The following is a 144,179-nucleotide window of genomic DNA, read 5'->3' on the forward strand; positions in this document are numbered from 1 at the left end:
GACTGACCAAGAGTTGAAGGAAAGCCAGGCTGAAGGAGAGACTTTTCTTGGTGACTGGCTAAGGGAGAAGAAGCCCTGAACTAATTTTGTTAGTTCTGTGCCAGGCTGAAAGACCCTTGGGGGGAGGGGAACTTCTGGAGTTAAGCTGAGAGACATTGGTGGCTTTGTGAAGAAGAAAGAAGATTTTAAACAGTTGTCCTCCATCCATCTCTGTAACTGTCCCCCTGTCACACAGTTTGTGACTGGACTGATTTCCCAATCCCTCAAATCCTTATAGATTAGGGACATCCTCATCCCCTTCACCTCAATCCCCATCCTGTTTGTTCCCAATAAATCCCTTACCTGAGAATGGAAAAGGAAGAAATTTTTCCTCATAAATATCATAGTCCACTCAGGGGGGGAGGAAGGAAGCCAAGGGCTTCAAGAAGAAACTGGGAGGGAGAGGGTTGGAGAAGGGAGGGAGTGAAAGGAGGAAGAGGGTTAGGAAATAGATTGATCTACTAGTCACCAGTAGTGATCAGTAGGCAAACACCAGTGCATTCCCCTGTAGAAGTATCTATCTCTGTGGCAGCATATCTCAGCATCTCTCTATCTCTGTAGCAACCAAGCCAAACAATAGGAACTTGACATCTTCAAAATCCAGATCAAAGATCCTGAACACCCATTTAAGCTCCTTTTGGGATTTAAAAGGATTGTCCACAAATTTTGGGAAACAACGCTTTATGGGTTCCAGTTCCTGTGTGGAGAATTGTCTATGGGCTTTTGAGTGTATCACACCAGCATTGGTAGTAAGCTTAGTGACCTCCTTCAATGGGCAGATCTTCTCAGGGTCACTAGCAGCCTGGTTTTCATTTTCATTGCCACCTTCAGTTTCCTGGGGTGCATTCTCAGTTTGCCCATTATCCTTGCCCATAACTAGATCTAGCCCTTTTTCCTTGATCAATTGTTCAAATACAGCCTTAATCATCTTGTCTAAGTTGGTATCACCAACCATAACCTTCTCTGCCTTAAGGGGTACTACAAATCTGAATACTTTCTTCATTTGGGTTAGAGTCTGCAACACAACCATAAAGATTATGTATACTTGTGCCAGGACTTGCCAGAGAACCAGTTCATGTTGAAATGGCAATTGTAAAACAGTAAGTGTGACATTTCTAACATAATCCACAGGTTCCACTACCATTTGGTTTAGTTTACTATATAGTAAATGGTAAACCCAAAAACAGGCAATTATAGCCACAATCACAGTTCCACAAATTATTTGTCTGAACATGATGTCTTTGTTCCTTTACCTGGGATCTATAAAGTTCAGTCAAACTAGAGGTGCCAATTGAAATAGAAAAGATAATCTGTGTGGCACTTACTTGTTGTATTGACTGTGACTGATGTACTCTGACTTGTGACTAGAGAGAGCTGCTAGTATGGGGACACTTGAAAATTTCTTAGTTACAATGGAGGTAGAAATACTACAGAGGCAGAGAGATGCTGAGAGATGCTGCTACAGAGATAGATACTACTACAGGGGAATGCACTGGTGTTTGCCTATTGACCCGTATTTGAAGACTAATGGTTCAATCTATTTCATACCCTCTTCCTCCCTCTCTCCCTCCCTTAACCACCCACTTCTGGAAGCCTTTTGACTTCCTCCATCCTCCCTGAGTAGACTATAAAGATACTCTTTTTCCTTTCTCGGGTAAGGGGTTTATTGGGAACAACCAGGATGGAGATTGAGGTGAAGGGGATGAGGATGTCCCTAATCTATAAGGATTTGAGGGACTGGGAAATCAGTCCAGTCACAAACTGTGACAGGGGGACAGTTAGAGAGATGGATGGAAGACAACTGTTTAAAATCTTCTTTCTTCTTCACAAAGCCACCAATGTCTCTCAGCTTAACTCCAGAAGTTCCCCTCCCCCCAAGGGTCTTTCAGCCTGGGACAGAACTAACAAAATTAGTTCAGGGCTCCTTCTCCCTTAGCCAGTCACCAAGAAAAGTCTCTCCTTCAGCCTGGCTTTCCTCCAACTCTTGGTCAATCAAATCTCAGAGAGAGAGACTGATTCACAAGTTTCTCAATTTCTCCTGGTCAGCTCAACTCTCAGAGCCAGAGACAGAATCCGTTCCTCCTTTGATCAGAGCCCAAAAAGCCAAGCCTCCTGAGTTCAATAACCACCCAGAGAGAGAGTGAGTCCCAAGGTCTCAATTCCTCTCCTCTGGTCAGGCTCCCCCAACTGCCTCTCCTGGGAACATTCTGTTTGGAACCTTCTTCTTTGATTGACAGACAGGTCCCCAGCCTTGGTTTTTGCATCTTGGCTTGTCCTGCAAAACCTCTCTCTCTTCAAATCTCTACCACAGCAGTGAGGACCTTCACAATTCCAAATGGACTAAAAGATGACAGCAATGGAAGATGTCCCCAGAAATCAGACACTACACCATGAGATAATGAGTGAGCCTTTGGATATAATGAACTAAATTGTGGGGGTTGGGCCCTCCATCCACTTCTGCCCTTCCCATGAGTCAATATTTTATTTTGATTATAAAATTCTTGGGCCAGAAAAGGGAAATTATACCAATGGCTCCTTGTCAATGCACATATCAATCATTTTAATATATTAAGAAACATTCAAATGTGGTTATGCCCACTATGAAATGTATAATATATTTAGGCACTTTGCACCCTGGTGAGACAATCCTGAAATGTTTAGATATTTTATGGAAGGATTTATTGGGAGACTAGTATGTCTCCCAATGAATCAGTGGGAGGATTTTAGAAATTTACTAGTTTGAACCCCTATTCTTCTGGGGTTGTGATCCAAACCCATTCTTTGGGTTAAGACCAAGTCCTGAGGCTTATTTGTATAAGGGGGACACATGCACACTCTGGGAGGATGCCAGAAGCCTTGTGGCTCCCTAACACCCAAAAGACCCTATATTCCATGTGACTCCTAGTGTCCAGAAGATTGGCCCCTGACCTGAACTGAGGTCAAATCTAGGCAATCAGAGAGACCCAGAAAAGCAATATTACAGGCTCTATAAGTTTCAGGTCCAGGGAAAGAAAAGCTCTTTGGGGCTGGAATCACAATGAGACAAAGCAGTTAGGAAAGGACCTGTCTCTGAGGATCACAGTCAGAGTCAGGGAGAAAGGAGGGAGAGGAAGGGAAGTAAGGAGGGGGACAGAGGGATGGAGCTTTGTAGAGGGAATATGACAACATATGGTGGTGCTTTTTCTTTTTCTTTTCTTTCTCTGACTCACTTTTTATTATTTAATAAATAATTATAAATTAAGATACAATTTCTCCAGAGAATTTCAATCTTAATAGAGCCTTATCTCAGATTTTACAAGGAAAAAAGAGGCCATTCTTTGAGCTCCCACTTTCTCATTTATCACTTAGATAACTTCTGCCATTATCTCCTTCATCCCTGTCCCACATGATAAGGCAGGCTTACTCCTTACCAAGGCTGACCTCTCTACCTGCTCAAGCAACCCCATTTCTTCTCATCTCCTCAATTATATAGTTTCCTCTGTCATCCCCACTCTATGATTTATTTTCAATCTTTCCCTGCCTACTGGCTCATTCTCTACTGCCTAAAACATGTCCATGTCTCTCTCATCTTGATAAAACCTCATGATTCTTTCATCTCTACTGTCATCTTATATCTCTTCTGCCTGTCTACAATAGATGTCTCTCCTTTCTCTCCTCCCACTCTCTTCTTAACCCCTCATAAACCAGCTTCCAGTTTTATCTTTCCACCAAAACTGCTCTCTCCAAAGTTACTAAAGACTTATTAACCAAATTACATTGCCAAATCCAGTGGTGTTTGCTCAGTCTTCATTCTTCTCAACCTCACTTCAGTCTTTGACACTGCTGGTCACCCTCTCTATTGTTATGACTAAAATTCTCTGGAGACTATATGCTAATTTGTAATTGTTTATTAAATTGTAAAGATTGCAGTGAGAGAGAGAGGTAAAGTCACCTAAATGTACCTAGCTAATCTGAGTTTGCCAAGCTTGTCTCCATTCGCTAACCAAAAGCTGCTGTGCCAGACCAAGAGCCAGCTGAAAACCAACAAGCCAAAAAGACTTGCTCCGTACCTCAATTACTTCTCTTTTAAAGCCAATGATGTCACTCCTTCTGGGTCTCTCTGGTTGGATAGACTTGACCTTAGTCTGTCTTCCAAACACCAGGAGTCATGGGGACAAAAGGCAAGTCTCTACCCAAATGCTAGGGAGCCACAAGGCCTTTGGTGTCCTCCCATAGTATGCATACACACCCAAAGAAAAAGGTTGATACCAATGAAAATGGGAAAAAAATGAGTACAATTCAAAGGGGGAAATGAATACAATTTATATTAAATTTACACATCTTTGATATTTTCTTCTCCCTGAGTTTTCAGGATATCATTCTCTCCTGGTCTTCCTTATACCCGACTTTCTTCTCAGTCTCCTTTGCTGGATTCACCTCCAGATCCTTCTACCCATATAGGCTCTGCCATGGGCCCTCTTCCCTATGATCTCATCAGTTTCCATAGATTTATTAAGATTAAAATTCTCTACAGACTGTATATTAATTTAAAATTATTTATTAAATGTACAAAACATCTATAGCAACTCTTTTTATTATAGTAAAGAATTGGAAACTTAGGGAATATCCATTAATTGGGGAATGGCCAAGTAAAAATGTTTTTGTACCTTAAAAATGATGAAAGGTATTGCTTCCTACCACAAAATATTTAGATCATCACTTTTTTATAATAGCAAAGAATAGGCATCAAAGTAAATGTCCATCATTTGGGAAATGGTTAAACAAATTGTGGCATATGAATGTATTGGTGTATCTATGCTATAAAAAATGATGAGTGTGATGGTCTGATGCAGAATGAAGTAAGCAGAGCCAAGAAAACAATATATAAATAACTACAACAGTTTAAATGGAAAGAACAACCATATATATTATATATAAAGCAAATGTAACAAAATTATAAAGATCAAGTATGACCCAAAGACAGAAATATAAGAGGGTACCCCCAATTTACCCTTTTGTGGAGATGGGAGGTAAAGGTCTTACACATTGCACATGTTTTTTTTTTATTTTTTCAATGCATTGATTTGTTGTGTTGATTCTTTTATCTTTTTCTTTTTGTCTTTTTTTAAATGTTGATACATTTTATTATATAATGTATTTTAAAGCACATTTATTAACTTTACCATTTATCTCATCAGAACTGCTCAAATGCCTTTCTTTTTGTCTTTAAAAAATATTATTTGTTATGTGGGATGACTTTCTGGAAGAGAAAGGGGAGAGATACTGGGAGAAATTATAATGATTTTTTTAAAAATCAGAAATCAATAAAAACTTATTTTTAAAAAAGAAAAAAGTTTCAGAGATCTCTAGAAGGACTTAGATGAACTGGTGTCAGGTGGCATGAGAAGAATCAGGATAAAAATTTATAGCATAACAATATTGTTATAAAAGGTTTTTTTTAATTTTGAAAGACTTACAAACTGTGATCAATGCAATGACCCCACCGTAACTCCTGAATTTTGATAATGAAATGTAATGAAACAAGCTTTCCCCTGAAAGAGAGATGATGGTCTCAAATGAAGAAGGAGAAATGCATTTTCAGATACAACCAGCAAATTGATTTGGCATAAAAATACATTCTTTGTTTCAAGGTTTTGTTTTTTTAAATGTTGAGGGAAAATTGGTAGCAATAAAATAGTCAGATCAGAAAGAAAATAAGGAGGATCATTGAATTGTGCAAGGTTACTATATGTCCATCCTGACTCATTTAAGTAAAAAGATGTTCTAAGCCCTACTGCCCTTGTCTGGTGAAAACTCTTTTTAATTGAGTTACATAATCAAATAATCAAAGGCATAAAATAGATAAGAATAATTGCTGTAGAATTCTGTAGACTTTGCTGAAGTTGGGAAGCAATGAAGAGCTTCAAATCATTGGATGAAACCAAATACATTGGTATTGGTTGAAAGAATTAGATTCACTTTTGAGTCCATGTAATCGAGAGGAGTTTCCACCAAGAACGATCCAACAACAGCTTTGGAAGGGCCCAAAAGAATGTAACATTCCCAATTAACAAATAATGCATCCACCCAGGAGCTGAGAGGACACAAACTAAACATGTTGAAGAAAGGCAGCTTTCAGATAACAAGACTTCTGAGCAGAGAGAATGCAGCTTCAAGATTCTGTGACTAGCCTCAGAGCCTAGAAGAAAGTTGAGTGTTAATTAAACAGAAATAAGGACTGGGCCTTTGATTTCATTAATACAGGGAATTTCGGGGTGAGGAAACTTTCTACCAGTGCAAACTGGCATCAACTCTGCAATTTATATGTCCAATAAATGTTTATTCAGCACCTACCAAATGCCAACCACTAAGATGTGTAATAAGTGCCTATTTTCTTATAAATGGATATAGGGAGAGAGGTGTCTGGATGGTATATGCTGACAGACTTGTGTGAGTGTGTCTGTCAGAACTTCTCTCTATACTTCACTTATTGCTGGGACAAGAAGGTAATTCTTGGCAAAGATGGATTACCAGAGAATGAACCAGTGATGGTAGCTTGACAGGGGTCTTCACTTATGGGTAATGTTAAGGGTACCCCAGGGTTGAGAAGCTCAGATCCCCCTAAGGCAAACCCCACCCCCAATTAAAGCAGCACAGCAAGGGGTCTGATCAAACCAGAGTATGGCTTGGTCAGCTAGTCTCTTGGTTTCTGCTCCATCTATGTTCCCCGGAATAAAAGTCTCCCTTTATCTGACTGAGAATCAAGTTAAGTTTAATGTTGTTTAAGGTAGCAGAAGGTGGGAGTGGGTATTCACCTTCCCTTCCCCTATTTCTTATCCTAATCTAAACTATAGTATTAAAAGTGTAACAGTGTAACAGGGGTTGATGTGAGGCAAGCAAATGTTGAAGGTCTCTAGGGGTCCAGCTCAGAGGTCCTTGACCTCTCAGGTCCAGAGAGACCAGAATCTCTCCTTTGTTGTTGGTGAAGGCTGTCAGGCAACACTAGGATTTGAGATGAGGTGTCCACTGTAAATCCTTTGGGCTGGCTTTGGATTGGTCCCCAGAGGGCAAGAGTTCCTCCTCTCTCCCTGAGATCTCAGATCAAAAGCCCCTCTCCATTCTGGTTCTTTTCCCAAGCTTCTTTAATTCAGCTCCAACTGTCTGTCTCTGTCACTCAACTCAGCTCCCTGAACATTCCAAACCTCTTCAGCACACTCTGCTCTTACAGTTGTATACTGTGATGATGAGATTAACTTTCCCCTGCCCATTTTTAGATTTAATCACCAGAAGTATATACACCCCACTTACACTTGAGTGGAGGAGGTCTGTGACCCACCTGTGCGATAGTGGGACTGCCCCCTGAGCAAAGCCTTAAATGTAATGGGTACACATAAAATGGAAGGAAGTCACAGGAAGTGATGGAAAGGAATGATCTTTTAAAATGCCAAGAACTTCCTGTAAAGAGATCTTTCACCTTCAACTTGATTTTGAAGGATCCCCAGCTTTACAACTCAGACTGCTGTTGGGCTTTTCCCTTAGAGCTACCACATGGGATGAGTGAAAAAGGTTGACTCCTTTCCTGGATTTTTCTGAAGGGACTAGCCTCAGGAGAGGCTTACCCTATTGAGAGAGGCTCCATGCATCCCCAGGTTCTAGGCTCAAGACTGAGACCCCTCCTCCTAAGGACTCATTAGCCCTGCCTGGGTTGAGCCAGGGTTCGGAGCAAAATACTTAGTGTGTAAATTAGATATCTTACCCTCTCCTCTATCTGATTTTCTTACTTTCATTCTTTCTATATTTTATTAATAAATTGCTAAAAAAAATCATTTTGGAATTTGTTAAAATTCCTGGTGACTATAATATTTATTGAGGAATATGGGGGATTGAAAAAACAGGGGATAATGTGAGGTTTGTTACAGGGTATGGAGGAGTTTAAGGGGAGAGAGGGAATATTGCTCAGTGAGGCAAAGGAGAGAGATGCCACTTGCCAAGAGGAAGCAGCAGGGGTCCGATAAGGACTGTTTGTCTTGAATGACTGAACTGATGTTCAGCTCCCTCTATGCTCCAGAAAAGATAGTCCATTTATCTGACTGCAAATTCAAATAATATAAAGTTTAATAACCAGTTGGGATTGGAGTTTTTTCCTTAGCTACAGAGCTGAGGTCAGGCCTCATATGGTGGTGGCAGATTTCTCCCACTCCCATCTACTCTATATCAGTCCTCGCTTTGTCTAATTCAGAATCTTAGCCGTAGACAGAAAGCAAACAAGAACAGTTCTAACCTCCAGAAGCCTGTGTCTTCGGGCTGAACAGAGTAGAGGTACTCCACTCCAGACTGGGCTGAATGAGCTCCTCCCTCCTCCAACACCAGGAAGGAAGTCAAGCCCGGCAGGAAGGAAGTGCTAGTTGTGAATCTTGAAATTTCTCAGCCTTGTGAATGTTAAAAATTTCTCCATTTGGGGAATTCTCAATTCGAATAATTCCCTACTGGGAACATTCCCCATTTTGACTGTGAGAACTCACCAGGGTCAGAAATGGGAGGACCTCTACTCCACCCATACTTAAGACTGCTTTAGGGGAGAAAATTCCTTGCTAAACAATGAAAGTACTTGGACCCATGCTTATAATGAGGCATGGAGTTCTTTGAGCCATGCCTGTTTTTAGAATTGATACAATGGGATGCAAGGTACCTATAAAGGTCGGGCAACTTGTAAACTTGCCAGGAGCAAAGAGGTGTAAACTTACTTAGAGGTTTTCTCTTGAGGGGATTAGTCGACTCAGCTGTGTTTTCTCTGGTTCAGACTTACTGAGGGGATTAGTCGACCCAGCAGTGTTTTTAGAATGGGTTGTCCTTTGGAAAACGTCTACTGTGATTGGAAGATGTAAGGACTTAGGGGAGGTGACATAGGAGAAAACCCCCTCTATAAGAAAAAGCAGAATCTCTTGAAAGACAATTCTTTTGAGGAAGATCTCTTATGAGGAATCGCTTGAGGAGAGACTCTGGAGAAGGGAAGCTCTTGGAGGACAATCTCTAAGGAGGTCTCACTGGAGCTCCTCTGAGGGGACTCTGTCCCTCTGGAGGCTCTTGAAAGAGGCCCTTTGAAACAGTCTCTGGCTGGAAGGCTCTTTGAGGAGGACTCTGGCTGGAACTCTCTCTGAGGAGACTCTGTCACTAGAATCCTTGCTTAGACAGACCTTGTGGTGAGTGATAAAAGACTGACTGACTGATCTCTCTCTCTTAAGATTCAGGTCTAGGCCATGTTGGCTTAAGGCCCTTCATACTTATTTCCTTTTTCTCTCTTTCTCTCTTTTCTTGTATTATAAATTAAATTCTCTATAAAACCCAGTTGACTTGGGTATAGTCATAATTGGGAATATTTCCCTGACGACCACCTTATATATTGATTTAAAAACAAGACACTGTAATGAAACATATTTTCTGCAGTCACAATTTACTCACCCACTCTTACATCTACTATAATTTATATCTTCCACTATTTTAACTCTTACAGTTTATGACCCCAACTCTTTTAACTGCCACAGTTTATGGTAGACCACTCTTTTAAATTTAACATAGTCACAAGACCCAACTGCCACTCCCAGTTGCCCCTTCTCCCACCAACTGTCAGTCTTGTTTCCTTTCCACATGACCCTACTCTTAAATAATCTAGTCCAACCTTTTATGTTAACCAATTGAATTCTGACCCTTACAATACCTAATACAAAACATTAGGTACACAACTAATAAAAAAAATCAAACCTTGTCTGTCCTCCATTAGCTTACAAACTAAAGGAGGAGACAACACACAAAAGGAGACAAGGAAGGGAAGGTGAATGGAACATGAGGGGATACTTGGAACTGTATATCTTGTTTTGTGGAATTGAAAACTGTCAGGGATCAAGAATATAAGAAAATATAAAAAATAATTTTGATTACATTAAATTAAAAAGTTTTTGTACAAACAAAACCAATGCAACCAAAATTAGAAGGGAAGCAACAAATTGGGGGGGGGGGAAATCTTTATAACAAAAACCTCTGACTAATTACTCAAATTTATAAGGAACTAAATCAATTGTACAAAAAAAAATCAAGCTACTCTTCAATCAACAAATGGTCAAGGGACATGAATAGGCAGTTTTCACAAAAGGAAATCAAAACTATCAATAAGCACGTGAAAAAGTATTCTAAGACCCTCCTGATTAGAGAAATGTAAATTAAAACAACTCTGAAGTACCACTTAACACCTAGAAGCCTGGCCAATATGGCAGCAAAGGAAAGTGAAAAATATTGGAGGGGATGTGGCAAAATTGGGACATTAATACACTGCTGGTGGAATTGTGAATTGGTCCAACCATTCTGGAGGAAAATTTGGAATTATTCCCAAAGGGCTATAAAATAATGCCTACCCTTTGCCAGCCATACCACTGCTGGGTTTGTACCCTAAAGAGATGGTAAGGAAAGAGACTTGTACAAAAATATGTACAGTCTTGCTCTTTGTGGTGGCCAAAAAAAATTGGAAAATGCGGGGGTGTCCATGGATTAGGGAATGGCTGAACAAACTGTGGTATCTGATAGTGATGGAATATTATTGTGCTCAAAGGAATAATGAACTGGAGGAATTCCATGTAAATTGGAACAACCTCCAGGAACTGATGCATAGCAAAAGGAGCAGAAGTAGGAGAACATTGTACACAGAGACTGACACACTGTGGCACAATCAAATGTAATTGTCTTCTCTACTAGCAGCAAAGCAATGATCTAGGACAATTCTGAGGGATTTATGAGAAAGTATGCTATCCACATCCAGAGAAAGAACTGTAGGAGTAGAAACACAGAAGAAAAACAACTGCTTGATCACATGGGTTGATGGGGATGTGTACTGGATATTAATTTTAATCCTTACAGGGATATAATTGGGGATGTACACTCTAAATGATCACCCTAGTGCAAATATTAATAATATGGAAATAGGTCTTGATCAATGATATATGTAAAACCCAGTGGAGTTGCTAGATGGCTAGGGGAAGGGGGAGAGAGGAGAGGAGAGAAAGAACAGGAATCGTGTAACCATGGGAAAATATTCTAAACTAATCAATTAAATAAATAAATTCAAAAAATAAAGATAAAGTAACTGAAAAAAAGAAAAGAAAAGAAAAGAAAAGAAAAGAAAAGAAAAGAAAAGAAAAGAAAAGAAAAGAAAAAAGAAAATTGGCCGGGCAACAGATGCAAAGTGAAGTTACCAGATGTAAGGATAATTTTAGCTCTGTGACTTGAAATCTAAATTGGTCACCAGGAAAAATTCCCAAATAATAAAGTACCCAAGTCAGTTGGGAATTATGGTGATTTTAATTAATATAGAGAGAAGGAATTAAGGAAAGGAGAGAGAGAGAGAGTGAATTAATTTAAACTGCTCTGGCTCAGGCTGAACCAGGCAGTAGTTAAAGGCCTTGGCCAAAGTGGCCTCCCTGAGACTAAGGGAAAGGGAGTCAGTCTTATAGCTCACCAGGAGACTGTCTCCAGGAAGCTGTCTGAGGGGAATCCTCCAGGCTGAGTTACAGTCCTCCACTGAACTCAATTTCCTGAACTGAGTTCCAATCTGAACTTTTCATCTTCTTTTATAGACCTTTCATTCTTATGTCTCCTCCTCTAAATTTTCATGTCTACCAATCACAGTAGATGCTTTCTCCAGGACTGCCCATTCTTTAGTTCTCACCACTCTTTAGTTCTCACCTTCTCTGGTTAGATTATATCTTTTGAGTACTTCACACTTCTTTGTTAAGCTTGCCTTTTGTGAGTTACTTGACCTTTTTGTGATTAATTTAATCTTTATAGGTACTTAACACCTTTTTGTATTAGATCTAAAAATAGACTTAGCTTAAGTTTTAGCTTCACTATAAGGTATGAGTTAAGTACCTTCATTGTTCAATCAGGAGTTTACAACTTTATCTTCCCCTAAAGTATGTCTAACTAAGGTGGAGTAGTTTTTAAGTTCACAGTCCCCCCAATGATCATTGGGAGACTAGTCTCCCCATTGATCATTCAATATAATCATCTTGTAGTCCTAAAGCACTTCTAACTACAGATGTATACAATATTCAGTTTCTAAGAGGAAATTACAATAGTTAGGGAGAAATAGAAAAGAGAGAAAGCAAAACCAATGTTTTGCTAGGAGCATTGACAAAAAGCCAAATTAGGGATAGTCCCCTTTGGCATAAAAGTGTACATTTATAATAAATGTTCAATCAAACTTCACTTCAATCAACCCACCCAAAGTTCATTCTGGATCTTCTTGATGTAGTGTATGTTTTCTGGCATCTTTCTGCAACAGTTCATTCTCTGGATTTAGGAGTTAGCAAGCTTCTTCCTTGGAGATCTTTCTCAAACAAAATTCAAAATCTTGGATTTTATTAAATACAATCCCCCCCCCAAGTGGGTATTAAAAAACATCCAGTTCAGCTCAGGATGCAATGTTGAGTTATGGGGGTGTATGAGTCAATTTATCAAAAGAAGAGAAAAACAACCAAAAACATAAGGAAAGGAAAAAATGGAAAGAAAAAAGAAAAAAATCCAAAAAGGAGTAGTTTTTTAAATTCACACAGATAGGGCAGCAGATGCAAAGTGGAGTATCTTTAGTCTTAGAGAGCAGCCTGGAGCACTGAGTAGTTAACAAGTGACTTGCCCAGGATCACATAGCCTGCATGTTCTTTAGTCAAGACTTGAACCAGGTCTTCAAGGGATATGGGATAATGGATATGGGATAGTGGAATAATTTCCCTTATTATGTGCCCTTGTGAATGTTAAAAACTGTGAATGCCAAAACTGTAAAGGGTTTGGCCAAACTGTAAAGATAATTTTAGTGTTTTGACTTAAAATCTAAATAAGTGGTCACCATGGGAAATTCCCAAATATGAAAAATACCTAAGTCAGCTGGGGATTTATGGAGATTTTAATTAATATAAATGAAGGAATTAAGGGAAGGAGAGAGAGAGAGAGAGAGAGAATATCCAAGTAGTAGAAAAGGGCCTAGGCCAAAATGGCCTAGGCCTGAGCCTAAGGGAGAGAGAGTCAGTCTTTATCACTCACCACAAGATCATTGCCAAACTGGGTTCTTTCACTCCAAACTGAAATTAGCCTCCAAACTGAATTCAATTGCGAACTCCATTCAAAATCTCCCTCACTTCAACTCTGAACTCCAACAACTAAATTACCTTTTACCCCTTCCTTTTAATGAAATTTTCTCTTATGTCACCTCCTCTAAATTTTCATTTCTACCAATCACAGTAGATGTTTTTTTCCAGGACTGCCCATTCTTAGTTCTCATCTTCTTTTGTTCTCACCTTCTCTGGTTAGATAAAATCTACTGAGTACTTCACACCTCTTTTTGTTAAGCTTGCCTTTTGTAAGTTGCTTGACCTTTTAGTGATTAATTTAACCTTTATAGGTACTTAGCACCTTTTTGTATTAGATCTAAAAATAGACCTAGCTTAAGGTTCTAACTTTACTATAAATGAGTTAGGGACTTTTCATTGTTCAATCAGAAGGTTGCAACTTTATCTTCCCCTAAGGCACTGTCTGAGTAGGGTGGAGTAATTTTAAAAGTTCCCAATACATTCCTGATCAAGTATCTTCATTGTTAAAAATGAGAAATAGCTTAATCAAATCTTCTAAAGTAGAGTCTGAGTAGTTTTAAGATTCACACCCTCTAAGTATTCTATTCATCATCTATCTTCATTATTAGATACACAGACTTTTTCACTTAAAAAAGATGAATTACAAACACTTTTCTAAGTTCCACTAATGGTTCCCTTGGTTTGACAGACATTTCCACAGCCCTTAAAGTTTGCAAACTGCTTCACAAAATTTACCTCAGTGGATCAACTAAGCCAGGGAGGTAGATATAACAGGTATTAGTGTCTTTAATTTTTTGTAATTTTTAATTAAATTTACATTTCAAGTCAAAGTTTTAAATTTTTTAAGTTAATATTTAAAAATTTTAAAGATCCCAATTTTGCTAAGTTAAAACTAAGGCTCAGTGAAGTCAAGTGACTTCTTCATGGTAACATAGTTGGTAACTGTCAAGGTTAGAATTAGGTCTCACTACTTCTACTTTCCCATTTGAGAATTGAAGAAATGCGCTACGGTTTGCCATTTAGTGAAGTTTGTTCCTCTTCGGTCTCCGTCGGAAGTAATTCCCTTGGATTTCCCCACCAGCCTCAGAAATGAAACTAAGCGGCGCCCTTTCTCCCAGTCTACGTTGATTAGCCAATCAGGACGCGTCACGGGCCAGTCCTCCGCAGAAGTGTCATGGCAGCCTCCACACGCTGCTGCTTGTGTCTGCGGCTCCGGCCGCTCAAGAGCCGGCTTTTCCTTGTCCCGGTCCAGTCCCTGAGGCTCCCTCCGAGACAGGCGCGAACACTCTGGAGAAACGCGAGTCCTAGGACCGTGACCGTGGATTTGGGCGGCAGGTACGGGAGCACCTGGCGGCTCCGCAAACCCCTTCTAAGCACCCGCGTGTTGTGACCCCACCGCGGCCCCGGGGCTCTGCTCACCCAGCCCGAGGCCCTCTCTTAGGGTCCTCAGGCTTCTCACAGACCCCAGCCCGCCCAGGCGAAGTCCGCCCACCCTGGGGTTCTCACTCCCAGGGCCCCTCCTGGCGATTGGGAATCTACCCATTCCTCCCCAGGGCGAGTGTGAATGAGTGAATCTGGAGCTGGAAGGCTTCATGCCCTTGTTACTGTAGTACTAGCGAAATCTTTTAACTTCACTGAGCCTCATCTTCCTTATATGCAAAATGGAATACAGAGGGGAGAAGTCTGGAATCTAGAAGATCTAGTTTCAAATCCTGCCCCTGACACTTCCTAGCTTTGTGACCCTGGGCACGCGAGCCGCTTAACTTTTCCATCTCAAGTTTCCTCATTTGTCTTGTGAAGATGAAGTATAATTTTTGTAGGGATTAATTTGCAAACCTTGCAATATTAATGAGAACTGTGTTAATGACACACATTAGGTGCTTGTAGATTGATTGGTAGTTTACTAACTGGAATTAAGTAATGAAATATAGTGGGGAAAGTACTAGGTTTTGGAGTTCTTACTTTTGAATTGGGATTCTGTTGTTTTCCACCTGTATGGATTTTTCAGCAAGTCACTTCTCAATTTCCGTAAAGTGAAGGCTTTTAACTAGTTTATCGCTAATGCTTTCCACTTTTTAATCCTCTTTTTTTCCCTTGCTTCTACTGTCCTGTGTTATTTGCTTATGTAGTCCCAGGATGCTGCCTCAGAGACTCAGATGACCTCTTAATTGTTAAATTCATTGACTTTTTCTCAATCTAATTCTTAATGTTTCTGGTTTGTTGATGTGATTGACCTATTGCTTTAACGTTCAAACACTCGAACAAGTGTCTATTAAGCTTTTCCTGTTTACCTGGACTGTGGTTGGAGTTGGGGATACAAAGATGTAATTTGGGCCCCTGCTCAAAAGGATTTTACAGTTTATGGGAAAGGGGGTGGAAGCGTGGAAGCATAAAATTAGATACAAAATATATACAAAGTAATACTAGACAGTTTTGGTGATTATAGGAAGCACTAGCAAACAGTTGTATGAGGAAAAGCCTCATTTTGGAATTCTCACTTAAGCTAAGCTTTGAAGGAAACAAAGGATCTAAGGATCTAAACAAAGATCAGGAAGGATTACCTGTACTTACCCAAAAAGCATGGAAATAGGAAATGAGTTTATTGAAGATATCAGTCTGACTGTACTGTTAAATGTGTGTAATGGGTAGAAAACCTTGAAGAGTAAGTTAGACTCAGTGGTGAAGGACTTTAAATGCCAGAGGAGTATTACAGTAGAGAGCCACTGGAGCATCTTTTGTTGAAAAGTGACATATTCAGATCTTTGTTTTGGAAATAGCACTTTGGGCCTGGGTGAAGTATGGATTGGAGGGGAGAAGTTGGAGGCTAGGTGATTAAGAGCCTTGCCATGAGGCCTGAGAAAAGACCTTTGAAATACTAGAAATGATAACAGTATGAAGGTCTGAATTAGGGGGAAGAGGGTAGAGAATGGGACAGTGAGAGAGTATGAAGATATAATTTTCAAGACAGTAACCAATTAGGTTAGGGGTTAAACCAGAGTGAGTAATAGAGAATGACTTCTAGATGGTGAACCTGGGTGACTGGAAGGATGGTAGTACTCATCATTGAAGTAAGAAAGAATAGGATGGACAGTTATGTCATGGAAGAAAGAGAGTTGAAAAAAACCACTTTAGCAATAAAGAGAATGCTGGTGACTTTGGATAAGGTAGTTTCAATCAAGTATTAAGAATGAAGCCAGAAGAGGTTTTTGTTTTTGTTTTGGGTTTTTTTTATTTCTTTATTTTATTTTAATAACAAATTTCCACAAGTTTTCCAAAGTTATCTGATTCATGTTGCTTGCCTCCCTCCCTCTCCCAGAATTGACAAGCAATTCAGTTTTGAACCAGAATATATATATATGTATACATATATATATACATACACATGTATATCAAGCAAAACATATATTTCCCTATTATTCATTTTTGTAAGTGAATAATCTTATAAAAGCAAAACACCAAATCATATACTCAATATACAAGAGATAAATGTCATCTTCATTTATACTCCAACAGTTCTTTCTCTAGAGGTGGATAGTATTCTTTTTCATAAGTCCCTCAGAATTGTCCTGGAACCAGAAGAGGTTTTGGGGGAAGAAAGATAAAGAGTTTTGTTTTAGACATGTTAAATTTAAGATGCTTTTGGGACATCTATCCATCCAATTGGAAGTGTCCAGTAGAAAATTAGTGATGAAAGGCTGGTTTTGATCTCTGTGTCATTTGCATAGAAATGGACCCTTGGGAGCTGATGAAATCACCATGAGAGTATAGAGAGTAATGAAAACATAGGATAGAGTTTCACACTTAGGGAAGGAGAGAATTTCAGTAATGATCCAGTTGAGGAGGCTAAGGAATAATCAGACTGGTAGGAAGAAAGAAAAAACAGAGATTTAGCAAGAGGAAAGGGTAGTCAAAAGTTTCTAACTTGAAAAAAAAGTCAAGAAAAATGAGACCTGAGGAAAAAAACTTTGAAATTGAAATTTGAGGGAGAACAATTTTTTATTGAATTAGGTTGATAGCCAGATTGAAGAGAATGAGAGGAAGTAGAGTAATGAAACCTACCTACCTGCCCTCCAAGCTCTCCTGTATCTCTTCTCCCATTCACAACCAAACTCCTAAAAAAAAAAAACCATATTCATTGCCTCCATTTACATTCCTCCAACTCAGTTTTCAGCCTCCTAACCATTGGTTTCATTCTCTATCACTTGATTGAAACTATCCTATCTAAAATCACCTGGTTTTGCTTTATTACAAAATCTATAATAGACTTTTCTTAATTCTCTTCCTTCTTGACCTCCAAAGTATTTGACATTATTAACCATCTAGTACTTGACTCTCCCTTCATGGTTTTCCTAACATTGCTCTCTTTTAGATATCTTCCTACCTATCTAACCAGTCAATCCTTTTAGATCTGCTTTGTTAGATCATTATCCATGTCTAGCACCCTCTCTTCTCTGTTCTCACTTGGTGATCTCTTCGGTCAACAAATGCCTACCATGTTCCAGCTACTAAGGATACAAAGAAATAAATGAAACCCTCCTAGTCTTCAAAAAGCTACCAGAAGATACAATGTGAGCCTAAATAAATTAATACAAAATAACACAATTTACATAGTAAATTTTTGGGTGAGAAGGGCAGTTGGCAGGGGAACAAGAAAAGCTTCATGTAGAAGATAACACTCGAGTAGAGTATTAGGAGTAGAGTATTAGAGGAAACAAAGGACTCTTAAGAGCCAGAAGTAAAGTAGACTCACATTCCAAGCATGGAGGACAACCAGTAATCTCTATGCAGATGACTTGAAAAGTATATACCAGGGAACTTGGGAGTCAAGAAGACCTAGATTCAAATCCTCTTTAAGACATTTAATAGTTGTGTGATTTTGGAGCAAATAACTTAAACTCTCAGGACCTCTGTTTCCATGAAGGATTGGATTCATTGATATCTAAGATTCCCTTCTAGATCTAAATCTATGACCCATTTACGTAGCCATCCTTAATCTGTCTCCTGAGCTCCTATTTCCATACCTCTAACTGCCTACTAGACAGATGACAGGTGCTACAGTAGATAGAGCGGTGGAGCACTGGGCTTGGAATTAGGAACTCATCTGAATTCAAATCTGGCCTCAGACACTTACCAGCTGTGTGAGCCTTGGCAAATCACTTCACCATTTTTGCCTTGTGTTCCTCTTCTGGAAAATAAACTGGAAAAGAAAATGGCAAACCACTCCAGTATCTTTGTCACATGATGAAAAGTTGGATATAACTTGCTCAGGATCACACAGATAGTACATGTGAGGCCATATTCAAACTCATGTCTTTCTGACTCAAGGCCCTGTACACTATCCACTATGCCAACCAGCTACCCAACCTAAACCAGGACCAGTTCTTGCCAAGACTATTGTAATAACCTCCTATTGAAGCAGGTCTCCCTTTTTTAAGGCTTCAAGCCTCTCCCTTTTTAAAATATCTCCCAAATAGCTGCCAATTTGATATTCCTAAAGAATAAGTTCTACCATGTTACTCTTCTTGTTACTACTCCAAGAAGCTTTAGTGGCTCCCCTATTGGATAAAATACAAATTCTTCTGTTTAACATTTAAAACCTTTCATGATATGACTCCTGATTGAGTTTTCCAAGCTAACTACACATTATTTCTCTTCTTATACTATTTGCACCAGCCAAATATTTCTTCTTCTAGTTGTTACATGTCCAGCTTTTCACCACCATTTCTTTATACAATCTGTCCACATACATAGAATATTCTCCCACCAGACTTCTTCTTAGACTCCCTAGTCCTCTTCAAGACTCACCTGAAAAAGTTTTTCTTTATTTTCTTAGTTGTTAATCTCCTATCTCTATCTCTTTTCTGTATTTTAGATATTGTTTTTACTTATGTGTGGCCATGTGGTATTCCCCAGTAGAATGGAAGCTACTTGAAAACAAAGCCTGTTTCTCTTGTTTTCTCACCTCTGATGCCTAGCTCAATGCTTCCCAAATAGTGGGAACTCAAATGAATTTTTATTCATGAATTGATTGATGAACATAATTTCAATAGGGAAAAATGAAGAAAGGTGGCAGTCTAGGCAGAGAAAACATGAAGAAAGGACCATGACTTGTTGAAGACAGTGAAGTTAGAACAAAAATTGGATTGAGGGCATATTGTAAAGTGAGGCTGGTTGTGCCAGAATATGGAAGATTTTTTTAAAGACCCTTATTTTCTGTATTAATAACAACTTTAAGACAGAAGGGCTAGGGATAAGTAAATAGGGTTAAATGACTTGCCCAGGGTCACACAGCTAGATGTTATCTTCAGGCAGATTTGAACCCAGATCCTCCAGACTGCAGACCTGGTACTTTATCCATTGTGCCACCTAGCCATTTCCAGAATATGGAAGATATTTAAAGCCAGCAAAAAAATTTATACTTGATGCAGAAAAGAAACTTTTATAGATTTGTCAACAAATTATACTTGATATAATCTAGGGGTTCTTAACCTGAAGTCTATGAACTTAATTTTTTTCACTATTTCAAACATTGTATTTCAATATAATTGCCTTTACATCACCTTTATCATCCTATGCATTTTTAATGCACTTAAAAACATTCTTAGAAGGGCTCCATATTCTTCACTAGACAACAGAAACTTTAAGAACCCTTGGTGTAGAGTTTTAGGAAGATTGAGCTCTTAATTGCTTAGAGAACTTAGATACTTGAAGGCTAACTAGGAATACCATTCTAATTCAGGCTTGAGGTAATGAAGGCCTGGATTCCCAGTGAAGCTGCAGGAGTGAAAGGGGATGGATGGCTACCACAGATATTTCAAAAGAAGAAATGGTAAGAATTAGAGATTCAAAGGATATAGAAGAAGTTGAACTAATTACTCTTAACCTCATTCAGCCTCAGTTTCCACATCTGTAATCCAGAATAATAATAGCACCTCCCTCATAGGATTCAAACTAGAGAACATAAGTAAAGCACGTGGCAAAACTTAAATCTCTCTTAAAATGTCATTAAAATTCTTATCTGAATTGCTATTATTATCATCATTTAATGACTTCCCTGTTCTGTTCAGGAGAATTGTGTTAGAGCTGTCAATTGCACTGATAACTCAAGTCTTTTGGGTTTTGTTTAAAACAGAAAACTAGAAATATCCTCTGGAAGACTGGCAAGATTTGCAGATGGCTGTGCTGTAGTACAGGTAAAACATGGTTTTTAATTTTCAGGTTTTTTTTTTTAATTTTTAATTAAGTTACTAGACCCGGTTTTAATTTCATAATTATATTGGATCAAAATGGATATGGGTAATGTAAGAATTATAGTAATGGAAGTCATTTCAGAAATTACCTAATTTATTTCCAGTATTTATATCTAAACTATTCTAAAACAAGTACCCTTTTTTATCCTTGTGATTTTTTTTTAAAAAGGTATTTTACTGCATTAAGTTAGATATTTTGGTACCTTATACAATTTTATCCATAAAGTTTTATTGATCTCTAGCTATATCTCTTCTGTTGTGTAAAGGGTGAAATTATGGTTGAGACTGAAAAAATTGTAAATTTAAGTAGTCGCCAAGGGAAATCCCAAATAATAATATACCCAAGTCAGCTGCCAAATTTTATGGTGATTTAATTGATGTAGTAGAGAAGATTTTAAAAAGAAGGAGGAAGGAAGGGACTAGTACCAGGATAGGAGATCTAGAAAGTAAGGTTTTGAGTGTGAAGGAGGAAAGAATTAGCCTGACCTCCAAAGAGGCTTAGCTAAGATGCCCGAACCTGAAGTCAGCTCCAGGGCAAAACTCACCACCCAACACTCCAAGATGTTGGAATGCTTAGCCTGCTGCCAGCCAGAGTCATCCCTCTAGGGAAAGAGAAAGAGGCAGAAACTGAAATGCCTTATATGGACGTTTTTACATCACTTTTCTGCATCTCATCTGTACCAATGAAGACTTAGCTTGACTTGGGACAACCCAGAGGTCTGTCCTTTTTTTTGCACATGTCTGTTGAAGGCCATCTCCTCAGTTCATTAAATCTTGAGTTTGATGCAGACCTTTCAAAGTCTTGTTAAACTGAGTAGGGTGGGGAATGTGGAGTTTCCAAGACCTGATTCTGTTATTCCAAGTATCTCCATTGTTATTGATCAGGAAATAGCTAAATCAGATCTTCTAAAGAATGGTCTGATTAGGGTGGAATAGTTTTAAAATTCACAGTTGCTAATAATGTTAGAGAAAACTGTATTAGGCTTGCCTATTTCAAATAGATTTTGTTCTTTTTTTCAATCATAGTTGTCGAACTGGAGTCAACTTTTGTCTGCTTAAGATTAATTAAGATCACTATAATAAAAAATGATCTTTCCTTAATTGAAGCAAAGTAGCACCTCATTCTTTTTTTGTTTTTTTTTTCTTCTAAATAATTGGAAACTTGATAAATTGATCATTCTTACTACATTGTTACTTACTCATGTTTGTTATATTTTTGTATTTTTTTTAAGTCAGGTGAAACAGCTGTGATGGTTACAGCAGTCAGTAAAACAAAGCCTTCACCTTCCCAGTTCATGCCATTAGTGGTAAGTACCAGATAATTTGTCTGAACCTGGTAATAGAAATTTCCAAAGGGAACAAAGGAGGAAAATGGAAAAATTAGTGCTCTACTTCCATATTACTTTGGACAAAATAACTTGGTCCAGGATGAATCCAGGTCATTTTAAGTGAATAATTAAACTAATGGCAGTAAATAGCTATTTATAGAATCTAATGATCTCTTTATACTTATATAGTAACAAATTTGTAAAAGTGGTAGACTTTTCAACATATAAAAACTTTTCATGAGAACCAATGGTGTAAGAGTAGAATCTTAGTTGCCTTAGAGGGGCAGCTAGGTGTCATAGTAAATAGACAACTGGGCCTAAAGTCAGGAAGACTCACTTTCCTGAGTTCAGATTAGGCCTCAGACACTTACTAGCCACGTCACCCTGAACAAGTCACTTAACCAGCTTGCCTCAGTTTTTCGTCTTTAAAATGATCTAGAGAAGAAAATGGCAAAACTCTCTAATGAGTTTACCGAGAAAGGTCAAATGGAGTCATGAAGATTTGGACATGTCTGAAATAACTGAACAAAAAGTTGCCCTAGAAGTGAGCAAAAGAACATCTGAGAAGTCAAAAGGGAGTCACTGGATGAAATTAGAGATCCCTCAAGATTGCTTTCAACCCAAAGTTCTATAAAGCCTTTGTCTATCTTGTAAATATATAAGGAAATATATAGGTTGTAAAATAAGCAACACTGTTTTTGCTCCAAAGAAAAAAATTTCCATTGATCCCAGGCAAAAAATTATTTGAAAGGCAGTAATAGGCATTAGAGTTTGTAATAGTATAGCTACTGTTGGAATTCATGAAAACTATTCTGTTTTCTCTTAAGGTTGACTATAAGCAAAAAGCTGCTGCAGCAGGTAGAATTCCCACAAACCATCTTAGAAGAGAGTTTGGCTCTTCTGATAAAGAAATTCTCACAAGTCGAATTATAGGTAAGATAAAAAAAATGCAGAAAATAACTCCATTTGATTATTTGAATTATTTCTCTGTCTACATAGGGTGAGGGAGAGTGAAGAGAAGATCAGGCTAAGCTAATGAACCTGGGAGTCGAGGAAGTTTGGAAGAGAGAAGATAATTATATCAGATGTGGACAGGTCAAGTCATCTATATAGAGATGCTCATTAAACCCATGGGAGCTAATGAAGTTACTGAGAGAATATAGATAGAAAAGTAGACACACATGAGATTGTGGAGGTATTTTGAATGGAAAGAAAAAAGTGTTTTAACTTTAGTAGACATTAAGGAGCAACTAGAGGTTTTATAGCATATTTATATGTAAGGATAATTATTCTCACAGTAAAAGAAAGGATGGATAAAAGCAAAAAGAGAGTGAACAAGATGTTTTTATCTTCCATGGATTTCAGTAATCTTCACTTAAATGATTTCAAAAAATGCTGTAGTATTTGCATACTAGATTAATTCCTTGGATTGATTCCTAAATTCTTTGGTATCTCCAAGCATTTCTGAGTTACTTTACAAGTTGTGGCTATTTTTTAAATGTCTTAAGTTGGATTTCTTGGAATTTACAGGAGAGGTGTAAAAGTGGCTATAGTAATATTAGACCAATAGCTATAACTACATTTTAATGGCATTGGCAACGGTACTGGGAAGGATTTTCTTTTGTATTGATGTTCAGTTTTTATGTCTTTTCCTCCTATTTCTCCTTTTCACTAATGAGTTTGGGAACATAATGAAAATAAATTTCCCTTTCTACTCTTTTTGGCCTTTACCAAAAACTATAAACTGTGTCTTCACTTCCTTGCTGCTTGTTAAACCATGCGTTCCTTACTCATGGTTTGCTTACTAGTCTGCTAGTTCAATTTAGTCCTGGGCAAAGCACTTGGGCACTTACATTATTGCCCAGAATGGAATAAGCATATGCAAGTTATATCATTCCTTTCATTTATGTTCCAGTTAGTGAGTCAACCTAAGGAAAAAGGAAATTTCTCATATTGAGCAATTTTGTTGTTTTTAGCCACATTCTTAATATCAAAAGTCTATTTATTTTATCACATTAATAATAAACCAATATCCCAACAATACTATTTTAAAACTTCCTTTCCCCCCCCCCACCAGATCGTTCAATCAGGCCTCTCTTTCCATCAGGCTACTTCTATGATACACAGGTAAGTTCTGTTCAGTATTTTTTTTAAGTCTGTATTTCTTAAATTTCTACTATTTTTTTTAGCACAATGGTGGTCACAAGAAAATAGAGATTCTTCTTGGTAACATTACTTTCTAAACTGAATGAATAATGAATAAATACAATGTTCATTCCAAATGGTAATTGAAGATTTACTGAAAAAGAAATATTTCCATCAGTAAAAGTTACTCACATGCCTATAAGCTTACAAAAATGCCTAAAATTCAAAATAACACCAGAAGGAGTTGCAAGAATTCTTATTCTCATTTTTACAGATAAGGAAATGGTAGCTTAACCAAAGTGCTATAACTAATAAATGTCAAAAGTAAGATTCAAACCTAACATTCTCCTCTCTTTTAGTGATCTTAGTAGAAACTATGTTGCTGTGCCTCTCCAGCAGAACAATTAATTTTTGAGATGTAACATAGAACACAATTTAATTCTTAGTTTCTATTAATTGTCTTGCAATTTTCTCTAGAGAAGAAGATCCACATCACACTTTTTGTTACAAATTTATAGTAATAGGCTTTATTGTTAGTAATGCAGTTTATCACTATTTTAAGAATTTTGAATTTTTCAGAATGTTGCCTAGGTAACATGCCAGTAGCATTTATTGAATTGTCCTTGGGTATCTCTCCTGGCAAAAAGAAAAATAGAACCTTAATTTTAATGTGTTCTGAGTTAGAGTGAGTGTAAAGCAACAAGAAAGAGATTGGGAAGAGAATTTTGAAATCTCTCTTTAAAAAGACTTCATAGTACATAACTGTAGAATGGAAGGATTTGTGTCTTTTTTAAAGTATATATTTTTGGTGCTCCATACTTCCAATTTTTATATAATTAAAATATTAGTGAAGGATTGTCTATAGGGTTGTCGTCATTAAAATACAATTGTTTGGCTTAATGGATATCTGGTATATTTTTAGTCTTGTTTCAGTTCATCAATCAGTGTTCGTTAAGCACTTATGTTTCATATGTTAAGCACTTGTTTATTCCAAATCTAATTTTTAACTTTTTTTGTTTTTATCATATAATTCTTAATATAAGTGCTTAGCATAGCTCTTTGCCTTTGTAAAGATCTGCGTTTTCAATAGATATTGGTTGAATGATCAAGTTTATTTATTGAGAGATGTGATCTAATAAAATCATTATTCTGGGTTTGATTCCTCTTGGTTGGGAGGAGAGGGTAGTTACATGTACAAACAGTTTTTTACAATTTTTTGACATTTTAAATTTCAGATTTTCTCCTTCCTCACCTTTCTCCCCTCCCTGAGGCAGTGGATAGTCGGATATAGGTTATATCCATGCTTTCATGAAATACCTCTTCATTTTTGCTATGTTCTTTGGCTATGGACTAACTAGCCAGATATTTTAATTGTATGGCCAATGGACCAAAGGGGTACAAAGTGAGAATATAACTAACTTAGTACTACCATCACAAGTGCCTGGAGCATTTTTACTAATGATGTAAAGAAATTAAATAGCACAAGTCAAGCTATCTTACTGTCTTATTTTAGATAAAAATTTTAATTGGATTTTTCCAATAAATATTCCTTTTTGAATTACCAGCACTCTTCAACTAGTGGGGGGTGGCGGTGTTATACGTTGGATTTCTATTTTTTCCCCCTCTCCTTTGCAAGGATTTTTCAATCTCAAGTAAGTTTGTTATTAATACTGTCTTATCTACTCAGTTTTAATCCTTTACAAAGAACATGTTACTTGTTATTTTATAATTTTAAGCTGATGTTGACAGATGGTACTCCTTAAAGTTTTCCATTTTTTTCTTTCATATCAGGTCCTTTGTAATCTTTTAGCAGTTGATAGTGTTAATGAACCTGATGTCTTAGCAATTAATGGAGGTAAGTCCAAAATCAGAGACTTTAAATTTAATATTTGTTATTCCAAAAGCTAAAATTTTTTCCTAATATTTCATCTTGCTTGTTTTTAGCTTCTGCAGCCCTCTCATTATCAGATATTCCTTGGAATGGTCCCATTGGTAAGTAAGGATTTGAATATATGAAATATAACTAAGGTTACTTTTACAAAATAATTTGTATAATTATTATATACCTACTATGTTCAGAACACTATAATAGATGCTCGAGACACAAAGATAAAAGATTATACATTCCCTGCCCTTGAGGGCTTAGAGTATGTATACTAGATAAATAGCACATGCAAGGAAAAACAATAATAAAAAAGTTTAAAAATCAAAAATATATAGCTTACAATCAGTGATACACTGTGTCAGCCAAGGAGAGGTAGAATACAAAGGTTTCGCGCCCAAAAATGAGATCCAGTTCCTTTTTAAACTTGGCCATGAATCACTGTGTGAGTGCAAATGATTTTCACAAAGTAACAGATTTATAAAACAGTAGTACAGTAGATAATGCACATTTAAAAGAAAGTACCAAAATTCACAATAGCCCAGTTAATGACAAAAACAATCAAACATACTATCATATAGGATTCACATAACTTACTGTATATAGCCACTTGCTGAATGACATTTTAAAAAACCTATAAACTAATGGATACTTCTCACAAGTTTTACAACTGTAGCAAATCTTCCAACCTTAGCAAAGATACATATATATATATATATATATATATATGTATTTTTTTTTTTTAATTAAAACCCTTACCTTCCATCTTGAAGCCAAGGCAGAAGAGTGATAAGGGCTAGGCAATAGAGGTTAAGTGACTTGCCCAGGGTCACACAGCTGGGAAGTGTCTAAGGCCAGATTTGAACCTAGAACCTCCAGTCTCCAGGTTTGACTCTCAATCCACTGAACCACCCAGCTACCCCCTGGGAAAGATATTTTTAAGAAAGTCTATTATTGCCATTAATCCAAAATTTGGCAGGAGAGCCTAGAAAAAATACAAACCTCTATACTGCTGATGAAAATCTTTTGGGGTCTAAAACATCACCAAGAATTCTAGATCATTCTGGTGGAAGTAGATTAAACTGAAGAGTTAAAAAAAAAAACATGCAGAAGCTTACTTTGGCTTCATGCTTTATGTATAAAACTTTTATGGAAGGAACTTCTATATATAAACCATCCATTCAGAAGCTACTAATTATCTAAAAATCATTTTTGAAGACTCCTTTAAATTAATTTAAATTCTTAGCTCATTAAATTCTCTAAAGGTTGTATACAAGTTATAACAAGTTTTGATAAAGTCCATCCATCAAAATCTCTGTGACCATTAAGAAAGACAAAAAGGAAGAAAAGGCTGTTTATGGGCTTTCACATTGATATGTTCTTCAGTACAGGCATAGGGGAAAGATACAAATGAAGATCATGTAACAGAATATATTGATTAGGTTAATATATGAACTTTTAAAACAAATTAACCCTTAAAGCAGTCAGTAAAATACAAGAAGCATTGAAAGGGTACAGTCAGTAAATTCAAAAATCCTTTTCTCCAATTCCAGTAGACTTCTTCACTATTATGGACGGGAATAAACTCAAAATAGTAAGCAATAAACTTCCATATATCTTTAAGGTTCATTCCCCTTCCCAATATTTGTCATCCATTTGCATTTCTTTTGTCACCCTTCTGGAGTTCCTCATACACACACTGGTCAGAACCTCCTTTTTGCATGTTGAGAGTATTTAAGATTTTCAAAACTTTGTCAGAGTATTCTAGTTTGGTCTGGAATTCAAGCAGCTTAGCTTGTTGCTGCATATTCTTAAGAAGTAAATAAAATGGGAAATATACAATGAAAATAAAAACTGCCAGTAAAAGAATTAAACAGATCCAAAATACACTTTTTAGCCCTACCCACTCCAACTGTTGTTTCAGAGTTTCAAGTATTCTTCCTAATAGCATTATTCCTTTAAAAAAAAAAAGGTGGAATGGATTTTGTTTACAGGGTAAACAAAAAGGACCCTACTAGAAGGTAAAGGAACTGGCTAGGAGGCTTAGAAAGGTATTCTTCTTTAACCTCCTACCTAGGGCAAAACTTAGAGGGAAAACAATAGAGTATTTGCATATGAAAAAGTACTCCCTGGTGTTTTGGGTCAGGAGAAAAAATTAAGCTTATTCCCCAAAATTCTGTCTTCAAATCCACTGATTTAGGCTATCTTCCCTCCCTGTTATGTTAGGTTGTAGGGTGAAAAGGAAAAAAAACAGCAGTTGAGTCCCCTTCCTATGAAAAAATATTGAATTGCAAGCTAGGAGCTGAGGGTCAACTTAAGAAATCCACTTAGAAATTAGAAATGGGGTGTGGCTGAATAGCACAGGTTTATTTCTCCCCTGCTGAAAAATGGCTAAGACAGGACAAGGCTAACCCTTGTTGTATAGGGAAGGAAAGGGATTTATACTTCATCCCATTCTTGAGAATTTCCAGGTTGTGTGTTGAAAAGACACAGCGCAGGCTCACAGCAGGGGTGGGGGTTGATCATGGGCTGGGAGAGGCTGCAGGCTGGGTGGGAATGCTAGCAGTCACAGGAGCACAGGCAGCGGCAATGCTGGCTCAAGCAGGTCGGTGCAAGAAGTGACAGGAGAGAAGATGCAACTTATAAAATTTCTCTACTGTATGTTCTTTCTCAAAGCCTTAAAAAAAAGTTTTATTTAGAATTCTATCCCTATGTGGTAAGCCAAAAATGTGAGAATTAAAATTAATATACAATAACTCAAGTATTATATTTATAAAATTTATTAAATAAAAAATAGAGTTAAAAAGGAGCTAACTCACTCAAGCCACAGTCTCGAGAAAGAAGAGAAAAGAGGGAGGAGTCACAGAAAGTTATAAACAATAATGTAAAGATGCAAGAAAACTGTAAAAATTAAAATCAATATTCAATATTCCAAGTATTATTTTAATACTATTTATTAAAATCCACTTAGAGCAGGGAGAAATTTAAAATAACCAGAGAAATAAAAAAAAAAGCCAAAAGCTGCTCCCTCCTTCACACTGATACCAGCCCACGAGATTGCATGGACAGAAACAGAAACTCAAAACTCCATCTATGTAAGGAGATGCACAAACAGGAAAAGAAAAAGGGGATTGTGGGAAATGTAGTCTCTAGGGTTCACAATCCTAAATCAACACAAAACAAAGGGAAAGGGATGCTGAGAAATACAAAAGGAATTCTGAGGAACATAGTTCAAAGGTAGAAAGTTTCCACTTATACACAGGCCTAGAGTTGGGAAGTCCTAAATTCAAATCTGGCCTCAGATACTTCCTAGCTGTATGACCCTAAGCAAGTCACTTTAAGCCCCTTACCACTCATCTGCCAAGTCAGTATGGAGTTTTATTGTGGTTTAATTACAATGGGCTTAAGAAAGAAGGAGAGGGAGAGAAGGAAAGAAGGGGAAAAGGAAAAAGGTTAACTCAACCTTCTGGCAGAGCCAGAGGGAGTTCAGGCCTGGAAGGTCAAGGTAGAGAAGGGAATTAGTCCTTGACTCACGTGACCAATCTGAAGGAAAGCTGTCTGCGGGCCTCCTCCCTGCTCTAGCTTCTAGAACGAACTGGCACCTAGCCCTGTCCCCAAGAAGTAAACGAACTCCAGAGGCTGTTCTCTACCTCACTTCATGTGCCTCACCAGTGCCAATGGTGGCTCAAGCTTGGCTTAGGACAGCCCAGGTGGGCAGTCAGTTATTTCTGATTTGCCATTGCCTAGCACATGCCTGTGTAGTGTGGGTGTGCACAATTTTGGGTGCTAGACCAAGCAAGAGGGAGATTTAAAAATCACATTGGACGGGGATGTAGAGTACATTAGGACAAGTTATGTGGAAAGACTAGAAAGGAAACTCGAAGTCAGATCACAAAAGGTTTTTAGCTAGTGAAAAATGAGTAGTCAGTGGTTTTAAGTGTTCCAGAAAGGTCAAGGAATGGAAAACTGAGGGTAAAGCCTTTTTTTTTTTTACAGTTATGGGGTTACTGAGGACCTGTGAAAGAGTAGTTTCAATAAATGATGTGATTAGAAGCCACATTTCAAAGGAGCAAATTGGTAGTAAGGAAGTAGGGGCAATGGTTATAGAAGTGAATTGAATAGGAGAAATAATAGGACTAAAGTTTGAGGGAATGATAAGGTCAAAGGAAGATTTTTTTTAAGACTACAGAACCAAGCATGTCAAAAGAGAGTCAATAAATACATATTGAAGATGAGAAAAGGAAGGATCAATAGAGAAGACTTTTGAAAAGAATGGAGTAAAAGGTACAGGTGGAATAAATATAGTCCATCTTAACAAGAAGAAATACTAATTTGTCTTCTGGACCTGGGTAATAGGTAGAAAAGATAAGTAAAAATGTAGAAATTTGGAGATGAGGACTCTGATGACAAATGAGTTCAGACTTCTTTTTCAAAAGAATACAAAATCATCTTTGAGAGAGTAAGAATTATATTGAAAGCTTTGAAAAGAGACACAGGAATAATAGATAGATAGATAGATAGATAGATAGATAGATAGATAGATAGATAGATAGATAGATAGATAGATAGATAGATAGATAAAGGGAGTCAATCAGAAATAAAGAAAAGGATTGCCATGTAGTAGTGAGGATAAATTTGTAGTGGACATTTTGCATGATTGGTGACTTCCTTCTTTGTTCAACAACTAAATAGCCACCAAAAAGTTAGATAGTTGAATTTTATCAAGACATGAAAAGGCAAGGGATAAAGAACTCAAAGGTCAAGCAATAGTCTCTTATTTGACTGGATCCCAACTATAAAAAGAGAAAGACTAAAATAGAAGTAATAAATTAGAATAGGGTAGAGACTCGGGCATTGAAAGTTGTGAAGACAAAGAGCTAGTATAGGAATGAGGCAATGGGAGAGAAAGAATCATACAAGGTTGTGATGCAAAAGAGACATTTTAAAGTTCAATATCTTGGCAGTAATAGAACAGTTGCAAATGATAGCAAGGTATAAGGTATGAATGGCAATGACAGGTAGTTTAGAATTATCTCCATTGAAGAACTAGGCCAGAGTATTAGAAGAATAATCTACATAAGTAGTGAAGTCAACAAATATAAGGGCCAGAGTTGAACTGGAGGAAAGTTGTGAACCTCACTCATTAAGAAAAGAGTTTTAAAATTAAATGGCTTAAACTTTTAAGGAGTAGATTTTGGAGAAGATTCTGTAAATTGCATAAAGTATACAGATTGATGGATCTGTGGGCATTAAGAAAGAGTTGCCAGCATTGGAGAATAATATCTTTTTTTTTTCCACCCCTTTAGGGGCTAGAGCTTTTATTCAGTAGTATCCAACTCCATTTGGAGTTTTCTTGGCAAAGATGCTAGAATGTTTTGCCATTTCTTTCTCTAGATCATTTTACAGAAGAAACTGAGGGAAACAGAGTAAAGTGACTTGCTCTGCATCACATATCTAGTGTCTGAGAACAGATTTGAATTCAGGTCTTCATGACTCCAGGCCTGGTGCTTTATCCACCTAGCTGCCCTGGGGAGTGGTATGTTCTCAGGAGAAAGCCAGCTATCAATTATTTCTAGGAGTCAAAAAGAATGATAAAAGTGAAAAAAATGATAACAGTAGAGGGAACAAGGGCTAGTGGAAAAAGACAAGAATGTATCAGTGATAAAACTGAATTAGATGGGGATGAGAATGCAGGGAGAGATGGCAAATGTTTCCTCTGAATTGCAGGGATTAGAGGAGCAAGAAGCAGGAATGTTTTAGCCAAAGTTCATAAGCATGTCCAATAAAGAGAAGCTTATAGACGAAGTCTCAAAGTTGATGTTAGAATGTTGAAGTAGGCCTTTGTTGATGGTATCTTATCTTATATGGAACTGTTTTAATTGATTCAAATATTGCCACTTTCAAGCTTGTTAGAATCAAATTTTGATTCTAATGATAAAATCATATTAGTATTAAGAGTTTTCCCCCTCTAAGTACAATTACTTTGTGTCCATTTTCATAATAAAACTTATTTTTTTGTCCATTTTCATAAGAAAACAGTGCATATGGAGGGTTTTATTATGACATTTATAAGAAAAATTTCCAGTTGTTGAAAGTATGGATAGTTGTTAGTTTATTACTATGTTGCTTTCAGAGACAGATAGATGGCTCAGTGGATTAAGAACCAACCTAGTAAGTCTCAGGTCCTAGGTTCAAACCTGGCTTCAGACACTTCCTAGCTTTGTGACCCTAGGCAAGTCATTTAAACCCCATTGTCTACCCCTTACCATTCTTCTGCCTTGGAACCAATACACAGTATTGATTCTAAAAGGGAAGGGACAGGGAAAAATTTTTTTTATGTTGATATCAGTGATTTTTGAGTTTTAAAATATCGTTAATAATTGAAGTTCTATTTTAGGTGCAGTAAGGATAGGAATAATTGATGGAGAATATATTGTTAACCCTACTCGAAAAGAAATGTCCTATAGTACTTTAAATTTAGTGGTCGCTGGAGCACCTAACAGTCAGATTGGTAAGTAGTTTGTATCGAATATTTTCTTATAAATTTTAAGATGCCTTTATATTTTGTATTTAGTTATTTTAAAACTTCTAGTAACTTTTAAATTTTATTTTTTATTTTTATTTTTATAAATATATGTAAAATATAAATATATAAAAATATATTTTTAAAATTTTATTTTTTATTTTTATTTTTTAACTTATTTTTTAATTCAACCCTACACTCCTCATTACCTTAGAGGGCATTATCCAGCAAAATATATAGTTAATATCTTTCATGTTTCTATTTTTCATTTCATTCTCTGAAGGTGAACATTCACAAGTCATTCTTCAAATATTAAATCTGTAACTGTATATAATACTCTCCTGACTCTACTCATTTCACTTCTCATTATCTCATGCAGTTTTTTCCAAGCATTTTAAAAATTAATCTGCTCACCATTTCTTACAGCACAGTTGTATTCCTTCACAATTTGTTTAGCCATTCCCTAACTGATGGACATCCCCTCATTTTCCAGTTATTGCCACCAGAAAGGGAGCTGCTGCTAAATAAATATTTTGGAACATATAGGTTCTGTAAAGATTAAAATTAATATTCAATACTCCAAGTATAATTTTAATGCTATTTATTTAAAATTTACTTAGAGCAAAGGGAAAATTAAAACTAGAGAAAAAAACCAGCCACGCCTAGCTCCATGCTGCTAATGCCAGCACATGCTTCTGGCAGAGAGAGAGAGAGAGAGAGAGAGAGCGAAAAACATGCACAAAACCGAAACTAAATACAAAATTAACCCATGACACATGACAATAAAGGGGAAAGGGGGATTGTGAGAAATGTAGTCTCTAGGATTCAAGATTCTAAATCAATACATTCTCTCCTGGGATCCTTTGGGAGACCAGTCTCCCCAATGGATCATGAAAACATAACTAATTTATAACTTGAACTAGATATATATACAATTATTATAGTTTTTAAAAGGAAATTACAATATTTTAGGGATAAGGGGAAAATAAAAGAGAAAAGGAACAAAACCAAAAATAGGTGCATTGGCAAAAACCCAATTAGGAGACAGAGTCAGAGTGCATCCCAATACCAGATGGGCAGATTTGGTTACTAATAAAGCTGTGACAGCTACTCCTCTAAGGCATGGTGGTGCTCCGGCAGCTACCGGGTCAAGCTGGGCTGAATAGTAGACTACTGGGCATTGAGCAGGTCCCAAAAGTTGAGTTAGAACACCTGAAGCCACCCCATTTTTGTTCATGAACATTTAAGGTAAATGGTTTATCATAATTTGGGATGCCTAGAGCAGGGGCAGACAGGAGAGCTTGTTTTAAATTTCAAAGAGCTGTAGTTGTTTGGTTTCCCATTTAAGTGTGTTCAGGGACCGAGTTTTTTGTGAGAGCTACAAGGGGCTTTGTAATTTCCCCATAGCAAGGGATCTACTGCCGACAAAATCCTTTTGCTCCAATAATCACCCTCAATTGCTTTTTAGTGGTAGGATCACTTAACTTTTGGATATTTTCAATACACTTGGGAGAAATTAAACAGGACCCAGCAGTTAGAATGAAGCCTAAATATTGTACATTGGGGAGACACCACTGAACTTTGTCTTTGGAGACCTTGTGGCCTCTCTTATGTAGCTCTAAGAGGAGGTGCTTGCTATCCTCTTGGCATACTTCAGCATTTGGTGAAGCCAAGAGCAAATCATCCATATACTGAATTAAATGGCTATACTTAAATTATATGGCATCTGTATCAGCAGTGAAGAATTGTGTGAATAGGGTGGAGCTGTCCACGAACCCTTGGGGCAATCAAGCCCGAATCCACTTGGAGCCCTTCCAGGTGAAAGCAAAGATATGCCTGGAGTTCTCATGTATAGGTATAAAAAAGAAAGCTGAGCACAAGTCTACTTCTATAAAGTATGTAGCTGTGCTAGGAATAGAAGAAATGACAGTATTTTTGTTGGAAACTACAGGTGATCTCTTTATAACGTGATTGTTCGCAACTCTTAAATCCTGGATACATAGATAGAGATGCTTGCCACCGGGCCCAGTTTTGACTTTTTGACAGGCAGAATGGATACATTGTATTCAGATTTACAGGGAATTGTGATGCCTTGGTCAATCAGGGAATTTATTACTGGTGTAATGCCATCAATTGCCTCCTTTAAAAGAGGGTACTGAGGAATGGAAGGAAGTGGGCTAGATTTTGTTTGAATTTGTACAGGGATAGCCAATTTAAGTAGGCCAACATTAGAAGATCATGTGGCCCAGGGAGACTCAGGCAGCTGGGCCAGTAGGAGAGCAGCCTGTTGGGGTGGAAAATATTCATGGCTGCCTGAGGCAGCAACTTCCTGCTGTGAGGAAACAAGCTGCAGCTGAGAGGCTGGAACTGGGTTTTGAAAACTCCCAGCAGATGAGTCCTTAAAAAAGTTCTCATTTCAGATCTCTTCATAGTCAGCCAATTATAAAGATTAAAATTAATATTTTGTACTCCAGATATTATTATAATACTATTTATTAAAAATGTACTTGGAGCAAGGGAAAAGTAAAACTAGAAAAAAAAAAAGCCAGCCTTACCTAACTCCACGCTGCTACCACCAGCCCATGCTTCCCACAGAGAGAGAGCGAAAAGCGTGTACAAAACCAAAACTGAATACAAAATTAACCCATGACGCACAACAGGAAAGGGGGATTGTGGGAAATGTAGTCTCTAGGGTTCGAGATTCTATATCAATACAGTTCTTTTCCTTTTTCCATGGTCTCTTTGGGAAATAGTTCCAGCAGTGGTATTGCTGGGCCCACGGTTATATACAGTTTTATAGCTCTCTGGGCATAATTCCAAATTGCTCACCAAAATAGTTAAGTCAGGTCACAGTTTCCCAGTGTTTTAGGGTCCCCACTTTTCTACATCCCTTCCAACATTTATAATTTTACCCTTTTATTATTTTAGCCAATCTAATGAGGGTGAGATGATACCTCAGAATGGTTTTGATTTTACTAATCATTGGTGATGTAGAGCACTTTTTCATGTACCTATATATAACTTTCATTTCTTCATCAGAAAGCTCTGTTCATATCTTTTGCCCATGTATTAATTGGGGGATGGTTCTTATTCCCATAAATTTTACAAAGTGTTTTCGATGAGACCTCTATTTAAGATACTATGAAAATTTTTTCCCAATTTTTTTCTTTACTTCAAATCTTGAAAAAATTTATTTTTTATGTACAAAAAGTTTTCAATTTAATGTACTCGAAATTATCTATTTTACCTCTCATAGTTCTTGTTTACTCATAAATTCCTCTCCTACCCATAGATCTTATAGGTAATATGTTCCTAGTTCTTCTAATTTCTTTAGGATATCTCCTTTATATCTGTCATATATCCATTTTGATCTTTATTTTAGTGAACAGTAGAAGATATTGGTCTATACCTAGTTTCTGCCTCATTACTTTCCAGTTTTCCAAGAAATTTTTACCAAATAGTGATTTCTTTTTTTTTTTAACCCTTACCTTCTGTCTTGGAGTCAATACTGTGTATTGGCTCCAAGGCAGAAGAGTGGTAAGGGCTAGGCAATGGGGTCAAGTGACTTGCCCAGGGTCACACAGCTGGGAAGTGTCTGAGGCCAGATTTGAACCTAGGACCTCCCGTCTCTAGGCCTGGCTCTCAATCCACTGAGCTACCCAGCTGCCCCCCCAAATAGTGATTTCTTATTCCAATAGCCTAGATCTATATTTTCGTCAAATATAAGGTTACCATAATCTTTTACTACTATTTGTCATATGTCTGTTCTATTCCACTGATTTACCTTTCTGTTTCTTAGCCAGTATCAGATAGTTTTGATAATTACTGCTTTATAATATAGTTTAAAATCTGATACTGCTAGACTTCTTTCTTTCCATTTTTATTAATTCTTTTGCTCTTCTTGATCTTTTGGATTCAGTCCAAAGTGAATTTTATTATTTTTTCTAGCTCAATAAGATAATTTTTCCTTATAACTATTTTAAAATTTATTTTAAAGCCTAGAAAGCAATAATTTAGTACCAAATTCTTTTTAAAATGCATTAGTATTAATTTGTCCATTTCATCCTCTCCAGCTCTTTATGATTAGATTTGACAAAAGTGAGGTCTATTGAAAAGAAAATTAATTAGAAAGATGAGAAGTAAATTGACCTTGAATCGCCTAGCTGCCACATATAGGAAGGACATTGGTAAACCAGAGGAGGGCTGGGATGAAATTGAGCCACAAGATTTCTGCCACATGAATACTGTTTGAAAGTACTTCAATTCAGTCAACATTTCTTAGGTGCCTACAATGTACTAGGCACTTTGCAAATCACTAGGGACACAAATAAGAAAAAAAATCAGTCCTTGTCCTCAAAGAGTTTTCAGTATAATAGGGAAAGATAACAGACATAGGAAGCTGGAAAGAGGAGAGAGGAAGGACATTAAGGAGTACTTTAGAATCAGTGGGAATAGAAGGCTAAGGAATTTTGGAAGGTGCTGAATATCCAAGGTTGAGTTAAATAGCCACAATGGAATTTCTGGTAAGTAGTTTAATCTGAGGGGTCATGTTTAGCCTGGATTATGTGGTGGCTTGAATGGAATATAAATTGCTATCTTTGGGTATATGAAGGGGTATTACATGGTAGGAGAATTAAGCCAGAAAGCAAAATTAGGAACAGTGACTAGAAATTGCAGAGATAGACTTGGGCTCAATATAAGGAAAAAAACTTGGTAACAATTAAGGCTATGCCAAAATAGAACAAATTGCCTTGAAGTGGCAGGCTTTACATCCCCTTCTTTCTATAGATCTTCAAGCAAAAGCTGAGTAACCATGTGGAAATTCCATAGAGGTCATTCTTGGACAAATATAGTTTTAAAATGGTGGCTTTTTAGGTCCTTTCAAAACCTCAAATTGGTTTTATAACCTTCATTCCTCAGAGCTAATGCTTTTGTTAACATGAATATACCCTAGATTTTAGAGGTAAGAAAATTGTCCCCTATTTGTCCTGGATTCTACATTTATATCATGGCCAAATGTCCTCTATTTCTGGCTATAATGTTGAGGAATAAAATTTCATGGCTGCATTCTGTAAATCCCCATGGGCAGTGATCAAGGCTGCTATTCCTTTCTTTTCTAATATTTTTATTGAAATCCTTTGTTTTTACTTCACCTCCACTTAAAAATAGATCCTTTCCCTTTTCCCCTACCCAGAGAGTCATTCTTTACAACAAAAAATAAAAAGGGAGCAGAGAGGTATAAAATCAAGTTAACAAAATTACCTGATAGTGTATGCAATATTCCACATGCATAGCCTCCCATTTCTGGAAAGAATGGAGGTAGGTAAATTCTATCACTTCTTCAGCATCAAGTTTGATCATTATAATTGCACAGCCTTCTACTTAGTTTTACCATTCTTTGTTTTACATATTTTTAGTCATTGTGTATAATAATTGTGATTCTGCTTATTTCACTTTGTATTACTTCATCTGATTCTTCCCATATTTCTCTGTATTGTGCACTTTTGTAATTTCTTACAGCATAGTAATATCCCATTACATTCATGTACCACAACTTTCCCAATCAATGGACATATATTTTTCTTTCAAAAGTATATTTTTAAATAGTATATCTATTTTTGCTACTTTGGAAAGGACTACTAGAACTAATTTAGAGTATGTCAGACCTTTCTATTGTAATATTTATAGTGAAAGAATGGGGAATTGAAAAAACAGAAAGAGTGGTTTCTTTTGGCTGTGGTGTTACTAGGCAGATTAGTTGCATTCAACACTGCTCTCAAAATGGCTGTTTTCCACAGTCACACAGGCTTTTGAAATTATGTAGGCCCAATTTCTCTGAAATTCTCTGGCACCTCCAACTGCCTTGTTTTTCCCAAATTCTTGACAAAATAGGTTGGAAAACCTAGCTGGCTCTGCCAAAAAAAAAAATGTAATATTTATAGTGGCAGAATGGGGAATAGAAAAAACAGGTGACACGGAAGGTTTGTAGCAGGGAATGGGGGAGTTGAAGGGTGAGAGGGAATATGGCTGCCAGTGAGGCAAAGGGAGAGATGCACCCTGCCGCGAAGCTATATTTTGGACAAAATGGGATGTCCGAGAAATGAGCCACTTATGATAGCCTACGGGAATGTCTTCTCGCTGGATTGCTGCCAAAATTGCCCCAGAGCAGGTAAACATGGACCCTTCTGAGGGACAAGCCTTTCCCCAGAATTTGGTCGCCCAGCAGGGGTCCAATAAGGAACATTTGTAATTGGATGACTGAACTGAGGATCAGCTCCCTCTATGCCTCAAAGCAAATAGTCTACTGATCTGACTGTGATATTCAAATAAGATAAATTTTAATAACCAGTTCGGATTGGAAAGGTATCAGGGAAGAGGGATGTCCCTAAATAAGGTTAGAATCTTTCTCAGCTTTGGAGCTGAGGCCAGGCCTCACAGGCTGGTGGAGGGTTTCTCTTATTCCCTGACTACACTATATCTGTGCTAGTTTTCTTAATTTCAAAATCATAGCAGTAGACAGCAAGCAACAAGAAAAATTCTGACCTTCAGAGCTGATTGGGCCTGTCTCTTTGGGCTGAAGAAAATAGAGGCACTCTCTCCAGACTGGGAAGCCAAAGCCCCTCCTACTTCCCCCACCAGGAAGGAAGTGCTCAAGTCACAAGACCAACTGCCTTTCCCAGTTGCCCCTTCCCCCACCAACTGTCAGTCTTGACAATTTCCCCTCTATAATATTCCCACTGTTGCTTATTCCAACACAGTGGCAGAAAGTCCAGAACTTGTTGTAGTTTCTTTTCCACACTATTATCTTTGATGTCCTTGGTGTGAAGGTTAAATTATATATCTTCACATTGGTCATATGCTTATAAGTCAATCTCTGGGTCAGAGGGTGTATACATTTTAGTCAATTTTCTGACATAATGCTTAGCTCTCCCTTTTTTATTGTTTTTCTAAGATTAAAAGGGGAAAAAAATAAAAGATTCAGAAATCCCTTCTTCCTTGCCTATTATTAAAAAGAAAGTTAAAGCTTATCCTTGCTAATAGGAAGAAAAAGAATAGCAACAGAAAAAAATTAACATTAGAGAGTGGTCAAAAGTAAAATTGAGTGAGTCCTAGAGTGATTCACATTAATTTTAAGTAGATCATTTTCATTTGAAATCAGTCTATCTATATATTATAATTTGCATAATCTCTCTTTTCCTAGATATAATGTTTTATTTTGTGGAATTTTTTATTAGGAGCTTTCTTTAAAAGAGAAAATAAACCTATAAACAAAAAAATTCGATAGTAGAGAAAGTATATTACAAAAGGCTAGCTGATTTGAAATAAGATTAGGCTTCTCTGTCCCTATGCAATAGATATACAAGGATGTGAAACCAAATAAGTTGGCAATTCAAATTAAATATCTTTTAAGATATTTATACTAAACTTTATCTTATGCTTACCTTCTTTAATTCCCTATCTAGTTTCATTTTCTAGGAAATTTCCAGTTGGAATTTAATTCAAATATGAGGACCTTTTGTGTAGCATACCAAGCATATTAATATCTTGAGAGTATTATTGGTGTATTGATATTGTGTCTTATGTGTTCATATACCAGACTCATGGTCATGTTACTTATTGATTATTCTATTTCCAAATCTTCAGTCCAAAGGACAAAAGAATTCCTAAGCAGGACATTATTTGCCACAGGGTCCTAGCTCCCACCTTGTTAGACCACATTCCTTACCAAGTCACATGTTTGATTAACCTCCTCCTCTTTGATTACATGATTGTCAATTGAGCCAATGTTAAAGCCTATGCCATTCCACATGTTCATTAGCTACCTCCCACTCCACATTCCTAAACTCTCTAATAAAAGTTTGAGGGCACATGTAGAGCCCTCTCTCAATTCCATCAGAGAGGCAAGCACAATGGAGCCCATATTTTTTTAACTCCCTGTCTGAGTATTTATTCCTTTGCCTGTCTTTCTCTGTCTCTCTCAATTTCTCTTTCTCTCCTCTATCCATTTTCCCTCAGTTTCCAATCTCCTCCTCAGGTGTCCACCCATGAAAATATTAATATGTAGCTGAAGGAGGTTATATTCTGATTTATCCACACTTTGCTAATAATTTAAAATCTGAAACTATTGACTTTGCTTAAAGAAAAGAATCAGAAAAGATTTAGTATTTGGAACTAAAGGCAATTGTTATATATTAAATTTTTGTTAGATTATGGTTCAAGAAGTGTATATTAATTTTTTATTACACTTATTTTAAAACTAAATAACAGTAGTAATTAATGGAAATTGGCTCCTTTTTTGTTTCTTTTTAAATAGTGATGTTGGAAGCTGCTGCAGAAAATGTATTACAACAGGACTTTTGTCATGCCATCAAAGTTGGGATGAAGCACAACCAACAGATAATCCAGGGAATACAAAAATTGATGAAAGAGTCTGGTAGAGTTAAAAGGACCCCTCAAAAGCTATTTTCTGCACCTCCAGAGATGGTGAAATTTGTCAATAAGTAAGTACACTATTTATACACTACAAGTTGTGGAATTAGTGCCAAATTTATTATCTTTTTGGAAAAAAAGCTTTCTGTAGAAACTTGTGTTTATACTTGTACAATCTTGCTCCTTAACTAAAATTATTCTGTTCTAACAGTCATTGTCATAAATTGTTCAGTTATGTCTGACTCTTCATGACCTTATTTGAAATTTTCTTAACAAAAAATTGGCATATTTTGCCATTTCCTTCTTTGGTTCATTTTACAGATGAGGAAACTAAAGCAAATAGGGTTAAGTGACTTGCCCAAGGTGACACAGCTATTAATTGTCTGAAGCCCAATTTGAATTAGGTCTTCTTAACTCCAGGCACAATGCTCTATCCACTATACCACCCAGCTACCCTTTGTCCTAATGTCATAAATATCTGCTTTCAATCATAACAACAAAAACATTTTTAAAGGACAATCTCACATAGTCTGCACTCTGCCTCCCACTGTTCTTTTTCTTACACATACCACTACACATGGAGTTCCTGCAGAGGAGTGAATGTATATTAGTAGAACTCAGTAGAGCTCTGATTTCTGTGTTCCTCACTTGCCTGGCTCAATGAATAGAGAATGTTTCCCCAAATGCATTTCAACTTTCAAAAAGAATAAGAAGAGGATAGTATACAGCTGCCTATTTGTTCAGAGATGTACAAGTTGGATACTTATGACATGTGTTTCTTTTAATTAGTATGGGAGTGCAGATCTGTTGTGCCTCAAACAGTGGGTGCTTAATAAATGTGAATTGAATTTAACTGAATGAAAGTATGTTTTTATGTTAGTAATGCTTTTTAATGTATCTAAGGAAAGAAAATTATCAAAGAGGTTGATTTCACCAACTTAATAACAAGATACATTATTATTTAGTCATTTGCAGTCAAATGCAAAGTATAACTATAATAAATGCTTGACTAAGGACTTGACTGGAACAACTCACTAGATTTATTTGCATTATTTTACATATGATCAATCACTTGGGAATAGCCTAAAATGACCACTCAGCTAAGACAGTGAATGTAAAACACTTTACAAAACTTAAAAGTGGCAGCTGTCATAATCCAGTCTTCATATCAGTTTAAATGTTATGGTCTTGTTCCCTTTTGGTGGATAGGGGGTATATAAATAAAGTATAGCTTTCATTTTTCTATTTATCAGTTCTTTATCTGGAGATGAACATTCACAAGTTATTCTTCAAATATTAATTCTTTAACTGTATATAATGTTCCCTTGGTCCTACTAATTTCACTTCATTATTTAGTGTAGATCCTTCCAAGTGTTTTTTTTTTTATTAACCTGCTCGTTGTTTCTTACAATGCAGTAGTATTCCATCTCAGTCACTAATGGAAATCCCCTCAGTTTTCAGTTCTTGGCCACCACAATGAGAGCTGTTTAAAATATTTCAGAATATATAGGTTCTCTTCCTTTTTCCCTAATCTCCTTGAGAATCAGACCCAGAGTACTGCCGAATCTACAGGTATACACAGTTTTATACCTGAGCATAATCCAAATTCTTCTCAAAAATGGCTGGATCAGTTTGCAATTCCACCAGCAATATTATTAATGTCCCCACTTTTCTGCATCCACTCCAACATTTGTCATTTAGTCCTTTTATCATTTTAGCCAATGTGATAGGAATTAGATATCTCAGAATTGTTTTCATTTGCCTTCCTTTAATCAGTAGTAATTTAGAGCATTTTTTTATATACCTATATATAGTTTGTTCTCTTTTTTAAAAACATTTTTTCATATTCATCAGTTTTATATTTATTTATTCTGTCTTTGCATTTCAAGTACAATGTCAATTGATTTTCTTTTAAGAAAACAAAATCTGGCATTGGAGGTTTTACGGCCAATTCAGTATTTCCTTTAAGATTGAATCAGTATTTGAAAAAATGACTTTTAAATTAAAAATATAGAGAGAGAATAAAATACCAGGTAATGTTTACAAATGTTATAACTTATATATGTTTCTAATCCTTAAAATAGGCATGCCATGGAAAGAATCTACGCTGTTTTTACAGATTATAATCATGACAAAGTAAGTATACTTGAAATATTTCTTAATATTGTATATAAGAGTTTTGAGGATTCCTACATTGTATATCATTTAGTAGAATTTGAGAATTTTGCTGGGATTTTTTTGAACTCTTACCTTCTACTTAGTATCAGTTCTAAGATAAGAGCAGCAAAGCCCAGGCAATTCAGGTTAAGTGACTTGCCCAGGGTCACACAACTAGGGAAATATCTGAGGCCAAATTTGAAACCAAGTCCTCTCAATTCTAGGCCTGGCTCTCTGTCCCTGGTGCTACCTAGCTGCTCCTTGCTTCTGTTTTCATGAAATATATATAATAATGTTCTGGGCATCTGGCTATCCTCTATGCCCTGACCTCACTGGTTTCCTTTTTGTTAGTCAGTCAGTCAGCAGTCATCAAGCAAGTTCCACTATATGCCAGGTACTCTGCTAAGTCCCAACCTTTCCTGGAAGCCTTCCCCAACCTCTTTGAATTACAATAACATTTATTATTTATCATATATACATACACATATATATATCTTCCTTTATATTTGCACATTGCCTCCCTCATTCGTTTGTTATTTCCTTGAGAGTAGGGACTATCTTTTGCCTCCTTTTGTACCCATACTGCTTAGCACAGTACTTGAGACCTAGTAGCCACTTAATAAATGTTTCTTGATCAATTGATTGAAATATCTTAAAACTTTCTTTTCTCTTGATGTTCTTTTATCCCATTTATGCATTTGTTAATATCTAGATATGTGTAAATGCTTCTGAGTATTTTGGTTTTCTTTGTAAGCCACTAATCTTTGAAATAAGATTCCCATTATTGAATCCCAGAATTCTGTACACACTTCAGAATTTGGTCATAGTTGTAGAGCATCATAAAAATATTTGTTATATTACTAGTAATTATAGTTCATATTTACAACTGTAACTTCTTTTAGGTTTCCAGAGATGATGCTATAAACAAGATAAGATTAGATATTGAGGAACTCATAAAAGGTACTCTGCTATTTTTATTAAGGGTTTTGATTTATTTTGGTAACAGTGAAATTTTATAATTATTTCAACATTGCTAACCTTTTATTTGCATAAAGCAGGTAATTCTATGTTTTATAATTTGGAAGTTCCACGTACATTATTTAGTATTATTTTCTTAGGCACTTTCCCTTGCCCCACATATCCAATCAATCATGTTTTCTTTATAATAGCTTCATAATAATGTTTATGTCTTCTCCCTCTGTCACCACTGTAATTCAGGCCCTCTCATAGCAGTAGCTTTCTGACTGTTCATCCCTTATATTTTGCTTCCCACTGTGAATCCCAAGTGAATCTTCCCAAGGCTTGTCTTTATTAATGTTACTTCATTTCTTAAAAACTCATTGGTGATTCCCTGGTCTATCAGATAAAGACTTAAACTCCAGGCCTGGCCTTCAAAGCCTCTACAGACTGGCTCCAATCTATCTTGTCATCCCTACTAAATTGTAAATACACTGAGAGCAGGAATTGTGTCTCATTTGCCTTTGTATCTGTATCTTTGTATCTGAATTTGTATTCCTGTCTATAGTAGTTACTTATCAGATATGGAATGAAGTATAAATTTGAGTTATACACAATGTTTGCTCCCTGTGTATATTTGTTCGTGAAAGGAATCTAAATTGTGCATTGTAATGTAAAATCTGTTGTGCCATTTGAGCATAAACTAAACTCAATATAAAATATTAAATTTTACCAGATTAACAAATATCTTATAGTTTAGTTTATTTGTTATTTTCAAAAGCTGCATAGCTGTTAGAATAATTTTTTCCATGTCTCTGTCTATCAGAATCAAGGCTGTCACCTATAATTACTATTGAAAAATTCTTAGAATCCTTTTATGTGACTTAAAAATTAATAAGAGTAAATTGATTTTGAATAAAGTTACCATATGTGTTATCTTTTATTCATAACATCTAAGGTCTTTACCCAAATTAAACACAAAAAGGTAAATATGCCAAAACATTACATTGGGGAAAACTTCTTACAGTCTTATTAATAAAGTTAATATTTGAAGTTTTTATATGATAGCTATTTGTGATTTATTTTATATTTGAACAAGTATTTCTGGGATATTATGTCAAGGTCTGCATTCAGTTTTATGTTATTTTCAGTTGATGAGGATTTAGGGATACTAACATAAAAGGAATTAATTGATTTCCTATTTACAGGTTAAGATAATGTTACTGAGGCAAAGAAGTAAGGATGATTACTTTTGATGTGATCAGTAGTACTTTTTCATAATGTGACTAAGTGGAATTTATTGGTGAGTGGCATAGCATAGGCAACCCTAAAACATCATTTTTTCAGCTTTAAAGTGTACAAGTGCCCAGAACAGCACATAGTACAGATGGGAACTAAGACATTTAGTAGTTTATAATTCACATATATTCCAGGTATGGGTAGAGTTATGAGCAAAGGTATGGAGAGAGGACAGAATAGAAATGACAGAGGGTGAGCAGTCTGGTCTTGTGGACAATACAATAGAGGGGAAATGATACTAATTAAAATTGAAACAAGGTTGGCATGGGAATTTCATCTTTAGAGGATACTTTTATAAGTTGGGAAAATGAAATCCAATTTTGAAAGTCTACCTATAGAACCCAGCCTTATGAAAAGATCTTTTCTTCTGATTTATCTTTCAAATGCAGAAAAATTTCCAGAGGCTGATCCATATGAAATAATAGAGTCCTTCAATGTAGTTTCAAAGGATGTTTTTAGAAGCATTGTCTTGAATGAATATAGAAGGTAAGTATGTCCTTTCCCTGAAAAATAAAGTGATATTTATTTTGCACTTGAAAAGTAGGAGAGTCATTAGAGCACTGGACCTGTTGTCAGGAATCCGGCCTCAGATGTTTAGCAGCTGTGTAACCCTAGCCCAGTTACTTAACCTCTGTCTTGGTTTTCTCATCTGTAAAATGTAGGTGATAATAGTACATACCTACCAGGGTTGTTGTAAGGATACAATGAGATAATATTTGTAAAATCTCTTTGTGAACCATAAACTTCTATATAAATGATAGGTGTTATTGTTTTATTATTATAAACTTACTGAAGGAGAGCATAGACAAAGGGAAAGGGAGAATGACATCTTGTATAAGTGTTACTTTTTCCTACTTTCACATGCTTTATATTTCATTTTGCTTATTATCATAGATGTGATGGAAGAGATTTGACATCACTTAGGGATATTAGTTGTGAAGTGGACATGTTCAGAACTCTTCATGGATCAGCACTGTTTCAGAGGGGCCAAACACAGGTAATATTTGCAAATCACTACGTACATCATGGCAGTTACCTCTCTATTCTCCTATTTTTCCATTGGTGTTTATTCCATAAACAGTATGAGCCTAGTGTAGGCAGCCCTGTATTGAAAGTCAGAAAATTTTATCTCTTCTATATGATAGCCATATGATTTCAGAAAAGTCACTGTGCCTTCTCTAGATCAGCTATAAAACAAGGGGGTTAAACTAGTGGTCTCTAAGAAGCCCAATTCCATGTCTAATATTCTATGGTGGTGGTGGTGATAGGGTTTTTTTTCTTTTCTTTTCTTTTCTATTTTTTCTTTTTTTTTAATGAAAGGATACCAGCTCTATGGCTTCATTGATACAGGGAACTCCTAGTGAGGAAACTTTCTCCCAGTGCAGTTCCCTATGTTGTGCAACTTATGGTATTAAAAGATTGTCTGACTATTCAGGTTAATAATTGTGAAAGTTTAGGAGTAATACATTACATATACTTTACATGTCCATAAGCTCCTCCATATTAAATCAACATGCATTTTGTTTTTTTTTCTTTTAATATTTTATTTTTTCCCAATCACGTATAAAAACATTTAACATTTTTTTTTATTTTGAGTTCCAATTCTCTCCCACTCTCCTCCTCCCCGTCCTTGAGACAAAAAGCAATTTGATATAGATTATTCACCAACCTACACTTTAATATTCATTGGCTTCAATGCAAAGATAAGAATAGGTGAGAAATATGTCATTTATCATGGGTCAGGAAAAAGGAATGAGAGAGGCCAAACAACTGAAGATTACAGAGAAGCCATACACTTTTTTTCATGTATGCTACTTTTTAAAAGAAAATTATTAGTAGGTGTAGGACATAATGAATATTGAGTAACATTACATGCAATGAAATTGATTTTATTTACATGTGCATTTTTTTTCCCATGCTTACATGATTTATATGGTCTCCCTCCCCTCTTTCCTCCCTCATCCCGGAATTGAAAAGCAATTCCACAGGGTTTTATATGTATTATCACTCACCATCTATTTCCATATTATTCATTTTTGTAATAGAGTAATCTTTTAAAACCAAAACCCCAAATTATATACCCATATAAACAAGTGATAAATCATATGTTTTCTTATGCATTTCTACTCCAACAGTTCTTTCTCTAGCTGTAGATAGCATTCTTTCTTATAAGACTCTCAGAATTCTCCTGGATCATTACATTGCTATTAGTAGCAAAGTCTATCACATTTGATCATCCTGTAATGTTTCAGTTACTGTGTATAATGTTCTCCTGGTTCTGCTTATTTCACTCCATATCAGTTCATATAGGTCTTTCCAGTTCTTAAAGACATCAACTGGTTCATCATTCCTTATAACAAAATAGTATTCCATCACCATCATATACCACAACTTGTTCAGCCATTCCCCAGTCGAGGGACATCCCCTCGTTTTCCAATTTCTTGCCACCACAAAAAGCACACCTATAAATATTTTTATTCAAACAGGTCCATCCCCATTTTTTTAAATCTCTTTGGAATACAAACCTAGTAGTGGTCTTGCTGCATCGAAGGGCATGCATTCTTTTAAAGCCCTTTGGACATAATTCCAAATTGCCTTCCAGAATGATTAAATCAGTTCACAACTCCACCAGCAATGCATTAGTGTCTCATTGTCACATTCCCTCCAACATTTATTATTTTCCTTTAATGTGATATTGGCCAATCTGCTGGGTGTAAGGTAGTACTTCAGAGTTGTTTTGATTTGCATTTCTCTTATCAGGAGGGATTTAGGACATTTTTTCACATGATTATTAGTAGTTTTGATTTTTTCATCTGAAAACTGTCTATTCATATCCTTTGACCATTAATCAATTGGGGAATGACTTTGGTTTCTTATAAATTTGACATAGTTCTTTATATATTTAAGAAACAAGACCTTTACTAGAGAAATTTGTTATAAAAAAATTTGCCCAGTTTGTTGCTTCCCTTCTAATCTTGGTTGCATTGGTTTTGTTTGTACAAAAACTTTAACTTATTACAATCAAAATTATTTTACATCTTATAATGTTATTTATCTCTTGTTTCGTCTTAAATTCTTCCCTTCTCCATAGATCTGACAGATATACTATTCTGCTTTCAGCTAATTTACTTATAATATCACTCTTTGTTTAAGTCATATACCTATTTTGAACTTATCTTGGTAAGGGTATGAGATGTTGACTTAAACCTAATTTTTGCCATACTCTTTTCCAATTTTCCCAGCAGTTTTTGTATAATAGTGAGCTCTTATCCCAAAAGCTGGGATCTTTGGGCTTATCAAACACTAGATTGCTGAGGTCTTTTACTCCTAGTCTATTCCATTGATCTACCCTTCTGTCTCTTAGCCACTACTAGATTGTTTTGATGATCATTGCTCTATAGTAGAGTTTAAGATCTGGTACTGCTAGGACACCATCCTTCATTTTTTTTTCATTAGTTCCTTTGATATTGTTGATCTTTTGTTCTTGCAGATGAATTTTGTTATTATTTTTTCTAGTTCTATAAAAGTTTTTTGGTAATTTGATAGGTATGGCCCTGAATAAGTAATTTAATTTAGATAGAATTGTCATTTTTAATATATTTGTTTGACCTACCCTTGAGCAGTTAATGTTTTTCCTTTAGTTTAGATCTAGTTTTATTTGTGTAAAAAGCATTTTGTGGTTGTGTTCATATAATTCCTGTGTTTGTCTCAGCAAATAGATTCCCAAATATTTTATATTTTCTAGAGTGATTTTGAATGGGGTTTCTCTTTCTAACTCTTGCTGCTGGTTTTTGTTGGAAATATGTAAAAATGCTGATGATTTATATGGGTTTATTTTGTATCCTGCAACTTTGCTAAAGCTATTGATTATTTCCACTAGCTTTATAGTTGATCTTCTAAGATTCTCTTAAGTGTACTATCCTATCATCTGCAAAGAGTAATAGTTTAATTTCCTCATTACCTACTTTCATTCCTTTGATTTCTTTTTCTTCTCTAATTGCTACAGCTAGCATTTCTAGTATGATATTAAATAATAGTGGTGATAATGGACATCCTGGCTTCATTCCTGATCTTATTGGGAAGACTTCTAACTTATCCCTCTTGCAGAAGATACTTGCTGATGTTTTTAAATAAATACTAATTATTATTTTGAGGAAAGGCTCTTTTATTCCTTCCTATGCTTACTAGTATTTTCAATAGAAATAGGTATTATATTTTGTCAGAGGCTTTTTATGCATCTATTGAAATAATTATGTGATTTCTTCTAGTTTAATTATTGATATGGTCAATTATACAAATGATTTTCCTAATATTAAACCAACCTCATGCTCCTGGTATAAATCCCACCCGGTCATAGTGAATAATCCTTGTGATTTATTGCTGTAATCTCTTTGCTACTATTTTATTTAAGATTTTTTGCATCTATGTTCATCAAGGAAATTGGTCTATATTTTTCTTTCTCTGTTTTTGGTCTTCCTCTCTTGGGCACCAGTACTATATTTATGTTATAAAAAGAATTTGGTGAGACTCCTTCTTTGCTTATTTTGTCAAATCGTTTGTATAGTATTGAGATTAGTAGGTCTTTAAATGTTTAATAGAATTCATTTGTGAATGAATCCATCTTGCCCTGGAGATTTTTGTCTGGGGAGTTCACTGATGGCATATTCAATTTTTTTCTTCCCCAAAATGAGATCATTTAAGTATTCTATTTCCTCTTTTGTTAAATCTAGGCAATTTATATTTTTGTGAATACTCATCCATTTCACCTAGATTGTCATATTTATTGTCATATAATTGGGCAAAATAGCTCCTAGTAATTGTCTTAATTTCCTCTTCATTAGAGAAGAAATCCTCTTTTCATTTTTGATATTGATAAATTGATTCTTCTTTTTTAAAATTAAATTAACCAATACTTTATTTTATTTGAGTTTTTTTTCCCTTAGAACCAGCTCCTAGTCTTATTTATTAGTTCAATAGTTCTTTTACTTTCAATTTTATTAATTTCTCTTTTGATTTTTTGGATTTCCAATTTAGTCTTTATCTAAAAACTTTTAACTTGTTCTTTTTTAGTTGCATGCCCAATTCATTGATCTCCTATTTTGTCAATATATGGGCTCAGGGATATAAATTTTACCCTGAATACTGCTTTTGCTGTATCCTATAAATTTAGATATAGTCTCCTCGTTGTCATTCTCTTAAATGAAATCAATGATTGTTTCTATGATTTGTTCTTTGACCCACCAGTTTTGAAGAATTAGATTATTTAGGTTACAATTAATTTGTAATTTGCCTCTCCATGAATTAATTTTAATTTTTATCACATTATGATCTGGAAAAGTTGCATTTAGTATTTCTACTTTTCTGCATTTGTTTGTGTTGTTTTTATGCCCTAGTACATGGTCAGTCTTTGTATATGTAAATTCTTTCAATCTCTTCTACAAGAGATATCAGGGCAGTTTTGATCATAACTTTCAGGCATTCCACTAATTCTTAATTTGTCTCTCCTGGATCTCTTTTCCAAGACATTTTTTTAAATGAGATATTTCATATTTTCTTCTATTTTTTTCATTCTTTTGATTTTGTCTTATTGTTTCTTGATGTCTGATGAAGTCATTAGATTCTATCTGCCCAATTCTCATTTTTAAAGATTGAATTTCTTCCATGATTTTTTGATCCTCCTTTCCCATTTGGTCTATTCCTCTTTTCATGTCACTGTTTTCCTCATTGAATTTTTTTTGCCTCTTTTTCAGGCAGGCCAATTCTTGTTTTATAAGATACTATTTTCCTCATTTGATATTTATGTCTCTTTTTCCAATTGGCCAGTTTTGCTTTATAAGTTATTGTTTTCTTTTTCCATTTTTCTTCAGCCTGTCTTACTTGATTTTTAAATTCCTTTTTGAGTTCTTCCAGAGCATAAGCCCAATTTCCAGTTTTGTTTTCTTTTTTGTTTTGTTTTTTAGGTTTTGCTTGTAGTTCCTTATATCCCATCATCCTTTGTTGGTTCTGCTCTCTGGTCTTTTTTCCCCACAGAAACTTTCCATAATTACCTTCTTTTTCTATTGTTTTCTCATTTTCTCATCCTTTGTTTTTATTGTTTATTTTTGCCTATGGGCTATAAACTCTCTCTCCTCTGCTGGTTTACTGGATTAGACTGGTTGAGGTAATCTACCCAGAGGTTAAATCTTCAATGTAGTCAGCCAAGAAGGTCCAAAGATACCCAGCCAGATAGACCCCTGGTCCTCCCTGCCAGCTGTGGTCAGGGCAAGGGACCTAAATGGGTGTGTCTGAGTGCTCCTCCACTAGTACAGCCTCTGTCCCGGGGTCCCAACATCAGTCTATACCTAATCATAGGTCCCAGTGTGGTGCTGGGGTGGGGGTGGAGGGAGGAGGGGGGGGGGAAGGCAGAATTCTCTTGTGTGCAGTTTTGTTTCTGGTCCCCCTAATCCTATGAAAATCAACTCTCTCCCTGTCTCTGCCTTCTCTCTCTCTCTCTCTCTCTCTCTCTCTCTCTCTCTCTCTCTCTCTCTCTCTCTCTCTCTCTCTCTCTCTCTCTCTATCTCTCTATCTCTCTCTCTCTCTCTCTCCCCCTCCCCTCCTTCCCTCCCTCCCTCCCTCCCTCCTTCCTTTTCAAGCTAGATTCAGTAGGAGAGGCCTGTGACTCCATTTTGTTATTGGTTTGGGTTCCTGTCTTTTTGAACCACTTTTTAAAGATTGGTATAGAAGGATAGTCAGAGTGGTTTCAGCTTTTCCTGCTACTACCTTGCCATCTTGACTCTGCCCCTGTGTAAATGTGTGTGTGTGTGTGTGTGTGTGTGTATGTGTGTGTGTTTTTAATGAACTTTTGATTTCACTAGTATTATTAGTGAGGAAACTCCCTCCACCAGTGCCAGTTGGCACCATTTCTTTTTTTTTTTAACCCTTATTAGAAGCAATACCATATATTTATTTCAAGGCAGAAGTGTGCAGTAAGGGCTAGGCATTGAGAGTTAATGTCCAGGGTTATACAGCTAGGATGTATCTGAGACCACATTTGAACACAGGGCCTCCCATATCTAGGCCTGGCTCTCATTCCACCAAGCCATCTAGCAACTTACATTTCTACAACTTACAGACTAAGAAACTTCATCAGCCACTGAGACACCCAGAGTTTTCTGCACTAAGGCTCTCTCCTTGCACCATACTGCCTCAAAATTAATTATATTTTGAGAGACACAAAAGGACTCCTTATGCATATGAGAATCATAACTAAATTAGCTGCCTATGTAGAATCGTTGAAGTCAAGGCAACAAGTATTTAGTAAGTGCTTACCATGGACTAGGAACTGTGAGAAGATACAAAGAAAGGCTCCTCCAGGAGCTCACAGTGATAGAATATATAAAGGTAATCAAGAAGTTATCTCAGAGAGAAGTAGGGAGAGGAGAGAAGGCAACAGGTAACACCTCTCACAGAAGATAAGCTGTATCTTAAGGGAAACACAGATATAGGGTTATTGGATTTAATGCTAGAAGAAATCTGAGTGATAATTGAGTTTGTTTCCATCATTTAGTGCATTAGGAAACAGACTTGGAGAGGTTAAGTGATTTTCCCCATGGTTGCACTTTGTATGTTCCTTATCCTCTTCCCCCCATAACTAGAAGAGTGCCTTAACATAGAAGATGCTCAAGTAATATTTGTTGACTGTATTAGCAATTTTGTTATGTGTACATATGATAGTAGAAAACTTTGTAGAGTTACTTACACACAGAATGTATCCTCCAATTGCTTACTGTGCTTCTCAAATATTTTTCATTCTGTGTACTTAGTATATCAATATAAGAATCATGTGTTTGGTTTTTTTTAGGTACTTTGTACTGTTACATTTGATTCTTTAGAATCCAGTCTGAAATCTGATCCTATTACAACTGCTATTAGGTAAGTTGGAAAATGGGGGAGGCATTGCTTTGTGTTGTTTCTGATTAAAGTATATAAAGTATTCAATAGAGCTTGCCCTTAATATAAAAGACACTATTTAAAATTTTTACTATCTCTGTTTACCTTATAGCAATCATAATCATATATCTTTCCTTTTTTTCCCCATGCCTTACATCCTCACCTTAAGCTGTACTTCCTCCATCTCTGAGTATTTTGTCAGAACATTATCTATACTGGCTATCCTTTCCTTCATTCCTAGTCTAGACCCTTTAGTGAAAATTCTGTATTATCCTCTACTCTCATGATTGCTTATCCTGTTGCCTTGTCACATCCTAATCCTGTAATATTCCTGCCATCTATCTTTTCCACTCCTTGGGTGCTATTGAATGGAACTGGGAAAAGTTATAGTAACTCTTCTAACTAGATCACTACAAATTTATGTAATCTACTTTCACCTGGGCCCTTAGTGCAGCAAGGCAATCCTTTTTCTCCTTCGTAATTGATTTTCTCTCTTACTCCTTATAAGTTTTTCCAAAGTTCTCATCTCTCCTTAAGCCTCACATAGTATTCTTCTCCCCGCCCTCTCAACTGAGGTTCTTGCTTCATATTTTACTAAGAAAATTGAATATATTTGTTGCAAGTTCCCTCTCTTTGATTCTCCTATGTCACAACCCCTTTATGTCATCTCCCACAATTCTTCCTTTATCGTACTAATGAAGAGTTGATTTTCTTTCAACAAAACTAACTCCTCTATATCCTTTAATCTCATCTTTTTATGCATATTTCCCCCCACTATCATCTACTCTCTCTAATCTTCAGTGTCTCCCTATTTTCTGTTTCCTTCCCTGCTGCCTACAACCTCTCTTCTAACTCTTCTAAACCCCCTATAATCTGACTTCCAAACTCATCACTCAACTGAAACTCCTCACAGAATTACTAGTTATCTGCAAATTGCCACATCAATCCTCATCCTTTAATCTCTCAGAGTGCTAATTATCCTCTCTTCCTGGATCTCTCTCTGTAGGGTTTGTTTTTTTTTTGACAGACCTTTCTCCTAGTTCTCCATAGGTCTTTCTCACTACTTCTCAGACTTTCTTGCTCATTCATTGTCCAAACCATGCCTATCCATACTATTTTTAAAAAAAATTTTAGAAATAAGATATGCACATTATATTTATTAAATTAACAAATTAGAGATGATATATACACATTATATACACATTATTACAATGTTTAATATACACATATTCTAATAAATCTATATTTAAAACCCACATAGCCCCCTTGTGTATAGAGATCATGAAGTAAAGGCAGTATTGGGCAAGTTTTCTTTTTAAATAAACTTAAAAACATGTTGAGAAGCTCACCAAGGCAGGAGGAAATGAGAAATGGGGGAATAAAGTATAAAAAGACTGAAAAGGTAGAAAGGGCCTAAGTTATGAAAAACTTTAAAAGCCAAACAGAATTTTATATTTGATCTAAAGGTAATGGGGAGCCCCACAAGTTCACTGAACAGGGGGAATGGCATGTTCAGACTTATGTTTTAGGAAGATTACTCTGATAGCTGAGTATAGCAGCGATAGTGCAGGCATTAGATAATGAGAGCCTATACCAGGGCGGTAGCAGTGTTAAAGGAGAGAAAGGTATAATGGGAGAAATGTTATGAAGGTTGAATCAACAGAACTTGGCAACTGATTGAATATGGAGTGTGAGGAATAAGAAGGAATCAAGGATGACACTGAGATTTCAAGCCTGAGTGATTAGGACAGTGATGGTGCCCTTGACAGTAATAGAAAGGTTGGGAAGAAGAGAACATTTTGGGGAGAAAGAAAATTAATTCAGTTTGGAACATATTGAGTTTAAGATTGTGAAATATCCAGCTGAAGAGGCCAATGAAAGTTGGATATATGGAAGTGAAGATCAGGAGATAAGTTGAAGCTGGACAGATAGATCTGAGAATTATTAGCATAAAGATGATAATTGAATCCATGAAGAGAAGAGGGTCCAGCACAGAGTCTTGGGATACCCACACTGAAGAAGCAAATATCCAGCAAAAGAAACTAAGGAGGGGGCAACTGGGTGGCTCAGTGGATTGAGAGTCAGGTCTAAAGACAGGAGGTCCTAGGTTCAAATCTGGCCTCAGACACTTCCTAGCTGTGTGACCCTGGGCAAGTCACTTAACCCTCATTGCCTAGCCCTTACCACTCTTCTACCTTAGAACCAATACAGTATTGATTCTAAGTCAGAAGGTAGGGGTTTTTAAAAAGAGAGAGAGAGAGCCTAAGGAATGATCAGGCAGGTAAGAGGAGAATCAGGAGAGAGCAATGTCATGAAAATCCAGAAAAAATAGAGGATCAAAGGACAGAAGGTGATAAACTAATAAACAAGGATGAGGAAAAAGTAATGGTCATTAGATTTAGCATTTTAAAAATTATTGATAACTTTGGAGAGGACAGTTACAGTTGAATGATGAGATCAGAAACCATATTACAAAGAGTTCAGACAAAACTGGGAAGGAAATCATGGCACCAGTCATAGGTGACTTTATCAAGGAGTTTAACCACAAAAGGAAGAGAGAGATAGGAAAATAGCTAGTAAGGATAGATCTACAAAATGAGGGTTTTTCAAGGATGGGGAGACATATGTAATGTTTGTCAGCCACAGGGAAACATCCAGAGAAAAGAAGAGATTGAAGAGTGATAGAGTAGGGAGATTGAGGCAGCTAGAAAGCAGTGGACCGAAGATATGAATTCCAAGTCTGTCCTCACATACTTACTAGTTGTATTACCCTAGGCAAGTCACTTTAGCTTCTATTTGCATCAGTTTCTTCCTCTATAAAGTGGAAATAATAACCTACTTACCTCATAGGACTGTTGTGACAGTCAAATGACATAATTATTATCAAATGACCTAAAGCCTGGTATGTAGTAGGCACTGGTACAAATACTTATTTAATTGCCCCTCCATCCTCTCCCCACGCCCCACGCCCCATCCCCCAATTGTGAGATTTGGAGGAGGGAAAACCACTGAGAGCTAAGGGATGAAAAAGTTTGAAGATTTCACTGTGGCAAGTGGTGTGGTTTAGTGAATTTATTAGAGAAAAGTAAAAGGATTACCTGGCCCAGTGAGGACCAAGTTTAAGTTATGAAACATATATTTGTAGTTTAAGCAGTCAGCACAATACTATATTTTTCTCCAACTTCATTCAGTAGCTTTCAACTAAGACAAAGGCCACAGATAGTTGGAATAATCCATGCTTGGGACTTGTCAGGGTATGTCAGAATTCTTGACTCTAGAAGCAAAGTGCTTTGTGGTTGATGGCAAGGTCATAGGTATGACCGTCTATGTGCATAGCTAAAATGGGTGAAAAGGTAGGGCATGAGTAATGAGTACATTGAGGAATTGGAAGGTTAGGTTATGTGAAAGAGTGTCATATGTTTGCTAAAGGCCCCTAGTATGAGTGCAGGAGTTGGAGAAAACAGAAAAACTATGATCTAAGCACTGAACTCTGAAGAAGAAAGGAGTCTCCTTGTGGCCAATAAATAATAACTATAAGAATCATCCAAGGGCGATAAATATTGAAAGAATCTCAAGGAAGGAGAGGTTACTGAGTGATGGTGGTAGAAGAGGGTCTGGAAGTAGCACTGGGAAGCAAAAGGTGAGAAGGAACTAGTGAATCTCAGAGTATGCGTGAAAGTCCAACCTGTACTGGAAAGGGTGACTAGGGAAGCTATATCATCAGAAGGGAGCCAGATCTCAGTGAGAGTCAGAAGATCTAGGAAGTGAGAAAGCATGAAGTCTAAGATGAAACCATGGAACAAGTTCCCCAGAGAATACTCTGTGAGGGGTGGGTAGATCTAAAATGGGAATTAGTGTAGAATTAAGGAAGATGGGTATAACAGGGTAAAACAAGTGTATTCACATCTTACAACTTTTTAAAGATTATGTTTTTAATTTTTAGTGGAATAAAAGAGAAAAATTTCATGCTTCATTATGAGGTAAGGATAATTCTTTAATTTTAAAGTCTTATTACATATTTTAGAAATATAAACAGGATAGTAGCATTGTAATCTCAATCTACCTATTTTGCTTCAGAAACAAAATTGGAGATATGAATAGCAGATACAATGTTCCTCAAACATTGTTTTAGGACTGGACAGCAGCTAGGTGGCTCAATGGATTGAGAGTCAGGCCTAGACGCTAAGAGATTCTATGTTCAAATTTGGCCTCAGAGACTTCCTAGCAATGTGACCCTGGGCAAGTCACTTAACCCCCATTGCCCAGCCTTTAACTTTCTTCTGCCTTAGAACCAATACATGGTATTGATGCTAAGACTGAAGGCAAGGGTTGTTTTTATTTTTTTATTTTTTCAAGCAAACACAAGAAGATCAGTTCCTACCATGGATAATTAGGAGAAGACTGGTTATTTAAAATAACTGAATTGGCAAAACATGTTCACCTTTACAGTAAGCTCCTCCTATGAGACACTTAAATATGAGATTACTATTCAGTGGGCCAAGCAGCGAAAAGACTTAGGTACTCAGAACTGAGGAACTCTCTATGAATTTTTTACTTAGTGTATTTATTCAGTGCTTGCTTTATTAAAGTGAAAAGTATACAAACATTAAATTACTCAGTTTTGTGTGTTTCTTTTTTAAAGTTTCCTCCTTATGCAACCAATGAAACTGGCAAAGTTACTGGTGTGAATAGAAGAGAACTTGGGCATGGTAAGAATACCGCATTTATGTATTGTTCCAAAAATATGTTAAATATCCCTTTTTCCTAATGTTTTATATTTTGTATTTTAGGTGCACTTGCTGAAAAATCTTTGTATCCAGTTATTCCCAAAGATTTTCCTTTTACTATAAGAGTTACATCTGAAGTTCTTGAGTCAAATGGTATTCTGATCTTTCTTTTATTTCTTAGTGGAAAAGACTGAGTTTATCTCTTATATTCTCTGTTTAGTGTACTAACATTTCTATTCCACTAGCAAAATATAAGTTTTTATTGGGAAGATTTAAGTAAATATTCATTCTGATTTTTCTATACTGGCTAAGTAATTGCCAGGAGAAATATATAAGTTGTGTCCTTTAATGGTTGTTCCTATTGTAATCAATCAGTATCCCCCCCAGGGAGTGAACCTAAGAAGGTCAGGACTGGTGTTGTAAAGGTTAAAATTAGGTTGAGACTGAATGTAATTATTTGGTTGCCAAGGATTTTATTTATAAAATCCTAAATGAAAAACACTCAAGTCAGAATGGAGTTTTATGGTGATTTAATTACAACAGGAGGAAGAAATTAAGAGAGAGAGGGAGAGAGGGAAAGGAATTACCTCAAAACCGCTCTGGCTCAAGCTGAGCCTGGCGGGAGTTTAAGGCCTTGGAGAGCCAAGGGAAAGAAGGGAGTCAGTCCTGATCACTCACATGACCGATCTGAAGGAAAGCTGTCTGCAGGGCTCCTCCAAGTTCGAGCTCCAGGATCGAACTGGTGTCTAGCCCTCTCCACAGGGAGTCACGAGAAGTCCAAAGGCAATTCTCTACCTCACTTCCTGCATCTCACATGTGCCAATGGTGGCTCAAGCTTGGCTTAATACAGCCCAGAGGGGCAGTCAGTTGTTTCTGATTTGTCATTTGCTAGCACATGCCCATGTAGTGTGGGTGTGCACATTCCTGGGTGCTAGATCAAGCAAGATGGAGAAAATCTAAAAATCACAGTGTTTACCTAAAGGGGAGATAGGAGTCCTGTCATGTCAGAATAGGGGTAGTGAGAATACAGAAAGATAGGCCAAGTAGGAAAGATCTGTTGGTTGGCAAAGGCCAATCACAAAAATAAAATAACTCTAAGGAGTTTTGCTAAGACAATATAAGGTGAGGAGGTCTTGAGATTCTTCTGTTTAAGGGTCTGTTTTTCAAAAACTTTGGAGTCAAAGGTGGGCATCCCAAAATATGAATGACAGAATTAATGTCTGATCCTGGACAGTCTGTTTGTTTTCTTCTCTCTTTTAATTATGTGGTAAGGTGGGTGGACCAGAGTCAGCAAAGCTGTTTACTGCTCCCACGATGTTAAAGCCTCAAAGACATTGCTAGTTCCTAGGTTGAGCCTGGGGCATATGTAGAAGTTTCAGACCTTCCTGTTGATTCTGAAAACCATTTTAATTCTTGTTAGACTTCAAAACTAGGAAAGTCAGCCTTGGCCAAGGAGAGTTTTGGTTGTATTTGGTTGTTTCCAAATTGTTTTAAATAATCAATAATAAGTATTCAACAGTAAACATTTTGGACAAATTTGTGATTTAAAATGAACAGTTTTTATACATTTTTAGCTTAAATTTTTCTTCCTGCAGGTTCCTCTTCTATGGCATCTGCATGTGGTGGAAGTTTAGCATTAATGGATGCAGGTAAAAAAACTGATTTTAATACCGTATTTGGCATTTTTTAGTTACTTAATAAGAATGAAAAAAATAATATAAAGTTTCTTTTAAACTAGGCTTAGAATGTCTTAAATTTTTAATCATTTTTGAGTAAACCACCCAATTATATTCATATGTTCTGTTATTTTTAATGCAATTAAATAGTTTATTCCAAATTCCAGTGTGTGTACATTTTGTCTTTTCTAATAGAAGGTAAGCTCTTTGAGGAAAAGAATTGTTTCTTTTTTCTTATATCTGTATTCACTATATCCAAGCATAGTGCATAGTAGGGGCTTAATAAATACTTATTGATATCTTTATTTCTTTTTCTTCACTGTTCTTGTGATTTCATCATTGTAGAATACTTGCAAATATAGATAAGCTCTTCTTCTACAACAGTATATAATCTTAGAATGTCTCAGAGACAGAACTTAATCCATGTCATGATACAAAAGTCAGTCTTCTATCTACTAATGCCCTCCTGTGTGTACATGTATGTATATACTTAATAAAATATGTATGTTATGCATAAAAATGTAATATATAGTCCATATATATACATATACATATAATCCCTTCTATATATGTATTTCCCATATATTTATCTTTTTATATATAAGAATTTAGAATAAACTACCTAATCATATTTAAAATAATATACATATGTGATAAAGAATAAATTATATTATGATAGTATATTTTTCTTTAGATGGTGTATAAATACATAGGCATATTTCAGCATTTATTTCCCTTAATTTTCTTGAACCATTTAAAATAGGGGTTCTTAGCCTTTTTATGTCATGAATTCCTTTGGCTATTTGTTGAAGCCTATGAAGACTTCCTCAGAATTTAAATTCATAAAATACATGGAATTACAAAGGAAACTTAATTCTATTAAAATGCAGTTATCCAAATAAGGAGGGAAAGTTCATGTTCCCCAGGTTAAGAACCCCTGGCTTAAAAGAAACTCTTTAATTTACATGGATAGATACAGAGGGTAAGAAAGCAAATAATGTAAAATGGATAAAGAGGAGGACTTGGAATCAAAAAAACCTAAAGTTCAGTCCTGCCTCTGACTCGCACTGGTGTGCAGCTAGTTTCTGATGGATAAGGCCCTTAACCTCTCAAAGTACCTCATGCAAACCCCTAAGACCAAGTTGCAGAGCTAGTGCTGATCTGCATTACTAAAAGTGGTTTCCTTAATGAAATCAGAGGTCCACCTATTTCCATTCTAATACCATATGTTCACCAACTACTCCTCTGAAACCTTGTTTCATCTAATACTGTGTTTCCATGGAATCACTGTTTGTTTATAGATACACATACATATTTGTGGATTCTCTTTTTAATTGTAGGAGTTCCAATTTCATCTGCTGTTGCAGGTGTGGCAATAGGACTAATTGCCAAAAATAGTTCTAATAAAGAAGGTGAAATTGAAGATTATCGTTTGTTGACGGATATCCTGGCAAGTATATGAAGCTTCTGAAAATATTTAGTGTTATTGGTGAAGATTAAATATCTCTTACAAATGTCCAGACTATATTTAGGAAAATGTCAAAAAGTGTACCAAAGTACTTAAGACCTGCCTAGATTTTAAAAATTATACTAAAATTTTGTAGCATAAATTAAGAGTATAACACCTCATAATGGACTTATAAACAAGTAATAAGTTACAGGTTACAACTTTGAAAGGAGAGTGTAATTTTTAGAGTGGAAAATATATAGGTGAAGATATATGGAGTTAAAAGTTTCACCTCAATGCTTTTTTTTTTGGACACAACAGCTAATAAAGAAAAGGTAAAGGGGGCATATTTTCAGGATATTTTATGTCTAAAACTGCAATTTGAAACTCTTCTATGATGAATATGCTGTGAATTTTCTTTCAAAATAAAACTTTTAAAATTTTTAAGGGAATTGAAGATTACAATGGTGACATGGATTTCAAAATGGCTGGAACAAATAAGGGAATAACTGCATTACAGGTATCCTTAAAAACTAATTTTGGAAACATTTTTGCAAAGTAATGGATGTCATTTGATTCAACATTTATATAAATTTTCTGACTTCTTTATGTCAGGCTGACATCAAATTACCAGGAATACCAATAAAAATTGTAATGGAGGCTATTCAACAAGCTACAGGTAAAGTGGTATCCATAACTCTCTTTATGTAATCTATTCTTCAATTTTGAATTAGCTAATAGAAACTATATTGTGCAAACTCTTTATCAAAGAAACTCTTGCTCATATTTATTTAATGTTTTCATTTTAAATAATTTTTAGTTATATTCAGTTCTCACTTTATGCAAATTTATATTATACAAATTTGACTTTACCTAAAGAATTCTGAATGAAATCCTTATTCCAAAACAATCATATTTTTAAAAATAAAGTTTAAAAATAAATTTTTTAAATCTTATTTACTGTATAATACTGTACTCTTTGTCTGCTCCTTCCACTTTATTGTATAGTACTGTGCTCTCTCTGTCCACTTCATATTCTCCCTTCCCCCCCAAAGCCCACACCAGAAAAATAAAACTTTTTTTAAAAAACTTTCCAATTAAAAGCAAAACAGACCCATAGAGAGACTGATACCACCACTACAAGTGCCAGATCTGGGCAAGACTGTCTTCTGTTTGCCAATGCTCAGGACCAATGTCACTTATTCTTGCCTCTCCATCAGTGTTCCATCCCATGTGTCTGCCTCCTGTAGGTTCTTCCTCTTGGTTCTGGCTGGGCCCTCAAATGCCTGGCCAAGACCTCAGTATTCTTCCTCTACCTCTCACTTCTCTGGTCACCACATGTCCTTAAATACCACACCACCACCCTCCAGAGATATGTCTCCTTCCTACCTTCTTCCCTCCCTTCCCCATATCCATGGGCAAATTCATGTTACATAAAAATTGCTTTTCATGGAAATCTGTTGGAATGGCCCACTTACATAAAGTGTATCACATAAAGTGTACTGTCTTTTAGTTATAAAGAATGAAATTTATCTGTCAGATACTAACCAAAGCATCAATATCCTGCATAAAAATGGCAATCAATACAACATAAGTAAATTCCACTGCATTATTTTTCAGCCAATTACCTGACACCCATTTGGATGTTTGTTTAGTGCTTTGTAGATAAGCACACTGGATCTAGAGTCAGGAAGACTTGAATTCAAACTTGGCCTCAAATACTTATTAGCTATATGTCCATGAACAAGTCTATTTAGCCTTATCTGTAAAATGGGTATAATTATAGCACCCACCTCAGGGTTGTTGAAAGTATCAAATGAGATAATATTTCAAAAGCACTTTGCAAACTTTAAATTATAATAAAAATGGTAGCTATTATTATGGTTGGAAATAACCTAAGAGAGCATTTGATTTCTTGTGCTGATAACTGTATCAGTCTAATAATAGTCCGTCCGTTCAGTTTTCAAGCATTTATGGAACAACTACTCTTGGCAGGGACTATTTTAGGTTTGGGGGGAAACAAAGACAAAAACAATCCCTTCACCCTGTATTTAAAGAGCTTCTTCTATGATATTTTTCTAGGTAGAGAAGTTACAGCACAGATATTAATAAGTGAATACAAAAATAATTCAAAAGTATTTTCAAAAAGGTGACAGTACCACGATTGCTGAATACATTGTCTTATTTGACCCTTGAACCTTGACAGTGATGAATCAGGAAAACACTTGCATTGGGAGTAGAAAGAATCCCTGTGGTCCTCTGTGCTTCCTAACTGTCCACATGACTTCAAACAAGCCACTGAACCTTTCTGGGCTTCACTTTCCTCTTCTATAAAATGAGGGATGTCATAGTTTGGGCATGAATCAGGTAGCGTTTGCTATAAGAGTTTCAAGAAAGGAACATCTAAAGGAGAATTGTTTATTTACTTATTTTTTTAAAACCTTCTGTCTTAGAACTAATACTGCATATTGGTAAGGGCTAGACAGTTAGGGTTAAGTCACTTTGCTCAGGGTTACACAGCTAAGAAATATCTGAGGTCCTCCCATCTCCAGGTCTGGCTCTCTGCCCACTAAGCCACCTAACTACACCTGAGAAGATAGAATTTAAACAACAAATACAAGTGAAGAAAACTTTATAGACACATGGAGTTTGGGGAGAAAGTGATGTGGAACACTTTAGCCAGAGCAAAAATCACATATTAGAGTGATGAAAGATAAAGTTAAAGAAATAGGAGCTAGTGAAGCCAAGATGAAGTTCAGCGGGCCTTCCCCTCCCCACCGCACCCCCCACCCCTCCAGACAGATTTAGAAAATGCACTAGATTGACTCTCCATCAGGAAATCAAAGGAAAAATCATGGTGAGTGATATTTTTCCAGCCCTAGTCAGTCTAAGTAAACAGTGAGATCTGTGAATACTGAGGAAAGGTTCTGGCCAAGAAATACATGGAGAATTTTAGCACGGAAAAATTGTATCCCAAGGCAAGAAAAGTTCTCAGAATTCCATATGAACTGTAACGACCTCCAGGAATTGATACAGAGTAAAAGGAGCAGAACCAGGAGAACCTTATACCCAGAGACTGATACACTGTGGCACAATTGAACGTAATGGACTTCTCTACTAGCAGCAATGCAAATGACCCAGGATAATCCCAAAGAATTTATGAGAAAGAAAGCTATCCACATTCAGAGAAAGAACTGTGGGAGTAGAAACGCAGAAGAAAAACATGATCAATCACGTGATTCGATGGGTATATGATTGGGGATTTTGACTTTAAATGATCATTCTATTGCAAATATTAATAATATGGAAATAGGTTTTGAATAATGATACATTTATAACCTAGTAGAATTGTTCATTAGCTCAGGGAGGAGGGAAGAAAAGAACATGAATTATGTAACCATGGGAAAATATTCTTAACTTACTAATTTTTTAAGTCCCAGATCAAGCATAGAGGGTTCTAAACTTGTATAAAGTGGCATCTTTATCACTCACTACCCAGTTTTAGGTCATATATCCAAGGCAGTCTTTTTAGGATGGCCAAGAGGGCATTCCAGGGTGAGAAGCAGTCACAGACCCTCGGGTAAAGCATTGCAAGAAGCAAATTCAAAGGCAAGCAGCAGCCCTGTGTTTCTAACCAAGAATGAAGCAGGAGCTTTTTCCAAGCTTCTAGACTAGTTTGAGGCCCATAGAAGAATAACCAGAGTAGAATCTTATGCCAAAAGGATGCCTGCAATTCTTTCAGAACTAACAGAACTTTCTTGCTGGTTCATAGTGATTGAGTCCAATGGCATTTTACCAAAACTCCAAATAGGACAAGCCTACAGGTCTGTTGGTTAAACACAAAACCAGATCAGGACCTGGCAGAGCTCAGACTAGGAGACCAGCAATCACACTTTGCCCTGGATCAGACCACTTCAGAAGCACAGAAAGTTTGAAGATCTCCAGCCTAAGCTGTTCCTGAGATCCAGGAATAATACAATAGTCACTATCCCAAGAAAAGAAGCAGCAGAACTACCCCAGACCTTTTCTTTAGAAGTGCCCAGAGCCTGACCCTAACAATCAAAGGCAGAAAAGCTGGAAAAATGAGGCAAGCAAATATGAATCCCAGCATAAAAAAATAACAAGAATGTACGAGACACAAACTCAGAAGAGTATTACTTCAAAACATCTATGGACAAAGCCTCAGAGTATAATATAGCCTGTGCACAAGTTCAACTAGAATTCTTGGAAGAGATGAAGCAGAAGTTTTAAAAATAGAGTTATAAATGAAATTAAAGTGCCAGAGGAAGATTTTTTTTTTTTTAAAGAGCTGTGGAAGAAAAAAATTGGAAAAGAAATTTGTAGTTTGGCATAAGGTTTAAGCAACAAACTCCCCCAAAACTAGAATGGACCAAATAGAAGCAAATTATTCCACAAGACCAAAAAAATAAAGTCAAAAGACTGGGAAAAAATAAAGAAGAATATATAAATATCTGATAACAAAAACAGCTGACTTGGAAAATGGACCAAGGAGAGTCATTTCAGATTATTGGACTATTTGAAAGCCATGACCAAAGCAATAGCCTAGCCATCAAAGAAAACTATTCCAATCTCTTAGAATTCGAGGGCGAAACAGAAATAAAAGAATCTATTGGTCATCTTTTGGTGGGGGGGAGAGAAGCTCCCAGGAACATTAGAGCCAAAATCCAGAAATCTCAGGTCAAAGAAAAATTACTACATGCAGCCATAAAGAATTAAAATAATGAGAAACCATAGTGAGGATCATACATTTTAGCAACCACAACTATAAAGGAGTGGAGAGTTCACAATATAGTATTCGAGAAGGCAAAGGCTATAAACCTTACAACCAAGAATAAAATTACTATAATCCTACAGGGGGGAAATAGACTTAATGAAACAGAGACCTGTTAAACATTTTTTTTAAAAAACCCTTTCTGTCCTAACAACTCTTAAGACAAAAGGGCAAGGGCCAGGCAAATGGGATTAAGTGACTTGCCAAACTACTAGGAAATGTCTGAGGTCAAATTTGAATGCAGGTCCTCTGGACTTCAGGCCCTGGTACTCTTATCTACTGTGCCACCTAGCTACCCCTGCTAATAAACATTCTTGATAAAAAGACCAAGGATGCTCAGACATTGAAGTTCAAAGACAGGAATTAAAGGAAAATTACAAAGGTGTAAACACAAATGAACAATGATACAGGAGTAAATTCAGATGAGATGCTTGCATTCTAATATAGGGAAATGATACATGTGTCCTCTTTGAACTCTGTCCTCATCAGGGGTCATAGAAGCAATCAAATTAGACAAAGCCTAGGAGTAGTTTTGTTATGTCTCTCAAAGATGGGAAGGGAGAGGAAAGTTAGAGAAAATGATCTCATCTGGGAGCTCTAAGAGCAGTCTAGACAAACAAGGATGTAGGAGTAAGAGTGACTTATACTTGAACCTCACTCTCATCTGAACCGGTCAAAAGAGAAACAGAGCTGTGTGTGCAGAAATAAATATATGTTCTTCAAAGGGAAAATTAAGAGGGATGGTAGATTAAGGGTGAGTTTAATCCTAAGCAAAACAAAATCTAAGGATGTACAAAAATATTTATAGCAGAATGAACTTTTTTCTTTTTTAAATTTGGCCATTGTGGAATTTGATTTGACTAATCCTGTTTATAACAAACTTTTTGTTTGTTTTCTTTCTCAATATAGCAAACTGCAAGAGAATGTGTTTTTTTGCTGATTTTAAAAAAATAAAAATTAATATTAAGTTAAGAAATAGGGGATAAGGCTAAGGACTAAACTTGTAATCTCATAGATCAACAGGAACCTGCCTACCAGTGAGGGTCAGCTCCTTTTCTGCAACTGAAAGATGCTTGCTCAATAACTGAGAGGTTAAGTGACTGTTGATATCAGATAGACAATTTGTGTCAGAAACATCCAGGCTTCAAGGCAGGTTTTATGCCCACTTTCCCATGTTACCTGAAGAAATGGGTAGAGGCAAATCATGGCATTCCTAAATAATTTGAATAATATATAATAATGTATCATTAGAAAGTTAAATCCATTTTTTGCAATAATAATATTTTATTTTCCTTGTTAGCGGCAAAAAGAGAAATATTACAGATTATGAACAAGACAATTTCAAAACCTCGAGAAAGTAGAAAGGAAAATGGACCCGTTGTAGGTAATATACAAAAATGATGTTCATCTTTTTAATATTAGTATTAATGTTAAAATATTCTGAGTAATTTTTACTTTGAAAATGTTTTCACTATTATACCAAACTTCATAAAATTAAAAGATTGGGGGGAATTTTTAAGTGAAAAAACCTTTATACTTCATTTTAGGTAATATAAATTTTGACAATATCCTTGAATTTTAAGAAAAATTTTTACAGAAATGTGTAATGATTCAGAGATTTCCTGTATGGGAACTCTTTCTACCAAAGTAGATGATAATCTTTCCAATTCCATGACTTAATATATTAGCCTTAAGGAGTAATTTATCCAGGGAAACATCACTGGCCTGTTTTTAACAATAAATAAACAACTTTCTGATTTTATATTTAAAATGTTTTGTACCTATCTTTGCAGCAAAATGAAATATAACCTGAATGACTGACTTTTACTTTTCTATATCTTTGGAATATTTGTATTTTGTATTTGCTCTGCTTTTTAGAAACAGTTCAGGTGCCATTAACAAAAAGAGCAAAATTTGTTGGACCAGGTGGATATAACTTAAAAAGACTTCAAGCTCAAACAGGTGAGAGATACTTGCTTTTTCTATTGTTTAATGTTGTGTAGTATAATTTCACACTTTAAATCTCTGTTCTGTTTTTAAAATGAAAGAATTAGAGAAGGAGCATGTGAAATAATGAGTTTTCTTGGCTATATGTTTTTTCTTTTTTTTTTTAAACCCTTAACTTCTCTTAGAATCAATACTATGTATTGGTTTCAAGGTAGAAGAGTTGTAAGGGCTAGGCAATGGGGGTTAAGTGACTTGCCCGGGGTCACACAGCTAAGAAGTGTCTTGAGGCCAGATTTGAATCTAGTCTCTAGGCCTGAGTCCCCTGTTTTTTGCATTTTAATAGTGAAATGTTCCCAAAGTGATAGAAGTTGGATCATCTCTATCAGGCTTCAAGACTAGTTCTAAAGATGCTTAACTTATAGCTGTAAATGTAGTGAATAGTCCTTTGGATATTTTAGGGTTTGGTTATTAGGGGGGTTGGATTTTTTTGGTAGGGAGCTGTAAGGGGAGGGGGAGTTGGTTGTTTAACACCTGACACAAAACTATCCTATCATTGAGTATTTGTTTTGTTATTAAATATTAATATTATTTTCATTGTTATAATTAAATTTGTTTTTTTTTATGTTTAAAGATTATCTTGTTATCCTATTTATATACATATGTATATGTATATATATATATATATATATATATATATATATATATATATATATATATATATATATATATATATATATATATATATATATATATACGTGTAAATAATACACTTAAAACTTTAGGGCTACTAAAATGAGGGCTTTGAGGCTAAACCTGATCATGTCCTTTTTCCACACTGTTTACCATTTTGTGGGTAAGGTGAGAGGAGCTAGAGAGAAAGATAGAAGTTCTTTAATCATTCAGTAGGAGAGTGAAATTAAAGGTTTGAAAATAAGCATTTAATAACTGCTTGTTTTATTGACTGATTGAAAAATCACAACTCTTAACTTGCCACCTACCAGCTTCCCTTTCTCTCTCCTAAAACATTTAACTACAACACAGCCCCTACTATGCTTAATTCCTTTTGGCTTCCTGCTACCCTCTTCTATTTGACAGACTGGCACTGGCACAATTAAATTATGCCTTTTTTTTTTAAAAAAAGAAAAATTTTATGTTATTTCAAAGTGTCAAATTTTATCCTTTTTTGAAAGGAGTAACTGTTAATCAGGTGGACGAAGAGACATTTTCAGTATTTGCACCCACACCTAGTGCTATGAATGAAGCAAGAGAATTCATTACTGAAATCTGCAAAGATGATGTAAGAATGCATTTTTAATTATTTGTTTTATATATATTTTATATATGTCTTCTTTGAGAATCTGATCATTTTGGTTTATTTTATTCTTGCAGCAAGAGCATCAGTTAGAATTTGGAGCAGTTTATACTGCCACAATAACTGAAATTAGGTAAGACCTTCTAGTAATATTATGGAAAGATGGTGATTTTTAATTGCTTTCATTATATCTCATGATATTCCATATGTATTTGTGTATTTGTATGTAGTGTATATACATACACACACATATATACTTAGGTGTATATTTGTGTGTATGTGTATGCATGTATGCATGCACACAGCTTGAGACCATAGATAGAGCACTGGGCTTAGAATCAGGAAGAACTCTGTTCAAATCCCTCCTCAGTTATTTACTAGCTGCATGACTAAGCAAGTCATTTAACCTTTTCATACATCAGACAACTCCCTAGTTAACTATTAAATAACAGTTTGGGCTCTACTTTTGGAGGGGAAATTCTACATGCTGCCAAAATGATGGATCCTTTGTGCATTTTTTTTTAATTTGCTTGTATTCATGTTTATTTATTATTCTCTACCTCCATCTATGTTACAGGTTTATTCCTTATACTCAGCCATCTGAAATTAGTAGAGATAGCTTTAAGAACTTCTGGTTCTTGGTTGTAAAGGAAGCCAGCATGTAATAGAAAAAATGCGAAATGGGGAACCCAGAAATCTTGAGCTATATAACCCTTGCTATGTCTCAGACTAGAATTGTAACTTCAAACAAGACTGCTTACTCTATTTCTTAGCCAGTTTATTAATTTATAAATAGGGAGTTGGATGAGTTGAATTCTTCTAAGTACCTTTTATATGTAAAATTCATGGTTCTCAGAGGAGAATTGCAACAAATAACATTCCTTCATACTTCATTATATATATACACATAATATGTATTTCTTTTTTTTAAACCCTTACCTTGGGCCTTAGAATCAATATTGTGTATTGGTTATAAGGTATAAGAGTGATAAGGGCTAGGGAATGGGGTTTAAGTGACTTGCCCAGGGTCACACAGCTAGGAAGTGTCTGAGGCCAGATTTGAACCTAGGACCTCTCATCTCTAGCCTTGGCTCTCAATCCACTCAGCCACCCAGCTGCTCCCCCCATATACATTTCTTTAAATGTTAATCTTCCCAAAAGAGTCAGAGTTTCCTATAAGCATGAATTTCTGTAGTTCTTTAAAACGTTTCCTTGAAATCTTAAACAGAAAAGAGTACAAGGAATAGCAGAGTTCCCTACAGCCTGTTGGTATATCCGGTTCTATTTTGACCTTTATTTTCAACTTCTTGTTTTATTAAATGTTTAATTATAATTTGTGCACTTGGTTTCATGCAGTACTTAAGGCCATAATTAGTAGTCAAATCAACAAACATTTATGACTATGTGCCAGGTACAGTATGTTAAGTACTGAGGATACTGAGAAATTTTTTTAAGTCCCTGCTGTCAAAGAGCCCACAGCCTAATGCAAAGACCTATATACAGCAAACAAGATAAATACAGAATAAAGTGGAGACAATCACAGAGGAAAGACACTAACATTCAGGATGACAGGGAAAGCCTTCTTGTGTATGATAAGATTTTAGCTAAGACTTGAGGAAGAGCAAGACTCAGAGATGAAAGAAAATGAATAACAGACACAGGGTGAAGCCAGTGAATATATCGTGAGTCTGGAGATAGTGTTGTTTACATCAAGGAGTCCAGTGTTGCTAGATCACAGAGTTCTTGGAGAAGAGCAAAGTATAAGAACATTTGAAGATAACAAAAGGGGCAGGTTATAAAGGATTTTAAATGCCAAATAGAGAATTAGTATTTTATATTGGAGGTAATATGGAGCCACTGGAATTTATTGGTTGTGTTAAGGGGATTGTGGGTAGAAAGCAGGTTGACCTAGTCGAACTATACTTTAGGAAGATCAATTTGGCAACTGAAGTGGGAAGGGACTTGATAGCAGGAGACCAGCCAGCAGGCTGCTGCACCTTCAGGAATAAGGTGATAAAGACCTGCATCAGGGTGATAGCAGTTTCAAAGGAGAGAAGGGGGCATATAAGAGTAATGTTACAAAGACAGAATCAGTAGATCTTAGCAAATGATTGTATGTGAGAGATGAAAGAGGCTAAAGAAGGAATCAAAGATGATGCCTACTTTTTCAGCCTGAGAACTAGTATGGTGACGCCCTTCACAATGACAAAGATGTTAGGAAGTGGGAGGAGTTTGAGGGAAAAGATAATGAGTGGGCTTTTAGACATTTTTGAGTTTGAGATGTCTATGTTTCTCATAGTTCAAGATGTCCAGTAGACAGTTGGAGATTGGAGATTTGTAGAGAAGTGGGAACTAGTCAAGTAGATCTGTAAATCATCTGCATAAAGACAATAATTGAATCCGTGGAAGTTGATGAGATCGCCAAGAAAAATAAAGGGAAAAGAGGGCAGAGGACAGAGCCTTGGGAAATAGTCACAGTTAGCCAAGATAACCTGGAAGATACAGTAAGTGTCTTCAAGGAGACAAGTAACAAGGAGACAGAAGTCAGATTGTCAGGAGTTTTAGGAGAAAGTGTCAATCTAGAGAGAACAGAATATCAAGGCAAAAAGGTGATTTACTGTTTCAGAGGCAGCAGAGAGGTCAACATGGATAAGGACTAAGAAAGGTCTTTAGATTTGTCAGGAAATCATTGTCAATTTTGCAAAAAGCAGTTTCAGTTGAATGATGAAGTCAGAAGTCAGACTGCAAAGAGTTCAGAGGGGACAAAGAAGGAATCAAGGTACTAATTATAGAACATGTTTGATGTAGCTTAATCAAAGTCTTCAGTCTTGAAAGTGTAGAGAGTATAGGACAATAGCAAGCAGGGATTAAATAGGGTTGTTTGGGGTTTGTTTTTTGAGGATGGGGGACACAAGGGCTTATTTGTATGCAGGAGGGAAGAAGCCAGTAACAGTGAAAGACTGAAGATAGTGAGAGTGGGAATGACTGAAGAAAGTCTTCTGAAGAATATGGGATAGAATGGGATCACGTGCAAGGAAAGGCAAAATAACAACAGATTATTATCAGATAAAGAAATTTCAGTGTGCATGAACATGGAAGTTGAACAGTTGTGGCCAAAAAGAAAAGATGTGGACCATCTCTTTGTTGCTGAGGTGAATTGTAGGAGTAGTTCTTGACAAAAGAGTAAGTTAAGAAAATGGGAGGTAGGGGTGTATGTGGGGATTGCAGCATGTATTTTGAAGACCCTGGTAAGAAGGCAAGAGTTGAGAAAAGAAAGACTGAGGCAAGCACTGAACTTATTAATAAAAGAAGACCGTCCTAGAGATCAATAGATAACTGATAGGATGATAAATATGTATTGAATGAATCTCAGAGGCAGAGAGGTCACTGAGAGATAGCAATAGAGGGAAAGGCTGAATGTGGCAATGGAGAATAAGATGTGTTCTAATTCTCCTACCACAGCCATTGGATCAGAGAGTAAACGTAAAACCAGTACAGGACAGGGGTGACAGGGAAGCCATCATCTCAGTGAGGTCAAGAAGATGGAAGGAGTGAGAAAGGAAATGGCTTGAGAGAAAGCAGGTTGTTACCTAATTGGCACATTTTTTTGAAGATTCCAGTCACAAAAGCTTTCCAATTTTTTTAAACCATTTGAAGACTCAATAGTAATAGAAGAAAATATTAACAAGATATATTATTTAATTATTGTAGGGGATTGAATATAAGTAAAATCCTTAAAATGAGCTTTCTGAAATCAAACATGAATGTATATGTCTGCATGCTCTTAGATATATCTATGCAGACAAGTTTCCACACCAGGAATTTCAAACACCAAACTTCACAGTTCTCTAGAAATTAATGAAATTTATATAGAGAGACAAGCAGTATGGCAGAGTTGATGGAAAACTACATTTGGAGTCAGGAAGACCTGACCAAAGTCCTACCACTGATGCATACTGGCTATCTAACCCTGGGCAAGTCACTTAGCCTTCTCAAGGCCCCAGACAACTCTCTTAAGACTTTTAGTTTCAGAGCAACGGTATTGATAACGTAGCACTTTAAGGTTTACAAAGCACGTTACATATATTACTTCATCTGAGCCTTACAACAACTCTGTTAGGTAGATGCTATTATTATCTGTATTTTACAGTTGAGGAAATTAAGGCAAAAAGAGGTTAAATGACTTGCCCAGATCACTAGACTTGAACTCAGGTCTTCCTAAATTGGACTCTGTCCAAGAAGATAGATCTAAAAGACTTATGTGTTTTGTTTTTAAAACACTTAACCGTCTGTCTTACAATCAATACTAGCATTGATTCCAAGACAGAAGAATGGCAAAGGATAGGCAGGCGAGGTTAAGTGACTTGCCCATGGTCACACAGATAGTAATTGTCTGAGGCAGGATACAAATTGAGGTCTTCTTGACTCCTAATACTCCTCTCATAAAATGCAATCTCAGTTCCAGTTCATAAAAAAAGTTCATATATTTATGTAAATGATTGATATTAGAAGGCCATCTAATCTAACCCCCTTATTCTGTAGATGAGGAAATTAGGTCCCAGAAAAGTTGTGTTTTATGTATGTATGTGCATGACACAGATTATATGTATACTCAAGCTTTATCAAGCCAGATTTGGGTAAAGTAGGACCTATAATCAGATCATTACAATGCATTATAAGTTTAGGCACAATTAGAAATTAGAAATTTAGTAAAGCCCTCAACATTTCCAAGGGACTAACTACTAAATACCTGTATAGGATATACTTTTATAAGAGAATTGAAAAAATGAGAACATATAAGTGAGAGCCAAGTGATAAAGAAGATCCTTTTCATAATACTTCATCCTACAAAGGAGGAATAGAGATTATTTTGAACTTTGTTTTAAATGTTAGAAGATGAATGGAAGAAAGGAAGTGGAGTTTCTTAATGTGATGTTCCATTATCATTTAACAGACGCAAGCAATATTGTAATCAGCTTGGTTCTTTTTTGCAGAGACACAGGAGTAATGATAAAATTATATCCAAATATGACTGCAGTACTTCTTCATAACAGCCAACTTGATCAAAGAAAGGTAAAAACCAAACAAACAGAAAGGGTCCTGGGCACTGACTAGGAACTGGAGCTATTTATTTTAAAACTTCCTAGCTAGATTGATAAGAACCATTCGTACACTTTATCTTAATAATCCTGGAAAATGTATATATAATAAGACAGAAGTGCTGCTAATGGAAAACATGTTTATATTCCCAGCATTAACTGCTTCTGCATATCCACATTATGAATATGATCCCAAAAATCTTTTTAGGGAAAACAGACAGATGTCAAGCCCAAAGAGTACCAGAATTCCTAGCTATAATTTTATCTTTAGTTTCACTAAGTTGAGACAATTTTTTTTTTCTATTTAAGTCTCAGTACAACTCTGTATTGACAGTTAAACAAACAAAGACTTCTTTTTCAGGTTAAACATCCAAGTGCCTTAGGATTAGAAGTTGGTCAAGAAATTCAGGTATGTGTACTGGCATTCCAGTCCTAAAGTTATAACTTCTTTGTATGACACCTCTTATTTTCAGGAAAGCAAAACTAAAAAGTAAAAAATACAGTTCAGAGTTCAGGATATTATTCATATGTAATGTTCCTGCAGATTTTTCTTTAAATTATGTATCTGTTATATGTAACAATGCTTCATCATACATCCTCCATGTTTATGTGAACAGCTTGTATTTAAATCAAATAAATTTAATTTAGCAGACATGTATTAATGGCCTATTATATGCAGGTATTTGGTGAACACAAAAAAAATGTGAGAAATACAGTCCCTGCCCTCAACAAATTTATATCCTAGTATAAGAAATTAGTCATTAATACAATGGAAATTAAACAACATGAGTTAATCACCAAAAAAAGATGGCATAAGGCAGTCCATAATTAATTACCCAATGAGTATATTGCAATTAGGGAGAGAAGATTTCACTTTTACATTTCAATGATCCAGAAAAGTTTCATGGAATAGAAGAATCAAGCCAGATTTTGACAGATGTATAAAAATTTACAAGGGGAATGATGTGAGTAAAAACTTAGAAAACCTTTTAAAGAACAAAATATATTCATGGGACAATAAGTAATGTACTTTGACATGTTCATTAGGACAATAATGAGTCAGATGATGAAAGTTCTCAAATGATAGGCTGTTTATATTTTACTCTGAAAGCAAGGGGAAACCATTAGAAGTTTTTTGACAAAGAATGGATGTTAGTAAATGTGACATGTTTAAGTCCATAGTTGTTTTTTTTCTTAATGCCTATATCTTTACCACACTGTTTATTTAGCAACTCCAAAAAAACATATGGTACTTGGGACCATATTTTTCAGTTATTCCTTTCACAAAATTAAAGGAAATGCTACAAAAGGGAAGCAAGACCAGGCCAGATACCCTGAGACATAAAATGGAGATGACTTTCCTGATAAAGTCATATGAAGTCCTACTGAGGCAGAGAGCCTAAGGAGGCTGGGGATGGCATAATATAATTGTCAGAGTTTATCTCAAAGTAAACACTAGTTTTAGAATCTCGGAGAAGATAGAAAATGAATGAATAGGTAAAGAAACATTCATTGCATACTTTTTCTATATGCAGAGCACTGTGCTAAATAATGGAGATGTAAATAGAAAATCTGGATAATTCCTTTTCTAAAATAGCTCACAGAATACATATAGGTGATTTCATCTTTAAGTTAGATGGAAAAGGTCTCATGGTCCTCAGGGGACATTCACAAAGCAGATTTACCAAGAATATAGTTTCTTTAGTGTCATTTCTAGTCATAAAACCATCTCTTTTTCTGATGTTGAATCATTGACAGGAACAAGCAAGAACTTTCTTTTCTAAATCATTAGTAGAGAAAAAAGGAATGGGGAGAAGTTATATCTAAAAACCAAAGATGATTAAATTAATTACTCATTTATAGAATACCTAAGTTACTGCTTCTAGAAAGCCTATTGAAGGCATCTTAAATTTTAACTTGTTTAATTGATTTTTCATTCAAGAATAAATCTCTGTTATTATCCACAACAGGTGAAATACTTTGGACGTGACCCTGCTGATGGAAGAATGAGGCTTTCTCGGAAAGTGCTTCAAGCCCCAGCTACGAATGTTATCAAAACTCTAAGTGACAGAAGCAGTATTACAATGGGAGACACTATTTCACAGTCCTCCAGTTCTTCTTCCCAGTGACTAATATGAAAAATATTGGAGATGTTATTTATACAATGATCAAGATTTCAAAAATTCCAGAATGTCATCTTTTGTTCGGATTTACAAATAATATAAACATAGGCCTATTAATTTGTATTAAAATTAGTTTGACTTATCTAGTTAATGTTTAATTTTAGCAAGATATCATTTTTTTTGTTTACAATTATCTTCAAAAATAGAAAAGTAGCATTTTTATATTTTAGAATATACTTATAATCCCCATAGAGAAGTAGTATGGAACAGTAGAAAAAACTGGCTTTGGAGTCACAGAACCTCAGTTCAAATCCCTCTGCTGAAACATTATTCCTATTACATTGGACAAGTGAATACACCTTCCTGGGTTTGAGTTCCCTTATCTCTAAAATAAAGGGGGGCATAGAACTGGATGGGTCCAACTCAAGATCTGTGATCCTTGAAATACTTTTACACAAGAGAGTAGAAATAAGAAAATTATAGAAATAGAAATTTACATTTACAATCCTAATAGGTCTCTTAAGACAGACAAATCTCATTCTTTCTTTTATATAATTAATATCACTTTTCCCTGTTTTTTCTTTTTTTTTTCTTAAAATCATTTTCTTCCATCTTAGAATCAATACTAAGCATTGGTTCCAAGACAAAAGAAGGCAAGAAGCTAGAAGAAGCTTAGGCAAATGAGGTCAAATGATTTGCTCAGGGTTACACAGCTAGGAAGTATCTGAGGCCAGATTTAAACCCAGGATCTCCCTTCTGCAGGTCTGGTCCTCTATCCACTGAACCACCTAGTTGCCCCTGCTTTTTCTTTATAGATTACTATGTAGCCAAATCTGTGTCTGCCTTCTTAGATCAAAAGCTGCTTCCAAATGAATCTGTAAAAATTGAAGCCAAATTTTATAAGAAAAAAATAATCAACAATCCCCTTCTTAGTTGTTTTGTTTTGGTTTTTTAATAGTAGTAAAGACTAGCAGTCTCTAATTAATTGACTTGTTAGATCCCTTAAATAATGAGTTCATAATCTTTTATTGTATCACAAACTCCTTTGATATCTGCCATATTATTGATTCAGAATAAGATTTTCAAATACATAAAATACATAGAATTACAAAGGGAATCAATTACACTTAAATACTTATTAAAATATTTTTATAAAGAAGCTCACAGATCCCAGAACTGATGCCCTAGATGTAAGCTTCTAGAAATGAAGTTGATTTTTAATGCATTTTACACATATATTTCAACATATATATGTGTGTGTGTATATATATATATATATATATATCTTAGAAGAGCACTCTCACAGCTTATATCAATGTACATCCAAAGTTGTATATAAATTTTTATCCAGAAAATATATCTTTCTATATCGAGTAAGATTTGGGTTGTTCTTTAGTCTGCAGTGAAAAGAAAAATTAATTGAATTCCAGCTCTTGTACTTGTGTTTGTGACCTGCCTCTTTGGCTTCACTTTCCTCATCTGTAAAAAAGAGGGTTGGATACTGATCTCTGAAGTCCCATCCCTCCCAATATTTTATCATTCCACATATTGCCCTACATATAAGATAATAGAAAAATTTTAAAGTTGTCAATAGACTTGACCAGAGCACCCAAAGATGATGTAATGTTTCAAATACATCATAATTTTACAAGCCTTTTTCTAGCTTATTTCAAGAAATTTACAAACAAATATGTAAAACTGTCTACTAGAAGAAAAACATTAAAATAGCCACTTTAAGATGGGGGATATAGATCATATACAGGAATTAGAATCTAGGAAAAATAAAAGTTTTACAAAAGTATGACCTACAATTAAAAAGCTAAGACTCCATACTACATAGTAACATTGGATATTAAGGTTTTTTTAGCCAAACTAAGATTTTTTTTTAACATCTGTATTAACATCTAAAATTGCAACAAGGGTAGTAGTTTACCCAGACTTTGGTAAAGTTTTTTATGTTTGCTCATACTATTCTTATCAAAAGATAAAGATGAAGAGATTATATAATAATACAATCAGACTCAGAGTAGTTGCTAATGGTCCTGTGTCAACATGATAGGAGATATCTAGTTGAGTACTTCAGTGATCTGTACTTGCCTCACTACTCATTAACATTTTTTCAATGACTTGGATGAAGATATATAGATAATATGTTCATCAAATTTGTAGAAGTCACAAAGCATGAAATTCAATGAGGATAATTGCAAAAGTTTTGCATTTAGGTACAAAATGTCAACCCCATAACTATAAGATGGGGGAGAGATAGCATCTAAAAAGGATGTGAGGTTTTTAGTACACTGCATTCTCAATATGAGTCATCAATGTGATGTAGCAGCCAAAAATCTAATGTCATTTTGGGCTGCTTTTGGAGGAGTGGGTATACTCTCCAGTAATAAAAAAAGTAATTAATCCCACTTTACCTTTATCAGACCTCATCAATGACATTGTGTTTAGCTCATAATTCAAGAAGAACATTTATATAAGTTGGAAAGTACCCTAAGAAGAACAATTAGAAAGAACCTTTACAAAAATTCTTGATAAAAAATTAGTTGAAGGAACTGGGCGTGGTTAACCTGGAAAAAAAAAGACTCATAGGGTATATGATAGTTCATTTGGCATGTGAGGAAGGATTAGACTTGTTTTGTTTGTCCTTAAAAGGATTTACAAGCAGCAATGGATGGAAGTTAGCAAAGAAACAAATTTGGACTTGTCAGGAAAAACTTCCTAAAAATTTGAACTATCCAAAAATGGAAAAGATTGCTTCCATAGTTGATAGATTCTCCCTCCTTGAAAGTCTTTAGGAAGAGGCTAGATGGTATGATATAATGAGTTTTTCTTTAGGGATCAGTTGAACCAGATGGCTAAGCTTCAGACTCTTAAATACTATATAATATTTTTATGTTTCTCCTTGAAAGTAAAGAGGGTTTACTAAAAATGAAACTTTCTATGGTCTATGATAGAATATGGTTCATTCTACATGAGCAAATTCCCATCTTTCTTGACCTATTCTTTAATGATATATATATATATATATATATATTTTAATACAAGAATCCTTATATTTCCTAATTCTAGAACTGAGAATATTTTAGATAAGTTTTCTATCTTTCCTTTTGTCACAGGGAACTATAACAGCTGAAATGAAAAACAAAGGCTGTATCTAGTAGTCAAAGCATTCATTGGAAATTAGAAGTAGCAAGAAAGGGAAATTAATTCAGTGTTAAGGATAAATAGACTTAACTTTTTCTTCCAAGCTCTTAGAAGAATCCTATTTCTTTTAGAGGTTCATTGCTAGCCTCTACTCATGAAAGTTTCTGCCTTGTTCTTATTTTTATTCAATTATTATTTTTCTTACCTTACTAAAGAAGCCAGAAATTTTACGTCTTTGCATTTATGAGCTTGTTTGCTTGTGTGAAGATTAAATTTGACTCTTCCCCTGACTGTGAAAATGAAAATACTTAACTCTTCCCTAATTATAATAATGAAAATACTTCTCTCCCCTGATTGTGAAGATTAAATTGTAACCCTTGCTTATTTTTAGATTTAATCCTCATAAGAGTAAACACTGTACTTAAAGTTGAATATGAAGATCTGCCCATTTTAGATCTAATCACCAAAGATGTAAACACCCCATTTCACACATTAAGTGGGAGGTCACATGTGCAATAGTGGGTGACGAATCAAAAATCAACTGACTACCCCTGGGCAGTCCTAAAACAAAGCATCAACTGTAATTGGTATACATAAAATTAGAAGACACAGGAAGTGACACAAAAGAAATGTCTTTAAAAGGAGCTATTACTTCCTGTGAGAGACAATTCTTCATTCCTTGGAGTGCTGACAGGACCTGATACCCTGTTCCTGACCGGACTGACACGTGATGTGTGAAAAAGCTGTCTCAACTGCTGGATTGTCTGGAGAAACTATCCTCAGAGAAACCTATACTCTTGAGAGAGGCTCCCTGTATCCCAAGGGCCGAAGCCACTCCGGCTAAGAACTAACTCTCCCTGCCCAGGGACCAGGAGTAAATTACTTAGTGTTTAGGCTAGATATCTTACTTTATCCTCTCTCTGATTTCTTGCTTCACTTTCTACATTTTGTAAATAAATTGTAAATAAAATCTTTTTGGAATTAATTAAATTCCTGGCAACTTAAACCCCCTTTTCCCCTTACACTTGATAGAAACTTAACCCAAGTCCAATGCCCAAATATGGTAGTCACCTCATCACAGTTGCCAGGTAGTATATAGCACCTAGCTTTTGTTCTGTTGCTATCCTTTTTTATTTTATAGTTACTTTTTTTGGTATTATATTCAGTCTCATTAGTAAGCTTCATATCTTTCCAACATCCAATGGCAATTTAGTTGGTACCTGAGAGAAGGAAAATGGTTAAATGTCCTGTTTGCTTATTTTACATAGTATATGATTTTACTGATAACTACCTGCCATGTAAATTAAGAATATTCTAAGATTACCATGGAATGCTTTCCAGAGAGCACTCCTGAGTTAGGCACATACCACTATCATACAATTGTTTTTCCTTTTCTGCCTTGTGTCTTTAATTTCCTTCATGTTATAGGTCTCAGTATATTTATTATTATAATATGAAATATCACTATCTTTGTGAAAGGAAACTAGACCAAAACACATCATAAGCCAAACAGATTTTACTTACTAACAAGGAGAGACATAATCAAATTGTTCTAATATGTTCTAATTAGACAAAATAAGGTTCATTTTGCTAATTTAGCTCTGTTTAACAGTCTTCTCTTTTCTCAGGTGCCATTGTTTAGTAATTTATAACTTTAAAAATAATTAAAACAATCAAAAACTAGGCTGTCAGCAATGATGCCAGTAAAACATAAACTAGAACCAGATCTAATAAAAATGGAAAGGCTTTCAATATGGTACCAGAAATAGATAGTATATTCTGTCTGAGGTACTAAAGTACTGAGACCCAGTACCTGACCTATCTAAGTACAGAGGGAGGCTCAGCATTACCATCCAGGTAGACCCAGATCATGAATCAGCTGCCTAGGGTATCTAGTAGAAGAGAAAAAATAGAAAATTGCCTTCATATCTGTACAACATATGCTACTTCAAGGGGACAGAGGAAAATATAATTTTGGACTATATTAATTTGTGATATCCTTTAATTAATTAATTTGTGAGGTCCTTGCCCAAATACCAATGAGCTGATATACTCTGGAAGAAATGAACCACATTTTCTTCCTGTGGGTAGACAACAGGAAAGATTGATTGATGGCTGTAAGTCATTGAACAGCTTGAACTACAAAGTATGAAAATTTTAAGTTACCCAAAAAGAAAGCAAGAGAGCATTATTAAACTAAATAGGTCATAGCAAATTACAGATAACTTTTGGGTGAAAAGTATAAGGCTTCAAGGATTTATGTATGATTAGAAAAGAAGTTGAAAGAGAAAAGTTTGGGGTATGACTCTCAAAGAGCTATCGAGTGAATCTTCAAGCTTGCAAAGGTGCTACTGAAGTGGAAAAAGAAATTCTAAGTTGGCCACTAATTCAATTTTTAAAAAAACACTTATTAAGTCCTTACATTAACCATTATTACCACAATTCTCTAGAATAATTAGCTAAAAGAATTTCAGCAAAGTTAATGAAGAGCTGAAGATTTTGCTTCTGAAAATGTAGGCTTCTTAAAGACAGGGACTTGTGTTTTTTATATCTGGCATATAATAGGTTGTTTTATGTTGTTTCTTGGTTTGTTGTTTTAATTTTTTAACCTATAGCTTCTGTCTGAGAATCAATACTAAGTGTTGGTTTCAAGGCAGAAGAATAGGAAGGTCTAGGCAATGGAGGTTAAGTGACTTACCCAGAGTCACACAACTAGGAAGTAGGACCTCTTATCTCCAGGCCTGGCTCTCTCTCCACTGCACCACCTAGATGCCCCTTATAACAGGTTCTTAAACAAGCATTTCCTTGTCACCTATTTGTCAGGCACTATGCCAACCTGAGTATAACATCACAAAATTTGATGGTCACTATTCTAAAAGAGAAAATGACATGTAGGGCTAGAAATATGTAAAAACTAAAATATAAGTAATTTTCTGGAGCAGGTGAGAAATTAGCAATTGGAGGGCAAAGGATAGTAAAGTGGAACCGGGGTTCATTTTGAGTACTGTACTCTAGTATAGTAAAATAGAATCCATAAAATAATAAAATAAAGTACTGTAGTATAGTAAAATAGAATCCATAAAATCAGTCTAAAACTGACTTGTGACATTCTTTAAATTCACCCTCCCCAAAAAAAGAGTGTATTTCATCCTAGAGGCAACAGGCAGCCATGGAAGCTTCTTAAACAGTACAATAACAGGGAACTTAATAAATAAGTAATTAATAAACACTTATAGATATAAAGGACTGGAAGAATTTTGCAGTGGTCTGCATTAAATCAATTATGGTTATCTGCCATAGCCAACTAGTTCTCTTTAATCAAAGTGCCTTTTGGAGTTTTTCTTCCTCTGTCCCTCTCCACTCTTTATTCTCTATCTCTTCTTCTCTTTCCCTCCCCTTTCTTCTCCCTTTCCCTCTATCTCTCCCTCCCTCATTTCCACTGCCATTTTGTTGTACTCCTCATGCATAACTGTTCTGGCAAACTTGAACTGTATCCCACCATGGATGGCTGCCCTAATGGATGCTCCCACATCCTTCCTTGGCAAAATGAAATTAAATCTCACACCTAGCTCTTCAGGCTCTTCATCTTCTCTCCCAGTTCTCCCTATCCCCAGTCATAGTGCTTAATCTCCTGATCACAATCCCAGAGTTTCTGTTCTAGCCCTTGGAAATTCAACTCCTGTCATACATTTCTTCGTGTACCTGAGGCACTCAGGTTACATCAGGAAGCATGAGACAATGGAGAGAAGGCAAAACAGTTCAACCTCATTGTTACTTTTGTTTCCTCTCCCAAAAGAATGAATATACTTTGGATCAGAAAGGATAAAGCAAAATGTCTAACAGACAGCTGAAACCACAAGTGAGTAGGAACACGTTAAAAAATACTCCCTGGATGAATTCAAGTCACTAGGTCCAGGCAAACTGCATCTAAGGTGACTGTCAGACATGACTACTAAGTTACTCATAAAGAATTGTGAAGAATGGGAAGAGCAGTAAAGTGGAGCCAGGGTTCATTTTGAGCCCTATGCTCAAGTACAGTAAAAGTGCAAATGTCCTCATTTTCAAAAAAAAAGAGATGGTCCTTCAGTCTATTAGGCCAATGAGTTTGACTGACTCCTGCAAAATTCTAGAACCCAAAAAATGATCAAGATAAATCTGCATGGATTCAGCAAAAGTAACTCAGGTCACATTGATTTCATTTCCTTTTTGGCAGGGACATTAAAATGGTAGAATTGGTGAATATGGTAAATATATTCATTTAAACTTTAGAAAAGCATTTGACAGTAGTTGCAAGATGGCTCAGTGGATAGAGTGCCAGGCCTGAAGTCAGGAGGATCTGGGTTCAAATTTGGCCTGAGACATGTCTAAACTGTGACCCTGGACAAGTCATTCAACTACAATTGCTTAGCCCTTACTACTCTTCTGCCTTGGACTTGATTCTTGTATCAATTCTAAGGTAAGGGTTTAAAAAAGAAAAGAAAAGCATGTAACAAATTCTCTCATTTTATGTTTATGGGGAAAAAATAGAAAAACAACATTTAGATGATGCTTCAAGAAGTAGACAGTAGTTTGATGTGAGAAGGAAGTCTTTGGTATGTCCTAGGGATCTATCTGCACTTGATCTTGTGCTGCTTGACATTTTTCTCAATGGCTTGGTTTTAATCATATGCCTGTCTGATTTGCAGACAAAACAAAGCTGGGAGGGATATTTAACACACTCAAAAACATTGATAGTCTCTTGGCTATTAGGTCTAATCTAATAAAATGAAACTGTAATAAATATAAAGATTTATACTTAAGTTCAAAAAAATCAACCTCCCAGGCACAAAATCAAGGAGCATTTTCTAAACAGTTATGTATAAGGCAACATGCTAAACACTGAGATACAAATAAATGTACAGTCTTTGCCTTCAAGCAGAACTACACAGGGACCTAACCATTTGTAGGAAAAAGACTTGGGTCTATAAGGTCAAACAATGGTGAGATGTGACAGCCAAAAAGCAATTTAAGGTTACAGTAAGAAAAACATGGTATTGGCAAAAATGACAAATAGAGTAACAATCTAATAGGGCTGTAGAAACACAGGCATTCTAATATACAGTTGTGTACTGTTCCAACCATTCTAGAAAACAATTTGAAATTGTGCACAGAAAGTGACTAAAATGTCAGTGTCCTTTGATTCCAGAGAGTCTACTGCTTGGCTTTGCCCTTAGTATGTCAATGACAAAAAAAAAAAAAGCCCCAGGTACATGAAAGTATCTATAGCAAACCTGTCCAGGAGCAAAGAACTGAAAGAGTAGATGCTATAAGATTAAAATTAATATCCAATAACTCCAAGTATTATATTTTATAAGATTTATTAATAATCACTTGAAGTAGAGGAAAGTAAAAACCATGAGTAAAGACAAGTTTATCAGACCTTGAAAGCAGAAGAACGAGAGGGAAGAGTTACAGAAACTTTTATCTACAAAATGTAAGGACGTAATGTGGGAATGAAAGAAATGGAGTCCTAGGGTACAAAATTCTGATTACACAATGCCTATAATTGGGGAATACCTGACCAAGTCATGGTACATAAACTGTGCTAAAAGAAACAATGAATATGATAAATACAGAAAAGCATGGGAAGATTGATGTGAACTGATTAAAAGTAAACAGAGCCAGGAAAACAATGTACACAATGACTACCACAAAGTAAATGAGAGGAGAAAGGGGAAAGGAACATGAATTCATTAAGTATTTACTTTGTGTCAGACACTATGCTAAGTGCTTTACAAATATCTCATTTTATTCTCACAACCATAAAAGTTGAGTGGCTATTTTTAGCCTCATTTTATAGTTAAGGAAACTGAGGCAGGCAGAGGTTTGAGTGACTGACCTAAAGTCATGCAGGTAGAAAGTACATTTACCCTCAGATAATTCCTATCTCCAGGCCTAGTGCTCTAACCACTGTGTGAAAATTGGATTTAGCTATCTCCTGATTGTAACAATGAAGGTACTTAGCTCTTCCTTTATTGGGAAGATTGAATTGTAATCCACAGTCTATTTTAGATTTTAATCCCCCAAAGGTGATAACTCAGTGTTTTAAGTAGATCTGTCCATTTTAACTACAAAAGGGTGTTAAAAAATTACAAAAGGTGAACTAACCAAAAAAGGTGATAAGTAACCCAAAATGTATAATCTAACCAAAGAAGGTGTGAACTAAAGAGTGGGCAGTCCTGGAGAAAAGCATCTGCTGTGATTGGTAGATGTGAAATTTAGGGGAGGTGGCACAAGGGGAAAAGATCTTTAAAAAGAGGACCAGAGGCCAGAAGAAGAGATATTCGATTCAATTCCAGGAGATCGAAGAGTTCTCAGACTCGGAGTTGGACTAGAGGAACTGGACCCCTGGAGGAACTCCTACAGGAGACCTCAGACCTCAGACTGCTTTTCCTTTTAGATGGTCACTGTTGGTGAATGGAAAGCTGACTTAGTGACCCTGCCTTTCTCGGAGATGTAAACCTCTCTCTGTCTTGAGTCTCTTTTCCCTGATTAGAGCCTTAGTATTTCTACCTGGCTCAGAGAAAGCCATAGTTTCCTCTCTCTCTCTCTCTCTCTCTCTCTCTCTCTCTCTCTGTGTGTGTCTGTCTGTCTGTCTCTCTGTCTCTGTCTCTGTCTCTCTGTCTCTGTCTCTCTGTCTCTGTCTCTCTCTCTCATTCCTTAATATCTTCCCTTTATTGTAAATAAACTACCATAAATTACATTTTACTTTAGTAATTCATTTTGGGATTTAGAAGCTAAATCTCTGGCAAACACCTATATAAATATTCAGAGTCCAACCACAATTAAATTTAACATAAGACATCTAGAACAAGAATAATTCCTTTAATCAAAATATTTTGTCATTCTACCTCTCCCTCTTTCTTGCCATTCCAAACACTCTTTATCCTTACTATGATTTGCAGTGCCTTCATCCCTTAGTTCTTTCTCAACCCTGCACTGCTACATGGTCTTCCTTTCCCCATCATGACCCCTTGGAGACCTAATTAAACTCTACACTGTCCTCTTCTCTCAAGTCCCTTGCCCCGATATCCCATCAAAATTCTTGCCCTGCTAAGCCTGATCCCTAGATTACTCCCACCATCTGCTGCCTTAGCTCCTACTTCTTTGCTGCTGAACAAAGCTGAAGAAACTCACAAAACCATGTTGACTGAGCTCTCCACAAATTATTTTGGATAATCTCAACAGGGCCCCCACTACAGCAAGGCAATGGTTTTAAATGCAATTCACTCTGCCACTCACCACAGTGCCTTTTTCCTTCTTATACCTCCTTAAACTTCCCAACTCCCCACCCCCCACGCCCTCAGCTTACCTCAAATTTCACTGAAAGGAAGCTGAAGCCATTCACAAAGAACTCTCCCTTCTCCTCTTCATATTACTCCCCCATTCTTCCCTCATTCTCTCCTTGACTCACATGAAGATGTGATCCTTCTTGCCTAGGCAAGTCCTCCACTTGCACAAGCAATCCCATTCTCTACTGTTTTCTCCAACCAAGTGTCTCCTCTATCATCTCAATTCTAACTAATCTTTAATCTCACTGTTTGTTTACTATTTCTCTATTGCCTACAATCCCTTGTCTCCTCATCAAAAAAAGAAAAACCTTCATTTGATTAGTCTATCTCTGCTAGATAAGTTCTATATTAAAAATCATATTTCTCTTTTTCTGTGGCTAAATTCCTTGAGAAAACTATCTACAGTGGTACATCCTTTTCCTTTCTTTACTCTTAATGCTGCTTTCCAATTTTCCAATTTCCAACTACATCATTCAAGAGAAATTACTCTATTCTAAGTTATAAATCTCTTAATTCTCAATCCTTATTCTTCCTGAGACCTCCCTGTAGTCTGATACTGTCAATCATCCTTTTCTCCTTAATACTATTTTCTTCCTATGTCCAGTGACACGACTCACTCCTGGTTCTCTTATCTTTCTGACCTCTTTTCTGTCTCCTCTAATGGATCTTCATAAAGGCTGTATCCACAAACTGTATTTTCCCCAAGGCTCTTTCCTAAACATTCTTCTCCTGCCTTTTTCTCTTGATCACATAAGCTCCCATGGATTCAATTATCATTTCTATGCAGATGATTCTGAGATTTATTTGGTTCACCCTAATTTCTCATCTCCAGGCTCATATCTCCAATTGCCTATTGGACATTTCAAGCTGAATGTCTCAGACATCTGCAGCTAACTGTGTCCAAAACAGAATTATTCCCTCATTCCCCAAATCCTTTCCTCTTCCTAACTTCATTATTCCTATCAAAGGTACCACCATCCTTCCAGTTACTCAGGCTCACAAACCTAGACTTTATCCTTGACTCCTCACTCTCTCACACTCCCCACATCCAATCAGTTGCCAAGACTTGTCCATGCTCCCTTTGCTACATCCCTTGTATGAGTTCTCTTCTCTCCTGATACCACCACCTAGTGCAAGTCCTCATCTATCCTCATCTAGACTAGGGCAATATCCTCAAGTTTATGCACTCCAGTTCATCCTCCAGTCACCTGTCAAACTAATCTTCCATGAGGACAGTTAATCATGTCACTTCTCTAGTCAATAAACTCTTGCAGTTGTTTAGTCATTTCAGTCATATCAGACTCTTTGAGATTTTGTTCACAAAGATGCTAGAGTGGTTTTCCATTTCCTTATCCAGATCACTTAAAATGTGAGAAACTGAGGCAAACAAGGTTGTGACTTGCCCGAGGACACAGAGCTTTTAAATGTCTGATGCTAGATTTGAATTCAGGGAAACCCATCTTCCTGGCTCCAGGCATGACACTATCCATTAAGCCACCTAGCTACCTCAATAAACTGGTGGTTCCCTATTAACTCTCAGATCAAATAAAAACGTATGTTTTGATTTTAAAGTTTTGCCCAATATGGCTCCTTCCAACCTTTCCAATATTTCCATACCTTACTCCCCTCCAAGTATTTTGTAATCCAGTAATATTTGCCTCCTTGATATTCCTTACACATGACATTCCATCCCTGGATGTCCCCCATGTCTGGAACTCTCTCCCTCCTCAATTCTGTCCCTTACCTCCTCTGGCTTCCTTCTGTTCTCAGTTGAAGTACCCCCCCCTTCTGTGAGAAGCCTTTCCTAGCCCTCCTTGATCTTAGTGCCTTCTCTCAGAGATTACCTCCAATTTATCCTGTATGTAGTCTATTATACATAGTTGTTTACATGTTGTCTCCCTCATTAGACTGTCAGCTCCTTGATAGCAGGGACTGGTTTTTGTCTTTCTTTGTACCCCAGCACTTAACACAGGGCTTGACAGATAGTAGGTAGATGCTTAATGAATGCTATTTGACTTCCAGGTAGCTCCCATTGCATTTTATAAATTCTGAAAAAGGAGATTTATAGAAAGATGTGGACAATAATTATATGATGCATGATCCACAACAATGACATGACAGGTCCATCAAAGTATTTTTCTGAATACAAAGCTGCCATTTTACTTTATCAGCTTATTTTACACATTTTTTTTTGCCTTTATTCTGTGTGCTCACTTCTGATCATTTCTTCAGAACAGAAAGTACCCTTCAGCATCCCTTAATGCATTTTGACTCTTTGGAAAGCAGACTTTCTTAGATTTTAGTTATAGCATATTAGAGCTAAGAAAGACTTGATCATGCCTCATATGTAAAACAAGAGGAATGAATTAGGTATCTTTGAGATCCCTTTATGCTCTAAAATTTTTAATGTATTCTGTGAAGCATTTTGGCAGAGTTAGGTCAGTCTTGAAGTCAGTAAGATTTAAGTTCATATTCAACTGCTTTCACGTGTTAGCTGTATGACTATAGAAAAGGTACTTAGCCTTCCAGTGCCCCAGACAACTTTAAAAAACTAAATTATAGAGGATGAATTGTACTAAATGGCCAGTAATATTTCTTTCAACTCTCAATTTTGTTTCACTGATTTGGTAAATCTTCCCCTCTGCATAATGTAGGGAGTTTACACATTGAAGTTTTTTGTACGTTGATATTACATATCCATAACACATACACATACAAGCACAATTAATAACTTCATCTTTAACCAATATTTTACTTTTTGTTTCAAAGTATAACTTCCCTTCAAATAAAATCAGAGTACAAAAGTTTTTGCAATACAAGTACAATTTGACAATTCTAATTAGTTAAAATAGACTAGAAAGAATGAAGAGGCATTACTAGAATAAGACAGCTAGTGAGGCAGCAGTGTAAGCATCATCAACTTAGAAGTTTGCTAGGAGAAATACAGAAGTTCACTTCATCCTCTGAATATTGACAAAAAAAGGGCAAAATATGGGAACAGTGAATATCAGAAGAGTTATGGGAAGATAAACATAGTAGTGCATTGTTGATGGAGCTATGAATTAGTATACCCATTTTAGAAATCAATTTGGAATTATGCAAATAAAGTACCTAAAATGTCTTTGCTCTTTGACCCAGAGATTCTATTACTAGGCTTATACCTCAAGGAGGCCACTGATAAGAAAGTTCCCAGATACACCAAAATTCATAGCAGCACTTTATGTGTCAGCAAAGAATTGGAAATAAAATAGATGTTGCCCATATATATTGGAGAATGATAAAATGTGATGCATGAATGTATGTAACAGTTAAATTAGTTTCTAGTAATAAAAGTATTAAATTTTATGAGGTTTATTAAGATTATTAGAAATCAAGGATACAAAATAATAAACCATGTTTGTGCCCATGGCTGATTAGCCAATTCAGAACCCCCACGCTTAGCTTACTTACATCATTGCAAAGTGGAAGAATAGAGAGGCCACTGAGGCAGAGAGCCAGTTAAATACTCATTGTGATCTCGCCCAGGTGGAGACTCAGGTGAGATTATAGGGAATTCTGGGAAATACCAAGGGCTTCTGGAATTGAAGTCTAGGGTTCAAATCCCTATTTTACATGCACTGGAACATTATCGTGCTGTGAGAAATGACAAATGTGATGAATACAGAGAAGCATGTAAAGAATTACACGAACTGATTCAGAAAACCAAGAATACATCATACATAATGTATAAAACAATGTACATTGAACAACCAAACACATACACATATATACTCACAAAATCAAAAGTGGATATTGCAAAATTATAAAAAACAATAACAACAAGAAACATGGCTTGAAAGAAGAGCTATAGAGGCAGGTAGGTTGGCTTGGTGAATTGAGACCCAGGCCTAGAGACAAGGTCCTGGGCTCAAACATGACCTCAAATACTTTCTAGCTGTAACCCTGGGGAAGTTGCATAACCCCCATTGCTTAGCCCTTACCACTTTTCTGGGTTGTTTTGTTTCTTTTAAAAAAGAGCTATAAGGGGGAAGCTGGGTAGCTCAGTGAATTGAGAGCCAGGCCTAGAGATGGGAGGTTCTAGGTTCAAATCTGGCCTCAGATACTTCCCAGCTGTGTGACCCTGGGCAAGTCACTTAACCCCCATTGCTTAGCCCTTACCACTTTTCTGCCTTGGAACCAATACCTGGTATTGATTCCAAGACAGAAGGTAAGGGTTTTAAAAAATTTAATTTAATTTAATTTAAAAGAGCTACAAGAAAGCATTTCCACCCCACTCCTTTTCAGAGGTATGAGGTCAAGTCTGGTTCATTGTACATGTTTTCAGATTTTATGCACTGATTGTGCTGCTTTTTCTTTTGTTTTTGTTTTTGTCTTTAAAAATTCTAGTATTTAGGACAGGTCACTGGGAAGGGAAATAATGGAGGTAAATAAGATAGCACATCAATAAAAACTTTTTTTTAAATAAAGTAGTTGATTTTTTCTGTATCCTAGCACTCACCACAAGCAGTTAGATGTAAAAATAGATGAAAGACAATAAGTAGTAGTTTAATTAATCTCTTGTAATGCAAATTCAGTACACGTTAATACAGAAGTGAAACTAGGAGTCAGATTTACTTTTCATCATCTAGAATATTATCCCATCTTAAACTGAAAGATTCTTTAGGCATCTTCCTTGATAGATAAGGGTACTATTTTGTTTCCCAGCCAGTACAAGTTATTGTAGGAGTCATTAACAGAAAGAGAAAACTCTGTACTATGCCAGTAATTACTCCTAATTGGGAAGCTTTTTCCCAAATTCATGTAGTTAGACAGTCATGTGAATGGTTCATTCCAAATCAAAAGAACCAGAATTATGCATTTTTAAAATCCATCAAGCAAAGAAAATAGAGATAGTAGGATGAATTTTTATTTCAAAATAAAATTATATCTGCTTGTAATTATTCATACTTGAAGTACATTTGCCCAAATAGAAGAAATTATCATGTTATATTTAAAATTGTCCTAATTGATGTGATTGGCGCTTCTGGTTTTATGGATACTACTAGAAAAATTACTCAAAGCACATCCTAGTTTCCAAATGTTTAGGAGGTTATATTTTATGAGCACCTGGAACAGAGCTTGAGATTATGTTATATGTTGAGCACCATGCTAGATGCTAAAGGAATAGAAAAGTAAAATGAAATTTGGTCCCCATGAAATTCATGCTCTCTTTGGGAAACATAAAGAAATAAGATAACCCTACTTTTAAGCAAGGAAACAAAGTGGAGAAAAAACTGTGAAAGGAGATAGTGTCTGATATTAATAATAACAGACGCTGCTATAGCTCTATAGTTAGGAGCAGTTAGGTGGCTCAATGAATAGAGCACTGGGTCTCAAGTCAAGAAAATAAGTTCAAATCTAGCCAGACACTTCCTAGCTTGTGTGATCCTGAGCAAATCACTTAGTATCCATCTGCCTCAATTTCCTCATTTGCAGAACATGGATAATAATAACACCTACCTCCCAGGACTGGTGTGAGAATCAAAAAGATTACCAATGGTAAGGCACTAAGCATAGTGCCTGGCACATAGTAAATGTTAGCAACTATTATCATTATCATCTAGTCCAGTCCCTTTATTTTACAGTTGAGCAAACTAAGGGCTATCAGAGGTAAATGAGCTACTCACCACTAGTAAAAATAGAAACCAAAAGAAGAAAACAATATGATTCTGTGCCAGAAAGATAGAATTGTCCCAAATCCTGTAATTTCATGACTTTTTTAAAGCAAGTTTACCTGACTGAAATTGAACTCAGCAGAGGCCACTAAACTTTCTGAGGCCACTAAAATGGTTGCAGTATTTTAACTGAAGGTATTTGGTCAAATGGAATTAATAGATTGTCATCAGGTTCTAAAAGCTATCCACAGTGAACATTGCTCAGTGTTAAGGCAGAAGCCCATGTCAGCAGCAGCACAAACATCTGAGGCTCTATGCTTTAAGTCCATATAATATACAGTTCTTGTCCTTAAGAAGCTTAAAATTCAAGCTGGAGAAAGAAACCTAGAAAATGGATGGCAATAAAATGTAGGACAGGGCTATACTAAATATATGATATTATGCATTAAGAACTACAGAAATTTCAGTGGACTACAATTAGTAAAGAAGATGGATTTGAGGGGGATCTTGAAGGAAATATAGGATTTAGATAATCAGCAAGGAATATTTCAGGCAGAAGGAAGCAATGAACAAAGAATAGTAGCTATATATGTATATGGGACTTTTACAGAAAAGTAAGAGCAGTTGACAATCTCTCAATTGAGAAATTTTGACTAAATGTTTCTAAGGGCCCTTCTACCTCTAAACCTTATCGGAGCTGCATTTAGTCTACTCTGATCTTAATATCAGGCCAACAAAAGGGTCTATATGGCACCTCCCAGCTGACCCCATTTACCATTTTGTAGTTTCATCATTGCTATAATTCTAGATAATTTTAGTGTTAAATGTTAATGTAATTAATTTCATCTATTATATATAGACCAGTGATTTCATTGACATAGGAAGTTCTTCTGCTAAGGCAAGTAGACTTCTTTGTAACTTACAGTTTTAGAAAAGTTAGACAATGGTATAAAACTCATATGGAAACAATCCCTGCTAGCCAAATCTTGACTTAGTAAATCATGAATTAACATTATATTGTATTGTAGTTAATTTTGTTAAACTTTTCCTAATTACATTTTAATCTGGTTTGACATAAGTTTAACATCTCTGAGCTAAAGCATTGCGGTTAAGTAACTTGCCTAGGGTCTTGACCAGAAAGAGACAGAGGAAGGACTAGAACTCAGGTCTTCCTGAATCTGAAGCCAGATCTATCTACTATGCCATGCTACCTTTCAATAATAATAGCTGACACTTATAGAATTATCCACGATTTCAAAGACCCTGGGAGATAAATACTTCAGGTACTGCTATCCCCCTTTTACAGATGAAGAAAATGAGACTAGATAGTTAAGTGACTTGCCCTTAATGAGAAAGTCAGTATTTCAGAGACAGAATATGAATCCAGATTTACTGGACTCCAAATCTCGCACTATATTTGCCATGACATATTTTCAATACTATGCATATTTTTTAGTGAATCATCTAGACAATTTAAAAATTGAAGCCTTTTGTTATATATTCATGGAGCAATAAATTAGTTTTGCAATAACTGGGGCTTCAAAGTGGCACAGTGGGCAAAGCTCTGGGCCTGAAGTCAGGAGGACTTGATCTTGAATATTATCTCTCGTTCTACCTCAGTTTTCTCATCTGCAAAGTGGGAACAATAACCTACCTCCCAGGATTGTTTTGAGGATCAAACAAGATAATAAGTATAAAGTGGTTAGCACAGTGTCTGGCACATATTAAGCACTATATAAATAATATTACCTTGCTTTCATTGTTTTATTTATGGAATGTTTGTCAGACAGTAATAGATTTACAGCTGGAAAGCATCTTAATGTCAACTGAGTAAAGTTCAGGATTCCAGTATGCAGGAGGGGGGACACTGTAAGACAGGTAAGAGCAGGTTGCTTCTGGGGAGAAAGTAGAGCAAGTAATCCTTATTGAGGGGAAATACATTTAATTCAAAAGGGTAAGGATGGAAAGAGGACCCAGTGAAAAAGAAAGCACCCAAACTGCTAAATCCCAGTGGATTCTTATGGAGTACTTATGAGGGTCAAGCACGACTAGAAATTGTAGAAAAGGAGCCTGCATCTTGTGTGCAAGTCAAGGTTTGTCCCGGCACTAATTCATGGTGGAGGGAACATCTAGGGAAGTGGTGGGCTAGTTGCTATTTAAATTCCTTGTCATTGGGAAAGGGGGCTTTAAGGCATTACCCTACATCTTACTTTGCTCAAGTGACTCAGAGGTTATAGTTTCCCAATTTCTTAGTTTAGCAAGACAGAAGCAACTGGTCCTAATTAAAATATCTTTACAATCATCTCATCTAACCCTTCATTTTGCTGATGAAGAATCTGACAAAGAGGTTAAGTGACTTGCCCAAGGTCGCAGAACTAGTGACAGAACTTGGATTTGAACCCAGATCATGACTATAAATCTATCATTTTTTCTAATGCATCTGATTCTCTATCAGAATTTTTCTTTCACTCATATGGGTTATATGTACATCTGTTGCAAAGAAAAATCTTATTAAATACTTTAAAGGCATAGTGGTTTGTTTTTTTAAGAGAAGCAAAAATTGAGCAATAAAACAAAATTCTCCCTCAAAGTAATTTGGTTATAAAGGCCAATTTTATTGTAATATCAAATGTCAAAAGAAGCCCAAAGTGATCATGTAAGATCTAGACATCTTTGTTATACCATAAACATCCCACAAAAAATTTTATTGAGAATTGTTCCATTCCAATGGACCTAAAAGTCTTGTTCCCACTGAAAGGATGATAAATATATTTTGATATGCTGAAAAAGATTTTGTCCAGAAACTACATAAATTCTCAAATGGAGATTCTTCACCACTAGCATTCCATGTATGTAAAGGTTAAGGTTAAGAAATTTATTCAAGAACCAAGTTCTGCAAAAAGAAATAGAAAAAGATAAACCATTTAAACTAACCATAAACAGAATAAAATACCTGGGATCATACCTTCCAAAATGAACTCATGAACTACATGAACATAATTATAAACTTTTTACACAAAGTCAGAATTAAATAACTGGAGAAATATTAATTGCTCATGGGAATTCCATGCTCAATGGGAGATCCAATATAATTTACATGACTATCATACCTAAACTAATATACTTATTCAATGCTATCCCAGTTAAATTACCAAAAATTTATTTTATTGAGTTAAAAAAATAACAACAAAATTCATCTGGAAGAACAAAAGATCTAGAATATCAAATGAATTAATAAAAAATGTACAAGAAAGCTAGCAGTACCAGATTTTAAATTGTATTACAAAGCAGTAATTATCAAAACTATCTGGTACTAGCTATGAAATAGAAAGGTAGATCAGTAGAACAGAACAAACATACAACAAACAGTAGTAAAAGATTAGAGTAACCTTGGGTTTTGTAGAACTATGGATCCAAGTTTTAGGAATAAGAACTTGAACTTTGATAAAAATTGCTGGGATAATTGGAAAGTAGTTTGGCAAAAAGTTAAGTATAGACCAATTTCTTACACCACTCACTAAGATAAAATCAAAATGAATACATGACCTAGACATAAAAGGAGATATCATAAGCAAATTAGAACAAGGAACATGTTACCTATCAGATTTATGGATAGGAGAAGAATTTATGAGTAAATAAGAGATGGAGAGCACTGTGAAATGTAAAGTGTAGATCATTTTGATTACACTAAAAAATTTTCTGTAGAAATAAAATTAATGTAGCCAAGATCAAAAAGAAAGCAGGAAGTTGAGGAGGGAGGAGATTTATACAAAGCTTCTCAGAGGTCTCATCTGATCTAACCCCTCATTTTGCTGATATCAAATTTACAAAACTAAGACCCATACCCTGATTGATATATGGGTAAAAGATATGAACAGTTTTTGGATAAAGTAATCAGCCATATATAGATATATGGAAAAAATGCTCTAAATCATTAATGATTAGAGGATTGCAAATCCCAACCACATCTCTCATCAGATTGGATGAGATGATAAAAGGGCAAAATAACCAGTGTTGTATGAGATGTGGGGAAATGGGGACACATATTGTTGGTGCAAATATGAAATGATCAAACTATTTTGGAGAGCAATTTGGAGTTATTTCCAGAGTTATGAAACAATATAGACCCATAGACCCAGCATTTGCTGGGTCTGAGTTCCAAGGAGATGAGGTGAAAAGGGAAAGAGCCTGTATGTTCCAAGGTAGTTACAGCAGCTCTTTTAGTGGTGGCAAAGAATTGGAAATAGAGGGAATCTCCATCAAGTGGAGATGGCTGGACAAATTGTAGTGTATGATTGTGATGGAATACTACTGCACCACAAGAAATTATGAGTAGATTAATTTTTTTCAAACTTGGAAAGACCTTCATGAAGTAATGAAGAGTAAAACAATTAGACCCAAGAGAATATTACATATAGCTATAAAACTATTTGATGACTAGCCTATGAATGTCCACTTCCAGAGAATAAACTGAAAAATATACACACAAAAGACATACACACAGATATTTGCTGTTGTTGAATGATACTTTCTATGATGTATAAAGAAGAAAAGACAGAGATATCGATATCTTGAAATAAATCATATTAACTAAATTTTTTATTTAAAACAAGATTTTATTTTTACCAATTACATATAATAACAAATTTCCACATAAGTTTTCCAGAATTATGTGATACAAATTATTTCCTTGTCTTCCTTTCCTCCCCTCTCCCAGAGCTGGTAATCAATCTATGCTATACATGTATTATAATGCAAAATATATTTCTATATCACTTATTATTTTAAGAGAATAATCATATAAAAACAAAACCCCCAAAACCCAAATCAACTTTAGTGAAAAATTGCATGCTTTGATCTTCATTCTGACTTCATTAGTTGTTTTTCATGTTGTTTTGTTTTAATTTAAACCCTTACCTTCCATCTTAGAATCAATACTGTATATTGGTTCCAAGGCAGAAAAGTGGTAAGGGCTGGGCAATGGGGGTTAAGTGACTTGCCCAGGGTCACACAGCTGGGAAGTGTCTGAGGCCAGATTTGAACCTAGGGCTTCCCATCTCTAGGCCTGGCTCTCAATCTACTGAGCTACCCAGCTGCCCCCATCCATTAGTTATTTCTCTAGATGTGAATAGCATTCTCTGTCATAAGTTCCTCAGAATTGCCCTGTATTATTGTATTGCTGAGAGTAGCTAAACAGTATATCATTCCACAACATTGCTGTTAAGAGTGTACAATGTTCTCCTGGTTCTGCTTATTTCATTCTGCATCAATTCATGAAGGTCTAAATAAAATTTAGTGAAAGAAATTTATTCAAGAGACAGAGATAAATATATGTCAATGGCCTGGGAACTTGCCTGTTTTAAACCTCACTGAAAATTGATTATCATCAAATCTAGACTTGAAAAATGAACCTAAGTGTTTATCCAATCTAATTAAAGTGTGATTTCATGATAAGAATTAAAGAATTATGAAATCAGTGGCAAATCCTATAAAATAAGTAACTTGAAGCAAAAAAAAATTCAGTTGTAAAGTTTATTGCATATGGCAAAAAATTTAACTAGTTTGCTTTGTCCCTCTTAATTATTTTCTGGCTGCTAACATAGAAAAAATATCAGTTATTCATTCACCAGAGTTAATGTCTGACAATGTTCTTATACTTAATAAAGTATTTTCATGTCAATATTGATAATAAAAATATTCTTTCAAGGGGTGGAGCAAAGATGACAGAGAAGGTGTAGGGGACTATCTGATTTTTACCAAATTACTCTCCAAAAAGCAATGATATAACACCTCATAATGAATTCTAGAGTAGAATAACCCCCCAAAAAGGTAAGGTGAAATAATTTTTCAGTTCAAAACATCTTAGAAGGCCAGCATGAAGGATCTAGTGCACTGGGGTGGAGGCGGAGCACAACACACTAGAGCAGGCCCCACAGAGGCAACAGGCTTTGAGCATCACTGAAGCAGTAGCCAAGGCTTCTGGAGCTCTTAGCCACAGATGGCAAGGGGGGTTGGGGGATGAGACAACTACTCAGAAGGAGATTTGCTGCTTCTGAGTACAAGACTCTTGTCACATTGCCCAGAACCAAGTCTCAGTCCTGGGACACAGTTGCAGGGTGAGAAGGAACATCATCACTTGTAGTGACAGGGAAGCAGAAGACTCTGGTTACTGTTCCAAGGGGTAAAAGAGTGCTTGTGGTTACTCCCAGACCAAAGCACAAGTCAGGAGAGTATTAAACCCACATTTCCTTACATCACCTTGGAAGAACTGAAAGTAGATAGATTCCTCAGTGTCAGCTCTGAAGACAGCTGTAAAAAGAACCTGATGCTTGGAACAGTCATCCTTTCACCACAGTTATAGAGTCCAACTTTAACCATTTTTAAACTAAAAGAAAAGAAAAAGGCAGAAAAAAGAGCAAAAAAAAAAAAGAAACAATGCAGAAAGATAATTTGGTGACAGGGTAGACTCAAACTCAGAAGAAAACAAAGTCAACAATGCTACATCCAAAGCCTCTAATAAAAATACAAATTTCTCTCAAGTCCAAGAAGAATTAATGAAGAAGCTCAAAAAGGATTTTAAAAATCAAATAAAGAAATGAAAGTGATACAGGAAAATCATGAAAAAAGGCAAAGGAGGCAAAAAAAATACTGAAGAAATTAATATCTTAAAAAAAGAATAGGCCAATTGGTAAAAGAGGCATAAAAATCCAAAGAAGAGAACTTCTTAAAAAGCAGAATTGGAGACTTCCAGTCAAGATGGCGGCTTAGAGAAAGCTAAAGTTCAGATCTCCGGAAAACCCTTCCCGACCAATCTCAAACTATAAGCTCCTAAAGCACCGAAATTCAAAATGATCAACAGCATAGACCCTGGGAATCCTCCTCCTAGACCTGGACCTGGATCAAAAGGTACGGCCCCCCTCAAAAGCCAGAACTCGATGATCACTCAGACCTAAGGGGTAGGAGCGCAGAGTCCAAGGCTCCGGGAAGCCGCAGCCCCTCCCCCCTCAGAGAGCAGGGTCCTTTGAAACAACAGCAACCCTCAGGGCTGGCAAGACAGCCTCACGGCCAGCTATTCTGAAGGCAACTTCCAGAAAGCAACCCAACCCAGTCCAGTCAAGGGGGCACCTTAGCAGCAGGGAAACAGAGAGAACCGGGGGAGAGTATGGCCCCCTGGTCCGACCCTTCCATTCCAGTTCCAGTGAAAGTCATTGCCTTAAGGCATACTCAGTTTAACCCAGGGAAAGCTCATAGAACCAAAAATCTGCCCAGGACTAAAGCCTCTGAACACCAGAGAGAGATAAGAAAAGCTAATCCTCCCCATTCAGAGATGGCAAACTCCACAGAAGCACAGAAGCCCCAAAATCCCAAGAAAAATAAGAAGAAAGGGGCAACTTTGGACACATTCTACGGAGCCAAAATACAAAATACAGAGGAGATAGAAGACGATACACAAGAAAATGCTCTGAAACCTTCCAAAGGAAATGGAAACTCTCCACAAACCCATGAAGAATTTGAATCAGAAATGACCAAAAAGATGGAAGCCTTCTGGGAGGAAAAGTGGGAAGTAATGCAAAAGAAATTCACGTATCTACAAAACCGGTGTGACCAAACTGAAAAGGAAAACCAGGCTTTAAAGGCCAGAATCAGGCAACGGGAGGACAACGATCATGTAAAAAAGCAAGAATTAAAAAAGCAAAGCCAAAACACCAAGAAATTAGAAGAAAACATAAAATATTTCACCAACAAGGTGACAGATCTGGAAAATAGAGAGAGAAGAGATAATTTAAGAATAATTGGACTTCCAGAAAAGCCAGAAATAAACACCAAACTGGACATGGTGATACAAGATATAATCAAAGAAAATTGCCCAGAGATTCTAGAACAAGGGGGCAATACAGCCACTGACAGAGCTCACAGAACACCTTCTACACTAAACCCCCAAAAGACAACTCCCAGGAATGTAATTGCCAAATTCCAAAGCTCTCAAACAAAAGAAAAAATCCTACAGGAAGCCAGAAAAAGACAATTTAGATATAAAGGAATGCCAATCAGGGTCACACAAGACCTTGCAAGTTCTACTCTGAATGATCGTAAGGCATGGAACATGATCTTCAGAAAGGCAAGAGAGCTGGGTCTCCAACCAAGAATCAGCTATCCAGCAAAACTGACTATATACTTCCAAGGGAAAGTATGGGCATTCAACAAAATAGAAGATTTCCAACTTTTTGCTAAGAAAAGACCAGAGCTCTGTGGAAAGTTTGATACCGAAAAACAAAGAGCAAGGAATACCTGAAAAGGTAAATATTAAGGAAAGGGGAAAAATGTTATCTTCTTCTTTTACTCAAACTCTCTTCTATAAGGACTACATTTATATCAATCTATGTATACTAACATGTGGGGAAAATGTAATGTATAAATAGGGGGTAAATAAAGACCAAATAGAATAATCTTTCTCACACAAAGATTCACATGGGAAGGGGAGGGGAAGAAAACTCCTATAAGAAGGAGAGGAAGAGAGGGTTTTTTACTTAAACCTTAATCTCAGGGAAATCAACTCTGAGAGGGAAAAACATCCAGATCCATTGGGATCTTGAAGTCTATCTTACCCAACAAGGGTAGGGAGAAGGGAAAACCAAGGGGGGGAGGGGGAGAGGGAGCACAAAAAGGGAGGGAAAGAGAGGGGGGAGGGGGAGGGAACAAAAAGGGAGGGACTAAAAAGGGAAACATCAAGGGAGGGGACAAGGGGGACTGATTCAAAGTAAATCACTGGACTAAAAGGTAGAGCCGAAGAAGAAAAGGTTAGAATTAGGGAAGGATATCAAAATGCCAGGGAGTCCACAAATGACAATCATAACTTTGAATGTGAATGGGATGAACTCACCCATAAAATGTAGACGAATAGCAGAATGGATTAGAATCCAAAACCCTATCATATGTTGTCTTCAAGAAACACACATGAGGTGGGTTGACACCCACAAGGTCAGAATTAAAGGATGGAGTAAGACCTTCTGGGCCTCAACTGACAGAAAGAAGGCAGGAGTGGTAATCATGATATCTGATAAAGCCAAAGCAAAAATAGACCTGATCAAAAGGGATAGGGAAGGTAATTATATTTTGTTAAAAGGGCCTTTAGACAATGAGGAAATATCATTAATCAACATGTATGCACCAAATAATATAGCACCCAAATTTCTAATGGAGAAACTAGGAGAATTGAAGGAAGAAATAGACAGTAAAACCATATTAGTGGGAGACTTAAACCAACCATTATCAAATTTAGATAAATCAAATCAAAAAATAAATAAGAAAGAGGTAAAAGAAGTGAATGAAATCTTAGAAAAATTAGAATTAATAGACATATGGAGAAAAATAAATAGGGATAAAAAGGAATGCACCTTCTTCTCAGCACCACATGGCACATTCACAAAAACTGACCATACATTAGGTCACAGAAACATAGCACACAAATGCAGAAAAGCAGAAATAATGAATGTAGCCTTCTCAGATCACAAGGCAATAAAAATAATGATTAGTAATGGTACATGGAAAACCAAATCTAAAACCAATTGGAAATTAAACAATATGATACTCCAAAATCGTTTAGTTAAAGAAGAAATCATAGAAACAATTAATAATTTCATCGAGGAAAATGACAATGGTGAGACATCCTTTCAAACCTTTTGGGATGCAGCCAAAGCGGTAATCAGAGGTAAATTCATATCCCTGAATGCTTATATTAACAAACTAGGGAGAGCAGAGATCAATCAATTGGAAATGCAAATGAAAAACTTGAAAGCGATCAAATTAAACACCCCCAGCAGAAAACCAAACTAGAAATCCTGAAAATTAAGGGAGAAATTAATAAAATCGAAAGTGATAGAACTATTGATTTAATAAATAAGACAAGAAGCTGGTACTTTGAAAAAACAAACAAAATAGACAAAGTACTGGTCAATCTAATTTAAAAAAGGAAGGAAGAAAAGCAAATTAACAGCATTAAAGATGAAAAGGGGGACAGCACCTCCGATGAAGAGGAAATTAAGGCAATCATTAGAAATTACTTTGCCCAATTATACGGCAATAAATACACCAATTTAGGGGATATGGATGAATATATACAAAAATACAAACTGCCTAGACTAACAGAAGAGGAAATAGAATTCTTAAATAATCCCATATCAGAAAATGAAATCCAACAAGCCATCAAAGAACTTCCTAAGAAAAAATCCCCAGGGCCTGATGGATTCACCAGTGAATTCTATCAAACATTCAGAGAACAGTTAATCCCAATACTATACAAACTATTTGACATAATAAGCAAAGAGGGAGTTCTACCAAACTCCTTTTACGACATAAACATGGTACTGATTCCAAAACCAGGCAGGTCAAAAACAGAGAAAGAAAACTATAGACCAATCTCCCTGATGAATATAGATGCAAAAATCTTAAATAGGATACTAGCAAAAAGACTCCAGCAAGTGATCAGAAGGATCATTCACCATGATCAAGTAGGATTTATACCAGGGATGCAGGGCTGGTTCAACATTAGGAAAACCATCCACATAATTGACCACATCAACAAGCAAACCAGCAAGAACCACATGATTATCTCAATAGACGCAGAAAAAGCATTTGATAAAATACAACACCCATTCCTATTAAAAACACTAGAAAGCATAAGAATAGAAGGGTCATTCCTAAAAATAATCAACAGTATATATTTAAAACCATCAGCTAATATCATCTGCAATGGGGATAAACTAGATGCATTCCCAATAAGATCAGGAGTGAAACAAGGATGCCCATTATCACCTCTACTATTTGACATTGTACTAGAAACACTAGCAGCAGCAATTAGAGAAGAAAAAGAAATTGAAGGCATCAAAATAGGCAAGGAGGAGACCAAGTTATCACTCTTTGCAGATGACATGATGGTCTACTTAAAGAATCCTAGAGATTCAACAAAAAAGCTAATTGAAATAATCAACAACTTTAGCAAAGTTGCAGGATACAAAATAAACCCACATAAATCATCAGCTTTTCTATATATCTCCAACACTGCTCAGCAGCAAGATTTAGAAAGAGAAATCCCATTCAAAATCACCTTAGACAAAATAAAATACCTAGGAATCTACCTCCCGAGACAAACACAGGAACTATATGAACACAACTACAAAACACTCTCCACACAACTAAAACTAGACTTGAGCAATTGGAAAAACATTAACTGCTCATGGATAGGACGAGCCAATATAATAAAAATGACCATCCTACCCAAACTTATTTATCTATTTAGTGCCATACCCATTGAACTACCAAAATACTTCTTCACTGATTTAGAAAAAAATATAACAAAGTTCATTTGGAAGAACAAAGATCAAGGATATCCAGGGAAATAATGAAAAAAAAAACACATATGACGGGGGCCTTGCAGTCCCTGACCTTAAACTATATTACAAAGCAGCAGTCATCAAAACAATTTGGTACTGGCTAAGAAACAGAAAGGAAGATCAGTGGAATAGACTGGGGGAAAGCGACCTCAGCAAGACAGTATACAATAAACCCAAAGATCCCAGCTTTTGGGACAAAAATCCACTATTCGATAAAAACTGCTGGGAAAATTGGAAGACAGTGTGGGAGAGACTAGGAATAGATCAACACCTCACACCCTACACCAAGATAAATTCAAAATGGGTGAGTGACTTAAACATAAAGAAGGAAACCATAAGTAAATTGGGTAAACAGAATAGTATACATGTCAGACCTTTGAGAGGGGAAAGACTTTAAAACCAAGCAAGACATAGAAAGAATCACAAAATGTAAAATAAATAATTTTGACTACATCAAATTAAAAAGCTTTTGCACAAACAAAACCAATGTAACTAAAATCAGAAGGGAAACAACAAACTGGGAAAAAATCTTCATAGAAACCTCTGACAAAGGTTTAATTACTCAAATTTATAAAGAGCTAAATCAACTGTACAAAAAATCAAGCCATTCTCCAATTGATAAATGGGCAAGGGAAATGGATAGGCAGTTCTCAGATAAAGAAATCAAAACTATTAATAAGCACATGAAGAAGTGTTCTAAATCTCTTATAATCAGAGAGATGCAAATCAAAACAACTCTGAGGTATCACCTCACACCTAGCAGATTGGCTAACATAACAGCAAAGGAAAGTAATGAATGCTGGAGGGGATGTGGCAAAGTAGGGACATTAATTCATTGCTGGTGGAGTTGTGAACTGATCCAACCATTCTGGAGGGCAATTTGGAACTATGCCCAAAGGGCGACAAAAGAATATCTACCCTTTGATCCAGCCATAGCACTGCTGGGTCTGTACCCCAAAGAGATAATGGACAAAAAAGACTTGTACAAAAATATTCATAGCTGCACTCTTTGTGGTGGCCAAAAACTGGAAAACGAGGGGATGCCCATCAATTGGGGAATGGCTGAGCAAATTGTGGTATATGTTGGTGATGGAATACTATTGTGCTAAAAGGAATAATAAAGTGGAGGAGTTCCATGGAGACTGGAACAACCTCCAGGAAATGATGCAGAGCGAGAGGAGCAGAACCAGGAGAACATTGTACACAGAGACTAATACACCGTGGTATAACTGAACGTAATGGACTTCTCCATTAGTGGCGGTGTAATGTCCCTGAACAATTTGCAGGGATCTAGGAGAAAAAAACACTATTCATAAGCAAAGGATAAACTATGGGAGTGGAAACACCAAGGAAAAGCAACTGCCTGACTACAGCGGTTGAGGGGACATGACAGAGGAGAGACTCTAAATGAACACTCTAATGCAAATATTATCAACATAGCAATGGGTTCAAATCAAGAAAACATGTAATGCCCAGTGGATTTACGCGTCGGCTATGGGGGGTGGGGGGAGGAAAAGAAAATGATCTATGTCTTTAATGAATAATGCTTGGAAATGATCAAATAAAATATATTTTAAAAAAAAGCAGAATTGGCCAATTGGAAAAAAAATACTAAAATGTATTGAAGTGAAATACTCATTAAACACATAACTGACCTTTTAGGGGGGAAAAAAGGTACAAAATTTTCCTGAGGAAAAGAACTCTTTACAAAGTAGATTTGGCCAAATGTGTGTGAAGGAAATCATTGAGTGAATTGGGTCATGAGGATTAAATGGCAGCCAGAAAAAGGCTGCAATAGAGTCAAGAGGCAAGTGGATGCCTCCTGGACTGTCCCACTGGGCAGCTCAGGCAAAATAGAAAGCCACAGTTGGCTCCTAAGACTTAATGTGTGAGAGTTAGTGAGCAAAGAAAAAGTTTGATAAACTGAGACAAGAGTGAATTTCACTGTATTCTCTTCCATGTTTGTTGCTAGCTGGACTTCTCTGAGAGTGTGGCTAGGGGACCCTAATGGAGGCCACAGAATAGCAAACTAATGGAGCAGCAAGGAAAGCAACCTATATATCTCTCCTATTTTTTTCCATCTTTTTCCTCTACTACTTTTGATTTAATAAAATTATTAATTTGCTGCCAGTCTCATAATTTTCCCTCTTACAAATGGAAAAGGAGGTATAAAAGCTCACTTAAAAAAATTATACCATGTCCATCTACAGAGAAAGAACTGTTGGAGTCAGAAAGCAGATCAATTTTATTTTATTTTATTTTTATTTAATTTATTTTTTATTTTTTAGTTTAGTTTATTTGGATTTTTGTTTTGGGGTTTTGGTTTCATATGATTATTCTCTTACAAAAACAAACAATATAGAAATAAGTTTTGCATGATGGTATGTGTATAGCAAGCAATCTGATCTGGGCCATCTCTGGGAGGGAAGAGAGGAAAGGAGACATTTGGACCATATAACTTCAGAAAACTTATAGGGAAAATTGTTATTACATTTAATTGGTAAAAAAAAATCATTATTGGACTTTTTTTAAAATCATGCCTTAAAAAAATAGAATTGGGTAAATGGAAGCTAATTGACTCCATGAAACATCAAGAAATAGTCAAAGTCAAAAGAATGAAAAAAAACAAAATAAAATGTGAAATATCTCATGGGAAAAACAACAGATCAGGAAAATAAATCTAGGAGAGATAATTTAAGAATTATTGTACTACCGGAAAGCCATGATCAAAAACAGAGTTTAGATATAATCTTTCAAGAAATCATCAAGAAAAACTGCCCTGATATTCTAGAACCACAGGGTAAAATAGAAATTGAAAGAATCCACTGATCATCTCCTGAAAGAGATTCCAAAAGGATAACTCCTAGGAATATTATAGCCAAAATCCCAGACTCCCAGCTCAAGGAGAAAATGTTGCAAGCAGGCAAAAAAGAAACAATTCAAATATTATGGAGCCACAGTCAGGATAATTTAAGATTTAGCAGGTGCTATCGTAGACTGAAGGACCTGTAATATGATATTCCAGAGGGGAAGGGAGCTAGGACTTAAACCAAGAATCACCCAGCAAAACTGAGCATAATACTTTAGGGGAAAATGGGTATTCAAAGAAATAGAGGACTTTCAAACATTCCTTATGAAAAGACCAGAGCTGAATGAAAAATTTACTCTCAAAGACTCAAGAGAATCATAAAAAAGTAAATAGGAAGGAGAAATCAGAAGACGAGGTTTTGTTAATAAGGTTAAACTATGTATAGCCCTACATGGAGAGATGATTTTTGTAATGCCAAAGGACTTTGTCATTATTAGGGCCATTTGAAGAAGTATACATAGAGGGAGGGTGAGGGTGTGAGTTGAATATGATGGGATAATATAAAAAACAAAATTAAAACATGAGAAAGAGGAATGCATGTGATCCTGGGCAAGTCACTTGACCCCCATTGCCTAGCCCTTACCACTCTTCTGCCTTGGAACCAATACACAGTATTGATTCCAAGATGGGAAGTAAGGGTTAAAAAAAAAAGAAAAGAAAGAGGAATGAATTTGGAAGAGAGGGAAGGGAAAAATAGAATGGGGTAAATTATTGCACATTAAAAAGAGGCATGGAAGCATTCACAGTGGAATGGAAGGGGATGGTGAGGAAGAGAGCGTATGAACTTTACTCTCATGAGAATTGGCTCAGGGAGGAAAGAACTTGGACAACCATTGGGTATGGAAAGCTATCTTACCCTATGGGAAAAGAGAAGGGGAAGGGAATAAAAGAAGGTGGGGCAGCACTGATAGAAAAGGGGGTAAATTGGGGAAGATGGAGGTCTGAAACTAAATAACAGTAAATAGGATGGAAAGTAATACATGGCAATCATAATGGTCCAAAATTTTTTACAAGTTTCTCTAATAAAGGCCTCATTTCTCAAATACTTAGAGAAATGAGTTGAATACAAGTCATTCTCCAATTGATAAATCATCAAAGGATATGAACAAGCAGTTCTCAAACAAAGTAACTAAAGTTCTCTATGATCATGCAAAGAAAATACTCTAAATCACTATTAATTGGAGAAGTGAAAATTAAAACAACTCTGAGGTGTGTGAGATTTAAAATGGTTGAGGTCTTAAACTGTAGTGATTAAAATAGTGGAAGATATAAATTGTGATAGATATAAGAGAGGGTGAGTAAATTTTACCGCAGAAATATGTTTCACTACAGTGTCTTGGGTTTTAAAATCAAATATAAGGTGGTCGCCAGGGAAATATTCCCAATTATTCAAATACCCAAGTCAATTGGGTTTTATAGAGATTTTAATTAATAATACAATGAGTAATCCAAGAAAGAGAGAGAGAGAATAAGAAAGGAATAAGTATGAAGGGCCTCAAGCCAATATGGCCTAGACCTGAGTCTTAAAAGAGAAATCAGTCAGTTTTTTAACACTCACCACAAGGTCTGACTAAACAAGGATACTAGTGACACCAGGCCAGCGTCCTTCCTCAAAGAGTCTTCCAGCCAGAGATTGTTTCAAAGGGCCTCTCTCAAGAGCCTCCAGAGCTCCTACCCCAGAGGAACAGAGCCCCTCAGAGGAGCTCCTCAAGGAGCTCTCCTTCAGAATGAGATTTCCTCCAAGAGCACTTCTCCTCAAAGAGATCTATCTCCAAGGAAAGAGCCCTCAAGCATCAGTCCTCAAGGAAATGAGTCTCTCAGAATGAGATCCTCCAGAATGAGAATCAGAAATCGAGATCCCTGAATGAGATCCAAGCTCTTATTTTTAAGGGCAAAATTTCCTCTGTCACCTCCCCTAAGTCCTTACATCTACCAATCACTGTAGAAGTTTCTAAAGGACCGCCCATTTTGAATTCACAGCTGAGTAGTTTTAATCTCTTTAGTAAGTCAGAAAAAAATGCTGCTGTGTCGACAAATTTCATTAAGAAAAAACCTCTGAATAAGTTATCACCCTTTTAGGTTTAAGTAGTTTACAAGTTGCCCCACCTTTATAGGTACTTAGTATCCCATTGTATCAATTCTAAAACAGTCATGACTCAAAGAACTTCCTGTCCCTTCCATAAGCATGGATCAAAGTACTTTCATTGTTTAGCAAGCAGTTTTCTGTCCTAAAGCAGTCTTAAGTAGGGTGGAGCAGGGACACTCCCATAGCTAGGAGCCCCCACACTCAAGTAGAGTTCTCACCATCTGCCAGGAATTTTTTTTAAGTAGAAGATTCCCCAATGGGGGAAACCCCTAACATTCATAAGTCTGAGAAATTTTGAGGTTTACAGGTGCCACTCCACACCTATCAGATTCGCTATTATGACAGAAAAGGAAAATGACAAAACTTGGTGGAGATATGGGAAAATTGAGATCGAATGCACTTTTGAGGGTATTGTGAACTGATTTTCAAGAGCAATTTGGACCTATGCCCAAAAGACTAAAAAAGTAATATATACTCTTTGACCCAGCGATACCATTATTAGTTTTGTATCCCAAAGAGATTTTTAAAAGGGGGGATGAGCACCTATATATGCAAAAATATTTAAAGCAGCTCTTTTTAGAGGGGCAAAGATTTGGAAAATGAGAAGATATCCATCAATTGGGAAATGGCTAAGTAAGTTATGGTATGATTATAATGGAATACTATTGGGCTGTAGGAAATGATAAGCAGGAGGAACTCAGAAAAACCTGGAAAGGCTTACTCGAACTGAAGCAGAGTGAAATAAGCAGAACCAAGAGAACATTGTACAATGACAGGAATACTTTACAATGAACAACTGTGAATAATAGCTATTCTTAGCAATACAATGATCCAAAACTATCCCAAAGGCCTCATGATAAAAAATGCTAGCTACCTCTAAGAAAAAAAAACTGAGTTCAAATCCAGACCAAAGCAAACTTTTCTTAATTTTATTTTTATATTTGACTTTCCCTCCACAAAAGGATTAATAAGGGAAAGTGTTTTACATGATTGTGCATATAAAATCTATATGAGAATGCTTACCATCTCAAGGTAGGTAGGGGCTTGGGGGGAAGGGAGGTAAAGGGGGAGAGAATTTGAGATTCAATATTCTTTAAAAAATGTTGAAGGGGACAGCTGGGTAGCTTAGTGGATTGAGAGCCAGGCCTAGAGACAGGAGGTCCTAGGTTCAAATCTAACCTCAGACACTTCCTAGCTGTGTGACCCTGAGCAAGTCACTTGACCCCCATTGCCTAGCCCTTACCACTAGTCTGCCTTGGAGCCAATACACAGTATTGATTCCAAGATGGAAGGTAAGGGTTTAAAAAAAATGTTGAAAATTGTTTTTAACATGTAACTGGGGGAAATATATCTTAAAAAGAATTTTTTCACATATTTTAAGACTTTAAGAGATATTCTGTGTTAAACAAGACAAAAATTAATCTCCTAAAACAGGGGTTGGAAAACCATGGCTTCTATGTTGAATCTAGTCCTCTGCCTTGTATGTCACCCAAGCAAAGAATGGGTTTTATATCATTTAAAGATGTAAAATCTATTCTTAATAAAACTTTATTTAAAGATGTAAAAACCATTCTTAGCTCATGGGCATTAAAAACAGGCAGAGGGCCAGATGGAGCTCTTTAGAAGTCAACTAGTCCAACACTCTAATTTTACAGGTAAAAAAAATTGACACTCAAAAGCATAAAGTAGTTTTCAAAGACTACACATCAAATTATCAGCAGAACTGGGCTAAAACTTTCCTAACTCTGAAGGCAGGTCTTTTTCCTGTGCTTTTTCCAGGTTATGTTTACTAAAGAAAAGGTTACAAAAAGAAGCTATGCTAATTTTCATGTTGCAGTATGACAAATGCTAGCCTTTGGAACCTGCTAGCTCTAACCTCCGAGTTTTTTCGATCTATAAATGGAAATCATAATTTACAAGTTAAGTCTAGGGGCTACTCAATCTGACCATGCATTTTTTAATTGCCTTCCTATGACTCATAATTTTAATTCCTCAGAGATTTTCATGTTTGATGCTCCACTGGCCAAATCCCCCCAAAGTAGTTTATACTTGCTACTATGTCTTTATTAATTTTTAATTTTTAAAAAATTTACATCCTTTCAAAAGCTAGCACACTCCTACTTTTTTAGTCTTCTTATACCTTACTCTCCCCCACATACTCTTCAATCCAACAACACTGACTTCGGGCTGTTAAATGAAAATGCCACTTTATCCTTCTACTCCAGGTATTTTCTCTGACTGGCTATCCCCTATTCCTAGAATGTTCTTCCTCTTCAACTCTGCTTACTGATTTCCTCTAAGTCCCAACTAAAATCCTTCTTTCTATAGGAAGCATTTCTTAATTCTAGCCTCTTTCTTCTGTTATCACTTCCTATTTGTCCTATATACAGCTTGTTTGTATATATTTGTTTGAATATTGTCTCATTAGATTATGAGCTCTTTGAGGATACAAACTGTCATTCTCTACCTCTCCATGAAGATACCCATATCTCCCCAACCTGAAAAAAAAAAAAAACCTTACTTGACCCTTCCATCTACATATTCCTCTGCCCTTTGTAACTAAACTCAAAAAGGCCATCTATAATCCACGTTTTTCACTTTTTAACCCTTTTAGTCCCTTCAAATTTGGCTTCCAACCTTATGATTCCACCAAAACCTTTTACTCCAAAATTGCTAATGGTCTCTTAATTGCAAAATCCAATGCCCTTTCCTCAATACTCATTTCTCTTTGATCTTCCTGCAGTCTTTGACATCAATCATTTTATTCTTCCTAATAGTCTCTTCTTTAGGTTTCAGGAAACCACTCTCTTCTGGCTTTCCTCCTACCTATCTGACCCTTCCTTCACTGTCTCTTTTGATGACTCCTTTTCAGATCACCCAGCCATAAGTATCCCTCAGAGTTCTGTCCTGGGCCCTCTTCTAGATTCACTCTATACTATTTCATTTAGGGACCTCATTACCTCCCATGGATTTAATTACTGTCTTTATGCTAATAATTCTCAAATCTACCTTTCCTGCCCCATTCTCTCTACTCATTTCTAATCTCCCATCTACAACTACATTTCTGACACCTCAAACTAGATGTCATAGAAATGTTAAACTCAGTATGTCCAAAACAGAACTCATCTTCCCCCAAACCCTCCTACCCCCACCCCACCCATTATCTTCCCTAATACTGTGGAGGATACCACCATCCTCTTTGTCCTTTAGACTCACAACCTAGGAGTCATCCTATATTCCCATTTCTCAGCCCTCATATCAAAGTCTGATTTCACCCTTGTAGCATCTCAATATGTCCCCTTCTTTTCTCTGACACTGCTACCACCCTAGTGCAGGTCTTCATCACCAATTAGCCTGCTGTGGGTATGTCTGCCTCAAGTCTTTCCAATGAACTTTCCATTCAGCCATTAAAATTATTTTCTTAAAAAATAGTTTTAATCATGTTACCCACACCCCATCCATACTCCCATAAACCCAAATACCTTCCTATTGCCTTCATGAGCAAATAAAAAAATGTTCTATTTAGCACTGAAAGCCCTTTATAAGTTACTTCCCTCCTACCTTTTCAGTTTTCTTACACCTTACTACTTGACATAACTCATCAATCCAGAGACACTAACTAGCCTCCTGGCTACTCTCTGAACAAAACATTCCATCTCTCAATTCTAGTTATATTCTCTTTGGCTATCCCCCATGATTGGAATGTTCTTCCTTCTCTGCTCCAATTATTGATCTTCCTGGTTTCCTTTAAGTCCCAACTAAAATCCTACCTTCTACAGGAAGAGGAATCTGTCCCCAGTTCCAGTGCCTTCCCTTTTGTTGTTTCCTATTTATCCTCTATATAGCTTGCTTTGGATATATTTGTTCACATGTTATCTCTCCCTTAGATTTTAAGTACCTGGAGGGCATGGACTGTCTTTTGCCTCTTTTTGTATCCCCAGTTCTTAGCACAGTGCCTAGCACATAGCTTAATGTTTTAATGTTTACTGATGGTCCTTTATGTTAGATTCCTGCCCCCCCCCCCAATTTTTTTGTATTTGATATTTAATTTCCTATATAAGTATTTATCCTGAAGAGAATTTAAGTTCCTTAAAGGTAATAGCTCTTTTATTCTATTTTTTTTATTTCCAGAGCTTAGCACAATACAGAGTAGCTATTTAATAAATGTTAAAAAAATTCAGTTATCAAGTCTTATAGATTCTATATCCACACACTTATCTAATCTACTTATATATCCACGATCTACCTTTCCCTCCAGTTCATGCTTTATTCATCTTTCACTAAAACTATTGCAATAACTTTCCATAGATCCATCTACTGCCAGTCTCCCTCTCTAATTCCTCCCCCATAGAACTGCCAAAGTAATACTAAAGTACAGGTCTAACTATGTCATGTCTATGCTTGAAAAGCTCATGCTCCCTTTTTGCCCAAATGATCAAATACATACTACTCTGTTTAGAATTTAAAACCCTTTCCAATCTGGCTCCAGCAACCTTTCCAGGCCTCTTATACATCAGTTCTCTTCACACCCTCTAAAATCTAGCCAAACCAGCCATTTGCTATACAACTGTACATGATATCCCTCCTTTACAATTCCCTCACCTCTACTTTAGAATTCTTAACTTTCTTCAAAGTTCAGCTCAAATATCTTCTATATGAGGCCATTCCTGATTCTCCAGATTCTAATAATTCCTTCCCTGAAATGACCTTTTACTTGTTTTGTATATACTTAGTATTTACTTATAGGTTTACATGTTGTTTCTCCTGACAAAATATTAAGTTCCTTGAAAGTAGTGACTAATTTTTGTCTTTGCATCCCCGGCTACTGTTAGAGTACATGGCACATTTAAGAGATGCTTAATAAATTTTTATTGATTGTACTGGATTACCTAAGATCACATAGCTAGCAAATGGCAGATTTGACATTCAAATTCTGGACTTCTGATCCCAAATCTAGTAGTCTTTCCACTATACCATTCAGCCTTTTTTATCTGAGTAGTTTTAAGTACTTTCTTCTATTCCTATGCTTAACTTTTTTTTTTGCCTAAAGATCCAGTTAAATCACATCACATTCAACAAAACTTTTATAGATTTAATTTTTTTTCCAAGAGCTAGTTGGTTATGATGCTATTTGCAGATAAATGTAATAGATTATTTATTAGAATAAGATTATACATTAACTATAATATAAAGAGCCCTAGCAATCTCATGGTAATTGTCTTAATGCTGTTGGCATGTTAAACTTTAATTTGAATCATTCTTCAAAAAACAGTTCTGAATAAACAATTCATCATGACAGATATATCAAACTGACTTATCAAGAGTATTTAAATACTTAACTTTATTGTTACTATTTGAAGAAAGAAAATATTAGAACACAGATTCAAAATTTCATATTATCCCACAAAGTCCTGCTTATTACATGCTTAACTTTTGATCTGAACAAACACCTCATTTTAGAGGAAGGGTCAAAGTGCTTCTAAGATTTTTGTCTTTTTTGGTATGAATACCAATAGCTAAGGGTGACAAAAAGATATCTAATGGTAAAATTCAATAAATATAAAAACTACTTCAACATTTTGCATATTACATGCTTATTGTGTTTTCTGTTTTAACTCAACTTTTGTGTATTTTTAGTTTGTCAATCAAACCTATAGTATAACATATTTTAAGAATTCAATTGACTAAATATTGGTTCTTAGAACATAGCTAGTGAGGACATTTGCTTTGAATATCTATACATATTTGTAATGATTTTTATTTCTCTTGCCTTCTCAATATCTAGAAGAATAGAAGGGGGTAATTTGGAATGGAAAATTAAATAAAATTGAATTTTTAAAAGATTATATATTAGACTAGTCAAAGAGATTCTTGAGTCTTCTAATCAATTTTAAATAAAAAATCAACTGTCGGGGTACTTGGTATAGCATTCTTTATAAATACTGTATTCTCCAAAACTACAAGCAACTAGTTAGTATAGTAGAACACTAGGATTGAAGTCAGAGGGAACTGAGTTTAAGCATCTATGTGATAGGAATGATACTAAGTGCTAAGGATGTTAAAAAAAAAGGCAAGAGACAGTGCCTGATCTCAAAGGGTGTAGTGTAATAGAGGAGACAACAGGCAAACTACTGTGTACAAACAAGATAAGAGATGATAAACATAGGCAAGATATTAGCTTTAAAGGGTACTGAGAAAGGCTTAATTGGTAAAGTTGCTTCATAAGGTAGATCCATTGTAAACTTTGTATATGAGTCAGAGAAATCACTAAAGTTCTTTATTCCATCTTATCTTTCATCTTGAAGCACAATAAATCTCATAGGGCCTGCAGTAAGAAAAGCAAAAACCTACTCATTGCATATGTTCAGTTTTCAAGTGTTGTTAGACACTCACATATTTTTATCTATTGGGTCAAGTCAGCATGAGCAAAGAACTTATTCTTATGACAATCATTCTTAGAATCCACTTTTTCAGCCTGTAAAAAAATCCACTTAAAAAACCAGATTATCATGATGTCCTACAATTACAAAATAGAAGCTTCTAGATAATTTCTACAATGTCCTTTGGGGAGACCTGAAAGCCAAAACCCCTGTAACACATCTACATTTAAGCTAGCAGTTCTTTTGCCTGACCCACTAGCCTACTGACTGAATAAAAATGACTCTTTAACCTAGCATTCCAAAGCCACAACAATAAGAGTTCCAAACTGGGCAACAGTTTCTTTCTTATACACTCAGCACACTATTTTATGTATACATTGTTCCCATCCTAAATTGTAAGCTCCTAGTGGGTAGGGGCAAATTTATTTTTAAAAACTTCCCCAGGCAGTTAGGTGGCTTGGTGGATTGAGAGCCAGGCCCAGAAACTATAGGTTCAAATGCCCCCTCAGATATTTCCTAGCCTTATGACTCCAGGCAAATAATTTAACCCCCAATGCCTAGCCTTTCAAGGGCAGGTGGCTCAGGGAGGGTCCTGGGTTCAGATATGTCCTCAAACACTTCCTAGCTGTGTGACCATGGGCAAATCACCTCATTGCCTATTCCTTACCACTCTTCTGTCTTGGATACACAGTATTGATTCTATGACAGAAGGTAAGGGTTTAAAAAAGAAAGAACCCCAAAACTTCAACATCCGGTACAATATCTCATGTTGCCTTGTCACTCACTCAGTATATGTGGAAGTGCAGTTCAAGCTACCTTACATTAATGTTCTTTTTGTACAGCATCACTGCTACTGAAGTCAAAAGAAATTAATATTAGTTATAGAATTGCCATTCACTAAATCTTAGCAAATAACTTCTCCAATGTTCAGTTTCCCCATCTGTTAGAAGGGGGGAAAAAAGGTTCTACTCCCTACTTTAGGTCTTATCCAGACTGCTTCAACCTGAGACAGGGCCTCAGAAGGGGGTGACCAGGAGTATTCCTAAACAAAAGCCTCAGGTATTATGCAGAAGGTTGAGGGTCCAGGACCAGCTAGGTAGTAGCAAGTCAAGGGCTGGAGCTTGTCACAATAATAAAGTAGTCAGGAAAGATGTCAGAGTCCAAAGATGTAAATGGAATACGATAGGAAAATACCAATAGGATTAAGTCTAGAAAAATACTTAGTTAAGGATCAAAGCAGAAGTCAGAAGCAAAGAAGTGGCATGTAATAGTTAACTGCTTACCTAATCTCTCTCAACAACTATTGCTATGGAAAGGGATTGCTGCATTAGGTTTGGCAGTAGACAATTTACAAGATTGCCATGTGAATAAAATTAGAATGTATGTACAGCATATGGTGACCATAAGTACTATAAAGATGTTGGCTACTCCCTATTATACTTAGCAATTCAGTGAAATTCTCCAGCAGAGTGTTAACATCCTCTCTCAGCCTAAAATAAAGTATCAGCCTAAACTGAGATTTCAAAGATAAATTATTTGGGTTTTTTTTTGAGGGGGGAAGCGGGGGAGTATAAAACTTCTTGTTCTTGAGAGGATCAAAATGTAAAGCACCATACCCTCAGATGGCTCATAATCTAGCAAGAGGACAGATAATAACAGTTTATATTTAAATACTTTATACAAGGTGACCTAAAAGTCTTAGTGAAATTTTAAGCCATTAAAGAATAATAACTTACAAGCTTTAATAGCTTATTAACTTCTAGGCAACCTTGTATACATTATTCTATGTCTCACATGACTGAGTTAGTACTTCAAGTATCATTATCCTTACTTTACAATTTAAAAAGTTTGGGCTCACATAAGTTATCTGCCCAAGTACATGCTCCAAGACAGGTTTCTGTGGCTCCAAATTCAGTACTATTCCCTTTTTTTCCCAAATGGCCAAGCTCAAGATTTTCGGTGAATGGAAAGACCTATGGGTGAGTTATTTTAACGTGAAAAGGAAACTAACTTAGGTAGCTCAAGGATGTTTTCCGAGTATGGTTGTTCTATCACAAAACATTGGAAAATGTCTTGGTACCTCAATTTCCCCTTTTCGAATCCCTTCCATTCAAAATACAAATAGCAATTGATGGTTGAAATAAAAGCCAAGCCAAGCTATAGATTAAAAAGATGAGGTTAATGGGAAAACTGTTGCATAGCTTTTTACATCCCACTTTGGAGGGGCAGTACATCCATAAAGTATATTTTTAAGTACAGCAAAGGTGCAAAACACAGGGAGAATTCTACTTTTGGTCTTGCCTTCCAGGATCCCTTTACGTTTATACGAAATACTTGGGCTTATCCAACCTTTGCTCAATGGTTATTCTCTCCAAGTGTCTGGCTGTTGCTGTTTGACACAAGACTACAACTCCCAAGATGCACTGCCCTTCCAATTTTATCAAAATAAGAAAACCAAGGGCCCACTAAAACCAAAGACCAAAGGAAGCAAACCACCCCGGGAAGTTCATAAGCAGGGACTTCGGTCGCAACCACTGGATAGATTGTACCCATCTTCCTCCTGGACACGTCGGAAGATTCCCAGTAGCAGCGTGGGGAAGGAAAGGAAGTCTGTCTAAAGCATGTCGTCGAGAGTGCCTCCGCGGTCACGAGAGGTGCCCCTACTTCGGGGTAAGGTCCCTCCCCAACATACACACTCCTCTTCGTGCCCCTTCTGGCAGCCCGCTGCCAGCCGGCGTCGGTCATCGATTTGAATTGGAGGACCCCTCAACCGTGTCACCCCCCAACCACCTACGGGCTTCCGCCTCCTTCTCCTCCATATTAGCGAGTCTAAACAAACCAATTCCTCAGTTTGTTCATTCGTCCACCCGGGATCCAAACGGAGCTCGTGGGAGACTCCATTCAGAGGAGCCCGAGTAAGGGAACGTTAAAAGCTCCAGGCTCAGAAGACGCCCCTCCCCTTCGAATTCCCGGCCTCACTAGACTCCCCCATCCTCCTCCCACTCACCTCCCTCCCTCCCTCCCCGCTCGCGAGAACGCTTCTCCTGCCTGCAGCACTGGCCCCAGGAAGCGCGTGCGGGACTAGTAGACAGGCTTTGAGCTTGTCGGCCGCCGTAGCCCCTGCTAGGACAGCCCGTGCGAGCCCGCTGGAGGAGGAAGAGAAAGGCAGAGAGAATCGGGTTACAAGATGGCGGACTTGTAGTGGTTACGGCGGCAGCGGCGGCGGCGGCGGGAGAGCGAACGAGCCCCGGAGGGGGGGGCTTTTGGGGGGTGGGCGGAGGGGGGGTGGGCGTCTATGAGCGGGGTGGGTAGGGAGAGAAGACGGTGAAAGTTAGAGAGGCCAGAGGTGCCGGGGTTCGGGAGCTGTAGTCACCCCTCCGTGCGACTGCTCTCGGGAGCCATGGTGAACAGGGGCCTGTCTGGAGCCGCCGCCGCTGCCGCTGCGTGCTCCCGGGACTGAGGATCTCAGATTAGATTAACGAGAAGGAAGCGGCGGCGGCGGCGGCCGGAGGAAGGAGTGCAGCGGCCAGCCACCATGTCGGATACACGGCGGCGGGTGAAGGTGTACACCCTGAACGAGGACCGGCAATGGGACGACAGGGGCACGGGGCACGTCTCCTCCACCTACGTGGAGCGGCTCAAGGGCATGTCGCTCCTGGTGCGGGCCGAGTCCGATGGTAAGAATCCAGGGATGGGGGAGGGACATAGGAGGTGGGGGCCCACTCGCTTAGGCCCCAGGCCTCCCTGCTTCCTGACGAGGAGTCCATCGCTTTTATTTCTCCTCGTACCTACTGTGAGAGGAGCCCAGCCTTCCCTTGTTTACCCCTAATTAGCAGCTGTTTTATGGTTCCCCGCCCTCGGACCCTGGACCGGGTTTTACTTTACTTCCTCTCCACCCTGGTTTTGGTTGTGAGGCTGAGGGGAGGAAATAATCAAGAACTGAGGGTTCCTTGCCTGAAAGCTGGAGTCCTATTTATTTTTCCCTCTAGGTGATATTATTTCTGGGATGTGTCAAATAAAACTTTGGTTGATAAGAAATCATTATTTTTTCAAAAAAAAATTTTCGGTCTTAACCCCCTGCCTTAATTGCCACCCCCGACAGGTGCTGGGGCAATCCAAAAGCCCCCACGGGCCTGGTGTCGGTTACTGCACTGTTGCCACGATACATGCACACACACGCACACTTAGGTCTGAGGTAGCTCCAGAGTATTCCTTTGTGGAGATCGAGATGAAAGGGATACTTTACCCTGCAAGCAGGATAGACACCAAAGCAGACTGTTTGTAAACTCGTGTTCATTGATTTATAACCCAAGTTTTGACACTGGAAAGCGTAAAGCAGTAATTTGCTACTTTGGAGTATAGTATAGGGTCAAAATTTTTTTAAATAAACCTTTGCTGTATCTCATTCCCCTGACACTCACCTGCACTTTCCTTTCTATTTTAAATGGTATGGGAGTTCCTCCAGAAAAAGGATTGTTTCATTCTTTGTATCTGTATCTCTGGCTCCTAGTACATAGTAGGCACTGGAGTAAATGTATTTTAAATAGCCACAGAATTCTGCCTGTACACAAAGTATTTCAAGTTTTGTTTTTTATTGAATGAGATGAATAAATGAAATAGTGTAATTTTGTATTGATCTAAGATTTGTTGCTATAGTGTGGTAGGATATTAATGTTGGGTTGTTTTTTTCAACTTGGCTTCAGTCTTGTGAATTTTTTTTTTAATTTGGTTTCAGTTGACCTTTAATTGTCATTTGGTTTCTTCAATTTTCTTTTTCAAAAAACGCTGGACAGAGATGGAGGTGTGGAAAATAAGAGTTGTATTTTAAATAAAATGTGTTTGCTGGATGTGGAGAGAAAATGTGAATTGGAACATATTTCTTTACTTCAAAACAGATGTCTAGTTGGCTGAAGAGTCATGAGAATTTTTTCATGTGTGATTTTTTTTTTGTTTTTAAAGTTGAAATTTTAAATATGTTGTTCTTGTCACTTTTTAGGGTCACTACTGTTGGAATCAAAGATAAATCCAAACACTGCATATCAGAAACAACAGGCAAGTAGTAGTTTATTTTTCATTTAGGATTTTCCTTAGATCAAAGCAGTATCAATTAGGCACAGATCATGAAGTTTTCTTCTTAGGACAAAATGTGTTTCCGAAACAAAGTAACAGATTTTGGCTTATTTTACAGATTAAAAATTATTTCCATGCTAAAAAAGAAAAGTGAATTTTTTAAATTGTAATTTGTGAAAATATCTTATTCAAGTTGCTTTTGTTTTTATTTGAAAACACTGATTTTTCAGTGTTATTGCTGAAGGAGCATGTCTAGATTCAAAGATAGAAAATTAAAGGATTTTCTTTAAATCAAGGAGGGTATGTTGTGTATGAAGTTAGATTCTTTGAATCAAGATTGAGATTCTATAGGAAATAGTTTTGATGTCCCATTTTAAGTTGTATTTTTAGTATCCTGATAGGAGGATACTTTGTGTATAGCTATTTTTCCTTTATGTTTTATATTTGACTATAAAATTAGTTATTTCATTTGGGGAAAGAGATTTTCCTTTGAATTTGCTGTTTATTTTGAACGCAATTATGTTTTAATCACTGAGTGGCTACAATGTTCTTTTGCCTGAGTATTTAAAGTAACTAATATAGAATTTAGTTTTAAAAATCTGAATTCAATTTAGTTTTGCAATTGCCTTTTAAGTTCTCATGATTCATTATGAAAATTTGAATGGTATATGCATTGTAATGGAAATATACTACAATGTGAGGGGAAATTATATGAATAGTGAAACTCATACTGTTTTCTTATTTCACTGTTAATTGGTTGTCAGAAGTATTACATAGTTTACTTTTCTGTTCCTCAAATATTTAGATGGGATTGGTTATTAAATTTTCTTACAAAGACCTAGTTTTTTATGAGAATCAACTATTAAAATTTATTTATGATTCCATCCTCTCTCATAATCTGTTCTGAACATCTTTTATCTACCTACTCCTTTACATGTTATATTATCTATTAGAATGTAAGCTCCATGAGGGCAGGAAGTTTTTGCCTTCTTTTATATCCTCAGTGCTTTAGTATACTGCCTGTCACATAGTAAATATTAAATAAATGTCTAATGACATATTATTCTCTCCACCTCCACCCCTGTTTTTGTATGACTATAACATTGAGACCTCTGTTGAAAGGAGGAAGGGCATTTGTTACAGTGGGAGGCAGATAGACTTAATATGAGAAAAATCTTCCCAACAATTAGAACTGTCCAAAGATAGAGGTAGGAAAATATTCCTGGCAATTAAAACTGTTCAGAAATCGAATGGGCTACCTCAAGAGGTAATGGTTATTCCTTGGTCAAGGAAAATCTTGGCTACTTGTATGTAAATGAAGCTAATCTGCAGAGAATGAATTGTCTATTGTAAAACACATATACTAGAAAATGGTGGTGGGGGGTGTGTGTAATTTTACTTAATTTCCTTTAATTTTTGTAGGTTTATTTCTATTATTTTTTCCTGTTAAGTTTGCAAAACCACATTTAGTCTGTTAAGGAATTTTTGTTTTTTTCTTTTTAATTGTTATATTTAAATTATTAAACAATATTTTTGCACACATATCTTCTTTTGGACTTACAAATGATTTGAATGTATTCATTACTTCATAAACAATCTGGGGGGGGGGGGCAGCTAGGTGGCTCAGTGGATTGAGAGCCAGGCCTAGAGATGGGAGGTCCTAGGTTCAAATGTGGCCTCATATACTTCCTAGCTGTGTGACCCTGGGCAAGTCACTTGACACCCATTGCCTAGCCCTTACCACTCTTCTGCCTTGGAACCAATACACAGTATTGATTCCAAGATGGAAGGTAAGAATTAAAAAAAAAAAATCTTAGGCATCATGAAGTCAGTATTCACTGCATGTTGAATGTAGTGATAGCCGGTTAGCAATGAGGATGTTTTCATTAATGTTTTTAATAGTGAAACTTGAAAAAAGTAAATTTTAGTTTCTTAAAATTACAATTTAAAAGGGGGGAAAATTAGGTTAGAATTGTAGAGTTTTTGGTGAGCAAAAGGATGGATCTGGACCTTTTCATTTCATTGGTATTAGGAATTTCTATTGTGAAAACTTCCTCTACTCATGAAAGTTTAGCAGCTGGTATGGGACATAAAAGGAATAGATTTGGGCGCCAAGAGATTATGGCTTGCCAAGGACCATATAACATATGTGTTAGCACTTGATTACAGATCTTGACTGTAAGATTTGCCACATTGCTTATTCCTTTATTGTAAATTTGGGAGGATAGGATAGAGAAGGGAAATGACATTTAATGTTCTTTGCTACCTAATTCATATGAGGCTATAATGCTCTGAGGTATTATTAATTTAATAAATTTCTTATAATTTTTAAATGTTTTACATGTCTATTAAAGACGAATCAAGAAAAAATAGACCATAGTTGCCAAAGGGATCTTTCCCCTAAAGAGAAAACTAATGAGAAGAGTTGTTTATTAGAACTGAGAGTTATTGGACACTATAATGTACTTTTCAGGACATTGTTAAATTTTTTTTTTATAGTAGAATAGAAAATTTTTTGACTAGTTTCTGTGAAGTTCTGCCTGGTGCCAGAGATGCACTGATTGACCTTTTGAAGTGTGTACTGTAGATATGTGGCACTATTTATTCATAATCAAAGTATAGGAAACTGGCAGTGACAAATGACATTTTCCTCAATTTTAAAGATAGAACACATGTCCCAGAAAGCTAAAATAACCTGACTGTGGTCACATAACTTTAGATGTTTGCATTCCTCCAAAAAAATCTCATATAGACACTCAAGAGTGAAGAACAACATATTGCAGGTTCGGTCACCTTTTTTTTTTTATGTTGCTCTGTCAGCCTAAGAAAGTAAACAAATGGAAATAGCATAGGTGGGAGGTTGAGGACAAGGAATGATAGTTACCATAGGTGAGCATTGTCTAGTGCCCAAGATATAGTTAGCTCTGGATGTGGTTGTTTCAGGTTTTGTTTTGTTTTTTAAACTCTTACCCTCTACCTTAAAATCAATAATATGTATTGGTTCTACTGCAGAAGAGCAGTAAGGACTGGGCAGTGGTGATTAAGTGACTTGCCCTGGGTCACACAGGTAAGAGGTGCTGGGGACAGATTTGAACCTAGGACCTTTGGTTTCTAGGTCTGGCTCTTAATCCACTGAGCCACCCAGCTGTCCTAGGATGTGGTTCTTAGGCTTAGTTTCAAAGTTGGGAGAGCTGGGAGCTAGGAGCAGAAGCACTGGTGATGCTTACACTAGATAAAAACAGGTAATAACTGCTTTCATGGGAACACTTGCTACTTCCAGTTGTCTTTGCACAGGCTCTTTCCTATAGCACTTCTTACCGCTCCCTTTTAGAATCTTTGGCTTCTTTCAAGGCTAAACTCAGATGCTACCCCCTTTTGGGAGCTTTTCCTAATCTTCTTAGTTTTAGTGCTCCCTCTCTTTTCAAATATATCTATTTAAATATTATATTACCCACTTCTAAGAATGTAAGGGTACTCATTTCTTTTATTTAAGCTTTTAGTTAGGGGTATTACCATCATATAGCAAGAATAGTTGGTGCCAAAATCTTCTCAAAAGTCTGACACCTTTCTGTCAGTACATTCAGAGGCTGGGAGAAAGTGGCCTTGAGCTTAGAGAGGACATGTGGCAAAGGAGTAGTATAGTTTTCATTTTGTTTTTGTATCTCTAGCAGACTGCCTTGCAAGTAGCATATGCTTAACAAGTATAATAAGTACACTTATTGAATTGCATTGTTTGTAGGCACTGTGAAGAAATAAAAGACATCCTTATGCCAAGTATGCTTATAAATTAGGGCATCTAAAACATAGGTCCTAGAAAATACAAGGAAATAACATACAAACAAATACTGAATATACAAATGTTATTAAGAAATAGGAATGACTATATAACTGTTATCCTTGAGATTAAGATGAGCAGTTTAGGCAAGCTATGATATTATGAGGGAAATTGGAGGGAGAAGAAAAGAAAAAGAATCACTATATGTGATCAAGTATTAAACTTTCATGAGAGAATTGGTACAATAAAGATTCAGGAGAGGGATTAATTGTAGACCAGGGCCATAAGGGAAATCATTCCTGGAAGATTCAGTGATTGTAAGGGAGATTGCGGAATTAATGATGCAGTAACCTAGAATACTGATGAAAACTAGATTGAGAGGCAAAACTAGTTGGATAAAATGAGATTACATATATAAATGCTAGATAGTATACTAAACTAAGAAGTCAAAAATCTTGAATTGTAGTCCCGGGTATGCCATAAATTAGACATGTGACCTAGTCAGGTTACTTCCCCTTTATGAGTTTAAGTTCTTCATCTCTAAAATGAGAAGTTGGATTAGATGATGTAAGGCCTCTGTCAGCTCTGATATTCTATGATTTAAAGAGTAAAAATTTCATGAGTAAAATAGAGCCAGATCATAAAGAATTTTGCTATGTTAAGAAGTTTGGACTTGACAATAAATAACAGGGAGATATCATAGGTTCTTGAACACAATAAAAGGTGTTTTATGAAGTTAATCTGACAATAGAAAGTAAGTCTAGAGAGCAGTATGAGAAGAGAGACCTTAGAAGATGGAAAAGCAATTAGACTATTGCAAGAATTCAGGAATCAGGTGATAAACAGTTGAACGAATAAAGGAACATTTCAAAAGAAATCTTAGAAAAGAGTCCATGGTTGATTTTTGCTGACTGTTGGAGAGTTAAAAATAATCCTCATAGTTTGGAGTTGGAGCATATTCATAGGAGATGGTGAAGTTTGTTTTCAGGCATGTTAGATATTAAGTTAAGAGAAAGTGGAAATATTCTGAATAATTGAAGTTTCTCTAGCATTTTAAGGTTTACATAATGTTTTTATCATTATCCTTTGACCTAGATAGGATATGGGTATCTGTTTCCCTTTTGATTAATGAGGGATTCACAGACTCAGAGGTTGTGACTTATCCACAATGATCGGCTCATTGCATTACTCTTATTCCAGATCTAGAACTTTCTAATCTTTTTAGAGAGAGTAAAGCAGAGAGCCAAAGTGAGTCTTGTGGGACTACCACAGTTAGGAATAAGAAAGAAGAATATTTGATAAAAGTGGTGGTCAGAAGGATAGGAGAAAAAGCAGTCAGTCAATAAAAATATGAGGTTATGTGCCAGACTTTTTGTGCTAAGTATACAAATGGTAGGAGGAGGGTATATGGTCCCTTCCCTCAAGGGGACAGTGCTTAAAACAAAAGGAAGTTTAAAATGGGGTGGAAGGTATTGGAAGGAGGAATAGTAGAAAAACCAGAGAAGTTTTTCCAAAGTAGTGAAGCCTGGTGAGAGATGAGTTGTTTGAAACTGAGCTTCCTCCTTAAATGAAGGTTACAGAGTTGGATGACCCCAGTGGTTATCTGATCCTCATACTAAGATATTAAGATAAGCCTTTGTATTTAGCTTAAAAAAAAATCATTGGTAACTTTAATAGCAGAATACAAGGATTGAAAACCAAATGGCAGGAGTTCAAGAAAAGAATGGGAGGTAATAAAATGAACAATCAGGATAGTGAAAGGTCTTCAGATCCTGCTACATGGAGACAGGTTAAAAGAAGTGAAGATGTTTACCCTGGAGAATAGAAGACCTAGAAAGGATATGAAAACTGTTGAAGATCTATCACCAGAAAAAGGGATTCGGATTGTTCTGTCTTTCTCTAAAGGGCCTAATTAGGATCAAAAAGTAAAGCTGGAAGGAAAATAGGCAAGTTTTTTGAAGGCAAAATTAAGATTAATGTAGGGTAAAACTCATAATCAGTTATAGCTTATTGTGTTCAAAAATAGAATGAACCAATTCTGAAGTGAGTTCACTCTCACTGGTGGGCTGGTGGTCTTCAAGCAAAGATTGGTATGACTACTTGTTTTATGTATATTTTACTAGAGTTCACATGTTCAGATATGTTTTGGAAACCTCTAATTCTGAGCCTCTGAAATGTAGGCAGTGTAAGTAAACTGAAAAAATTTAACTTGAGGAATACTTCAGATTATAAAGAGAAGGATTTTTGTTGTTGTTGTTTTAAAGACCTGTACATGCTTTTGAAAGTAGTAGAAATCAATGCAAGGAGATAGATAAGGATGTTAAGTAAGGAGGGGATATATGGGGAAACAAGGAAAAGTAGATAACTTCAGAAAGTAGAGAAATAAGTACATTTGATGAGGAAAAAGGGATACTCCTTCATAATCACCAACTATTAGAGGATGAAAGACTTTCATTCTAACTCTCAGTTTATAGCTAGGGAAATTTGGTAAAGAGATCTGAGAAAGGTAAATTGGTGAGTTAATGTTCTAATGGGGTTTTAGATCCTTAATCTTCTGACATTTAATCCAATATTCTTCTCACTATATCACATTATATATTTCTTTCTACAGTAATAGAAATAGAAAGGAAAAGTTATAGAAATTGAGCTGAAGATGGCGATTAAATTTAATTTTCTGGACAGATAGGCTCAACTTTTCAAAAAGAGTAAGTGGCAAGGTCATCCACTAAGCTTGAAGTTTATTAGAAGGTAGGAAGTTGCAAATTTAAGAAGATAGTCTGTAATATTTTCTGTGGGGAGTGGGTTGAAGAATAGATAAAAGGGGATTTCTCTGCACTTGCTATGGGTCAAGTTGAAATTTAGTAGCCTAAATTTATACTGAACAAATCTTCATGATTCTCTGTGTCTTGGAAGCAAGAGTGGAGAAAATATTTGAATTTGAGTCAGATGGAAGAATAATACAGTGGTGTCTAAAGTGATTATAAGGAAATGACCCTACTCTTCCTATAGAGAAAATTAGATTATTTTAATTTTTTTAATTACATATTTATTTTGTCATTTTAAAATTCAGATGATAAAATTCTGAAAAACTACTTCTCTAGGAGGAAGAAGCACCTGAATGAAGTGTAATCCAAAAGAATCTGAGGAATTAGGTAAAGCTGGAATAATATGAGCTAGGGGAAAAGGCTTAGTTGTTTTTTGTGTGTCTGTTTTTTTCCCATTAAGATGAGGGCCTGTCAGTCATCTCAGTTGGCAGCTAGAGGAGATAGATAGGAAATAAATTTTAAAGGATAACCAAAAATGGACTAAGGGCTTTGAGACTGTCTAATTCTAACCATTGTAGATTACTCATATGTACAAGTTCTAGGGAAAGGTGTTTCCTTAATAGACTTCATGACCACTAGGAAAATTAAGCATAGATGCTAGCTTAGAATTAAGACAAAGGAATGTATCTTCACTGAATGGTAGAACCTTCCTTTGTAACTGACTAATTACTGTGCTTTAGTCCCTCCAACAAGTCAGAGAGAGAAAAAGGATGAGGGAAAGGGCTTCTTGGAACTCCTACCTCACCCAAAAGGGCCAAAAGAAACAAGTAAATGTGAGGTCATTGGAACTCTAGAGGAGGAATTTTAAAATACAAAAGGCCAACAACTTTTCTTCTATAAAGGAGACAGACCAGGTTTAGGAAGAGAAAAAATGGTTTGTCTAGAGCAGAAATGTAGAAAAGGATCAGAAAATAAATCATAGGGACCCATATCTGGATGTAAGAAGTAGGAATCCGGTTCTGTGGCATATTAAAGATTCCACCAGTTCTGAACCCACCAACCTAAATTTATTGTCAGCAAGAAAATTAAGTACCTTGTTTTATTTATTTTTTTTTTAACATTTTTTGTTTGTTTTGGTTAATTTCAAACATTATTCCTTGGTTACAAAAATCATTTTCTATTCCTCCTTTCCCTTCACCCAATCCCTCCCATAGCCAATGCGCAATTCCACTGGGTATTACATGTGTCCTTGATCAGAACCCATTTCCATGTTGTTGCTGTTTGCACTAGGATGTTCATTTAGAGTCTACATCCTCAATCATATCCCCATCGACCCATGTAATCATGCAGTTGTTTTTCTTCAGTGTTTCTACTTCCACAGTTTTTCCCCTGAATGTGGATAGTGTTCTTTCTCATAGATCCCTCCAAGTTGTTCAGGTTCACTGCATTGCCACTAATGGAGAAGTCCATTACATTCGATTGTAACACAGTGTATCAGTCTCTGTACAATGTTCTCCTGGTTCTGCTCCTTTCGCTCTGTATCACTTCCTGGAGGTTGTTCCAATTCCCATGGAATTCCTCCACTTTATTATTCCTTTGAGCCAAGTACCTTATTTTTAGCATACAATTCTAATAGGTAAGGGGGGAAAAAAACTGGGCTGATTAAATGCTCCAGTGAGCTGTTCTAGCCAATCTCATTGATAGCTAACTTCAAATCTGCAAATTGTATTTTTTTTAAATGCATTTCTTATCCAAGTTGATCTAAGAATCTTAGAAAGGAATTTCTCTACCCTTTATCTTCAGTGCCATTGTCACAATAATGGTAGCTGATGTGTCCACTCTGATCAAGTATTTTCTTTGCATCAACTGAAATATTTTCGCAATTCATGGAAAGTCAGCATATTGTGACTTGAAAGTATGAGAATCTAGAATAGGAAAAGAGGTGTAGGACCAGGTGCCTTTTCACCTCAACTGGGAACCATAGACAGTACTAGTAAAGATATGCATAAGTTCAAAAGAGAAAAATCCAAGAAAGGTACTAGTTTTACATGGCCATACATACATTTATATACACAAATTTTATATATAGTGGGTGTATAATAAGCAAGAGGAATTAGGCTCTTGCAAGGAAAGGAAATTGACCTTTTTAGTTGTGTCATTGAGAATTGGCAAGATGAGACTCATGACTAAAATACTACTCTTGAAAGATTTACCATATTCAAAAGAAACAGTATAAGTAAAGTCTTGATGGTGGGGCAGAATAGAAACATATATTAAGAAGCTATACTTATATGAAGAAATTCAAGAACCAGAGAGCATTTAGGTTAAGATAATAGAAGCAGAAACAGAAGCTATGTTGACAATGAAATACACTATAGGACAAGAAAGTAGGTAAAATTTTAGGAAACATCACTAGATTGGCACAGAGGCATGGTATTAAAGTGTAAGGGGACTTCTTTTAACTAGACATAGGCATTTTCCTTCAAAAGTAGAGAAGCTTACAGTATCTTGAAAGGTTTTCATAATTCTTTCAAAAGGGGAAGGAATCAACAACAGAGAAGTATTCTGGGTCTTATTCTCATCAGCAAGTAAGAATTGGTCATTATAGTAGAAATGACAGGAATCTTTAGAGGAAATGACTTCAAATATGATAATATTTGTAAAGTACTTAGCTAGCACAGTGACTGGCACACAGTATACAATACAAGCTTATTCCCTTTCCCAAATTCCATCTTAGATTTTGTGATAGAGGCAGAAAGGAAAGGAATGTTAGAATTAAAAGAGACATTCAGTAGGATCCAGTGGCTTTTAAAAGTAAGTCCAAAAGATAAAAAGTTCTCAAGAGTGGTAATAAATTTTAAAAGAGCTTAAAAGTTTTGTTGTTGCCTTTTTTTGTTTGTTTTTACACTAATAATTTACCTTTAATCACTTTTTCTTCCCCCCACTCTCTGCCATGAAATACTCAAGCAAAACCTAGAGGCACAATGACCAAATCAGTACAGATTGAAGGGTCTTTTGGCTCCTACTTTTCAATTGTGAGGATTGTGTCTGTCATCATTCTTCCTGTACCAAGATTAATCATTATAGTTCATCAGAGTTAAATGGATTTTTAGTATTTTCATTTATATTATTCTAGTCATGTATATTTTTAAAATTTGGTTCTATTTACTTCATTCTATTTCAATTATTACAAATTTTTTCCTGTTGAAGTTCCTCATATTTGATTATGTAAATTCCATTATCTTTACCTGTGATGTTGGTTAGGCATTTCCTGGATAATAGGTATCCACTTTCCTAGTTTGTTTTCAACAAAAAGTGCTGATACTAAATCTTTTTGTATTTATGGGACCTTTCAAGAACTGATTTCTAAAGACACAAAAAGAAGTGAGGGAAAGACAAGAATGATCTTAGAACTGTGTGACCTATACAAGGAACTCATTAACTGATTTAAATTTTAAAGAGAATGAAAAATGGAAGAAAAGGAACTAAAGATAATTTTTAAAAGCATTTGTCTTATAAGAGTGGTGTCTTAGAATGTTCAAATAAACTCAGGATAATGAGGAAAACTAAGGACAACAAAGGGGATTGAAGGACTGCTCAAGGTTGACAGTGATAAAAGACAATCAGGAGAGAAAACAAATCTCTTCAACTCTTTTTTTTTTTTTTTGCTGAGAAGAATGATCTTTGGACTGGGACAGAACAAAAATAGCTAATATATACTTGAAACCCAAGATAAATATTGATAAAAGATCTTCTTTTGTCCTTGATGAGTTCAGGTCATCAGGCTTATCCTAAATCATAAGGTACTAAAAGAACCTTCAAAGGTATCATAGGATTAGAGAAAAGAAAATATCCCTATTTTTAAAAGAAAGAAAAATTGAGGGGTGGAATGGAGACTTCAAGTATTAGATCATTGAACTTCATTTTTTGTAAAAATGCTAGTGTTTTTAGAGTCTGGTTAGTGAACATATAGATGAAGCGTTAGTGATTCATAAGATCCATATAGCTTTGTTAAGAACAGGTTCTAAACTTTACCTCCTTTTAACAGGTTTCCTTAGAGCAGGGACATTCTACAAATAATAGTTTGCTTAAATTTTAGCAAAATGTTTAATAAAGCCCCATCTGCTGTTATTGTGATAAAAGATGAATAAATGTGGGCTAGATAATGCAACATGGAATTCATAATTGGCAGAATGGCCTGTACTGCTAGGTTGTAGAAAGGAACATTAGAAGCAGTGGTTAAAAATTGTGAGTAGAAAAATTTAGACTTAATGAAGGAAGAAGAAGAAATTCCATTAGATCTCTCCATAGAGTATTGTGATATAGTGAAAATTCTTACGTCTCTAAAATGAAAGGGTTGGATTTAGATTATCTTTAAGATTCTTTTCAGCTATTAATCTTTGAGTTTGAATTGCCATGAGGGTAGTTCATTCTTCTAAATTAGAGGTCTTAAAACTAGACTAGATGACCATTTTTAACAGCATATTGACTAAATCACCTTTGAGGGCTCTTCCAATTCTATAGTACAAAATATTTATCTGGTACCTATTATATGTGGGACTCTTATTTTTGTTTTAGGTTTTTTGGCCTGTTCTTTGAATTACATTAATGGGAGCTCCTTAGTGAGTAAATTTCCTCCAGTAATGAAGATCAATCTATCTATTTGCAAGAAAGTTGACTTTGAAGTATTTAATAATTTGCCCAAGGTCACATTATAAATTTGTGAGAGATAGGACTTGAAACCAGGTCTTTCAGACTACTTGGTTCCTACACCACAGTGCCCTAAAAACAACTCTTTTGAAACTATGCATCTGGAGAGAGAAAGTTTCCACTTGATGAACTCATGAACCAAATAAATAGCTTCCCTATTTTCCTTCATCCTTCCCCCACATATAGGATATCATTAATAACAAAATAGCATCATAAAAATCTAACTTAGGAATGCCTATGGGCTCCTCTCATACTGTTTCAAAGGACCAGCGTAAAAAATTTTCAGTTTTCATGGGGGTGGGAAAATGTTTTAAAAAACGTTCATCTTCTCAATTCCTGCTGGATTTGTAAACTAAGAGGGTAAGAATGTTACAAGGAAATAGAAACAGTATTTGTCATCATGAAGCAGACTAGAGAGTGTCCCTAAGTTAAAAGCAAACTTTGTCTTGTATGCTCAAGATTTCATTGTCCTGACCAAGATAAACCCAATAGATGATTCCTCATTCTGGTGTTGAATATTCCTTGTGCTGATCTGGCTTCTTTTCCTTAGCAATGATTGTTTTTGCTTTTAACCAATCCTTGTGAAGTCTTAAAGCTTGCAAAATTGAGGGAGTGGAGTATTGTGTTGCTACATGCTGTTAAACAATGTTGATACCATGTATTTTATACCCTTGAAGAGTAGGGAACTGAAGGCTGGGGGAAAAGGGAAGTGGTATAAGTAAGTATAGTTACTCTTAAGAGTAAACAAAGTAAAACAAAAAGGCTTAAAGTCAAATTTTCCTTCCCACACTTTCCACCAATTAGGGAATTATCTTTAAGGAGTGTCTTTTGGATTGAAGAGTTATTTGCCCATTCATTGTTCTTTCATACTTTAGTGTCATTTGCTTTGTTGGTGAACCTATGGCATGCCTTTCAGAGGGGGCTGCTCCCTTCCCTTTCTCCACCACTGCCTGAGAACATTTCCGTCATCACCCACTCCTCTGCCCAGCAGTGCAATGGGAGTGCTTCCTCTCCCTGTTTAAGATAGGAGGGCAGCTCACATTCAGTGTGAGAGTTGCAGTTTGGGCACTCAGTCTCTAAAAGGTTCACCATCACTGGTACAGGTGAATATGCTGTCTTTGGCCAAATTCCTTTAACATGGCCCTCTTTCCTGAGCTCCTTTATTTCCATGTTATGGATACTAATAACTTTTAGAACCCATTTCCTGCAAGTGTTTTAATTAAAGGAATTAATTTATCTTTCTCTAGCATTTACAAAATATTGCTAATTAATTTTTTTGTCTGTGGATTTCATTAGTACAAGGAATTCTTGTTAAGAAACACCCTCTACCAATGCAAATCAGGAACTGTTCTGGAAGCCAAGAAGTCTTAAAGAATTGCCTCAGGCAGCCTTGGCTAAGCTTCAGTGCACCTGCAGAGGCTGCACTCTGGGGAGCTGCTCCATTCCCCCTCTTCTCAGCTCCCAAGGACTTTTTTTTTTCTTGTCTAGCCACCCAAAGCAAGCTCTTCCTCCCTCCACTCTTTGGGGTAATGGGTATGGGAGGACCTCACAGGCAGCTTGAAATTTCAGTCTGGGCACATGAACCTGAAAAACTTTGCCTATGCTGGCCTAAGGTGTAGGGCATCTAGGTGGTTCAGTGGATTAAGAGCCAGACTGAGAGATAGAGGTACTGATTTAAACCTGGCCTCAGACACTTTCTAATTGTGTGACTCTAGGCAAATCACCTAACACCCTCCACCCCACCCCCATTGCCCAGCTCTTCTGTTCTGGAACTGAATAGTATTGATTCTAAGGTGTGTGAGTGCAGTGTGTGTGTGTGTGTGTGGTGTGTGTGGTGTGTGTGTGTGTGTGTGTGTGTGTGTGTGTGTGTGTGTGTGTGTGTGTAGAGAGAGAGAGAGAGAGCGAGACACAAGCGCAGAGACTATCTTTGTAGCTAATCCATATGGTGGTCTGCAAGGCAAGTTCCTGCCTACGGTGCAAAAAACAAGGAAACCCAAGACTACTTATTAACATTCCCTTTTTTTTTTAACTAATATATGTCTTTTATGCCCCCAAAATGGATAATAGCAGACATTTATATAGTTCTTCAGTGCTTACAGAGCATTCTACATAATTTATCTAATTTGTTCCTCATGGTAACACTATAAAGTAGATGCTATTATTATTATTATCATCCCCATTTTGCAAATGAGGAAATTGAGGTTCACAGAGGTTGTGACAAGTTAGATTATGTATGCTAGTGTAAAGAGCTTAAGCCTTCAGTATTCAGTTAACACTTAAGGAATAATTTTCAAATTTCAATTTTTGCTTAAAACTTTTCAAAAGGCTTTCACATTTACTATAATAATCCTCACAACAGTCCTTTGAAAGAAAGTAGGGCAGATTTCAATTCACTGATGTTTTGAAGGCCTATGTCTCTTGCATTATTAGTAGACACTTTAAATTTCCTTATCAGTACTGTTATGGTAGTTGCTAATTAAGTAAGCTGTTGAACCCAGCTGGGGGTGAGATATTACATTTTACATAAGAAAACAGGATTTAGAGCTGAAAGGACCTTGGTGATAATCTAATTCAAACTCATTTTATAGATGAGGATCCTGGGGCTCTGAGAGGTAATGAGACTTGCCCAAAGTCACAAGCATTGTGGAAGTGCCAGGATTTAAATTCATTTGGGTCTTCTGACTCTAAATCCCATGCTCTTCTTACTGTACTACAATTGAGTATTTTTTCTGTTTATCATTAAAATTTTTTGAATGAGATTTTCATGTACAGTGGTACCTTGATACACAAGCACCTAAGTCTTTTTTTTTTTTTAAACCCTTACCTTCCGTCTTGGAGTCAATACTGTATATTGGCTCCAAGGCAGAAGAGTGGTAAGGGCTAGGCAATGGGGGTCAAGTGACTTGCCCAGGGTCACACAGCTGGGAAGTGTCTGAGGCCAGATTTGAACCTAGGACCCCCAGTCTCTAGGGCTGGTTCTCAATCCACTGAGCTACCCAGCTGCCCCCAAGCACCTAAGTCTTAAGCAATTTGAGATATGAAGAGTTAATTTCAAATTTTTTGTTTTAAGTCACGAGTAGGTATTTACATCACAAGCTTCTGCCACCCTCCACTAGACAGCCTGCCAAAAATTCAGTTTCACAAGTTACACAAGGCTGTCTCTTTAGTTCAGTGTTTAACTGATTGTGTGACCTTCTGTATTGAATTGCTTTTGCTTTTTTCTTTATTTTTGTCTTTTATCATCAGTTTTTGGGGCAAATTTCTTAACTTTTAAACATGGGTCCTGACAATGGAGGAATTGAAGGAGTTGCAGCAGCAACAGCATACAGAGGTTTTGCAGGAAATTAGTGGGGAGGAGCCCAAGGTGGATGAGGTAATCTATACAATCGAGATTAAGGAAATGTTGAGGATTTGGGGGGAAATGAAACAGTTTATTGAAAAGACACACCCAGAAAAGTTTGTAATAGGTTTTGCATTGGAGCTGTATAAGGATACTTGTTTCACATATTATCAAAATGTTCTGAAAGGGAGGAAGAAACAAACTTCCATAGAAATGTTTTTGTTGAAATAGCCTCTAAATGAAATTGAGGAAAGTGTGGCAAAACAGCTAAAATTCAATGAAGAAAATGATGCTAATTAAGTAAAGTAAAAAAATAGCAATTAAGTTTAGCAATAAAGTTACATATCATAAGTAATGTGTAAGGTTAATTTTGCATTTAAATGTAGTATTACATATGTAGGGAGTAAGTTACATTAAGTGATGATAGCACACAAAATGAAAACCTCCGCCAGCATCTTCATCTGACCTTAAGGGTAAATAGCATTTCATAAGCAAGTTTATTTCTTTACATTCTTTCTTATATTTAAATTTTTTATTTGTTATTTATAAAGTACATTTTCATATTTAAAAACCTTTAAAACAAAAAATTCATGTGTTTTTTGGGAGCCAGAATGGATTAATTGCATTTACTTACATTAAATTAAATGAAGGAAAAAGATTTGACATGTGAGCAAATTGAGTTATGAGCTTGGCCATGGAACTAATTAAACTTGTGTGTCAAGGTACCACTGTAATTTATGGTAATGGAATTTTAGGGATAGGAGCTAGACCTGTGATTTCATATGTACAGAAAATTCCCAGATAAGGAAGCTCTTCTTTTTTTTTTTTTTTTTAACTTTTACCTTCCATCTTAGAATCAACACTAGATATTAGTTATGAGGCAGAAGAGCAGTAAGGGGTAGGCAATGGGGGTCAAGTGACTTGCCCAGGGTCACACAACCCATAAGTACCTGCATCCAGATTTGAACCCAGGACCTCCAGTCTCTGGGCCTGGCTCTTAATCTAATGAGCCACCCAGCTACCCCCTCCCCCAGTAATCTCCTTTAATGAGTCAGGTTGTTAAAGTTCCCCAAGATGTAGGCACTTACAGAGTGTTTCTTAAACCTGGGGTTCACATAGTCAATATGTGTCAGAGGTATGCTTTGAATTCAGGTCTTTCTTTTCCAGGGTTCCTTCTTTAACCATAATAGCCAGCTGCCTTTCAGTGGAATTTTAACCATGCTAAATTCTTGACATGCTCAAGGAAAATTATTTTGTTTGTTTTATTAATTTATTCTGTAGTAAATTAAATGTTCTAAGCTTTTGAAAAATTTTATTTTGATTTTAAATTAGCATGGGTATTGTGCAGGGAAACTCAATAAGGTACCTGGTTGGGCTAGACTATTTGAAGATAACTTAAAGATATGACTGAAATGAGGAGCAAAAAGATAGATGGAAACTGGAAAAGATCTTTCAGTATTTCTGTAATGAAACTTTCTTCTTCAATAACTGGATCCATTTGCATTTCAAGAGAAGCATTACTTTTCCCTACATGCTGTCTGATCTTGAAATAGTACTAAAGAAAACAAAAGTGAGAACAACAGCTGCTCTAGGCTCTAATATACACAGAGGAGTTTGCTGAAAACAACACAATTTTGAAGGATCGGTTATCATATACAGAAGAAGAGGTGAATCTCAAATACTTTTGGGGGAAAAATAGTTCTTAAAATGTGATATTGACAGAATATCAGTAAATACCAACCCACATCTAGTTAAGTGGGTTTGAATTTTCATCTTTTTGAAATCTTCAAAAATAATATAAATGTATATCAAAAGTATAGTGAAGATAGAAGAATTGAGTGGGCAGTTTTTCAGATTATATTCTACAGAAGATTGCTTTTTTATATTACATGACAAAATTGACTTGAGTATAGAAATGCAGTATGTAGGGCACGTCAAGCATGGCAAATAGTTTCAAAATTGTGGAACTGAAGCATTACAAGAGATTTTTGAAAGAGAACCACCATCCAACTCAGTAGATATTATTCACAATTTAAGTTCAGTTACTATTACAGCTGATGATGCTTTAGTGAAGTTGGAAAATAATTATTCTAATTCATAGAGTTAAAGCAGAATTTGCAATTCGATAAATTCAGTAAAGGTTACATTATTCCAGATGTAGATCTAATACACTCTGTGTTCATCACAATTTCATTCTGGATCTAATGAGGTTCAGAAAGAGACTGAAGTGTCTAGATACTTCATTTTAGATCATGGAAGTGGCACCAAAAAAATCAGAATATCAAGAAGAATTCAGTGAATTCTTCCCCCCTTCTCCACAGAATTCCTCCAAACAGATCTTGACAACAAGTACATCAGAATGAATCCTAATAGGTAAATCCAAGAAAAAGGTACTGAGTCACTTTTCCAGTCCCAGTTGGCAAAAAGAGAGAGAGGTTTTTGGACTTTGGAGATTAGGGTTGGCCAGAAACTAAAAGCACTCCAGAGATAGGAGAAACAATGTACTAAAGCAAGAGGAGTATATATATGTATGTATGTATGTATGCATGTATGTATGCATGTATGTATATATGTATATATAGTAGGTAGGGAGTTCAGAAGCAGACAACATTGATTGACTCAAATTCCAAGAGCAAAGTGGTTTCTCAGTTCCTACTTTATCCCAGTTTGTAGGCTGCAAAGAAGTAACCAGAACCCCAGACTGAAGGAAAGTTTGTAGTTTTCTCTCTAAATGATCAAATCTTTCCAGTTGGCATAGTGGTTGAGCCCAGCAGTAGCCTACTTTCACTTGGATCCAAACCCCAGGTCAGGAGCTTGGATAGCTCAGATCAGGAGGCCAGTGGTCAAATTTTGCTTTGAAACAGATCACTTTGGGAGCTCTGAGCAGGTGCTGAGGCTGAGCTGTCCTGAAGGCCTTGAATAACACAAAACTTGGTGCCCCTGAGAAAGCAATAGCAGGATCAGATTCCCCCCAGAAATATAGAGCCTACCCTGAATATCAAGTCTGAAAGGGTAGAAGAATGAGCAAACAAAAAGAAATTTACTATGAGAAGCTATTATGATGAAACTGATGCCCAAGGCACAAAATCGGAAACTGAGAATGAGTCCTAAATATCTATTAGAAAGCCTTATAACAAAACATAGCTTAAGCACAAATTCAACTCGAAATCCTACAGATATGAAACAAATGTTTAAAATTTTTTAAATATTTTGAGAAACAAAGTGAGAATGATATAAAGAAAATGGAAAAGAAATAAAAGCAGTGAAAGAATTAGAAAGATTATTAGCAGCTTAGCACAATAAAACTTTACCAAAGCAGTAAACTCCATGAAAATTAGAATGACTCAAATAGAAACCAAGATTCCATGATACAAAAGAACTAACCTAACCTGGAACACAGATCCAGGAGAAAAAATTTAAGAACCACTGGACTACTTGGAAAAAATAGCTTAGATATTATATTTCAAGAAATCATAAAAACTGCCTAGACCTCTTAGAATCAGAGAGCAAAGTGGAAATACAAAGATTCTACCAGTCACTTCCTGAAAGAACCCGCCCCCCCCCCAATGAAAACTCCCAGGAACATCTTGTCCCCCAATCTAAAGCTTCCAAGTCAAGCAATAGGAAGGAATAAAAAAAAAAAGAATGCGGGTACCAAGGAGCCTCAGCTCACACACATTTTAGCAACTATCACTATATTGGAGCAGAGAGTTTGGAATATGACATTCCAGAAGATAAAGGATAGACTTACAGCCAAGACTTAACTTGCCCAGCAAAACTAAACAAAATATTGCCCCGGGGGGGGGGGGGTGTCTTTAAGGAAATAGAGAACTTCCACATATTCCTGATGAAAAAACAAGAGTTGTGTAGAAACTTTGAAGTTCAAGCACAGGCATTAAGAGTAACATAAAAAGCCAAACACAAGTAAACAGTGCTGAAGAATTAAACAGAGATTAACTACTTATAATCTAATATGGTTGAAGGGGGGAGAATAGCAAGTTTTTGATGGAAGAAAATGAAATTTACTTTAAAATATAATATGAAGGTACATTTGTGTATTTTTTTCCTTTTTAGCCTTTACCTTCTGTCTTAGAATTAATATTAAGTTTTGGTTCCAAAGCAGAAACACTGTAAGTAGTAGACAATTGAAGATAAGTGATTTGCCCAGAGTCACACCATTACAAAGTTTGATGTTGAAATTTGAACCCAGGACCTCTCTTCTCCAAGCCTGACTCTATCCGCTGAGCCATCTAGCTGCTCCAGTTCTATATTGTGATCTCATTTGCCTTGACAAATAGGAACACTTATACATTTAGTACATGAGCTTTTAAAGATGTTCAAAGCCAACAGTTACCATAAATGAAGAAGGTGGCTTAGTTGAAGTTAATTTTAGAAAGAAAAATCATTTGGGAGCAGTTAAGTGACTCAGCAGACTCTTTGTCTTAGTATCCATTCTAAGACAGAAAGTAAATGTTTTAGGGAAAAAACGGTCATTTGAACATTAGAAAACATGAAATTGCTGTATTTCCTATACTTGATGACACTTTTATTCATGACCCTACAAGAGAAGAGAAACATCTGGGAATGAAAACATTAGAAGTTATAAGGGAGGGGGCAACTGGGTAGCTCAGTGAATTGAGAGCCAGGCCTAGAGATGGGAGGTCCTAGGTTCAAATCTGGCCTCAGATCAATGACCTCCCAACTGTGTGACCCTGGGCAAGTCACTTGACTCCCATTGCCTAGCCCTTACCACTCTTCTGCCTTGGAACCAATATACAGTATTGATTCCAAGACTGAAGGTAAGGGTTTAAAAAAAAAAAAGTTATAAGGGAAGAAGGCAGCAAGCTATGCTATATTTATAAACCAGGTAAAAATGTTCTGACTGGAGTTACCCTTCACCACTATATATGATAAGGGCAGGTAAAGGACTCAAGAAATGAAGCCAACAATAAAGAGCACTGGCTTTGAAACCAGAGGACCTGGATTTAAATGCCACCTCTAGTACCTACTAACTTGATGACCTGAGATAAGTCACTTAACTGCACTGTGCCTAAGTTTCCTCAACTATAAAATGAAGGACTTGTACTAGCTAGCCTCTTTTCTAACATTAGATCTATAATGCTGATCCTAAGAAACTGATAGATGAAGTAATTATGAGTGTGAATCCAAAGTAAGTAATCAGCATATATTTTCCTTGTAAAAATTATATTTGTTGGGGGTGGGGAGGTGGTATATGTAGCCCAATGATGAGGGTACCTAGACTTCCCTGTTCTCTACCAAATTACCTTCCAAAAAGCTATAACTCCTGAAAATGAATTATGAAGCAATCTAACCCCCCAAAAGATAGAATGAAATAATTTTTCAGCCCAACACAACTTGGAAGACTGTTAAAAAAAGATCTGTTGCACCAGCATAGAAACAGAGCACAAAGCAGCTTGCAAAGGCAGGCCCCACTAGGATAGCAGGCTTTGGGGGCAGCTAAATCAGCCCAAAAGCTTCAAGAACTCTCAGCCGCAGATGATATGGGAACATTAGGCAACTGCTCAGAAGGAGATTACAGGGGTCCATTTGCTGGTTCTGGGTGCAAGACTATTGTCACATTGCCCACATGCAGATCTTGACTACAGTCCTGGGTCATAGTCTCAGGAGGAGCACTAGCACACATAAGTGCTTACAGGGGAAGAGGGGACCCCAGTCATAGTTCCAACACAGAAAAGAATGTTTTTGATTGCTCATAAACCAGAGCACAGGCCAGGAGAGTATTAAAAACACCTCTCCTTTGATCATACCACTTTGGAAGAACTGAAAACTTACAGATCTTTAGAGCTACCTCTGAAAGCAGCTGCACAAAGAATTTGAAGTTTAGAACACAGAAAGAGAGCCCAACTTAATTTTTTAAGTAAAAAAAAACCTGGAAAATAAACAACAACAAAAGAGAAATTCAACATAGAAAGTTTTTTTGGTACCAGAGAAGACCAAAACACAGACTCAGAAGAAGACAACAAAGTCAATACTGCTGTATCCAAAGCCTCCAAGAAGAATATGAATTGCTCTCAAGCCCAAAAAGAATTCATGGAGGAGCTCAAAAAGGATTTTAAAAATCAAATAAGAGCGGTAGATGAAAAATTAGGAAAAGAAATGAGAATGATACCAGAAAATCGTGGGGGGGGTTGTCAATAGCTTGATAAAAGAGGCACAAAAAATACTAAAGAAATTAATATTTTAAAAAACATATTAGGTCCATTGTAAAAGAGGTACAAAAATCCAAAGAAGAAAAGAACTATTTTAATGCTAGAATTGACCATATTGGAAAAGATGTGCAAAAATTAACTGAGGAAAAGAACTCTAAAAAGTAGAATTGGTCAAATAGAAAAGGTAGTACAAAAGTTTATTCAAGAATTAATGCTTTCAGGGCAAATGGAGACCAAGGACTCCATGAAACATCAATAATCAAAGTTAAAAGAATTTAAAAATAGAATAAAATGCTCATTAGAAAAAACAACTAACCTGGGAAAAGAAATCCAAGAGACATAATCTAAGAATTATTGGACTACCTGAAAACAGGAGCTTAGATATCATCTTTCGAGAAATTATTGAGGAAGATTGCCCTAATATTTTAGAGCCAGAGGGTAAGATAGAAATAAAAGGAATCTACTGATTATCTCCTGAAAGAGATCCCATGAGGATAACTCCCAGAATTATTATAGCCAAAGTCCCAAACTCCCAGGTCAGGGGGAAAATATTGCAAGCAACCAAAAAGGAACATTTCAAATATTATGGAGCCACAGTCAGAATAATATGAGTTAGCAGTTTCTATATTAAAAGATTGAAGGGCCTGGGACATTGATATTCCAGAGGACAAAGGAACTCAGACTTCAACTAAGAAATAATTTACCCAGCAAAACTGAGCATAATCCTTCAGGGGGAAAAATGAATATTCAGTGAAATAGAGGACTTTTAAACTTATAAAAATACCAAAGCCAAAGGGATAATTTGATTCTCAAATACAAGACTCAGCAGAATCATAAAAAAAGGTAAACTGGAAAGAGAAATCAGAGATATTCAATTAAGTTAAATTATTTATATCCCTATGTGGGAAGATGATTCTCATGACCTAATAACTATCATGATTAAGGCAGTTAGAAATATTATACATAGAGGGGAAAGATGCATTGAATATGATGGAATGATATCTAAAAAATTAAATTAAGGGATGAGAAAGAAATGCATCAGAAGAAAGGGGGAGGGAGAAACGAAATGGGTTAAACTATCTCACATAAAAGAGACATGAAAGACCTTTTACAGTGGAGGGAAGATGGGGGTAACATGGAGAGAGAAGCACTTGAACCTTACTCTTATTGGAATTAGCTCAAAGAGGAAAGAACATAATTGAGTATAGAATTCTATCTTACCTAAAAGAAAGGAAGAGAAGGGGATAAGAGAAGAGGGGTGAGACTGATAGAAAAGAGAGCAAAATCAGAAATGAAACAAGAGGAAATAGAATAAAGAGCAATGCACAGTAATTTAAATGGTGCAGAATTGGAAAGTGAGGGTATACCTAGCAATTGGGGAATGACAATTATAGTATATGATTATAATAGAATACCATTGTATGTAAGGAATGATGAGCAAGTCTTTCTAATAAAGGTCTCATTTCTTAACTACATAGAGAAGAAACCAGTTGACTGTATGAGAATGCAAGTCATTCCCCAATTGATAAAGTCAAGGGATATGAAAGGCAGTTCTCAAGACAAAGTAATTAAAGCTCTCTATAGTCATGCCAAAAAAAATGTTCTACATCACTACTAATAAAGAAATACAATTTAAAACATCTCCAAGGTACACCCCTACACCTTTCAGATTAGCTATTATGACAGAAAATGACAAAACTTGTAGGGGTTGTGGGAAAATTGAACCACTAATGTACTGTTGGAGTGATTGTGAATTAATTCAGCCATTCTGGAGACCAATTTGGACTTGTTCCCCAAGGAAACAGTACATGCCCTTTGACTGAGCAATACCATTACTAGATTTGTATCACAAAGCAATAAAAAACAAAAAGGGGAAGGACCTATATTTACAAAAATTACTTGATGCATCTCTTGTAAAGGGGAGGAAAGAATTGGAAAGTGAGGGGATACCTAGGAATTGGGGAATGACTAAATTATAGTATATGATTGTAATGGAATACTATTGTGTGTAAGGAATGATGAGCAAGAGAAAATAAGAACAACCGGGAGAGACTTAACATGAACTAAAGCAGAATGAAGTAAGTAGTACCAAGAAAACATTCATTGTACATAATAACAGCAATAGTGTATGACAAACAGTTGTGAATATCCTAGCTATTAGTAGGAAAACAATGATTCAAAAGAATCCCTAAAGACATGATTAAAAATGTCATCTACTTCTAAAGAAGTTCCAGAGAATTGATGGAATCTGAATCCAAACCAAAGCAACTTTTTTCCCTTTCTTTCCTAAGTTTTATATTGCTCGAGTTTCCTTCCACAAAAAGATTAATATGGAAACATGTTATACATGATATCTTATGTAAAATATATTTCATATTGCTTGCCATTTTAGTGGGAAGAGGGGAGGGAGAGAATTTGAGACCGAAAATTCTTAAATGTTGGAAACTTTTAGGGGGCATCCGGGTGACTCAGTGGATTGAAAGTCAGATCCCTGAGATGAGAGGTTCTGGGTTAAAATCTGGCCTCAGACACTTCCAAGTGACCCTGGGCAAGTCACTTGGGGCCCCACCATCCCCCAATTGCCTAACCTGTACCATTCTTCTGCCTTGGAATCAATAGACAGTATTGATTCTAAGACAGAAGGTAAGGATTGTTTGTTTGGTTTTTTAGTGTTGGAAACTTTTTACATGTAATTGGGGGGGGAAATAAAAACATTATTTTAAAATTCTATTTGTTAATGTTTTTTAATCTTTTACAAAACAAGAAAGGTACTTTATGAAGAGTCCTCTATAAGAATGGACCATGGGTAAAAGTTGACCTTGTAGCATCTTTCAGGAAAAGTTCCCTACTGATTTCTGGAAGCTAAACGATACTAGAAGGAAGATGTGATGAATTATTTTCAAATCTGGCACTCATAAACTTCCATCTACAACTTGACCTATCATGTTAACATATGCCTTCACGATTAAAATTGGTAGTTCTTTATCCAAATAATACTCCTAGATAAACACAACTTTAGTCTTATCTATTTTGAATGGTTTACTGATTTCAGGTATCCCCAAATATTCTTAGAGAGATGGGACTTTTTAAGATATGTTTGCATCTGTTGGATAATAGAAAGTAGTAGGCTTGGTTCTTTTTCTAACACTTAATAGTTAGATGACTTGGGAAAGTCACTTTCTCTGAGCCTCATTGTCTTTTTTTAGTACTGGGTTTAACAGTAATTTATAGGATTGTTTAAGGCAGTCAAATAAAATATTGTTTATAAAATGCCTTATGATTTTTATATAAATGTTA

General features: G+C 36.2%; 2 protein-coding genes across 4 annotated transcripts in view; both read left to right on the plus strand.

The window, feature by feature from the left end:
• The first annotated feature begins 14,265 nt into the window (after positions 1 to 14,265).
• PNPT1 (polyribonucleotide nucleotidyltransferase 1) lies at positions 14,266 to 80,302 on the plus strand. Of its 2 annotated transcripts, XM_007476807.2 has the most exons (29): positions 14,345 to 14,483; positions 19,888 to 19,977; positions 20,281 to 20,341; positions 21,635 to 21,705; positions 22,554 to 22,659; positions 23,804 to 23,853; positions 25,663 to 25,726; positions 25,816 to 25,863; positions 32,151 to 32,264; positions 40,591 to 40,777; positions 42,791 to 42,842; positions 43,766 to 43,823; positions 45,509 to 45,605; positions 46,014 to 46,116; positions 52,960 to 53,030; positions 56,992 to 57,028; positions 57,691 to 57,757; positions 57,839 to 57,928; positions 59,371 to 59,424; positions 60,792 to 60,901; positions 61,347 to 61,418; positions 61,514 to 61,577; positions 66,991 to 67,074; positions 67,569 to 67,652; positions 68,828 to 68,934; positions 69,027 to 69,082; positions 73,944 to 74,022; positions 74,410 to 74,457; positions 76,019 to 80,302. In XM_007476807.2, exons 2-29 carry the CDS (start codon positions 19,945 to 19,947, stop codon positions 76,175 to 76,177), a joined length of 2,226 nt encoding a protein of 741 aa, XP_007476869.1. In that variant the 5' UTR covers positions 14,345 to 14,483; positions 19,888 to 19,944; the 3' UTR covers positions 76,178 to 80,302. The 2 variants fall into 2 exon arrangements, with proteins under 2 accessions (XP_001382164.1, XP_007476869.1); XM_001382127.4 differs by lacking the exon at positions 19,888 to 19,977 and having other exon boundaries at positions 14,266 to 14,483; positions 21,631 to 21,705.
• Positions 80,303 to 118,059: 37,757 nt separating this feature from the next.
• PPP4R3B (protein phosphatase 4 regulatory subunit 3B) overlaps positions 118,060 to 144,179 on the plus strand; it is an 85,155-nt gene continuing 59,035 nt past the window's right edge. The window contains exons 1-2 of one of the 2 annotated variants that reach the window (XM_007476808.3): positions 118,060 to 118,708; positions 120,028 to 120,083. In XM_007476808.3, coding sequence (XP_007476870.1) covers positions 118,567 to 118,708; positions 120,028 to 120,083 — 198 coding nt within the window. In that variant the 5' untranslated portion in view covers positions 118,060 to 118,566. The remainder of the gene's footprint in view (positions 118,709 to 120,027; positions 120,084 to 144,179) is intronic. The other variant, XM_001375122.4, reaches the window with a different exon arrangement.

This window comes from Monodelphis domestica, chromosome 1 (assembly GCF_027887165.1).
Source record: "Monodelphis domestica isolate mMonDom1 chromosome 1, mMonDom1.pri, whole genome shotgun sequence".
Classification (NCBI taxonomy): domain Eukaryota; kingdom Metazoa; phylum Chordata; class Mammalia; order Didelphimorphia; family Didelphidae; genus Monodelphis; species Monodelphis domestica.

Excerpts from the sequence above, each read along its gene's own strand:
- PNPT1 (XM_001382127.4), top strand. The coding sequence starts at position 14,323 with ATGGCAGCCTCCACACGCTGCTGCTTGTGTCTGCGGCTCCGGCCGCTC. Across the intron at positions 14,484-20,280 it reads ACCGTGGATTTGGGCGGCAG|AAAACTAGAAATATCCTCTG; the intron begins GTACGGGAGCAC and ends TGTTTAAAACAG. Across the intron at positions 74,458-76,018 it reads AAGTTGGTCAAGAAATTCAG|GTGAAATACTTTGGACGTGA; the intron begins GTATGTGTACTG and ends TATCCACAACAG.